Raw genomic sequence first — 144,179 nt, 5'->3', positions numbered from 1 at the left:
AAAGGAGAGTAATTAGGCAGGAGTGGGAAATCCAGTTTGTAGGTTTTAAAACAAATAGCATAGTAATCATTATATGCTATAACATCTTTGCTAAACATTTTGCTGACACTCCTTTCCCAGTTTCTTAACTGAGGTCTTAAACTGTCATTAGCTCTTCATTAATATAAAACTTCCATCCAAACTTCAACCTCTTCTGCAAAGAATCCTGCTTATTGAGTACAATTCTCTAAGTCCAAGTGTAGTAATTACTCCCAGGAATTAGTGCATTGTTAGACTAGAGGAATTAAACTTATATAGGTTGATGATAGTGTGCCTACCAGTCTCAATGAACCACAGGAATCTAGTCCTTCAATTTTTTTTTTTTTTTTTTTTTGACAGCCAGAGTTAGACAGTGAGAGAAAGACAGAGAGAAAGGTCTTCCTTCCGTTGGTTCACCCCCCATATGGCCACTATGGCCGGTGCACTGCGCCAATCCGAAGCCAGAAACCAGGTGCTTCCTCCTGGTCTCCCATGCGGGTGCAGGGCCCAAGCACTTGGGCCATCCTCCACTGCCTTCCTGGGCCACAGCAGAGAGCTGGACTGGAAGAGGAGCAACTGGGAACCGGCGCCCCAACCAGGACTAGAACCTGCAGTGCTGGCACCACAGGCGGAGGAATAGCCTAGTGAGCTGGGTGCCTGCCCAGTTCTTCAATCTTGCAACTGCCCCCACCCGCCCCCGCCAAGCACTCGACATTCTTTCCGCAGGACTCCCTCCCTTCCAAGTCACTCCTCTGCTGCCAGGTCATAAGAATACGTGTTTTTCCATAAGCAACCTCTGAGAAAGGAAACATGCAGTTTAACAAGCATTTGCTCCCCCAAAGATGGGACATTTACCTTTCTATACTTTCTCCAAGAGCCAAAATTAAATGAGTACCTTAACCTTACTAAATTAAGCAATGAAATGTATTCAAGTTTCCCCCTTCTGGTCTAGCCTATGTTTTTCCTTAAGCTTTTGCTTACCCATTACTTCAGTGTCTTCAGGAGCACAAGTAAAACAACCACAACAAAAAAGCCTATGAAAAGCAATAGCTATACTAGGGAGATTTTCTTTTCCCTGAGATCTCAGAAATTCTAAGTTCAACTTCTTTGATGTTCCACCCATGATGTTGCATAGTACATCACAACTCCTTTTTTTCTTATTATATATAGTTTTAATACCCTGAGAAAGAAAAGTGCTGAACTCTATCTGATATTTTACTGAACTCCTGAACTATTGTGAGTTAAGTATGACAGATGCCCTAATGCTTGAGCTAGGGAAGTAGTTCTTTTAGTTCAGGCAAGGATTGTTTCCATTAAAAACCAGAGACCTCAGTTCTAACCCTGGCAACGGCCTCTCCACATGATTAATTATTTTTATGTGCACTGTAGTCCATTAGGGAAGTGTCAGTGTGCCTTAGGACGGAGATGCTTTCACATGGATTCTTTTGCCTACTTTGTCCTACCCTCTGTCTTCATCTAACAAATAATCACATTTCCTGTACTTTGGTGTCAGATATTTTTAAAAGTCCTTATGAGTTTCCCAGTTTAAATAGTGCTTCTGTCCAGCATCATTTTCTTGAAGAATTCTATGTTAGTGTCACTAAGCTTGTAGAAACATAGAAAGATAAGTTAGAAAAATTCAATCAGTAACATGACTTTTCCATTTTTATAGATAGCATGATTGGCTAGAATTATTGCCTATTTGGTTCCAGTATTTTTCTCAACACTTCAGAACTAATGGCTGAGTTCTACCTGACAGGAAGAGGACCACTGATAATCTCTTCACATATAACTTCGTGAAAATTAAATGTTTTCTAGGATATTTAGAAAGAGGTAGACATTTTAAGAAATTAAGAGATTTTGTTTGTTTTGAACAAACTCAGTACATTTTCCAAATCAGTTCTTGTTTTGGAAGATAAAAACTGCATCTCTATCCAAGAGGCAGATATACAAAATATTCTCCTTGGTTTTGACTTTTATCTTGCACCATGAAATTCCATTATGGTACTACCCCTCAATAATTTATTTCCAGCCACCAATGTGTACAAGAGCTAGAATCTATAGAAATGTGTGTCATCCTCTATTTTGGTTGTTATCTCTAATTTCTTCTGAGAATAGTTAAAACTGGTTTTAAAGTCAAGTTTTCAAAGTTGTCACATTAATTGTTGCTCCTGCTTGCTTGTGGCTCTCTTGGTCAAGAAAAATGAAAAACAGAAAAAAGGAGAAAGAGGAATAAGCAGTGCATCATCATTTTCTAAGTCATGATTATATGGTAGGTGTTGGGCTAGATACTTTTTTTTTAAGATTTTATTTATTTATTTGAGAAGTAGAGTTATAGACAGAGAAAAAGGTCTTCCGTCCATTGGTTCACTCCCCATATGGCTGTAATGGTCAGAGCTGCGCCAATCCAAAGCCAGGAGCCAGGTGATTTTTCCTGGTCTCCCACACAGGTGCAGGGGCCCAAAGACTTGGGCCATCTTCTACTGCTTTCCCAGGCAATAGCAGAGAGCTGGTTTGGAAGAGGAGCAGCCAGGACCAGAACTGGCACCCATATGGGATGCTGGTGCCTCAGGTGGAGGATTAACCTACTGCACCACAGCGCCAGCCCCGAGCTAGATGCTTTCTATCAATTATTCCTAATGTTCTTGTCTACCCTGTCACTTGTCTCATTTTACATTTAAGGAAATTATGACTCAGAAGTATTAACTGATATGTCAGAAGCCACACAGCTGCTAACTGGCAGAGTTGAAATGATCTCTCTCCACGTTCCAGTGCAGTACCACCTGGAGGATATTAGAATCTCTGCTATAGCCAAGTGTCAGGTCACTCAAAGCCTCACAACAGCTTCCCAAGCCTATAATCAAAACACAGGTATCAGCTAGTCACTCACTAAGTAGTTAATATTAGAGCTAAATTACTCCAGCTTAAGGATTTGATAGGTATCAAAAACCAAATGTTCTGATAGGGCAGAATAGAAACTAATTTTCACTATAGATCCATCATACACCAAGGGCAGGGCATTCATTCTCACAACTCCAACACTGGTGCACTTGAAATTTCCCTCCACCATAATATGCTCAAGAGGTGAATGAATATGTTTAGAAAGGCTTTAGTGAAAGAAGGATGAACAATACTAATAATTATAATTAAAATTAATATTTCCATAATTCTTGGTAATAACTTGCATGGATCACTTGGAGGGGGAAGAGTGAAAGGCTTAGAAGTAAACCACTACAGGCAAAACTTTACCTGAGCTGATAAACACTTTCAACTTCTCATTTTCTCTATTTACTCTCAAATTCTGGCTATGAACATATGATTTAACATATTTATTGAATATAGAAAAGTATAATAAAATATAAATGCCATACTTCTAACTCAGCATTCGTCCCATCCCACTAATGAATATTTTTAAAAAGTTTTGATCCAGTTCAAATTATATTTTCTGTGTATCCCACCAGGTTAGGTGTTCAAAGTTTTGTGAAAGATGCAAAGATGTGTAAGACACATTGGAAATGTAGTAAGAGTGCAAGTAATATTAAGATCATGTTGATCACAATTGTAAGGATGAAGAATAAATAATACCATAAAACCCAGACAAGATCCAATCAAGCCCAAAATAAGGAAGCTTTAGCTTCTAACTTTTTGACTTTAATGTTATAAATTTCTCTTCACTGTAATTCAGAAATTTTCAGGATTTGATTCACTTAGTCTATACCATCTCTATCAAAAACCAGACTGAATCATCTAAAAAATAAGATGAATCATGGTCTGTGTGGGGAGCAACTCGGACTAGACTAAGTTACTGGAATTAAGACTTATTCTATGCATCTGCTTTCCCACAATATGGCGCTGGGAGAGGAGGAAACAGCTTCGACACAGCTGCCTCCAGTTCAACCAATAAACAGCAGGACCTGCTCCTGATTGGAGGAGAGCAGCGTACTCGGTGTGTGGGTAGCAGAGTTGGGATTGGTGGAAGAGGACTATAAAGGAGGAGAGAGACAACATGCACCAGGAACATCTAAGGGGAACATCCGCATAACATCTGAGCAGCCCCCGAGAGAGCCGGCCGGCGGTGTGCCGCTCCCCCGCGGAAGTGGGAAAAGTGGCAGGGGGAACCGCCCTTCCACGGAGGTAGAAGGGACGGTAGCCAACCCGGGAAGAACCAGCAGCAAACCCGGGAAGGGCCGAGCAGACAAAAGAACAGCGCAGGGTCCTGTGTCGTTCCTCCATGAAGAGGGGGAGCGACATAATGGTGCCGTGACTCGGATAGGAAGCCTAGGCAGGGTTTAGTGTCGTTCCTCCACGAAGACGGGGAGCGACAGTCTGGAATTCAGAAAAACAGAAAAATCAAGGAGGTGCTTCACTGGAACTTAGGTATTCATGCATAAAGTATGACTGGGTTCATTTACAAGCTACTTCCTACCTCAATTTTATGGTAGCACCTACACTACACAAAAGAGAAATCCAAAATTAAGAAAAAGCAACTTGCCCAGGATCACAAATAAGAGGTAAAAGGAATGAAGACAATCGATTTTAGACTCTGACTCAAAATCTCATATACATAATGCCAGGTTCTTAAAAAAATGTTGCTCCACTATTTTAAGATCATCGAAGGCAAAGAAAATTAATTTTGAGAGCATTTTATATTTGAAATTTCTGATTAACTCTATCTCCTTATTCTACTGCTTGTGACATATTCTGAAAAGTATAATCTGGTTTAAGTGATCAGATACTAAAATTACTCCTATTTCACATTTAGCTTTTTATTTTAAAAGCTCTGAAACTTAAACTATTAATAACAGATTAGTATGATATTTTTTGAAATCAAGATGTCTCTAGATTTGATTCTGACAGTTTAAAGAAGTTATTGAATTATTTTAAGCAGAAATATATCATGATTACTGAAAGGCCATGGATGTTAAGAATAAAAATAACAGTGACCAGAGTTTCACAGGCAACTAAATTAAAAACAGACAAATGGAACTAAATCAAACTAAATACTTTCTATAGGAACTGGTATTGTGGCATAGTGGATTGGGCAATCACTTGCAAAACCTGTATGCTATATTGGAGTACTGGTTTGAGTCACAGCTTCTCCACTTCTGATCCAGTTTCTTCCTAATGCATCAAGGAAGATAGCAGAAAATGGCCAAAGTGCTTGGGTCCCTGCCAAACATGTATAAGACCGGGATGGAGTTCCTGGTTCCTTGCTTTGGCCTGGTATAGCCCTGGCTGCTTGGGGAATGAAAGATGCTCTCATTCTGTCTGTCTGTCTCTCTGTGTGTATGTATATGTGTGTGTGTATCTGCCTGTTTTTGTTATCCTGCCTTTCAAGTAAGTTAGTATGTAAGTAATAAATAAATAAAATTTTTTAGAAAAAGTTTATACACAGCAAAGGAAATAATCAACAAAATTAAAAGGCCACCTACAGAAAACACCTGATGAAAGCCTTGTATCTGGTACAAGTCTAGTATAAAATATATAAGGAATTTAGACAACTTCATAGCTAAAACCAAATAATCAAAAACTGACCCCCAAAAAGCAAAACAAGACAAAAAAAAACCTGAGTAGACATTTTTCCAAAGAAGACATGCAAATAGTCAACTCCCATGTAAATAAATAGTCAACATTACTGGTCATCTGGGAAATGCAAACCACAGGAGAAAGCATGTCACTCCCGTAAGGATGGCTACCACCAAAAAGGTAAGACACAATAAATGTTGACAAGGGTGTGATATAAACTCATTTTAAAAAGAAGACCCTGGCATTTGAGACAATGTGGATGGACCTGGCACAGTAAGACAAATACTGCATGCTGCCACTTATGTGTGGAATCTAAAGAAGTCAGACTCAGAAACAGTGGAAAGGTGGTTGTCAGCAGCTGACAGGGTACAGGTCAAAGTGTATAAAATTTAACTTATAAGATGAATAAGTTCCAGAGACTTAAAATTCAACATGGTAACTAGCTAATAATAATGTATTATATACTTGATGGTGCTAAGAGAGTAAATATTAAACGTTTTTAGCATACTAACACAAATAGTCACTGGATAAGGTGATAGATATGTTAATCATGGTCATAATAATGAATACATTTATCAAAGTATCATATTGTACACTTTAAATAAAAGCATTTTTGTATTAAAAATAAATTAAAATTATAACAAAAATACTAGAGTTTAGGGTGTGCATCAAGGATAATTAAGAAAGCCAAAAGGACAAGTTGCAATGGTATTGTAAAAGGCTTTATTTGCAGTCCTAAATAGTTCAAAAATGAAAGGCTACTGCTAGTCAAAACTAAAAATAAAATGTCTTTAAATAGAGGAGTGGCATGATGGCATTTAATCTTGAAGGTAAAGCCCCAGTAGTAGCAAAGGGTAGATTGGTGTGGACAGTGTTTGGCAGCAGAAAGACCACTTGGGAGGCTGAGGCAATAATTCGGGCTCAAGATTGCTCAAATCTGGGCAGGACAGAAAGGCAAGAACAGTTTGGAGAGACATTTATGAGGAGAATTTTTTTTTTATGGATTGGAGTTGGGAACTTAGAGGGCAAAAGGAAGATGGAATAATTATGTGTTACAGAGAAGGGTCTCAGGAGGAGGACTGGGTGTCAGATGAAAGACAACAAACTCAGCATGTGGTGTTTGACTTTGCTGAAGACTCCATAGATGTATAGACATTGTCCAGTGGGTAGCTGGAAGGAAAAATCTGGAGCTCAACATAAATGAAGTCGAATAATGAACTGAACCCACCTTGCTCTGAAAAAGTCCTGGCTGTTGAAAGGCTTTTCAAAAAGAAGATGGAGTCTTGCCCTCTTCCATCACCCTGTGTTCATATCCATTCCCTTCCATGCAGTGACTTAATCCATATATTAGAAGAAAATTGGTGTAATTAAATTTTTTTTCATCAACACTACACAGTAGCAGAAGACTAAGGGTTATAAACATCTTTATAATTGAAATCTTCTGCCTGGAGCAGGCATTTGGACTAATGGTTAAGACATGGACTAGGACATTAGAGTATCTGGGTCCAATTACTTGGCTCTACCTCCTGACTCCAAATTCCTGCTAATGCAGACCTTGGGAGGCAACAGTGATGACTCAGACATTTGGGTTGTTGCTGCTACCCATGTGGCAGACTGGAAGACCTGGACTGAGTTCCTGACTCCTGGCTTCTGCCCAGGACAGTTATTGTGGGCACTTGGGGAGTAAACCAGCTGATGGATGCACTCTCTCTCTCTCTTGCTCTTGCTCTCTCTCTTGCTCTCTCTCTCGCTCTCTCTCTCTCTTCTCCATTTTCCTTTCTCCAAAATAAATAAAAATTAAATAATCTATGAGAGGAATGACTATGTTTCAATATTGTCTTGAAAATGATCCTATTTATTTAAGAAACACTTTTCTATATGCCTATTATGCATCAGGCACTGTGCAAGGTCCTAGGAATATAATAGGAAGCAGAAATATATATAAATCCAGTTCAAAGGATTTTCCAGTCAATGGAAAGAGACAAATCTCACTCAAATAATCACACAGGTGTAATTGAGGGCCCTAAGAGGAACAGAGTCCACAGTTCTGTGAGATATAAAAGAAAAAGTCATTGTCCTAGAGAAGACCTCTTCATGAAGATGATAGATGATGCTTGAGTCAAATTCTGGAGGATGAATACGGCATGGCTGAAGAAAGTGAGGAGAGAAAGACCCTGGTGAGAGAGCATGATGAACTTGGGAAGCAGGAGTAAGACCTTCGAGGCCACGCACCCCAGTGAGGAAGAGGGAAAGGAATGCTGTAAGCCAGTGTTAGAGATGCAGGCAGGGCTTGCAGGCCTTATAAAAAGATTATTCTTTAAACCAAGAGCAGTGGAACAACTGGAGGGTTTATGCAGAGAGATGACATGATCCAATGTTCATCTGAGGAAATTTTTGCCTAACAATGCAAAGGACAGACTGGCTCCCTGCTTGCCTTGGTTAAAATGTTAATCAACGCTGCTCTTTTTCAAGGTTGATTTTTTTTTTATCTTCCTTTCATCTTTGCAGAATGCTTAGAATGGGGTTGGATCAAGCAAGGGCAGACTTGGAAATGAGTCTTGTGTAAGATTCCATTACCATCCTCCTGGTACTGTGGACAGCTTTGTAATTCTTAAAGTGGAAGGGTTGACTACTTAGAAATCCATGTCCAGTACAGAGTGTGTGATGGGAAAAGCAAGGTCACCCTGGCTCTAATTCCCACAGTGCCACTTTCTGGCTAGAAAACCATGAGAAAATCATTTAAAATCCTCCCACTGTAGATTCTGCATCTTAGAATTAAGGCAGAACAATGAGCAGGCTCCTTTCCACCCTTCTGATTCTGTTTAACGAAAATGAAAAAAAAAAAAAAACACACACACACACAATTCTTAAATCAAAACCCTATATGTTTCCATAGGCAAAGAAAACCATTGACACAATGAAATTCATATCTATAGTAGAGCATGTGGATATATTCTCTAAAATGCAATGTATTTTTAACCCACCTTTTAAAATTAGACTAATTAGCTAAATGCGTGCTCCCATTTATTTCTACTTATTAGTGAGTATAAGTACTTTGAAATTTGTCTTTGGGCTCTTACAAATCCTGAAATAGGTACACTGTCTCCTTTTCATGTGAACCAGGTATGCAAATAATTAACAGAATCATTGGTAATTTTTTCTTTTCATAATCTCAAATCCATAAGAAATATGTAGATAATTTAAGCTTCATTGTTTTAAACTTTAGAATACACCATAAAATACTGATACTACAACTTGCATCAAACAAGTAAACATTTGTTATAGGGACAGTAAAATTTACTTTTCACAAAAGGAGCCTACAGTAATAATGCATTCAATTCTATTTCCCAGAATGCTTCTTAAGTATGTTAATAAAGTCTTTATTGTGTCTGCTTATAAAAGTCGCCACCATTTCCCATTAGAAAGTCTCTGTTTATTCATCAAACATTTACTGACAGTGACTGCTGGGAGCAGCCTCAGATTTCTACTCCATTACACGTTTGTGGCATAAAGCACATTAATTATAGATATATTACAATATTCAACTCATTGAGGAAAAATTAGATGATCAAGGCTCATTTTCCTTGACAATAAGCAAGTTAATGAAAATACTAATTACCTGATGATGAAGTGGAGCCTTCAGGATTGAATGCTTAGCATCTATAAAAGAGTTCTGTGAATCCAGCACAGAATATTAAAGCCAGAAGCATAGGAAGTCTATGAGGGGCACTTGCAATTGCCCAGTGCCCCTTAATCTGAGAGAAAAGGGTAGTGAGAGATGAGGCAGAGTTTGGGAAATCATTTGGAACAATTCATTGAAAAATTATACTACTTGTCTAAAATTTTTAAATTAATATTATCTGGAACACAAATCAACTTCATTGCAAATGGTTATACAAGGAATAGGCTCATTGTCAGTGGGGACACACCATCTTTTAGTTACCCATCTTATAATAGTGGAACTATTTTCAGCCATTTTAAAATTACAAAGGAGAAACTCTCTATTAAAAATTCCTTCTCTCTACTGGAAATTTGGACTGAACTGTGAAAATTCTAGGCACAGGGAATTCAGTTCACATTAAAAAAAAGGGGTTTGGGACCCTCCAAAACAGGGCCTTTCTAAGTAAGAATATAAAAACACGATTAACATCATTTGTTACCATGGGAATGTGATTTAAAAGTGAAATACCTTTATATATCTTTCAGAGTGGACAAAATGTTTTTAAAACTTGACAATACCAATTTCTGGCCAGGATGTGAGGCAGTAGGAATGCTTATTCATTGGGATGTAAAACTGTATAACCACTTTGAAAGAGAATCTGGCAGTTTCTTACAAAATTAAATATAGTCTTAACATGATCACACATATTTACTCAACTAATCTGAAAACTTATGTCCACATAAAAACCTGCACATAAATGTTTATATCAACTTTTTCATGATCACCAAAAACTGAGACAACCAAGATTTCTTTCAGTCAGTGAATAGATAAACAAATTATGGTATGTCGACATAATGGAATACTATTTGGCAACAATAACATAGTGGGCTATCAAGCCCCATAAAAATTTGGATGAATGTTAAATGCATGTTTCTAACTGAAAAGGCTGCATACCAAACTCATATGATTCCAATTATATAGTATTTCATGGGAAATGCAAAACTATAGAGATCCTAAAAAGACCAGTAGTTGCCAGGGAATGAGGAATGGGAGGTGAGGATTAAATAGATGAATTCAGCTATTAGAGCAATGAAATTATCATGTATAACACTATAATGATGAATTAATGACTGTGTGTTAAAACCCTACAATTTACAGCAATGAGAATGAACCTTAATTAGACAACTTTAAAAAAAAATCATTCAGGAGGCTGGAATATGCCAAGATGAAATGCCAAATGTGACAAAAGCATCTAAGTGTACAGGCAGGTATTTGGCACAGCAGCTAAGCCGATACTTGGGACTCTCATACCCCATATAGGAGTGCTTGAGTTTCAGTTCTGGATCTGCTTCCAGTTCCAGCTGCCTGCTAATGTGGGAGACAACAGGTGGTGGTTCAAATGGTTGGGTGCCTGCCACCCACTTGGGAGACCTGGATTAAGTTCTGGGTTCTTGACTTCAGTTTAGTCAAGGCTCAGCTGGGCATTTTGAGAGTGAACCAAAGGATGGAAAATCTCTCCCTCTAGCATTCTCTCTCTCTCTTCCTTTAAAATAAAATGAAAATAAATATTTTTAAATAGTCTAAGTGCATTAGCAATGTAACTAAAGGGTATGATGGAAAAACACTGTAACTTAAGTAATTTAGAAATCAGTATAGTCTGTAAGACTACAGCAAAGGATACTACATATAAACACTGCACTCTCTAGTTGATAAAGTTGTTTTCCACAACAGTATAGGTTTGGAATTCTGCAACCACTATGCATGTACACTAGAATTAAATAATTAGGCAAATGATAGATGGCAAAAGTCCCATTCTCACTGTTGGAATGGAATATTGTAGATAATCAAGGAAAGTAATCTAGAATGATCCTTACAGTAATAGACTAGAGTTAGAAATCAGGATATTTTCAGTTTAAATATAGGTACAGATAGCTCTATCCATAGACAGGTATATTCTACATAAAATGTACATATTTATATTGCATATTTTTTAAACAAAAGTATAATGGCAGGAGTATCTCAAAGGGATACAGGAGCCAGTTGGAAGAGTTCCCAATGACTAAAGCTGAAAGAATTTGAGCAAAAGGTTAAAGTAGTATTTTTGCATTATAACAAAGAGAATTAAATGATTATCTTTTAGTCCCTACTGAACAGATAAACAAATACAAGTGCAAGAAATGGCAAATCTCTCATAATGTATGCAGCTATTCCTCTCTCAGGGAAGTGGAATATAACTCCTCCCTCCTTAAGTGAGGGTTCACATAGGGGAAGGAAAGTAACTTCAGAGCAAGGATATCTGACATTCCCTGAGCCAGGTGACCAAGTTTGATATCAACAGTAGTAAGTCACATTGATTAAATTTTATGTACCCTTGACATATTATAAGAGCACTTTATTTCTATAGTCTCCCTCTCTAGCACCTCTGTGATCTTCCTTCCAAGAATGTACTTCAGTCTTAATTCCAATTAAGGGGTAGCCTACAAAATGTCCTCAAAACTGTCAGGGTCATCAAACTCAAGGAAAATTGAAGAAACTGTCACATCCAAGAAGAAACCTAAGGAGATGTGACAACTAAATGTGTGTGGTATCCTAGACAGGATCCAGGAAGAGAAGAATGGTAGCTGAAAGCCAAGAAATATGAATAGAATATGGCTCTTGGTTGATAATAATGTAGCAATATTATCTGATTGACTGTGACAAATGTACCACTCTAATGTAGGAGGTTAGTAATATGGAAGGAGTGAATGTAGGGCCTAGTAATAAGTCACCAAATGAGACACCTGCTTCCTACATCAGAGTGCTTAGGTTCAATGTTTACCTCTTACTCTTAAGTCCAGCTTCCTGCTAATGAAGACCCTGGAAGACAGCAGTAATGGCTCAAACAATGGAGTTCTGGATTGAGTTCTGGGCTCTCAGTTTCCATGGCTTTGGCCTCATCCCAACCCAGGCCATTGCAGGCATTTGGAAAGTGAATCAACCAACAGGAGCTGTGTGTGTGTGTGTGTATGTATGTATGTGTGTGTATGTATGTATCTCTGTATGTGTGTGTGTATCTGTATCTTTGCTTTGTAAATAAATAAATAATAGGGTCAGTGTGGCACACAGGGAATTTTATGTGTTATTTTTGCAATTTTTCTACAAATATAAAAATGTTCTTTAAAAAGGGGTTTATTTTTCTAAAAAATTGAGGCCTTTTCCACACTCACTGGAATTACTTATTTGATTTCTTAATATGGCCATCTAAATCAGAATAAGCAAACTGCTGAGTATATCTTCTGATTTCATTCCAGCATCAATTTGCATTTTCCATGCTCTTTTGAATTCAGCTAATGGTTCTACATAGCCTCTTCCTTTTCCTGTGCATTAGCCATTGAACAAATTCCAAATCACTCTGCTTCAGAGTGGCCAGAGATCCCATTTGATGGATGGACATTTCACACACCTGTTTTTTGGGGTCTTTGATTGATGTGCTGGGCTATGTTTAGTATAATTTCTCCTAACAGGGAAGAGAGGAAAAAACATGGTGCAAGTTGTAGTCCAGTTTGCTGCTAATTCAAAAGGCTTAATTTAGAAAGAGTTCCTTAATAATTCAACATGGACAATTCCTTGATTCCCATTGACTTTCAATTCAATCAGAAAAGCCACATCTTGGATTTTCCATTATTATGAAGACTGATGTCTTTTATAAGAGCAAACAACTATTCTGGCAGATTAATGGTCCTTCTTGTCACCCTGCAGTGAAAGCTTATTTGGAAATCTTGTGAAAGCACTTTGAATCCAAACAATTTAATCAGCTGACTACCAGTGACTTTAACATACTCCTCTGTCCCTGGGTCAGCTCTTACAACCCTTGCCTACCAAAGTTCAGCAAGATCTTGGGATAGATGGTGCCTCTCCTGAATTAAGTGTCACCTATGGTAAAATGTCCAAGCACTTGGCATTGAGACAAGTGGACTCACTCATTTCAGATTTCTCACTTACTCTGGAAGTTACTTAACTTCTAAAGCCTTTATTTTCCCTCCATTAAATGGGAACAACAATAATTGCCTGGCCTGTGCTATAAACATATGGAAGGATCATGCATTTATTCAACAAATATTTCTTTTTTATCTATTTTTTATTTTTCTCCCAGAAACCTTTTATTTAAGGACTAAAAACTTCATATATTTCATAATTACAACTTTAGGAACATGGTGTTCTTCCCACCATACCAACCCACTCACGCACTCTCCCTCTTTCTCCTCCCTCTCCTATCTCCATTCTTATTTTTCACTAAAATCTATTTTCAAATTAACTTTATACACATATCATTAACTCTATGTTAAATAAAGAGCTCAATAAATATTATGGGGAAAAAAAAAACTGTTCCTCAGCAGTCAAGACAAGGACTGTTCAAAGTCACTGCTTCTCAAAGTGTCAATTTCATTTCTATAGATGACCTTCTAGGCTCTCTATAAGTTATTACGGGTCAGGGAGAACATATGGTGTTTGTCTTTTTGGGACTGGCTTATTTCACTAAATATGATGTTTTTCCCTGGAGCACTGAACAGAGCTCCCTGACCACATTCACCACATGTCTTTGGGTATTCACTGAAAAAGCAGACACTCCATGATGCCACAGACGCTTGGCTTAAAGATAAAGTCAACAAATATTTCTTGAGTACACACAATGGTGCAGGTAGTGTGGAAGACAATGAACTGCAACAGTTAAGGGAGAAAAAAAGAAAATTGTTGATCTTAAAGAACTTAAAACCTGGGGCCGACACTGTGTTGTAGCAGGTAAATGCTGCCTACAGTGCTGGCATCCCATATGGGCACTGGTTTGAGACCCAGCTGCTCCATTTCTGATCCAGCTCCCTGTTTATGTGCCTTGGAAAGCAGTGGAAGATAGCTCAAGTCCTTGGGCCCCTGCACCCACATGGGAGACCTGGAGGAAGCTCCTGGCTACTGGCTTCGGATCAGCCCAGCTCCAACCACTGTGGCCACTTGTGGAATGAACCAGTAGATGGATGATCTCTCTCTCTCTCTCTCTCTCTGTGCCTCTGCCTCTTTATAACTCTTTCAAATAAATAAATAAATCTTTTAAAAAAACATAAAATATACAGGACTTGGTTATTAAAACTACAAAAAGTAGTTATGAGGATAAGGATCCTTGGTGAGGGATAATTTTAAATATGGAGATCCAAATAAGCCTCACTGCAGGCATTGTGGTGCACCAGGTTAAGCTACAGCTTGGGACACCTGCAGCCTATATTGCCATGCTCCATTGCTTTTTTCATTAGCAGGGAGCTGGAAGGGAAATAGAGCAACTAGGACACAAATCGGCATTCATATGGGATGCCAACATTGCAAGCAGCAGCTTTACCCACTATGCCACAATGCAGGTCCCTATTGCACACTTCTGATCCAGCTTCCTGCTAATTCTCTGGTGGAATTCCTGGCTGCTGTCTTTGGCCTTCCCCAGTCCTAACTGTTGAAGGCATCTGGGGAGTAAACTAGAGGATGGAACATCTCTCTCTCTCTCTCTCTCTCTCCCCCCTCTCTTCTGCCACTTGGCCTTTCAAATAAATAAATACATCTTTAAAGAAAAACAAATTTTTTAAACACAGCCTCCACTTGATAAAAAATAAGTTCTCACTGAGAAGAGACATTTGAGAAAAGAGCTGAAGGAGGTGAGGGAGACAACCAGGAAGGTATCTAAACAAAGTACCTTTCAGGAGAGAGAAGCAAGGGATTCAAGAGTAGAGGGGAGAGGCCCACATTGTGGTGCACCCAATTAAACTCCTGCTTGAAAAGCCAACATCTCATATAGGAACACTGGAGTCTAGGCTGTTTTGCTTTCAATCCAGCTTTCTGCTATATGTGGGAAGGCACTGGAAGATGCCTCAAGTGCTTGGATGCCTGAATCCAAGACCCAGATGGAGCTCCTGGCTCCTGGCTTCCAGTTGACCCACCCTTGACTATTGGAGCATATTGGGGAGCGAACCAGCAGATGGAAGATCTCTTTATGTGTGTGTCTCTCCCTCTCTTTCTGTTGTTTTGCTTTTCAAATAAATAAATGATTTTTGGGAAAAAAAGTAAATGGGAGTGCCTAATTTTGATCACCGGTCTATTATATAAAACGTTAATGTTGCAATAGAGAGAATACTAAGTGAATTCTCTGTACAATTTTTTTAACTTTTATGTAAATATAAAATTGTTTCATAATAAAATGTTGAAAGAGCTACACAGGAAGTAACTGGAGACAGTAGTACAGGCAACACTTTCATAAAGTTTTCTTGAGAGAGAAAAAACAATGGATGGTACCTTGAGGAAATGGGGTCAAGAAAGGTTTTTGTTTGGTTTTGTTTTTTGCTTGCTTTAAGTTAGGAGAAACAACACTATGTCGCATGTCAATGGCAGAAAGATAAAAACTGATGATGTAGAAAAAATATAAGTATCATTGAAGCAATGTTCTTGAAGAGCAAAGAAAGATGCAACCAGGGTCCCTGTGGATGCACTGGCCATAGCCACAAAGGGCAGGTCACAGATTTTAGATCCTGCATGCAGGCAGACATGCAAATCCTTTCAGATTTGCTCCATATTTCCCACCAAAGAGGGCAGCAGGTCACACATGAGAGTGAGGCTGGAGACGAAAGTGCAGGAGTGTTGGTTTTAAAGGGAGTGAAAAAAGCATGACACACTCACCTATAGATAGTGGGGAGGAGGACTGGTGACAGCATCTGAGATGCTGAGCAGTAAGTTGCATGCATACAAGGAAGAAAGACTGGGAACAGAGAATGCCAGGCGAACTGGTTGATGTTCTGCTCTCTCCCTTCTCATTATCAATAGCAGTAACCTAAATTGAGAAACAGGCCATAGCAAGGAAAAGTTCTGAGGCAATGGCAAAGCTCACCTCTAGTGCCTCAAGGATGCCATAAAAAGGCCTAAGAACCTTCACATATCTAATGTTGAACAACTCTGCCTCAACTACTATGCAGCAGAAGCCAGATTATGCTACATGTTCCCATTAGAACAAACTAAGTGACACCTCACAAATACATGCATTTAATTCTGTACTTTCAAAATCTATATTTTTTAAAAACAGTGATTTTTCTCATAAGTAGAAAATCCAAAAGGAAAGCCTAAAAAGAAATTGAAAAAAAATTCTATCTTTAACAGATGAAGTGCTGTCCTGTGATATTAATGCCCCTGCTGATTTCAGAGGAAGATATGTTTCCCCAACTACCAAGCTTCATCCCAGAAACAGGGTTGGAAAAGAGGAATATCCCGGAAGAATTGTATCTCTCCACTCAGCAGTCCAGAGGAAGACTCCTAATTGAGTGACATTTCAGCCAAGAGCCAAGGGAGATTGTTACCGCCTACCTAATAAAGCTCCTAGTGCTTCAAGCTGGTTCCTTATCCTTAGAGAGGGGGAAATGGGAAGTGGGGGTTGGGGGGAGGGAGGGATTGTTTAAAGTTCCTTGAGCTAGTGGCTAAATTCCTCTCCTGCAGAAGAGAACAGACGAATAACCATGAATAAAATGTCAGACACAATAAGATGGAAAAGCTAAGCAATTATTTTTGGTAATTTGGATTAAACACACCTGTTAATTAAAAAAAAAAAAAAAAAAAAAAAAAAAAAAAAAAAAGGAGGGACTGAAGTTCTGTGTAGCTCTCAAAGCGAATCAGATTTCCAGATAATTGCATGTCACTCAGTTCAATTCCATTGAAGTAACTCAGAACAGATCTCTCTGTCCCCTGAAATCCAGATTAAATTGTGCTTGGCTTCTACCCCAGAGAAATCTGGGTGTCTCCCACCCTTCCACTGGCACAAAACAGCCCCCAGGAACCTAGGTTGTCCCCCAGACAGGGCACAAAGTCTGCATGTGTCTCAAAAATATGAACATGAGAAGTGACTCATTTTTCCAAGTTGTTTAATTTCAAACTTCTATCAAATTCTATCAGGGCTAGTGGCTGACCCAAGATATTTGTTAGTGTCCTGGTTTTGACCTGAGCATTTTTCTATAATTTTATCCCTCCAGCATGGCATGTTGCAGTTAAGTTAAAAAGACTGTGAGACTATTAGAAAGAAATTACAGAACTGGAATCTCAAGTACAATTCCAACAGTTGTAAGGAACTAGCTGGCCTGGAAGCCCTAATGCCTCCATTAATAAAGCTATTAATTTTGAAAAGCTTTGACAGCTATAACATCTTTTTTAAGAAAGTGAAAGCACTTTTCCTTTATCTCCAAAAGGCCTTCTCCTTTGTATGTAGCAGCTGCCTCAAGCCCCCTTCTACTGCCTGTTTTAATTTGTCTTTAATATCAGATGTGCCTTATCGATTTCTTCTGTGTATATTTTCATTCTGAATAATTCAGAGGCACGATTTTTTTCCCATTATGGTCAATAGCAGGAGCAAATTTTGAGGATAATCAATTGAGCCCTGACTGACGATTCCTGCTGTTGATATCCCAGAAGTGAGGGAGGGGGAACAGCAGGGGATAATACGACCTGACAGTCAATCACAGCTATCAGCAAACGAGCCAACACGGGCTTATGAGAGGAATGAAGAGTCATACCGCAGACCCAAAAGGCCTGCTAATAGTTCACTCTTTCTAATTCTCATCATACAGCACTCCAGCTGTGCCAGGGGGCGTTACAGTCCATTCTCATATTCTACTTTCTACTAATGGAGTTTAAATACCATGTTTTCAAGGTGCCATCTCCTTTATGTATATGGACACCCTCGATGTCTCAACTCTTAATGATTTGTTCATATTTTAGCCAAGCTTTTTTTCCAAAAAGGGGGAGGAAAATTGGAAAGCTTCCAGGGAATCAGCCCAGGGAATAAATAATTGTCACTTTTTAATTCAGATACTATGGTTGAAATTAATTACTGTAGAGCTGACAGACAATACAAGTTGATCTATTCTCCTCTCACCTGCAGTAAGAACAAATTTTCTGTGCCTGTTTTGACACTCATCCAAGTCTTTGACACATTCAATTTACTGCAAAATTGACAACCATTTATCTCATGAAGGAATCCAAGTGTAACAACAAATATGGGTCTTTATGCACAATATAACTAATACAAGTCAGAGTAAACCTAGTAAGTACCAAACTGTTAGGCTTCCATAATTATTTTATATCTTCCATTTCTTCCTTAGGATATTGTTATAAAAATCCTGATTTAACAAGATATGCTAGAGGCAGGCAGGATTTTTTTTTTTTTTTTTGCATTCTCTTAGGGATGTGGAGATCAGAACCAAGGGAGGAGAGGAGGCTTAGGTTAATACACACAGTTCAATTTCAATTATATGGAGTAAATGGTCTTTTTCAGGTCTGATGATTTTTGAAAATTATTAGAAGGTCTGGTGTGATTTACATGCAGTTTGCCTTGACCTAAAAAGATAAAGACCTTTACATTACTTGATTTGAGAATTTGAGTGGAATTATGTCTGCTTGTCATAAACAGCTATTTCTCAATTTTAATCTTCTAATATGTAACACCAACAAAGCAATCACCAAAGAATTGTTGGTTATAAAATAAAGGCCATAGAATTAATATTTCCTACAACAGATATCAGGTTTTGCTTATCTCCTTAAGAAATCCATAAAATTTCAAAAAAACCATTTGCGATTAATTCCTAAATAGCTTAAATAATAGTTCAATGTATACAAACCAAAAGAGAAAATTAGAGGTCCTGTTCTAGTTTACCATAGATAACTTATTTATAAATCTCTGTGATTTATTATTAATATCCTTATACAATAATCACTCATGCATATAAACACAGTTAACCTTAAAATTTCATTCTGATTCCTGCTTCTTTACAAACAAAATATTTTGGACTTAGAAGTCATTAGTCTTAAAGAATTTTGAAGATATTAAAGAATTTTGTTATTATATTTTACAGGGAAAAGAAAAGAAGTAGTGATTCCTTGTTCATGATCTTATTTTATTCATTAATACATTTCATGGAGAAAAAATACTCTCCCTAGAAATGACAGTGCCTTTAAAATTAATTCTAGGATTAAGACCAGTATGTCAAAAAAGTAAAGAATAAGTTATTTGTAAATTTAGAATTTATTTTGTAAATATGAACAAGGCTCTCCTAAATTACAGTGTCAGTACTCAAATTATAAAGTCAGTGCTCCAATTGCTTTCTTTGAGATAGGTCATTATTTGGCTTGTTCTTCTTCTCAAAGGGGAAAACATAATATGGGGATGACGGACTCTGAGAATTAGGTGGTAGATGAAGCTGAGATGTTGCCTAAAAATGGAGAATAAAATGAGAGAAGAAAGGATTCATTTTGGTGAATGATCGGTAATATATGTAGCAACCCACATTTACTAGAGTTGACTTATTTCAGATGTCAATCTAAAACATGTAATCAGTAACAACCTGCAACACAGCCTATTCTAAACCAAAAACTGAAGATATTTAACTAAGTCAAAATTAATAATTCTTTCAGCCTTCTTTTCCTAGTCAGCTATCAATGTCTTATAGGCTGATATTAAAAGTTGATACCAATGTTGATACTGAAAGTATTTATCTGTCATGGGTTAAAATAAAAAGGAAAATGAATTGGTCTAAATAAGACTTGAGTTCTAACACTAGTACAAAAAGTGCTATGAACTAGTTGTGCCATCTTAGTTGGACTAGTAAATAAAAATAATAATAGTAGGAACTATCTTCTTTTTAATGTTTATTAATTTATTTTTATTTGAATGGTAGAGAGAAACAGAGATCTTCCATTCCTTAGTTCACTCCTTAAATGCCTACAATGGTTGGGGCTGGGCCAGGCCAAATTTGGGAGTCAGAAATGCATTCTGAGTCTCCTACATGGATGACAGGGACCCACATACTTGAGCTATCAACAGTTGCCACTCAGGATGCACCTTAGCAGGAATCTAGAGCCAAGAGTAGAGGTAGGTCTCAAACCAAGGCGCTCCAGTATGGGAAGCAGGTATTGATACCCAAGCAGTGTCTCAACCACCATGTCAAATTCCCTCCCCAAGGGAGCTACCATTTACTGAAAATTTTCTTTCAGTTAGAGATAATCTCATTTCATCTTCACAAGACCCCCATGAGGTAAGAGCCATTGCTATTCCCATTTTGCAGATGAGGAACTTAAGGCATATGGAGGTAAAGAATTTTCCTGAGGTAAAATCCTTCCTTACTCATTTTTATATGCCCTTGACTTTTTATTTGCTTTGCTTTACTTTTTTTATGAAGGAGGTCCTTTTTCATTTCCCAAATGCTTCCTGTCACTCTAGGTAGAGAAGAGATAGAGAGCTTTCATAAGAAAGTCAGTGAAATAAATGAGGAAGGGGCATCACAATCAGCTCACTGTCCACCCCCTCAAGAATCTTGGCAAATGAAAAAAAGAAGGCCATAACAGGAGCTTATGATAATGACCCCAACATACCTAGATGATCCCACCCACTTTAAATCACCTTGCAAAGGAAATGCATGACTATAACAAGGGATAGCAGTATATGGTAAATAAATAACTAAAGAACATGCCTCATTTTTGGCAATGACCTTTTGTCCAGATTTCTAACTCTTAGCCCAGGGAGTCTCCGGTATTGTGAAACTGAACTAATTGGAATGTTTGATATAAAGCGCACCTCTGTTCAAAGAAGCTCCATGTCTTCACAGAGTTAATGAGGTGAGTTCAAAGAAACCAGTACCTACCTCAATTTCAGGCATAGTTGTATGGTCAGGGAATATATATATAAAAGAACAAGTATAACTTTGACCAAACCCTTTCTGCCATGCTCTGCAGAAAGTTTATGTAACTCCCACATAAGTTCTACAAAAGTTTATGTAGCTTCTTTGAGGTCTGGTTTCCTCCTCTAAAAAAATATAACAAAATCTGTTTCACAAAGCATAGAGTATTTATGTGGAATCAGTAAAATAATGGGGATACAGCACCTGTCCCAAACCAGGAGCCCAAAAATGATCAGTTCCTATGCTTTGACTTCTCATGACAAAGAGATGCTTCTCTCACTCCACTGTCAAGAGAGGATACAATCTTGAGAACTTACTCTAAGTTTGAACATTTCTTACAGAGGAGGCAGCAGGATCTCAAAACCCTGGATTGAGAGAAACACCAGAGAAAAGAACAGGTAAGATCAGTGTCCCCAGCAGGTGCCTTAATTTCCTATCAGTGTTTCCAAGCTAATCATGGAAGTCCACGTTTATTCTAAACAATACTGTCTAAGGAACACATAGCCCCCATGTCATGTGATTGGGTCCAGACCAGGTACCTTCTGAAGTGTCCCATAGATCCCCACATACCCAACAGCATACACTCATATCTATTGTATTTCAGGTTATAAACATTCAGCAACATAGGATATATTGAATCATAATGGATTATATTTCAACAAAATAAATGACAGATCTTATATGTACATTTAAGACAGAAAAATGTGTCTCTTATGCAGGCCATAATTGTGGAACTTATGCTAATGGAAATCATTGTAACACTTTATTCATAAGGGTCATTTATAAATGATGTATGACTGTCCATAAATGTCTCTCTTATTTTCTATTAATAGTTAGGAACATTATTATTTTTACATAAGCCAAGTGTGATGCTTTTCAAATGGAAGTAACAATAGGTATAATGTGTTGGAATGAGTCTACAGATAAAATAAGCATATTTCTGCTTGGTTATTAACTACAATAAAGTATTTCCACATGGGTTATTTAAGGTTTTATTTAGATTTCATCTTTAATTTGGAAAAACCTCAGGGTGCTATTTTCAATGAAATGTATCAATCATAACACTTGGAGCCCAATTATTACACTTCAGCTAAATTACTTACTGTGATCTCACCATTTAAAGCACACTTCAAAACCACAAGTGGGTTGTCATAAAAAGATTTCCTTTTCTCAGACTCTTGTTTTTTCACTAATAATATTCTTTAATCTAATTTGTTTAAGGGGAAGGCTCCAAAACACATTGACATTACCAGGCTCAGTAAGGGGAATATAAAATCCACAGTCATTGCTCTTTTGGTTTGCTTTTCCATCAGATGCAATGAGTCAAACACTATCTGGCCCTTCTTCCCTACATAGAAGAAAGGAGGTTGGAAAGTAGAAGTGGAAGTTCTTGAATGATCTGTGGGGATCTGGCAGATCTTGTTTGTTAAATGTTTGTTTGATAGTATTTCACAAAATGGTTTTCTTCAGATGCAGAAGGGAAAGTCAGTTCTCTCCAGAATGATTTATCTAAAGATGTTTCCATCACAGGGAGCCATCCAGAGACAGCATTCATTCTACTCTAGCTCTGCGCACTTCCAAAAGGTAGGCATAGGAGGGTCATCTCTGTTGGGAAATCTCCCCAAAGGGAGAGAAACAGCATATAAATCTACCTCAGGATTAAACTGTGCTGTACCATATGAGATGAGAGTGTGCAGGGGAAGGCAAGGAGAAAGAGCATGCCTTCCCCTTCCTCCTACTTTTCCCACTTCTTTGACTATTTATCCTACCCTCTGCATACCCATTGCAAAGACTGAGTAGCGGCTTCCTGGTGCTACAGAACATTTGCATAACTATGAAGGCAGTAAAAAGACCAGTGGTTTCCAGGGACTGAAGGGAAGAGAGGAATGATTAAGTGGACCACAGAGGATTTCCAGTGCTGTGAAACCACCCTGAATACTAAAAAACTGAATATAGGTCATTGTACATTCCCCAAACCTACAGACAGTGCAACTCCAAGAGTGAGCCTAATGTAAACAACAGACTTTGTGTAATGATGATGATGCATCTATATAAGTTCATTCATTGTACTAAATGTACTACTCTAGTTGGGAGATGTTGGCAATGGAAGAGGCTGAGCATATAGTGCAACAAACATATTGGAAATCTCTGTACTTACCTCTCAGTTTTGCTGTGTATCCAAAATTACTCTTTAAAGCATGAAATCTAGTTCAAAAAGTGCACAGTGTATGTGAGGATAGCATTTTTAGTTTCTTCTGGGTGACACAAAGAATGACAGGCATCTTGGAAGATGACACAAGAGCTGGGAGGAAAAGCAGACCCTGCTTGGGAGAAAGGATCCCAGGCGCAGAGGCCACTAAGCAGAAGGCCATCTCAGTCAAACTCATATTTTTGCCCTGGCCCAGATGTGTCTAAAAGTTTCACACTTTTGCACAGTTCCTCCCCCAGGAGTATCAATTCACTGGGGGGGTCACTTGCTTATTTCCGCCAGTCTCACTGCCTGGGAAACGTCAGAAGAGCCGCAGCTGTGCCATTCAACTTCACTTCCATCCTTTGTCTCATGTGAATGAAGGCTTGGGGACAAGAAGGCTTTTTTAGTAACATGTGAAATATTCAATTTCTATGACTTACACTAGGAAGGCCTTTCAACCCCACCTGGAGCTGCCAGACACATGGGGCATGGCAGACGGACAGAGATTCTGGCTGGAACTTTGTATCTTATGCCAGGATCAGAAGCTTTATTTCTCTGGCTGCACCTTTGGAGTTCAATCACAAAAATGCAAGGCCAAGAGAAAAGAAACAGTGCTGAATACATATCATTGTCTACTTTAAGACACTGTACGCATATCCTGGCATATAGTAAGTCTGCAAATAAATGACTGAATAGAGAAGAAATGGATGGATAAATGGATTAAATGTACACAGGTATTGTTCACTTAACTCACACAATCTTATGAGGTGAAAATTCCTGCATCCATTGTTTCCCACTTCTCCCACCATCATCCACATGACACTGAGGATGGAAGAAAAAAGATGAGGAAATGGAAACTAACACATAGAAGTTAATGTGTTCCAAAATCATTTTTGTGGCTGTTATGCTTAATATGTGCATTCCTCACACAAATCAAGATATTACTTCAGAAAACTGGAATAAATAAAATCCCAAGGGGACACGCTATGTTCTAGGTAGTATTACAGGTATGAGGATAGGAAATAAGAAAAATATTTTCTCTCTCTCACTGCCAGGGAGCCACCCAGTAGTCCCAGTAATGGATAGAGCTGCGTGTCTTGGGCAGTCCTCCTTTCCACGTTCCAGCTTTGACATAGGTGGTATAACTAAGAACAACTAGAAGATGTGCATCTATTTACCAGGGAAACTCATTTATCCCCAAGCTTCTAATTATTAAAATCCAGTAATACACAAGTCAATATCAAGATAAAGAGGGAAGATAAAGAGTGGAGAATAATGTGTTACTCCTTGAGGAGTCAGCTACTCTCAGGATGATAGACAATGAATTTGTATGTTGTAGCTAATTGGAGAACGCTTTGAGGATTGGAGGAAGTTTGAGGAGATACAACTGGCCACCAGCCAACTACAACACTGTTTCCCAAAAGGGTCTGTCCATCAGAGTAGAATAACAGAGTTCCTCCCAAACAGTCAAGGGAGGAATTCCAGGAAATGGCAAAATATATTAGATTTCACATCATCCACCAACATAAAATGATGTATTAACATTCTCCCTGAATTTAAGATGTCTATTGATTTTTTGAATCTTAGCTTATTTAACTAGGTTACATTTGCATTATGTAGTATAAAATAAACATTTTAAGTTATTTCTGCTCACATCTCAGATTGAGTATTTTGTACAAGATATTTCTTCTTGGCCTGAATTTATGGAGTGAACTGAGGTGTTACAAGTCAACCAAAGTTAATCATCAAATATTTATGTGTGTTAAATACTGCATTTATTCCTGGTCAGAGTCCAAAATAATTTTTAAATGAGAGCATATCTGATAGTAATATCAAATTGAGAGAGATTTGTGAATGATTTGTGGCATTTAATAACTGAGATGAAGTCTGGTGTTATATAAGAGAAAGAAAAAAATGTTCTGTCTGAAATAAAATAGAAAAAAGTGAGACGACAGTTTAAGCAAGTGTTTACTAATATCTTAAAGCATAGCACTTGCCTGGGAGTCTTATATCCCAGCAGCTAAACTACACAGAAAAGTAAGACCTAGGAAATAAGGGACAGGTGTTTTGGAAAATAGCAGGTTGAGCCGCCACTTAGGACACACACATCCAATATCAAGGTGCTGGTTCAAGTGCCAGCTACTGCTCTTCTGATATAGTTCCCTGAGCATGTATTTACCTGTCCCCTAAAAGACTGTTGTCAGGATTAGTGTTGACAGAAGTGCCTCAAAGCACCAACACATACGAAGACACTTCAAAAAGTTCATGGAAAATGGGATTAAAAGATAAGTTTATTTTGGTGCATAAAAAATTGAAATCCCCACACTTTTTAAAATTTTTATTTTATCTGAGGGAGAGAGCAAGTGAGAGAGAGAGAGAGTACACTAGGCAGGGGGAGAGAGAGAGAGAGCGAGCACAAGCGCTCACACTCGCGCTCCTACCCACTGGTTCATTCTCCACATGCCCTCAACAGCTACGGTTGTGGTTGTGCCAGGAGACAGAAGCAATCAAGGTCTTCCACATGAGTGGCAAGAACCCAATTACTTGAGCTATCACTGCTGCCTGCCAGGGTCTTCCTTGGTTGGAAGCTGGAATCAGCAGCTGGACCCAGGTATTGAACCCAGATACTACATTATGGGATACAGGTATATTATTATTATTATTATTATTATTATTATTTAAGGTAAACAAATTTCATATATTGCATATGTGCAGATTTTGGAACATGGTGATACTTTCCACCCTACCCTCCCTCTTGCCCATGCTCCTACCCTTCCTCCTCCTTCCTCTCTTATTCCTCTCTTAATTTTTATAATGGTATATTTTCAGTTTACTTTACACTCTAAGGTTAACCCAATACTAAGTAAAGAGCTCAACAAACAGTAAGAAGAAAAAAACACTGCTCCTCAACGGTAGAGACAAGGGCTATAAACAATCATCAAATCTTAAAATGTTAATTTCATTCTTGTAGATTAGATTTTAGGTATTCTATTAGTTACCACAGATCAGGGAAAACATATGGTATTTGTGTTTTTGGGACTGACCTGTTTTACTAAGTATAATGATTTCCAGTTGTATCCATCTTTTTTGCAAAAGACAGAAATAAAGCTATCTTAACCACCATCTGAACACTAGGCCATACATCTGCTCCAGTTTTTTTTTTCATAATATGCATTTTTCACAAAACTTTTTAAAGATCCCTCCCATGGATGGATTTCAAAATTTCATGCACCAAAGTTAACTTATTTTTTACTTCTATTCCCCACAAACTGTTTGAAGTACCTTCGTGACAGGATCTCCCAGGAAACTGATTATGGGCTTGTGTTTTCCCCAAATTCATATGTTGAAGTCCTCATCCCATCACCTGAAAAGGTGACTATACTTGGAGAGCCTTTAAAGAAGTAACTAAAACAATATGAGCCATATGAGGAAAGGGTAACCCAATATGACTGATGTCATCATACTAAGAAGACATTGCAGAGACACAGGCATACAGAGAAGTGACCACATGAAGGGACAGCAAGGGGTGGTCATCTGCAAGTCAATGAGAGAGGTCTCAATAGAAATCAAATTAGTGACAACTTGATCATGGACTTCCAACATCCAGAACTGTGAGAAAATACATCTCTGTTGGTTAGGCTGACCACATTAGTGGTGTGTTTTTATGGTAGCCCCAGAAAACGAACACAGACATTCATGACCATCTTCTTTGAAGAGCATTGTTTGAGAGAGGACTGCCGTCTGGCAGTTGATTGACCATTTAGTGGATGTACTCTCCTAGACTTTAAGCCTTTTTATGTGCTTTACATTCATCCCCACATCTAGTACAGTGGCCTGCCACACAATACACTCTCAGAAAGTATGTGTTGAATGTATTAATATGTGAGGATATAAGTGAATGAATAGATGCGTGCATGCATGCATATTATTCAGAGCTAAGTTTGTACTGCTAGATAACCTACAACAAACAGCTGACAAATCCACATGAACAATGGCTAACTGCTTGTTATACGCCAGGAAATGTGAAGTAACACTATAAGAATCAAATGCATAAATACTTTAGGCTTCTTGAGAGTTTTTAAAGTAAAAAAAAGATTCATGTTACCCCTTATAACTTTTGTAAACCCAGTAAATAATCACTGGTCCAGAAAGGCATTGCTATATATGGGAAAGACTAACAGGTTTAGCTTAAAAGATCGTTCTCTCCTTCTGCCACTTTCCCGAAGTCCCTAAAAAAAGTAATTTAGTCACTATCGACTTTAGTCTCTCTTTCCACAAATAGTAATATTGATATAGATCCTACTACGGCATAAAGCTACAGTGAAGATCAAGTGAGGGGGCTGGCGCTACAGCGTAGTGAGTAAAGACACCGGCTGCTGTGCCAGCATCCCATATGGGCGCCAGTTCTAGTCCCAGCTGCTCCACTTCCGATCCAGCTCTCTGCTATGGCCTGGGAAACCAGTAGAAAATGGCCCAAGGCCTTCGGCCCCTGCTCCTGCCTGAAGACCTGAAAGAAGCTCCTGGCTCCTGACTCCTGGCTCTTGGCTCCTGGCTTCAGATCAGTGCAGCTCTGGCTGTTGTGGCCAGTTGGGGAGTGAACCAACAGATGGAAGACCTCTCTCTCACTCTGTCTCTCCTCTCTCTGTGTAACTCTGACTTTCAAATAAATAAATCTTTTAAAAAAAATAATCATGTGAGAAGCTCATAATGGTAATCCTTTTAAAAAAATATTTATTAATTTGAAAGGCAGAGTTTACAGAGACAGAGAGAATTTTCTATCTGCTGATTCACTCCCCAAACAGGGAGTGAATGGTCAGGACTGTGCCAGGCCGAAGCCAAGAGCCAGGAGGTGGCTTTATCTGCTATGCTACAAGGCCTGCCCATATAATAGTAATCTTGAATCAGTAAGTAAATATGAATTTATATTCTGCACATGAAGCTTTCACATGAAAAAAAATCCATAAGAGATTTTTAAAGCATTTCATTTAAACAAATAATCTGCTTTGAAAGTTCAGTCCAAGAAAAAGTTTTCCTAGGAGCAGGTGTCATATCACAGTGGCTAAGATGTCACATGGGACCCTTGCATCCCTTATCAGAGTACCTAGGTTTCAGTTCTAGCTCAGCTTCCAATTCCAGCTCCCTGCTAATGCATGTCCTGTAATGGCTGTATATACATGGATTAATTTCAGGGCTCTCCATTCCGTTCCATCTATGAATTGATTTTTATGCCAGTCCCAGGCTGTTTTAATTACTGTAATTTTGTAGTATGCTTTGAAGTCAAGTATTGTGAGGCCTCCAAGCTTGGTTTTTCTTGCTCAGGATTGCTTTGGCTATCAGGGTCTTTTGTAATTCTATATGAATTTCAGGATTTTTTTTTCTAACTCCGTAAAGAACGTAATTGGTATTTTGATAGGAATTGCACTGAATCTGTAGATTGACTTAGGTATTACAGACATTTTAATGATATTGACTTCTGATCCATGAGCAAGGAATATCTTTCTATTTTGTTCATGTCCTTGATCATTTCTTTCATCAATGTTTGCTAATTTTCATTGTAGATATCTTTCACTTCTTTGGTTACATTTACTCCTAAATATTTGATTTTTGTGGCTATTGTGAATGGAATTTCTTTCTTGGTTTCCCTTTTCTGTGAGTTCATCATCAGTATCCAAAAAAGCTACTTTTTTATGTTTATTTTGCAACCTGCAACGTTACTGAATTGGTTTATCAATTCTAACAGCTTTCTGGTGGAGTGTTTAGGTTTTTCCTATGTACAAAATCATGTCATCTACAAACATAAATAATTTGACTTCCTCTTTTCCAATTTTAATGCCCTTTCTTTCTACTCCTTAATTGCTCTTCCTAAAACTTTCAGTACTATATTTAGGTTTCTTTTTAAAGATTTATTTATTTATTTGAAAGTCAGAGTTACACAGAAAGAGGAGAGACAGAAAGCGAGAGAGAGGTCTTCCATCTGCTGGTTCACTCCCCAATTGGCCACAACAGCTGGAGCTGTGCCTATCCAAAGCCAGGAGCCAGGAGCTTCTTCCAGTTCTCCCACGTGGGTACAGGGGACCAAGGACTTGAGCCATCTAATGATTTCCCAAGCCATAGCAGAGAGCTGGATCAGAAGTGGAGCAGCCAGGTCTTGAACCTGGCTTTACCCACTATGCCACAGTAAGAGTGGTGAAAGTGGACATCCTTGTCTTGTTTCAGATCTGAGGGGAGGTGCTTTCAGTTTTTCCCCTTACAGTAGGATATTGGCTGTTTGTCATATATAACCTTTATAATTTGAGGAATTTTCCTTCTATATCTAATTTGTAGAGGGTTTTTATCATGAAGGGTGTCAAATCTTAAATGTTCCCTCTGCATCTATTGTGATGACCATATGGTTTTTGTACTTCATTCTATTGATATGATATATGATATTTATTGATTTGCAAATGTAGAATCACCCCTGCATTTCTGGATAAATCCCACTTGATCATGATGTAGGATCTTTGAAATGTGGTTTTCGATTCAATTTACTCGTATTTTGTTGAGACTCTGTACCTATGTTCAGTAAGGATATAGGTCTGTAGTTTAATTTTCGTGTTGTGTCTTCGGTTTTGGTATCAAAGTATTACTGGCCTCATAAAAAGTCTAGTGGAATTCTATCCTGTTCTATGTTTTGGAATAGTTTGAAGAGTATTGGAGTTACTTCTTCTTTGAATGGTTTGAAGAATTCAGTAGTAAAGCTGTCAGGTCCCAGACTTTTCCTTGATGGAAGACTTGATTACTGCTTCTATCTCATTGCTTGTTATGGGTCTGTTTTGGTTGTCTATATCTTCTTGATATAATGTTGGTAGGTTATATGAACCCAGGAATTAATCCATTTCTTCTGGGTTTTCCAGTTTATTAGTATATCTTAATAGTTTCTTATGATCCTTTGTTTGGTGATGTCAGTTGTAATGTCTCCTTTTTCATCTTTAATTTTATTTATTTGAGTTTTTTCTCTGTTAGTCTGGCTAAAGGTTTATCAATTTTATTTTCTCAAAAAAAGTCAACTTTTTGCTTTGTTGATCTTTTGTATTTTTTTTAGTTTCAATTTCATTTCTTTCTGCTGTGAACCTTATTATTTCTCATCTCCTGCTGATTTGGCATTTGGTTTGTTCTTCTTTTTCAAAGTCTTCAAGATGATCATGAGATCTTTAATTTGAGACATTTCTCTTTTTTTAATGTAAGTACTTAATGCTATAAACATCTCTCTTAATACTGCTTTTGCTGTATCCCACAGGTTTTGATATGTTGTATTTTCATTTTCATTTATTTCACAAAAGTTTTTAATTTCCTTTTTAACTTCTTCAATGACCCATTTATCATTCTGTATCATGTTGTTTAATTCCCAAGTATTTACAATTGTTCTATTTTTGTTCTTGTTGTTGAAATCTAGTTTTATTCCTTTATGGTGTGAAAAGATACATGGTATGATTTGAATCTTTAAATTTGCAGAGACTTGATTTGTGGCCTAATCTGTGATCTATCCTAGTAAATGTTCTGGGTGTTGATGAGAAGAATGTGTATTCTGCAGTTGTTGGGTGAAATGTTCTGTATATGTCTGGTAGGCCCATTTGCTAGATACTATGCTCCAACTCCAATGTATGTTTATTGATTTTTTTTTTGGTCTGGATTCCCTGTCCATTGATGAGAGTGGGGTGTTGAAATCACCCACTATTGTTATACTGAAATCTTGGGATATTGAAATCACCCAGTATTGTTATACTGAAATCTATCTCTCCCTTTATGTCTAATAATATTTTCAGTATATCTAGGCAATCTTGTGTTGAGTGCATATATATTTATGATTGTTATATCTTCTTGCTGAATTGCACCTTTTCTCAAAATATAGTGTCCTTCTTTACATATTTTTTTGCTTTTTTATTTAAAGTCTATTTTATCTGATACCAGGATGGCTACTACACCTGCTGGTTTTTGGTTTCCAATTGCCTGATATATCTTTTTCCAACCCTGAAGGTAATTACTTAAAACTTTATTCTTTGATCAAGTCTGACTCTTAGATTTATGACTTTCTAAAATTATTATAGTAGTACCAAAGAGCATGTTGAAGTGAAAAACTGAATGACTTACAATGAGTGACAACTGTGCAAATCACAACAGAGTTTATTTTGTCTTATTTATTTTAATATATGTCGTTTCCAAAAATTTAATATAGAAAGCATAAAAATTTCTTTCATAGACATATCCATTTTGCCCTTAATTACACATAACTAAAAGAAGGAAAAACAAAAAGCAAGAGTGAGGAGAAAAGAAAGGGCAAAATGCAGAAAATAAACTCAATATTTAGCAAAATTCTGAGGTATAATCTAATTAAATTGTCAAAAATATTGGCAACTCTTTAACATTTTAATAAATGGTAGTAAAAATAAATAAGTGTATGGATTTCTAATATATGCAAAACATATCTTCTCAATTTCCTGTTCTTTACATTCAGCAGAGAAAATACCTAGCTTCACGTTATACAAACATGAGCTATTGCATTTGTTCTTATAGAAGCAATATCTCAACACATGGCCCATTAGGAAATCATAGCTAACACTTTAAAATCCAAGCTGTGGGCCGGCGCCGTGGCTCACTAGGCTAATCCTCCACCTTGCGGCGCCGGCACACCGGGTTCTAGTCCCGGTCGGGGCGCCGGATTCTGTCCCGGTTGCCCCTCTTCCAGGCCAGCTCTCTGCTATGGCCAGGGAGTGCAGTGGAGGATGGCCCAGGTGCTTGGGCCCTGCACCCCATGGGAGACCAGGAAAAGCACCTGGCTCCTGGCTCCTGCCATCGGATCAGCGCGGTGCGCCGGCTGCAGCGGCGGCCATTGGAGGGTGATCCAACGGCAAAGGAAGACCTTTCTCTCTCTGTCTCTCTCTCTCACTGTCCACTCTGCCTGTCAAAAAAAAAAAAAAAAAAAATCCAAGCTGTGACTAATCCCATCGTATCATCTTATGTGATAAAGTGATCATATTAAGTATGGAATTGATCATATGCATAGGACCATCAGTCAAAGGGATCACATAAGACAAAGTGCCTGTTGGCAACTCATGACAAGAGCCTAGGGTGATTACTGATGCCATAAACAAGAGTGTCAATTGGTTAAGTCAACAACAGGAGTCACTGTGCACTTACTCCTCATGTAGGATCTCTGTCCTTAATGTGCCGTACATTGTGATTTAATGGTATAACTAGTACTCAAACAGTATTTTACACTTTGTGTTTCTATGTGGGTGCAAACTGTTGAAATATTTACTTAATATATGCTAAATTGATCTTCTGTATATAAAGAGAATTGAAAATGAATCTTGATGTGAATGGATGGGGAGAGGGAGTGGGAAAGGGGAGGGTTGCAGGTGGGAGGGAAGTTATGGGGGGGAGCCATTGTAATCCAGAAGCTGTACTTTGGAAATTTATATTCAATAAAAGTTAAAAAAAAATACAAAGTGCCTGGTAATAACAATAGAATTACAAAGGAGAGAAAGTTCCAACATGGGAAGCAGTCCACACAGCAGACTCATGAAATGACAAACACCCTAAACAGCACTCTGACCTCGGAATCAGCCCCTAAGGCCTGACTGAAAACAGCATGAGAGCATTTCAGTTATGGAAAACCAAGACATAGTGGCAAACACAGTTCTGCATGAAGGATCTCTGTGAGTGAGACCCCAGTGGAAAGAAGTAACCATCAAAGAAGGATGTACTTTTTTCTGAAGGGAGGAGAGAACTTGCAATTTTCATATGGCCTTGTCTAAAAACCAACAGAGTTTATGAACTCAAAAGGCTTCCGGGCCGGCACCGTAGCACAGGTTAATCCTCTGCCTGTGGCGTCAGCATTCCTTATGGATGCCGGTTCAAGTCCTGGTTGCTGTACTTCCAATCCAGCTGTTTGCTATGGCCTGGGAAAGCAGTAGAAGATGGCCCAAGTCCTTAGGCCTCTGCACCCACATAGGAGACTGGAGGAAGCTCCTGGTTCCTGGTTTTGAATCGGCACAGATCCAGCTGTTGCGTTCATCTGGGGAGTGAACCAACAGAAGGAAGACCTTTCTCTCTGTCTCTACCTCTCACTATCTGTAACTCTACCTCTCAAATAAATAAAATCTTTTAAAAAAAAAGGCTTCCATAACCTTGCATAACCTTGGCAGCTCATGTCAAGAGCCTCAGGTGATCACTGATGTCATAAATAAGAGTGTCAGTTGTTAAATCAACAACAGGAATCACTGTGCACTTGCTCCCTATGCTGGACCTCTGTCCTTAATGAGTTTTACTATGAGAATTAATGGTAAAACTTGTATTCAGACTGTACTTTATATTGTGTGAGTACAAATGTTTGAAATCTCTCCTTAGTAAAGAGTTGGTCTTCTGTATATAAAGTCAACTAAAAACAAATCTTAATGGAAAATGGAACAGGAGAGGGAGTGGTAGTTGGGAATGGGAGTGGGGTTGGGAGGGCAGGAATGGGGGGAACAAACACTATATCCCTAAAAGCTGTACATATGAAAATTTGTATCCATTAAATAAAAACCTCCAAAAAAATAAAAAATCCAAGTCCGAGTTGCTCCCCACAGCTATGTTTATTACAAACAAACAATCTCAAAATCTATTAGTGATAATATAAGTTTGGATTACTGTTTCCAGTATATTTTTGTCAAGTAAATCTGAAATAAAATTTCCCCCATTCTGTGTAATTGAATGGGTAGTAATAATTGATCTTAGTTCCACATTTATGATCCATGTGCCATCATAAACTAAACTGCTTCATTGATAAATGGAGATAGAAATCCCTGGCCTCTTTGCCTCCTGTAATTAGTGTGTGAATATAGTCAGAAGAGTAGATATATTTGATGAGAATATTTATTAACTATGGATGAATTCAGATTTTATGAATAAAAATACTTTACAAATGCAATATACCATTAATACAATGTTCCAGAGTTTACTCCAAAAAAGACAAAAAGAATGACAAATCATTTCCCAAATCTCATAAAACTTGCATTCAAGAAATTTTTCTAAGTGTTGACAATCTTTGAATTGTTTTTTTCTATGTGAATCTTATTTCCTTTTCAGATAAGCTTTGATTCTTCACTTCTAAATGTAACAAATTAATGAACTATTACCTATGCCATTGTAGATAGAGCTACTATTCTCATATATACAAATAGAAACTATATTTTTGTGAATTTATCACTTGAGTATCCCATGTATATTTCCTTTCTTAAATATTTTCTTTGGGACTGATATTGTGGTACCATGAGTTAAACTTCTACTTGTGATGCTGGCATCCCATATCTAAGTACCAGTTTGAGTCCTAGCTGCTCTGCTTCCAATCCAGCTTTCTAATAATGCACCTGGGAAGGGCAGCCAAAGATGTTCCAAACATTTGGGTCCCTAAAAACCATGTGGAAGGCTTGGATGGAATTCCTGGCTCCTGGCTTCTGCCTGGCCCAGACCCAGCTGTTGCAGCCATTTGCAGAGTGAAATAGCAGAGTGAAATCACCAGCACTTTCCATGTGTGTATAAGTCCAGTCTTTTCTAAAAATTATTTATTTATTATTTTTAACTTTTATTTAATAAATATAAATTTTCAAAGTACAGTTTATGGATTACAATGGCTTTTTCCCCCCCATAACTTCCCTCCCACCTGCAACCCTCCCCTTTTCCCCTCCCTCCCCCCTTCCATTCACATCAAGATTCATTTTCAATTCTCTTTATATACAGAAGATCAATTTAGCATATATTAAGTCAAGATTTCAACAGTGTGCACCCACATAGAAACACAAAGTGTAAAATACTGTTTGAGTACTAGTTATAGCATTTATTCACATTGTACAACACATTAAGGACAGAGATTCTACATGAGGAGTAAGTGCACAGTGACTCCTGTTGTTGACTTAACAAATTGACACTCTTGTTTATGGTGTCAGTAATCACCCAAGGCTCTTGTCATGACTTGCCAAAGATATGGAAGCCTCTTGAGTTTGCCAGTTTCGATCTTATTTAGACAAGGCCATAGTCAAAGTGGAAGTTCTCTCCTCCCCTCAGAGAAAGGTACCTCCTTTGGTGGCTCATTCTTTCCACTGGGATCTCACTCACAGAGAGCTTTCATTTAAGCCCAGTCTTAATACACCACAATATCATTTGCTTACTAAAAAATTTTAAATCATAAGCTTTTATGTAATAAATTTTATAAATATCATCTAATATTCATCTTATATTCACGTTTTCCTAATAGTCCTTGACCAAAAAAAAAGTCTTAGAGCTCATTTCCCATTGATATAGTTGCTGTTTATTATAGTTACTTACTCTAAGATGTATGCATTTATTTACTTATTTATTTAAAATGTGGAGCATCAAAGACAGGGAGAGAGACAGAGAGAGAGCTTCCCTCTACTGGTTCACTCCCCAAATGGCTGCAACAGTTAGGGATGGGTCAGGCCAAAACCAGCGGTTAGAAACTTCATTTGGGTCTCCCACCTGAGTGACAGGAGCCCAAGAACTAAGGCTATTTTCCACTGCCTTCCCAGGTACACTATCAGGAAACTGGAAGCTCTTAGAGGGGGCAAGGTATATTACCTCATCCAGTTCAAGGTCCCACATACTTGAAAGCAGTAATTATACAATATCCAGGTAATTCTCTTTATTGGCCTGCTCAGTGTTTGCGGGAAAGTGATTTTTTAACAGAAAATTAATTTTGTTCTCATAATTAAACCTACCATTTGGAAATGTTTCCACCTAGGCAACCTGTATAGTTTCTAGCTATTTTTTTCTCCCCCATCCTTGTTTCTACTTCTTATTTCTTCATCTGTGAAACAGATCCAGATAAGAGTATATGGAGTTACGGAAGGCAGTAAAAGAATAGCTTCCAGATAGTATGCTAACTCTACTGCTGTTTACTTTAATTCCTCTTTTCTTTTCTCCCTATTTTCCTCTTTCTCACTCAATTTACACTATTCCCTCCTAGAAAGAAAAAAAAATGTGGTCATTTGTGAATAAAAAGGCCTAATTTTATTCTTTTATTAATAAGTATTAAATTCAATATGCTTATGGTTAGACAGATATGACTCAAGATCTTACAGATTATGCTGTAAATGCAAAAATAAAGGTATGCCCAGCAACTTAGAGAGCTCATAGGAAGAAATAGCCTTAGCAACACGACTCAAAGAGCTGTTGAATGTCAACATCTGCCACCATAAGCACTGATCAGGGATGAAAAGTTGCATCATTTCCTTATAGCAAGAAAAAAATATTTGTAGTAGTCTGTCTATTTTAAAGAAATAAGAATCTAAGGTGGAGATTTTTATAAACATAACCTAATCTCAAAGAGTAAGTCTTTAGGAAAAAAGTTTCCCAAGAGATTTGTTGGAGAATGAGAACAAAGACCTGGGACCCTGGGAATAATCTTACTGGGCAGAATTTGTAAAATAGCCCTGCATGGGCCCTAGTAGTACTTTCTTGGAATTATTCTTCTAGCCTCATTTACCAGGCATCCTTCAGGAGTAGGTATGTATGAACTTGTCATTTGATGATGTCATACCAGGCAAGAAATTAGCTTAGTGGTTCAGATGCCAGTTAAGATACCAGTGGGTGTAGTGACACAGCAGGTAAAATCGCCACTGCAGTGCTGGCATCCCATATGGATACTATTTCGAGTCCCGGCTGCTCCACTTCTAATCCAGCTCTCTGCTATGGCCTGGGAAAGCAGTAGAAGATGGTCAAGTGCTTGGATCCCTATACCCATGTGGGAGGCCCAGAAGAAGCTTCAGGCTCCTGGCTTCAGATCAGCGCAGCTCTGGCCATTGCAGCCAACTGGTGAGTGAACCAGCAGATGGAAGACATTTCTCTCTCTCTCTTCCTCTGCCTCTATGTAACTCTACCTTTCAAATAAATAAATAAATCTTTAATAACAACTACAAAAAGGTACCAGTGTCCCACATTGAAGTACCTGAGTCCCATACTCAGGTACAGCTCCTGGCTTCAGCTTCCTGCTGATACAGACCCTAGGAAACAGTGATGAGAAAGCAATTGGGTAACTGTCACCCATGTGGGAGACCCAGATTGAGTTCCTAGCTCCTGTCTTAGATCTTGACCTCCTCATGGCTACTGTGGGCAATTTTTTAAAAGATTTATTTAATTTATGTGAAATTCAGAGAGACTGAGAGAGAAAGGTCTTCCTTTCACTGTTTCACTCCCCAAATGGTTGCAACAGCCAGGGATAGGTCAAGCTGAAATCAGGAGCCATAAGCTTCTTCCGATTCTCCCATATGGGTGGCAGTGGCCCAAGCACTTGGGTCATTTTCTGCTGCTTTCCCAGGACATTTTTCAGGGAGTTAGATCACAGAATGCTGGTGTCACAGAAAGCAGCTTTAGCCCACTATGCCAGGCCCTATTGTAAGCTTTTTGAGAGTAATCCAGTAAAAATGCAAGCTTGCTCTCTCAAATTTATATATATATATAAGAAAAAAAAGACTAAGCCTCATACAGGCAACAGTGCTTCAAGATTGATAAACTCCACTCCAGGACCCTAAGTCCAGCTGCAGAGAGCCATGTTCTAAAGTTCAATCAAAGTCACCTTTTCAGTGAAACTGCTGTGGGAGCTGTCACACAGACATTTAGCAGACTCATGTCTCAATTTCTTCATGTGTACAGTGGGGACCACACTGATGGCCCCAAAGGCCCACTTTGATGAACAGTTCATTAGCAATTATAAAGTACTTTGAAAATGTAAATGCTGAATTATCATTTTAATCAACAAATCAACCTTGGTGCTTCCAACTCAATCACTCCCTCCTGACAAAATGATAGAAAGGATCATTGACCTGGGCAATTCAGAGCCAAAAACTCACCCCTTACACAAACAAAGCTCCCCCAGATACCCACCTGGAGCCCTTTCATGCTCAGGAGCAATACCATTGCTGCATTTCAACTACTAATTACCAAACAGGAAATGCCAAATGTGATGGGCATTCAAGCTCCTACTTGACAGACACCTAAACCACAAGGAAATTCTGGGAAACCAAAGAACAGGCCAATCTCCAGTGATCTAGGCACCACATTTCTCTGAGTGCAAAAGTTTTCAGTTATAGAGGTATGTATTTATTAATTTTCTGACAAATATTTTCTAAGCACCTGAAATGTGCACATTAGAATGAAATTCTTCACTGCTTGGAATCCTTTAGCAATATGGGTATTGCTAGAGGGTTAGCTCTGTCTCAAAGCCAGGTATTCATGTTTCAGATGTACCTAATAGCAAGGATCAGGTTGGGGCAAGGATGGGGATGCACAAACTCAAGCACATGAGACCTTACTCTGTGCCTGACTTTGTCTGGCCTTCATCTCTCTCAAAATAGTTAGTGTCAAACATACCTTTGTAAAAATTACTCAAACTCAGATAAAGCAATCAAGCTCTGGATTAATTTTAACTGGACACTCCTTAGGTTACAATAATAAGCAAGTGAATTCCTTTAATATTAACACTACACATAGAGGTGAAACCAGAGATGTTTCCCTTATCATTTGTTGAGTAAATGATATCATTTGGATCATAAAGGTAAATAGAAATAAGTATTAAGAAAATACTCCACTAGAGGATCTGGCATATTTTTTACTAAACTTAGTTAATAATTTCAGGTAGAGTAAAACATAGACTCTTAAAATGGTTGTGTTTTCTTTCACGGTTAATCTGAGTCACTCAGAAGTTAATATACCTACTTATCTGAGTCATTCAACACTTCAACACTTACTGTTAAACATAAATTTGGTACGACTGCACCTGTTATGAATTTGTAAAACAAAAGTAAAATACAGAATGAATTCTGTATTAAGAAATAGGAGATGAAATCAGGACCAAGCATACCATATTCAAAACCTGGGACCAGAGAGTCACTTAAATTCTCTTAGCTTGAATGTCCTCCCCTTTAAAGTGAGATGAATAGTAAGTTCTCTTCCTACACCTAGGGACATAGTGTGCCATTCAAGGGATGATGCATGGAAAAGCATTTTGTGAACTATAAAGCACTCTACAAACTCAAGGGGTGGTGAAGTTGATTACTTCCATTAAATCTTCATAAAATAAGTGGGTGTATTTGAATGAATAAAAAAGCTGGATAGATATTAGTACAGTGCCTGCGGGTAGCAATAAATTGATTTTTTTTTTTTTAACAGGCAGAGTGGACAGTGAGAGAGAGAGACAGAGAGAAAGGTCTTCCTTTGCCGTTGGGTCACCCTCCAATGGCCGCCGCGGCAGGCACGCTGTGGCCGGCACGCTGCAGCCAGTGCCCTACGCTGATCCGATGGCAGGAGCCAGGTACTTATCCTGGTCTCCAATGGGGTGCAGGGCCCAAGCACTTGAGCCATCCTCCACTGCCTTCCCGGGCCACAGCAGAGAGCTGGCCTGGAAGAGGGGCAACCGGGAAAGAATCCGGCGCCCCGACCGGGACTAGAACCTGGTGTGCCGGCACCGCTAGGTGGAGGATTAGCCTATTGAGCCATGGCGCTGGCCAATAACTTGATTATTATAAGGAGAAACATGAGAAGATGTTTTCTTCACATTGTATTTGATTTAAAAGGTATAACTGGCTTTAGCTATCACATTTATAATTTTTGCAATAATCTCTAAAATAGTCATATTTAAGTGGCATGTGATAAAAAATAATCAATTCAGAAAGTTACCATAAGTGGCAATAATAAAGAAAAGCATAAAATATTCCTCTCCATTCCAAGAATGTCAAAGGTTTCAGAGTCATAGCTAATTGATAAAGTTTAATATGCTTTCAATTTATAGTCATGAATAGAATATCATTTTCAAGATAATTTAACTCTCTGATATTACCTAGGCTTACGGTATACTGCCATTTATTATGAGTAGATACATGACAAAATATAATAAATGAGTGCCTAAGCAGGTGAAATGGAATATGGGTTTCCAAAAGAGTCACAAAACAAGCTTACAAATTTAGCAAATATCTAGTTACAACTGTTAGCAGTTATTAGTACAAAAAACTAATATAAAAGATTAAAATATCTTAATAATAATAAATTTTATGATAATGTATAGTCTTCATTTTTTATACTCTCCTTAAAAATATTTGCCTTCACATTTTTCTAAACACTTCTGTTTTAAAATACTAAAAGTTTTGTTTTAAAAGTCTACATTCTTTTATTCTCTACATGGAGAAAACGTAGATTAATTTTTATATTATTCTATATGACCAGACTTCATATATTTGAAGATAAGTTTGGAAGTAAATGTACACTCAAGTCAGCTCTCTAAGATTGCTATCTTAGAAAGCAGGGAAGACACAAAGTGAGAATCACTGATGGAGTAAAAGAAAAGAAAGAATCAAGTTATTATCTCATAGCTTCAGGAATCTAGGTATGGGTTAGCTGAGTTTCTCTGATTCAAGGTTTCTTGAAGAATCAAGCTGTCAGCTAGGATTATGGTCATCTCAAGACAACTGGGCTGAAGAATCAGTCTGCAAATTCATTCACATTGCTGTTAGGCTGGAGATCTTCATGGGCTGTTGGAATGAGGGTCTCAACTCAGTTCCCCACCATGCCACATGTGTCTCTCTACAAAACTGCTCATAATATGACAGTCTGCCTCCCCTGGGGCAGGTACTCGAGGAGAGAGTGCAAGAGCACCACTAAGGAAATCACAGCCTTTTTATAACCTAGTCTCAGAAACTACATGCCATAACAATTGCTGTATTCCATTCATTACAAGCAAGTCACAAGATCCAATACCCCTTATCTTCTCAAAGGGAGAAGATTACACAGAGCACGAGTACCAGAAGGCAGAAATTATTACAGCCCCTTTTAGAGCCTTCCTACCACAATAGCATTTTATATCAGGTTTAGGTCACATCAGAAATACAAAATGATGACGAACGAATTTGTGATAAGAATGAAATAAAATGAACATGATCACTATGATTACATTAATAAAGTACCTTTCGTGAATCCATTTTTTTCTAAAACAATGTAATTTATTCATTTTCAAAACTGTTTTGCATCATGCCTCTAAACAACAGCAAGTCCCTAATATATGTCAAGCTCTAGGCTCAGTGCTAACAGGACAAAAAGAGACAGTCTAACTTCAAGGGGCTCTTAGTTTTGAACTTTAAATTTCCTTTTTACTTTTGTTACTCAGGCTTTTTTTTTTGTTTTATTTAATCAAGGAATGATTTCTCAATTGAATGAGTGTGGACTCAAATGTGAACTTTCAAAGAGTTAAAAACTTAATTGTCAGTATTTCAGGGAACATGAAGCTTCCTTAAATAAATAGATGAAGACTAAATTCGAGTTATACAGACTAATGCATAATTAGATGGCCTGTCTTATGTCACAAGGTAAGTGTAGATAATGGAATAAAAGAATCCATCTTATCTTAGTGTCTATACAGTTATCTGTACACTAGCTATTACTTCATTTTCTGAGTTCAACAAGCCAGCCTTTGCAGAACCATCATTAATTCCGCAAACCTACTTACATAGTTCATTTTATCTCTTTAACCTATTAATACCCTAATTTACTGTCATCACAAAAGTCATTACATTCTGCTTCTCTGTTAGCATCATCATATTCAGCTTTTCTACACCTTTGTCTTTGCCTTAAAGCATTTAACTATGGCACCACACAGTTTTACATACCTCCTCTTTTACTTTCGAAATAGACCATTATTTACCATAAATATATGAGCCCTCCTTCAAAAAGCCACTTCATAAGTGCATAAGCTCTTTGGAATTCTCATTTTTAGGGAGTCTGTAATCACCTAAGATTGATTAAGTCTCTCTCAGGTGACAACAGCCTTATGGACTAATTTTTTTTTTAAGATTTATTTATTTATTTTGAAAGGCAGAGTAACAGAGAGAGAGGGAGAGACAGAGAGAGAGAATCTTCCATCCACTGATTCACTCCCCAGGTGGCCCTAACAGCCAGCACCAGGTCAGGCTGAAGCCAAGAGCCAGAAACTTCATCCAGATCTCCCCCTTGGGTGGCAGGGGTCCAAATACTTGGCCGTCTTCTGCCTCAATTCCCAGGCCATTAGCAGGGAGCTGGATTGGAAGTAAAGCAGCAGGGACACAAACTGGCACCCATATGAGATGCTGGAGTCATAGGCAATGACTTAACCCACTATGCCACAATACCAGCCCCATAAACAACTACTTTTCCAATCTAATGGGTGTTGATTTTCACCTTCCTGTACAAATGAAATCATGCCTATTTCTATGATTCACATTGGAATATTTTATATCTCCAAAGTTTGTTTTCTATTTTAAAATCAGAATAATGGATAATCTGTCAAAAAAGAAAGAGCTAATAAGGCAAGATAATTGTGTCTTAGATCTGAATTGACTCTATTTAAATAATTTTCAAGGAGAATCATAATAATATGGTGTGTTGATAGCCACCTACATAAAAGTGAATTCAGCTATGTTTCTTACATTTTAGTATGGCAAGATGAAAACTACAACAAATAAAGGATACTAATCTATTCATATTGCTATTGACTTGACATGTCCTGGGAGATATAAAATGTTGTACAGGATACACTTACAGTTCTTGACACCATATCTGCTAAGTTTCTGGCATTGCAAGTCTAATTCATAGGAATAAGTATAATGAGCTATATGAGTTCCAGGAATCTGGAACTGAAAAATTTAAAGAGAAATAGATTTTCAAAGACAAGATTTTAAAAGATAGAATTGAAGGACCCAGAACTGTGGCATAGCAGGTAAATCTGCCACCTGCAGTGCCCATCCCATATGGGCATCGGTTCAAATCCTGGCTGCCCCGCTTCACATCCAGCTCTCTGCTATAGCCCTTAGGAAAACAGTAAAAGATGGCCCAAGTTCTTGGGTACCTGCACCCACATGGGCAACATGAAGAAGCTCCTGGTTCCTGGCTTCAGATCTGCTCAGCTCCAGCCATTGCAGCCATCTGGGGAATGAACCAGAGGATGGAAAATTCTCTCTCTCTCTCTGCCTCTCTCTAGTTCTGCCTTTCAAATAAATAAATAAATATTTTAAAATGAATTGAATTACATAAACATCACTGGATAAATAGGTTGATATCACAAAATCTAAATGTATATAGCAATGAGTCTATAAAAATTTATGCATAAATTGCTGTCAGTTAACAATTAGGCAACATGGGACCTGTAGAGAAACTAAATGTGTTCATGGCTTCAACTGTGGTTAGTAATATACAATGAAGAGCAAAACTGGGCCTCCAGAGGAATACTGCAAAAAAGTTGTAGACAGATGTTCTGAACCTCACAGTCCAACACAGGAGTGTATTCAGGTCAAGATATAAGGTTGAACAAGCAAATAAAGAACAAGAACAGATTTTGTTGTGTTACTTACAGAAGCAGGTACAATAAAACATTTTCTTGATATGAACTTTCTAAAAAAGTACTTCGATTAGGTCAGAACTACAGCTATACTAACATCAGATATCTGAATCTAATTGTAGCTATATTTTTAAAATGTAGTGTTTAAGAGTTCTATTTGTGGTACATAGAAAATGGATTGTTTTTAAAAACAAGAATCCAGTGGACCAAAGAGCAATGTGATTTTTGTAAATGAATTTGGTTTATATTAGTCATTCATTTAAACTTTCTTAGAAAAGTCATTTTAAATCTTTTACATAGCCTTCCTCTTACTAACATCCAGATAAATATAGAAACTGATAAAGTCCATAAAAACACAAGTTACACTGGAATGACTGGGATTTCTTTACATACATTACATTTGATTCCTCAGTAAGAATATGACATAGGAGTAGAATTCTATGTGAACTTGGCCTGTATCCTAGATATAATTTTGCTACTACTATACATATGGAAACTATCTAAGATTATAACTGACTTCAGAAGTTAACAGAGTTATTTAAGATATTTCCCAAGAAGCCAATTTACCAAATTTCCACCCCATCCCCTGTCCTCTACCTACTGCCCACACTACTTACACCCCCAACCCTGTCACATTCATACATACACACACACCACTTCTAAAAGTCCTTCAAAAAACCATAAGATAATTCTATTTCTAGAGTCAATATAAACCTCACTCCCAGCCTTCTCCAGCCCTGTCATGAAAAGAATCAGAAAATGACATCAATTGTCCCACATAGGAAAGGATGCATATAATTTATTAGTAAAAGTTAGCAGGCCAAATTCATACTTTCACACATTGCATCCTGGATCTAGTGAGATGGACCCAGAAGAGAGTGGCTTGCTGTTGATTAGGTAATACGCCCACACGATTAGGCTTCCTGTGAAAGGAAAATCCAAGTGCTAGTCTCAGCCTTGATTATTTCCTCCTGTTTCTGTAAAGCACAGCAAAGAATATAATTGGAATATCCAAAGGTTACTACCACAGTGAAGGTGGCTATTTTAAGAAGTATAAAAATATGCTTGTACAGGTAAACTACATTTCTGCTCCCTTATTTGGAGCTGTAAAACTTAGGAAGACAAGGTTTTAGCTAGTCTATGTTTAAAATATAAGAAATAATAATCAAGAAGGATGGCTTATAACTGCTATAGTGGGAACACTAAGTTTTCTTTTACATTTTTTGAAAAAGAGTGGCAACCAAAAATACATAGTATTTAATCAAACAGGTTTAATGTATGGAATTTTTGTAACTGAGACATAAAGTTAAAGCTCACCAAACCCTAGAACATTTAAGGAAAAATAACAGAAAGAAAAGGACTACTAGCAAGAACCAAAGTTCAGTATTTTTTACCTTTACTTTAGTACCCTTTTGTGCTCCTAGTTTACATATTTTATTGACCTGATAGTGAGAAGAAAGCCCAAAGAGAAAATCAGAGATGATTGGGTACTGCAAGCCCACCTGGTGGCAAAGAGCCTGGGCTATGCATAAAAACTCCAAGTACAAAACAAAATGTAAAGTACATGAGTGAATTGACATTTTGACATATAATGATTTTTTACAGCCATTGTCTATATTCTTGAGGCACAGCAGTTTTTCTTTTTCTTTTTTTTTTTTTTGTTAAATTTTTTTTAAATTTATTTAATGAGCATAAATTTCCAAAGTACAGCTTCTGGACCACAATAGCCTCCTCCCCCCCCCCCCCCCGTCTTCCCTCCCATCCACAACGCTCCCCTCTCCCACTCCCTCTCCCCTTCCCCTTCACATCACGATTAATTTTCAATTATCTTTATATACAGAAGATCAATTTAGCGTATGTTAAGTAAAGATTACCACATTTTGCTCCCATACAGAAACATAAAGTGTAAAATACTATTTGAGTACTAGTTATAGCATTAATTAAACACCTAAGAGTAATTGTGTATTAATTACAGAGCTCAACCAATAGTTTTAAGTAGAATATAAAATGCATCTTTTGCATTGTTGTGGCTTCCCCCCGACCTCCCTCCCTCCCGTGGCCCTCCCCTCACCCACTTCCTCTCCCCTCCCCCCCCTTCATCACGCTTCATTTTCGGTTACCTTCATATGCCGAAGATCAATTTAGTATATACTAAGCAGAGATTTCAACAGGCTGCACTCACACAACCGAACCAGGTATAGGGTATTGTTCGACTAGTAGTGTTGTTTTTGAGTTTCATAGATAAACATATTAAGGACAGAGATCCTGTGAGGGGAGCATGAACCCAGTGACTCCCGTTGTTGATTTAACAATTGGCACTCTTATTTATGACGTCAGCAATCACCCGAGACTCTTGCTATGAGCTGTCTAGGCTATGGAAGCCCCTTGAGTTCACCAACTCTGAATTTGTTTAGTCAAGGCCATATCACAGTGGAGGTTCCTTCCTCCCTTCAGAGAAAGGCGCCTCTCTCCTTGAAGGCCTGATCCTTCTGCTGGAGTGTTGTTCACCAGGATCCTTCATTTAGATTGTTTTTTGCCACCATGTCATGGCTTTCCATGCCTGAGAGACTCTCATGGACCTTTTAGTCAGATCCGAATGTCCCAAGGGTTGATTCTGAGGCAGGAGTGCTGTTTTGGGCATTTGCCATTCTATGAGTCTGCTGTGTGACCTGCTTCCCCCGCATGATCATTCTCAACCCTTTTGATTCTATCTTTCATTATTTGCTTACACTGGTCTTATTTGTGTAATCTCTTCGACACTTACCCTATCTTTTGGATCAGTTGTGTATTTATATTTGTCTCTTTACCAAGTGTGCTGGCATTGGTACCTGCCTCCTTGGTAAGATTGAGTTGAAATCCCCTGGCACATTTCCAGTTCCACCATTGGAGGTAGGTCTGAGTGAGTATGGAGGCACAGCAGTTTTTCTACTTACTCATTGGTGAATGCTTTATTTAGTGGAGAGTTAAGCTTGTGATTATAAAGTTGAAAGTATGTCATTATAAAAATTAAAAGAAAAAAAAAGAGGGAGGAAGGATGGGAGTGAGTGAAGGAGGGAGGGTAAGGTGGGAAGTATCATTATATTCTTAGAACTCTATATTCAAAATACCTGAAATTTGTTCCCTATATATAAATTAAAAAAAAAAAAAGACTCCAAGTCTTTAAAACAAAGGGCTGTGCAGCTATTCATTTGCCTGTTGACTTCTGTTAAAGGTTTATGGATGTCCCATAATTTTGAGACCCACATGAAAAAGAATCACAGGCTTGTCTTAGTAATGAACTCTCAGACTGACATTCATGGTCAGTTTTTCTTGCCACTTAGCACATTAGGAGACCCATTTTAATCTAATTGATATAATTCACATGCACATGGTTTAATGCCTCCTTGTTCTTAGTTCTTTCTTGGCATTTTAGCAATGGCCAGAGAACAAAGCCTGCTTACTGCCTTCCTTTAACATATGTTTGAACAAAAATACAAACACAAATATAACAAACATATAATGCTTACTCTAGACAGCACTGCAGTCTAGCACTGCACTATTTTGATATTAATGCATTAAATTTTCCCATCACTCAGTGTTGTAGAATAAATTATCATCACTTTTCTGATGGAAACAGTGCAGTGTGGAGAATCTATACAACTTGCTCAAGATTACATGGCTAATAAACCCAGGCATTCTGATTCTCCACTCTATATTCTTACATAACATGGTATACTGATACTCAAAGTAGTTCAGAGTTGCATGTATTTATTAAAAAAAAAATTAAAGCTGCTGATATTGCAATAGACTTCATAAAGTCAAATGGAAATAAAACTTGGTAAATGGAGTTTCATAGCCAGGAAAGAGGCAAGGAATTTTGGCAAAAAGAAAAACAATGAATATGGAGTATCCACATGGAGAGTGAAGAAGCCAACCTTAGCAGAGTGGATGGAATAAGGAAAAAATTAAAGATCATTAGAATGGGGGCCGGTGTTTAAGCTGTTCCCCACCAGCCTGGCATCCTACTGGAGTACTGGTTGGAGTCCTGGCATCTCCACTTCCAATCCAGCTCCCAGCTACTGTGCCTGGGAAGGCAGCAGAAAATGGCCTAAGTCTTGGCTTCAGCCTGGCTCAGCCTGATCATCATAGTTATTTGGTGGGTGAAATCAGTGGATGGAAAAGCTCCTGTCTATGTGTGTCTGTCTCCTTCTCTCTCTAACTCTGCTTTTCAAATAAATAAATAAATCTAATAAAATGATAATTAGAATGCAAAAGATTATGGAAATCAAGAAAAGTTATAAACATGAATTTCTAAGAAGATGAACTTAAAATTTAGTTAAAACATATTTTTTTTTTTGACAGGCAGAGTGGATAGTGAGAGAGAGAGAGAAAGGTCTTCCTTTTGCCGTTGGTTCACCCCCCAATGGCTGCCATGGCCAGCGCGCTGCAGCCGGCGCACCGCACTGATCTGATGGCAGGAGCCAGGTGCTTATCCTGGTCTCCCATGGGGTGCAGGGCCCAAGCACTTGGGCCATCCTCCACTGCACTCCCGGGCCACAGCAGAGAGCTGGCCTGGAAGAGGGGCAACCGGGACTAGAACCCGGTGTGCCGGAGCCGCAAGGCGGAGGATTAGCCTAGTGAGCCACGGCGCCGGCCAAAACATATTATCTTTAAAATGCATTTTTTTCACATTCCAACAGAAATAAGATTCTCTTGAGATGTAGAAATCACTAAATGATTATTTCACTCTTGGTAAAACTGAATAGGAGAAATTACTGACTGTTGGGTAAAGATCAATTCATGTTTATTTTTTTATGAGGGAGACTGGGCATACAAGAGAGCCAAAGTTTCAGTGCATTACAAAAGTTATTTTGATTTACATATAGTCTTTTTGATTTCTGCCCACTAGAGATACAGTTCGGCACATGCTCAATCGGAATTGCCCCAAACCGTAGAGTTAGAAATGTGCCAGAGGAGTCCAATTCAATCCCATCAAGGTGGCATGTACTAATGCCATCTCACATCAAAGTGATCAGTTTCAGTTCACAATTGATCATAATGATAGGATTAAGAGTCAAAGGGATCACATAAACAATACTAGTGTCTGCTAATAATAACTGATAGAATTAAAAAGGAGAAAACAATCCAACATGGGAAGTGGGATACACAGCAGACCCACAGAATGGCAGATGTCCTAAATAGCACTCTGGCCTCAGAATCAGCCCTTAAGGCATTCAGATCTGGCTAAAAGGCTCATGAGAGTATTTCAGGCATGGAAAGCCAAGATACTCTGGCAAAAAAAAAAAAAAAAAAAAAAAAAAAAAAACCACACACAAAACCTAAATGAAAGATCTCTGTGAGTGAGATCCCAGCGGAAAGAAAGGGCCATCAAATAGGTACCTTTCTCTGAAGGGAGGAGAGACTTCCGCTTTGACTATGACCTTGTCTAAATAAGATCAGAGCTGATGAACTCAAAAGGCTTCCATAGCCTTGGCAACTCATGACAAGAGCCTCAGGTGATTACTTATGCCATAAACAAGAGTGTGAATTGTTAACAACAGAAGTCACTGTGCACTTAACTCCCCATGTAGGATCTCTGTCCTTAATGTGTTGTACAATGTGAATGAATGCTATAACTAGTACTCAAACAGTACTTTACACTTTATGTTTCTGTGCGGGTGCAAACTGTTGAAATATTTACTTAATATATACTAAATTGATCTTCTGTATATAAAGATAATTGAAAAGGAATGGGCCGGCGCCGTGGCTCAATAGGCTGATCCTCTGCCTTGAGGCGCTGGCACACCGGGTTCTAATCCCGGTCAGGGCGCCGGATTCTGTCCCGGTTGCCCCTCTTCCAGGCCAGCTCTCTGCTGCGGCCCGGGAGTGCAGTGGAGGATGGCCCAAGTGCTTGGGCCCTGCACCCCATGGGAGACCAGGAGAAGCACCTGGCTCCTGCCTTCGGATCAGCACAGCACGCCGGCCGCAGCGCATTGGCCGTGGCGGCCATTGGAGGGTGAGCCAATGGCAAAAGGAAGACCTTTCTCTCTGTCTCTCTCTCTCACTGTCCACTCTGCCTGTCAAAAATAACAATAATAGAAAAAAGAAAGAAAATGAATGGAATGGGAGAGGGAGTGGGAAATGGGAGGGTTGCGGGTTGAAGGGAAGTTTTTTTGGGGAAAAAAGCCACTGTAATCCAAAAGCTGTACTTTGGAAATTTATATTCATTAAATAAATTTTTTTAAAAAGAGATACATCAAATTCATATTTAACCCAAAGTACATTTAGAATCATGAGGACTGCTTGGAGAAAAGAAGGCTGTGGGAAATTATCTCAATTCTCTTTAGAAGATTTTTTTAAAAGAAAAAAAAAGAGAAAAGAGAGAGGCAATGAGAAATTGTTTCCCACCCACAAACTGCACAGAAGTGAGAGGGAACACATCTAAATCATCTCTAGGGAAAAGGTGATATGATATATGACCTGGCCTAAAACACTGAAGCTAAGAAGGCAGACAGCCACCAGAAAAGTTAAGAAAGAGAGTAAAGGAGATGAGCTTAGGAACACTGCCAAAAAACTGGAAGAAAAGGGGAGCAGTTTCATAACCTCTCAGCCGTTTCCAACTTCTTATACTGTTCCAGAAAAGAAAAAGTGTGCTTGATAAGAATGATTTATTGAGCAATTATCTGTTTCCACCCCCAGCTCTCTGGAATTGGACAGGAGACAAGTCTGTGAATTATATTTGCGGAATTCTTCAGAAGAGCTTCTTCTAAAAGATGCACAATTTTCCAGTTAGTCACAAGACAGCATCAAAAGCAGAACCGGGCTCCTTGTTATTTATTAAGATCTGCTTTCCACACACAATTTCTGTAATTTCAACTTTCTCTTTGTCTCTGTCTCTATCCATGTGCAGATCTCACTAATTTGAGATCATGTATCACCATTCTCACATAAACAAACCATGAACATTTTGCTTGCTCAAAATTCTTGTTCCCTTTATAACCTCTCCCAGTGCTCCTTCATACTGATCCTCTAATGGACTGTTTGTTACCCCAAGCAAATTGCATTCCTCCATGTGATGCCCCATCTCCTCTTCCAGCCATGTTCTCTTGGTTTCCCCATCTATTTCTTTAAAAAAAAAAAAAAAGATGTATGTGTTTATTTGAAAGGTAGAGTTACAGACAGAGGGAGAGGCAGAGGCAGAGGCAGAGGGAGAGGGAGAGGGAGAGGCAGAGGGAGAGGGAGAGGGAGAGGGAGAGGGAGAGGGAGAGGGAGAGGGAGAGGGAGAGAGGTCTTCCATCCACTGGTTCACTTCCCAAATGGCCACAATGGCCAGAGCTGGGCTGATCCGAAACCAGGAGCCAGGAGCTTTTTCTTGGTATTCCACATGGGTGCAGGGGCCCAAAGACTTGGGCCATCTTCTACTGTTTTCCCAGGCACATTAGCAGGGGGCTAGATTCAGAGTAGAGCAGCCAGGACTCGAACTGGTACCCATACAGGATGCTGGCACTGCAGGCGGCAGGTTTATCCACTGTGCCATAGCACTGGCCCCTTGACCTGCTTATTAGCAAATACATCATAGAAGGAAAATTTCCTAAGTTCTCTACCTCAGTAGGTTTCTTAGCACTCCAGGGTTTGAGTCTCCCTTACTCTTGTGCTTCTCTGCTTCTTGTGACTGCTGTGGTTATCACTAGCTAATATGGGAGGAAGAATCTGGGGGAATGCATACTTTAGGTTCAGTAATTACTTACATTTGATTTGGGTAGTCTGAGTACTCAAAAATCTGTTTTATCTGTTCATCCTTCAGTCTCAATTGTGGTAAGTCAGTCTCATTTGTTATCTGCTGTCTTGGTGAACCGGCAAGTGCCAGACATGGGATGACTTCCTTAGCATCTCAGTCCCACACGTAAGGACAATCCAAGGAAGAATGATAACAAATTGTAGACCACTGTTTGTGTTTATCTGAATTCTTTCAGCAGGGAATACCAGTATCTTAGATTAGTGAACATTATTTATTTTGCTTTTGTTCCTGAGCTACATGCACCTGATTGTTTCTGCATTTTCTGCATTATAAAATTGAAGGAAAACCAGGTCTGGGGCTGAATATTTTCAATCAAATCAGTGACAAGGTGACTGGTACCAAGCTCATTTCACTTAAGACTCAAATTGGGGTCCCTGACGAGAAAGACCAGTTTTTTATCCGTAAGTTAAAGAAAGCATTTCTTATTTCTATTGAACAACCAGGAAAGGAAAGCTTGTGCAACAATCGGAAGAGCACTGCAAATATCAGGGTTACCAAGAGTCACCCAGAAACCTGTAAAGTAATTTAAAGTAGTGATAGAACAAGTAACATAGTGTGCTTCTATTGATGCAGTAAACCTTAACCCCTGAACCCAACTTGTACTTGCAGTGAGAAGTCAGAAAAACTGTTTCTAGTTGATCTACCAAAGAAATTTCCTATAGTTTGGGAAAGATGTTGATGGTTTTGTCATTTAAATTATCGATAAAGCACTAAAATATGTGACTCTACTGAAATTCTCTCTCCAGAAAGAAAATGGAAAATTCTTTTTTATTGTCCAGAATTCTTTTATTTTTGTTTTTAACACTAATTATGCCATGAATTCATAGGGAACGGGTTGCAGCAGCTCAGGCTCCTTTCCACAGGTTCTGACAAAGTGGAGTTGGACCCAAGTACCTTTCTCTTTGGCTTCCTTCTTTTCCTCTTCATTTTCCTTCACACATTTCAGAAACTATCTCAGCATTTAGAGTGCTTAATATGCTCAATAAACACATTAATTCTCTCTTGGCAAGAATCTTGCCCCTAACTTGTCTGTTTACAACAATGCCAACAACATGCTGGGTCACACTGTAGATTCCTCCAGTTCTGCATGGTCACATTTATGAGGCTTTCCTCTTTGAACAGTATCCATGTCCTTGATGTTTACAATATCACCTCTCTTGTAAATGCACATGTATGCAGCCAAAGGAACAACTCCATTTTTCCTAAAAGGCCTGGAAAACTTGTATCAGGTGCCTTTCTTCTTTCCCTTTCTGTTCATCATCTTTGCTAATTACTGGAAGATGGCGGTTCTTGCCAAAAGGCTAGAAAAAAAAATTTTTTTTTTTTGACAGACAGTTAGTGAGAGAGAGAGAGACAGAGAGAAAGGTCTTCCTTCCGTTGGTTTACTCCCCAAATGGCTGCTACGGCTGGCGCTGTGCCAATCCAAAGCCAGGAGCCAGATGCTTCCTCCTGGTCTCCCATGCGGTGCAGGGCCCAAGCACTTGGGCCATCCTCCACTGCCTTCCCGGGCCACAGCAGAGAGCTGGACTGGAAGAGGAGCAACCAGGACAGAATCTGGCACCCCAACTGGGACTAGAACCTGGGGTGCCAGCGCTGCAGGAAGAGGATTAGCCAAGTGAGCCGCGGCGCCAGCCTGGAAAATTTTTTAAATAAATTATTTTATGGTGATAAGTGGGTCAAGAAAACATTGTACTGTGAGATTTAAATACATCAAAGATATGTAAAGATACCAGAGTTATGATTTCCTCAATTCTCTGCAAGGTAAACAAGCAATTCCAAATCTGGATTTATTTAGAAACAAAATTTTTAAATATCACCTACCTAAAATTATAGTGAGCAGCTACCTTGGAAGTAGGATTAAGACAAGATTAAATTCAATGGTTTAAAAGTGAGTAAAGATGAAGCATGATACTTTGCATCATTAACAGTATAACACATGCACATAGAGATACTAAAACAGCTAAAAAGGCAAGGACAAAATTAAACAGTAATGATGATTTATAGTAAGATACTCTGAGACATGACAGAAGTCTCAATACACCAAAAGGAAAATCTTGTTTGCTCAAATTATTTGTTTCTTCTGTCTAATGAATGTAATTCTAATATACAAGTGATAACACTGGCATTTCTTTGAAATGTTGATTCAGTTTAATTATGAAAATCACCAAGGTATTTTCTAGCTGCTGCATCACTCCCTGTACTAAGATTAATCACATCAACATCATTCATTTAATCTTCAAAGAGGAAGCAGTTGTCCACAAAAGCCTTCAAATAGCTTCATTAGTGCAATTTTTCAGTCTCAAACACTTAGCTGGCAGCATATGATTGAGAGTAAGGTCATTATATTCATCTATTTCCTAATCTAATTTTTTAATATTTCTATATTTAATGTAGAAATGTGTGGAGTTGTTCCCCTTTCTTTGTTTGGCAAACAAATAAAAATAGGAAGAAAATATGGGTTTTGATTATCAAACATTGGGTCACACTATGTCTTCAAGTTATGAAATTTAATGCACAGGCCCAAAGATGGTTCATTTCCCCTTTTGGGGTTTGTTTAATGTAAAAAGGATTGGATCCAGAAACATATTTTCTTACCTCCTGTAGACAAAGAAAAACTTGGAGCAAGAGAGACATTTCCTTATTTCAGAAACTAGACTTAGAACTGTCATTGCAATTAAATTCCTTTGGTGTTTTAAAATGCAAGATAGATTTTATATTTAGAAACAGAAATCATCAACTTCACTTATATTTCTCCACTAATACCCACTTCAAGCATTCCTTCCATTAAAAGCATTAATTGTCCCTTCCCTCATTGGAAACCAATAGGTGTCAGAGTCCCATAAAATAATACTATAGATATTTGATGCACTGATCAAATCATAATAACAAATATTGAAAATCACTCAGTTGCAATCAAAAACATTCTCAGAGAGACTCTGCACAGCCTGGCACCTGTGGGGTAGAGTGGTAGAGTCATCTATAATTATCGTACCTACACCAAGGGTTATAAAATGTGTCAGAAAGTAAAATTTGCTGAGGCCAGTTACCAAGAAGCAAAACTTGCTAACTGGCACATTAAACATTGCATCTTATAAAGGAATGATTTATTTGACTTTTGACTGGTCCACTTGCAGAAATCATTACATTGCAATATTCAGTGACTGTGCAAAGGAGAAAGAAAGGATAAATCATGCAGAGACATTCTCAAGTTAATAGCTAGAGACTATAAGAGAATAATGCCAAATTTTAAAAGACAAGATCTGCCTGTGATGGCATAAATAATGTGGTATATGTGCAAGTCAGGAAAAGGGATCAGGGCTTTTGGTCATGAAAACTGTCTAACCAATTGCAATAATATTATGAAATTGCACAAATTTTTGTTTCCACAAATTCTGTTAAAAATCATCATATTTATAACCTTTTATAAACTGTTTTAAAATTAATTATGAGGTGTTTTTCTGAAACCGCACTCTAATTGACATAATTTTAAGATAAACTATAAATGAGAATGCCTGATCTTTGAAAAGGTCAGTTTCCATTTGTCCACCTTCATGAGAAATCATCAGAGTAAAATGGGACTGTATGAGAGAGAAGAAGAAAGTACATTACTTACATGTGATCAATATGATAATCAGAAAAATTTCTGTATTTTTTAATTCAAGTATATATGAAGTTTTAATATCTACTTTATGTAGAACTGTGTTAGACAGGAAATACAAAAATAGAAAAGAAAATCTCTTCTCTTGAGAAGACTTCGCTATTTCGATAAGACAGAAGCACAAGTATGTCATTACACTGGATGCCAATGTAAGATAAGTGATGAGAGAGATAAAGAACACGCCTCACAGGTCACAAGCAGATTGTTCCCAGCTGGAAAACCATGGAAGGCTTCACAGCATAAGGACATCTGAACTTCACAAGATGGGTACTATGTAGAAAGGTCACCATTGAGGAAGGAAAGATTCAACCTTACAGTTTGAAATATTCCACCTACCCTCTCCAATATTTCATGCATTTGTATCTTCTGCAGGGAATAATAAAAGTTTTTTTTTATTTTAGAAACAGCAAGAAAATTATCTTATCGAAATAAATTGAAGAAAGTTCAGTACTCATTTCAGTCTACTTTTTAAAAAAGTGAACCTAAAAATACTCATTTTAATGGTTAATGCCAGACATATAATCCAGATAGATATAAAAACTAATAATAAAGCTGAGCAAGTATACTTAATTATACTATGAAATACATATTATGTTTGCTTTTCAAGAAACAAAGTAAGTTTATTTATATTCCTATAAAATCTGGCTGAAAACCTATTTAAACCTTTTAATCACATAGTTTTGTTAACTTTTTATTGTTTCTATATAATTTTTGTACTGCCTGTCTGGAGTTTAAAGTGGAAATTTCATTGTGGATATAGGGGAAAACCCATCAAAATATCTGCAGTAAAATAGGAATTCACTTTATTATTTAATAAAAGTAGAAATTAAAAAAACAATTAGTAGAGCTCAAAGAATTCATCTAACTTGGAAACAACCCTGATTTGCTTCTGGTAATTTCAATTATCATCTTAAAAGTAAGCAACCCTGTTTTGAAGTACCTGAGAATATTGGGAAATCAACAAACTAAAATGTCCCAGGAATGCGTTTCCTGTTTGCAAGCATACAAAGGATAAATAAAGGTAGCCTGACAAAATATGAAGAGTTCAGGAAACAAAAATGATTTTATATAAGACCTAATCCAAGTCCCATCCTAAGTTTCTCAATATGTCTTACTAATATAAGAGGATGTATTGGCTATTTTAGTTCTGCAAGTAACTGAAAAGCCTCCTTCACAGAACTCTAAGGAGCTTAGAATCACCTTTCTGACCATCTTTCCTGTCTTCTATATATCCTCATAAAATATTTACTGTTCTTCTGAATGACCACTCTGATTATCCTTAGACTCCTTTCAGATTCCCTGATGATGTCATGGAAATGTTAAACCCATTATGCTAAGTTAGGACCTCCATCTGCAGTGACCTCTTGGCACAAGCTTCGAGGACAGCATGATATTTTTACATAAAAGTTAGTCTTCATTCAAATCCTCCAGGTCTGATCCTGAAAAAACACTGACAGCTCAATCAACCCTAATAAATACTTAACTAGGTTCATGGAAAAAAAATAATAATACAATTCTGCCATAAAATCCATTACACATTTACAACTGAGTCATAAAAATATCTGTTAAATGCACAATTATTTTACATTTTTATTGGAAAATAAGCATTTATCCTCATTTGCAGGTTTAACCCAAAGGTGCTACATGACATTCTTTTTCATTAAGCTATTAGGGAGTGACAAGTGACAGTGCCCAACTCTAATTATCTTTAATGTAGTGTTTCAAATTGATCATGCATAATGCAATTACAAATCATAATTAAATTAATTTATATTGATTTAAGGTTTTATAAGTTGTTAATAACTACAGTACAGTACATCTATTTCCATAACCTAACATTAATATTTTCAAGCTGTCAGAGCACTTCCTCCTTTTCATTCCAGTTTTGTTCTCATTAAAAAGTTCACAAACTTCTAACTACTTCATGCAGGTAGAAGTTAACTTCAAAAACCTACGTGGTAGAAGTTTCAGTATTTAAATAAGGTTTCTAACACACTTGCACACTCAGGGTCATCTAAGTTTAAAAATCATCCACCTCAGAAGCAGCTTGTCCTCCCCTGCCTCCCCGCCATTCATGCCTCCTTGGCTGCCTCGCTGGCTGGTCGTACATTCCTTGCACACAACACTAAGTTCTCAACACCTATTTTGAAAGATTGACCAATTCAGGTACACCGTGGAAATGTAGAATTCCCCCCCTCAACATTACTGAGAGGTGGAGAAGGGTCTGGCACCCAAGGAGAAGCCGAAGCAGTCTTTGCCCAGCTAACAAAGCCTGCAGAGCTGGGTCTCCACAGATTGCCCCTTCTCTTCTCACCCTACCCATATCAGGGCCAGCAGTTCCTTCATCAGTCTCCCCATCTGAAGACCACGCGAACAATCAACAAATGGACACACAGTCCTGCAAAATCCAAGACCAACTCCTCCCTCCTCTTTCTCTCAAGAACTGAAGGGAAGTTGAGGGCAAGCTGCGGGTGAGATAAGAGGGCAAGATAGACTCAGCGCTGAAAGCCCTAATACTATCACTCAGTTGGTCGGACCGGTGTTGCCGTAAAGAATCATTCCCATAACCCCGAAAACCTGAAGTGTAGGTCCAGCTGGGACCCACTGTATAACCCTGAGACAGAACTTGGTCCTTCCCTACCCTTAAACCCTGGAACTGGGAGAAGGGCTGTGTGGACCGTCGTCCTAACATGCAAGGGTAGGCTCAAGAGTTGAAAACATTTTTTTAAATCTTCTCAGCTCCTCCCTGCATACATTAAACACCTTAAGGTTCTTAGAGGGGAAACATGAAAATGAAGTAATCAGATTCCGAAAGGCCAACTTGGAAATGGAACTGCCATGTTTATCAGAAAGGCTCAAAAACAAGGATTGCAGGGCCACCGGGACCCCACCAAAACAGCTTCGGGGTTAAGGGAGGCTCAGCCACAAGCACCTACTAGGGCGCCCACGCGGGGAGCAAGTAGAGGCCCGAAGTCCGCCGAATGCCCCAAGTCACGGGGACGCGCGCCCACTTGGCTGTTCACTAGCGCCCCCTGTAGGTCTTAGGAAGAAGGGAACCCGTGCCCGAGCGCATCAGGAGCACCTGCCCGCCAGTCCCTTCGGGGAGCCCCTCCTCCAGGAGCATGGCTAACCATGGGACCCAAGGCATCCTCGCCGCTGCCCCTGAGCCCTGCGCCTTGGAGACAGAGCCCGGCGCAGGGATGGCGCTCCCGGGAACCGAGACGCAGGAGTGCGGAGTTGCGTGGGGAGAATCCCACGACCTCACCACCTCTCCGCCAGCCATCACACGACCGAAAATCAGAGGACTCTGCGATCCCAAACATGAACAGTGGAGAGAGTTCAAGGGAAAATGCACGGACACCCAAACTCACTCGGTGCTGGCTCAGGGCTGCGAGGGGCAGTCAAGGTCGGGTGGGGGACTCAGGAGCCCTCCCTGTAGGGGCCGCCTTTGCTCTGAAATCTCTTTTTGCACCTGGGCAGGCTCCATCGGGATGGCTTTGGATTCAGGCAAGCTAGACCAACACTTGCTGCACTCGTCCCGTAGTTGTGGAATGGTTATGCACACGCACACACACAAACGCACACTCGGCGCCCCGCAAGAAAGCAGAGGGGTCCAGAGCTGCCAGCGCCTAGTTCGCCTCCACGCGCATTGCGCAGTCCACTTTCTTCCCAGCCGACCCGACCGACCGGCGGCGGGCCTGAGCCCTCGCCACGCCCACGGAGAACCACAGCGCTGGCTGCGTGGTGCCCAGCCCCCCGAGGCCCAGGGTCTCCCAGACAGCTTTAACGGGCACTAAAGGGCTGTTTTCCAGCCCGGTTCTGGAAGCGTCCCTTTCCATCCGCGCACTCTGCCAGGACAGCTGGGATGGTGTCTCCCTCTTCCCAACCCTACAGAGAAAAACCTCGTGTGGACCGCTTTTTTTTTTTTTTTTCCCGCTGTGACCAAAGATTTCCGAAAGATTATTGAGTTATGAAGGGTTCTTTGAACTAAAAAGATTCCCAATGAAGGGGCAGAAGAGGGACAGCTGAAAAATTCCGATTTCCAGGCATTGTAGCTACACAGGAGGATACATTAATCTAATCACTTTTAACACATTATTTTCCTTAACCAAAAATATCCAGAAATGATGGTAAGGATTCCTCTGCACTTAAGTCACAGCTTGGCAGTCCAGGGGATATTGCAGCTCTGAGACTGGAAATGCCAGTCATGAATTCCGTATGAACTGAGTTTGGATAATGAAAATGAAGCCCTACCCACCTTAGTTTGGGGGTGCCTATCACCAAGAAACCTATTTTAGAATTTGGGGGGGGGGGACTCCCTGGTTTTCATAGTCTCCCAATTAAGAGTAACTTACTATTTGCTTGAAAAGGTGGGTTGAGGTTTTGTGGGATTTTTTTTTTTGGCCTTTTTTTTTTCTTTTTTTGGCATCAGTATGTGTAACTAGCAATCCAGGTTGTTAAGTTTCCAAGCAGGAATCAGCTTAAAATGCATAGATTCTATTATATGTACAATTTAATCACAAGGTATTTAAAATAGACATTTCCATCTAAAATCCAATCAGAAATCAACCCAGTTCCTCTAGGCATAAGATGATCATCTCGATTTTGCATTTGTAAACTGGGAGAAATAAATGTGACTTGTGGATACCAAGAGGTCAAGTGCGGCTGCTCAAATATTTTTCTTACAAAATGACGGATTTATTAGACAAATAAGTAGCCCAGCTGATGCAAAACCCCCAGTGATTGAATTTTGACGTTAAGTCAACAACAACTCGAACTACATCAGTGCTTCAAGATTTAGTTATGATGGTAGAGATTACTGAACAAATAAGAGCCAGAAATGAATACAGATTTCAGAGGATCTGCCCCTGGCACCCTCTTTTTGACATTCTCCTCCATATGCTCCTCCTATTCACACTGTATTATAATTAAAGGACTTGCTTATGCCTTGCAATTGGAAAAGAACTTTAAAATAATTAGGCATATTTCTCTGTTTAAAAAAAGGACAGGCTCAGGGAGAAATCCAATTGTGTTTCATAATAAATTCCTTCGTGGCCTGAAAGTCACCCACCATTAGAAGGCAGGGAGTATACAGTGAGTGGTTTTCTTTCATTTTTTTTTTTAAGATCTTATTTTCATTAGAAGTTTTGAAGACCTCTTCTTCCCCCTCCCATGCCCATCCTATAAAACACAGCTTTCTAAAAGATTTGAGGACTTGAGCCACTTTAGTATCCAACTGGTGGGTCAAAATTCACTGCTAAATAATTAAGCTGCCTGTAGAATTTTAGGAATATTTAGATTTCACCTCTCCCATTCAATGGCTGCCCCCCAATAATCCCTCAGAGCTCTGTCCACGGTCCTGAAAACCTTACTTGAATCTTGGGGGAAGGGAGGGCATCACTCATGCAGGCTTTGGAAGAATCACTTGAAAGGAGGTCTAAATAATTGAGACTACATTTAAACATAAAGCAGTTCATTTCTCGTTTTTTTATGGAGAAAGAGACTAATCTGATCCTAGGGTGAATATCTGCTTTTTATTTATTCTATGTGTGATTTCCTTATTGTAGTGGAATAGTGACTCAATTTCCATTTCAGTCTTATAGATCCAGCCAGAATCCATTCCTTTTACTTTCTCCTTCTCTGTTCCATGATTTTCAGCTGCAGCTTGATTCCTCTTAGTTTATGGAACTGCTTATTTTTCCAGGCCAAATCCACATCTGATTTTAAGCCTCTGTCTGATCAAAGGCTTGAGACAATTTCTCTTTATAGCTAGAAATGTGTTTTCTGGGTATCTAGGCACAGGCTGCTAGAGCTATAAACTGGTACCAGATTTTTATCCAAGATTTTATGTAAATACAATACTAATCCCACTCTGCAAAAATAAGTTGACCATCAGGCAGGGCTTCCCTCCTTGTTGGCCATGTATTAGGGTCCCCCTCATTGGCACAGATGCCTTCCTCTTGCTAGGTTTTGAATCATCTATTGTGTTAATTGTTCCATTGGTAAGTAAACCCGGAAACCCAAAATTGCTAACCTTGAAACAGCAACAGAATCCACTAAGTAGGAAGGACTGTTTCATAATTATTTTTGCCATGCCCTAGGATTAGATAACTAATTGTACAATGAAGCTCTTATACTATGGAGGAGGAATTTAGGGAGGGAAGGGTGGTTCTCTTTTCTTCTTTCATTTAAAATACTGAATGGTATCTTCAATACAGCAATAATTCTGTTTACAGTTTGCCCAAATTTGTTTCTGGATTTATATTTCAATATGCTCTTTAGGATGCAAAATTCCTGTCAAATTAAAGAGTGCTCATGTCTTGCCCGCTTCCAGCAAATCACTTGCAGCACCTAATAAATCCAGCGGGGGTTCCTTCCATGGCCTGATGCTGCTGAAATCATTATTGTCCTGCCTTGTTTCATGTCAGAGGCCTCTTCGTCTCATCTGTCATGAAACCAATTTCACTTTATTTACATCCATTTGCTAGTTTAATTACTGTGCTGATGAATAGCCTGAAGGAATTAAGTTACGAGTCTTTGGAAACCCAAAGCGACAGATATATGGGCTACCTTTTAACTACAGGGAAAGAAATGAAGGCTAGTGGCATGTACCAAAATTTAAAGATAATACGTGTTCCTCCCTATTCAGCTACTCTTGAAATTCAGGATGATGATTTCTTTATGGATTCATCATCTCCTAGGTGAAATTTAAGGCTTTAGAATTCCTCATATTTGTAGGCTGACTGCAGTTCACCAATACAATGAAATGCTTTTTTTTTAACTAGGAGTTACAGATGATTTTCCAATCAAACCAAATAATCTCTAGTAGTGACACTTTAAATTAAAGGCACCTACCAGTATTAACCTTCCCCTGTAGCTGAGAACTTCACTTCTATATAAAGACAGATAGGTTTGAGAAAATGAAAAAACATTTAATACAGTCAATCTATTGTGCAGTACAAAGCACTCCACTTTCATACTATAAATATTGTAGATTTCATTATATAATTTTATTTCTTATAATTGAGCATAATTTCTCAATTACCTTCTATAATGTGTTTTTAAGTCATAAATAAGAACATTCTGCTGTGCTATCTCTCCTTTCTGTGTCCAGTATAATAGAGTACTATGGTCTATGTTAATGACAGAGAGCTTTTAGTGTGAGTGAATACTAAGCTCTCAAATATGTATAAGCAGTGAATCATTTGCATATATATTTTTCAACCTAAGATCAATAAACTTTTTAGTCATTCCATTATCTTATAAATCTAACTACTACAGCATAAAATTACTAATCATGACAATAATAAAAAAGAATTTTCTAGGATATTTTCCCAAATTCTATCATTAATTATAGATTTAAAAACAAAGTTGGTAATCTAGAAATTGTCTGCATGTGGCCCATTCTCACTCACTGCCAGTTAAAACAATTAAGTAAATATGCCAAAACTGATGTTTTATTTTCTATTTTGTCTAGTCCCAGGTAGCATGACACATGAAAAGAATGTAATTTTCAAACCTAAGTACCTGTTTTCCTTTCATTCTTTCTGAAACAGATTCTGACATTTAAAAAATCTATACTTTCATTATTTCCCTAGAAATGATGAGTTTGAGGCATATGACATACATATTCATCACTTCAAGAAAAATTTAAATATTTTTCATACAGATTTAGTATACTCCCTCAGTTACAGCATCTTCATACTGAGTATATAATTACTCCTCGAATTGTGCCAGCTTTCTTATCTAGTTATCTAATTGAAAAGTATTTTTAAACATTCAAAGGCAAGAGATATTTCTATACAAAGCAGAAATGAGAAAGATTGTGGTTTTAAATGTCTTCTCATTTCCTCTCATCCTATCAGAAAGAAATAACTTTTTTCATCCTGTTTCACTGGTCAAAAAGCCAGCTTAAAAGAAGGAACAAAAATGTAAACATTTTCTGTTTACTAGCAGAACCAAAAGTGGCAAAAACTCTACTGTCCCTGCACATATATTCCAATAAATTATGTATTCATTACAAATTCCCCAGGCACCTCCTCCATGCCTCTTTGCACCCCCTAAATACACATTTTCCCTATCCCCCCTCACGACTTTTAATAAAGCTCATCTACTAAACAGCATAGCAACAACTTTTTTTTTTTTGTACCGAGATAGTCTTGGCTATAAATTTTTGCAATAAAGGAAACCTAAACAGGATACTCCAGGTAAAATTCCTTCTTATTTCAATAGAACCAGACCCTATGCTAATTCTTTAGCACACATGTATGAACAGCGTTTAACTTGACAGAAAGGGAATCTGTACTACTGGGTCTTCTTTAATATTTTTATGCATTTTTAAATAAAAGAAATGAACATGAAGGGGGTTTAACATGCTTCCTCTTTCCCTCTCCCCCTCCCCCATCTCTCTCATTCTCCCCCTTTGGAAGACTCTCTCCTCCCTCTCCAGCTCTTTTTGATTAATAGATCCATGTGGCTAACGGCCTGACATATGGTGTGCGAAGCAGCTTGAGATAGTACCTTAGGCATCCCCTACGGCCATTAACATATTAGGGGCTTATGTGCAGTCAGACAGTCAGACCTCATCTAGAGCCAGCATTTTCAGAAAAGCTGCACCCCAGAGCTGTTTGATAGAGAGTTTCAATAATGCACCACTCTCCGATTTTAAGGGAGTTGCTCTGGTGTGAAACACTGGGACAGAATTGGAACAAAGTTTAGAAATAAGATTCAGTTACATTGGACAACAGAAAAAAAAATGTGCTTCAGGTCTGTTTGTATATGGATATGCACGTGGAGGCACAGCTTTAAGCTCACAAATGCTCACCAGCTCTCGAGTATCATCAGTAAACAGGCAACGTCAGCTGCCTGGATTTATTTTGTTTAAAGATTCATTTTGCTTAAAGTCTTCTTTATACCTAGAATACTAGCAGTACAGTAACAGTACAGTTACCGATAGGAATTCTTCAAAAGCAAGACCAAAACAGTTAGAAGAGACACTACTCTGAAGCATGGAGCTTGATTTTCTTTCCTAGTAGAAACACTTTAAAATCTGTGAGCCATAAAACAAGAATGGATGCGATCATATTTTAATAACATTTGCAGATCAGAACCCCATAGAGGCAACAAATCTTATTGTACAAAATCTAAAAGTTTACAAACAAAAACGTCTTTACAACAACTCTGAAGGGTGGCTAAAAGTCTCTACGATGCACATGTGTTTACATTTTAAAAATTGTTTTTGGTGAAGGAGATATATTCAAAATCAAAGCATACGTGCCACTTGAAGCTTACTTAATTCACTTTAAGCTCATAACTTGAAATTCGCTTTGCCCAGGCTCTTCTTCCAGCCTCCCGCTGATAAACCACTGTACCCCTTTTGAACTGTACTCGGGCTGTTTGCTTGGCAAATAAATGCTGTTCCGCCCTATTAAACCTTTTAGGTGGTTTCATCTTCGGATTTCTCAAATACAGAGCTAATAAGGAGGTGCTTTGAAGCTGTTTTACTTTCAAACTATGGCCCTGAGGCGTTAAAAACGCGCAAAAGGTAACTAGGAAAAGTAAATTGCCACGAGCAAGGCGCACCTCCCACCCCTTTCAAAACCGCTCTGACCCTCTGCGGTGCACTGCGTGGTGGCCAAATATCGCCCCGTTCCTGTGCAGAGCTGCGACCCGTTGGCAGCCCCTGGGGTTCTGAACCGGTGCCACACCACCAACGGGGTGAGGAAAGAGTAGGCACTTTTAAGTTTAAACGCCCAGTCTCTTGGGGCAGGGGAAAGACGGGAGGTAGAGATCCAAAAGCTTTCCCAAAGTTTATTCTAGACAAACTGGTATGAAGTGGAAGGTAAAGATTCGGATTCTGCAACTTCTTTCAGCAGCAAGAAAACTTTTACATGAAGCGTGGCGGTGGTGCCCGAGTCTGCTCTTAGGCGCTGGGGAGGATTTCAAACCTCGGGTTCAAATTACACCTTGGAGGAAAGACTCTGGCTCAAATGCGTGCCTCAGATACACCTGATCCTCACACCCTCCGCGCGCACGCACACACATCACACACACGCGCGCGCGCGCGCGCCACACCTTGGCTTAATACGGGCGCAGGAAGCAATTGAAACGTATCCGTTTTATTTAAAACTGAACAAAGGCGTCACTGACTCATTTAGGTCCATTTCCAGAAGAAATGCAAGCCCTCGGGAAATACCTCTGCCCAGAGTCCAGTGGATCCTATCTGCCTTTCCAAATGCATGAATTTCCATTGCTAACTCATAAAACACGTTTTAAAATTGCGCAAAGTGCAGAGCGGTAGAGCGCCAGTGCCAACCTCAGAGGTCCTTGTCACAGCTAGCTTCTCTTTCTTTCATCGCAACCCTTTCTCAAAGTCGCATAAGTGGTCAAAATTAACATAAATCATTATTAGTTATTAGAATTTGCTCTAAATTACATTGTGTATATCGCACCAGCCCCATCTGCCGCCCCTGCTCTCACAGCAATAGATTGCAGATAAAATAAATGTCCTTACCCCATTAGAAGGTTCCTGTCTCTGTAGCCAAAAGCCAAACAAAAGCAATAAATACCGGGCTTTTTCTCTCCACTATTCAGCTGTGACTCTTTTCATCAGCTCTTCCCCTAGAAAAGCTCAATAGCTGCCCGAAAATATTGCATTTTATATCAGCAAAGGGCGATTAATATTGCATTAACTGTATTTAACATTTTTTAAGCGCGAGTAATCTACAATGAGTTAGTTTCTGTTGGTAAGTACAGGGGGTATCAGAACTACTGCAGACCACGGAAGATATCCGTGTGAACGTATTATTTGCTTCACACCGTGCATTTATATAGAGAGATAGATATACACACATATGTATGTATGTATGTATGTATATAATGTTAGAGGGTACCGCGCGATGTTTGAAGTGGAAGAAGCCGCGCTAATGGTCTGCTTAAAGTATTCTGACCCTGTCTGGAGACAGCCAGGTCTCTGCCTTCATTAAATGTTTATTGTCAACACTTGGCGGGGCGCGGGGCGGGGGGAACAGAAGCTGGTTTAAGTGAATTTCCACGCTGGAAATGGTCAACACTTTCTTTCACTCTGATCCACGTATACGTTACGCTGCACGGAGGCCAGGCGTCAGAGACATCCGAACAACTTCTGTCGGTAATTCGTTTTCCCCACTCAGTGCTCGAGGTCGTTCTTGCCCCTCCACCCTTCCCTTAGCCAGTTCTCCTTCCAGGATCCCCTGGATCCCTTTCCGTTTCCCTGCGCCTCTTTTTATCCTCATCACTTTCTAAATCGGAAAGAAGCGACCTCCTGCGGATGCGGGCGCCGGGCACAGACAGGGACGCAGACAACTTTTTGCCCCACTACTCAGTTCCAGGGAGTAGGACCGGGATCTCTGGCTTCTCTCGGTGTCGAGACTTCCGACCTCAGCTTTGAAATTTAAGATCCCACTGAGGTGCCCAGGACGAAAACCTAGCAGCAGCCAGCTTTCCTAGCGCCCAGGTAGAAACCCTTGTCTGATAAAGTCCATTCGGTAACAGGGTTTGGTAATGTGCGCCTTAACACCACCACCGCCACACACACACACACACACACACACACACACGCCAAGGCCGTATCCCTCTCAATTGTTTCAATTGCTTCAAAACACACAAACCAGTTTTGAAAGTTTTGTGGCGCTCAAGGTGACTGAGGCAAACTGGCCGGCTCGGCGGAGGGGCAAAGGGCAAGAGTCTTTAACCTCTAGGAGACACTGGTCCGTTCCCTTTCCTCTCCGAACAGCCTCAAAGACACTTACGAACGGGACCGGACCTCCGGGAGCGCCCACCTTGGAGCAGTGGGACGCCAACTCTCCTCGCCTCAGGGACTCGGCGCGCAACGCGCATGTGCGGGCTCGGCGCGCTCCCCGCACGCTCGGTGCGTGCCCCGCCACCCCCGCAGCCGGCGCCCTCCGGCCACCTCTGCGCACGCGCGCCGGATGCCCAGGCCTCAGGCTGTTAACCGGCTCGGGCCCTCTGGGTCCTGGCTGACACCCGGTCAGGCCCCGCTGGCAGGTCGCTGTCCCGCCGTCCGAGTGGCGCTGCGACCTCCAGCAGCTGGAAGCCTCAGGGCAGGCGGCGCAGGAGTGCCGACCGGGCGCGTCGCCGTCGTTCGCCACGGACGCGGGAGCCGCGGCTCGCGCGCTTCGGGGCGCTGAACCCCCCGGACTGGGGGTAGCGCAGTGGGAGAGCGGGAGCCTCGCGGCGGGTCAGGGGTGGGTGGGTCCCCTCCTGGCTGCAAATTCGACCCAATCAGTTCTGCTTGGAAAAGGCACACCTCAGCCTGTCCGCCCCGAAGTCCTAAAGCCACCGGCAGCCGGAGAGGACACAGAAGCCCCCCTGAGACCGCCTCGGAAGGGACTGCTGGAGTCGGGGCAGCGCTCGGCCGCCGACTCCCAGACCCGCGTCCGGCGCTTCCCGCGCACCGCGTTTCGGGGAGGGAGTCCGAGAGGGCCGTCCGTCTCCCGTCAGGCCGACTTGACAACAATTACGAAAGTTTTTAATTAGCGTCTTGTTATCATTCCTTTTATTAATTTCCAGAACTCTGCGGTCGTGAATTATTCAAAGGGCGAGCCGACCCGAGAGGCGCGGCCGCGCGCCCTCGCCACACGTGCGCAGCCCCACTCCGGCCGCGCCGCCAGCCCGCTGCCCTGGGAGCCCGCGCGGCGCCCGGAGCCGCGGTGGCGCGAAGGTTTGATCAAATATTAAATAACGTAATTATAGCGACACGGCTTATCTCGCAGGTGGAAAAGAGGCCCCCGTGAGAATTAGAATTCGGCTGCTATTTTTAAAAAATCAATTAAGCTTGCGGTCTTCTTTGAAAGGGCCCGTCAGGACCGCGCGGCTCGGGTCGTGGCGCTGACACTGAGGCGGCAGAACCGAACCGGCAGTGTTTGTGGACATCACCTCCAGCGTCCCGCTGGCGTCCAAGGCCATTATAATGGGTTGGGGAATGCTGGCTTTAGACGAGGTCCAAAGCCCCAATTCCAACTCCAAGGACCAAAATGTTGAAAGCCCACCCGCGTGAACGACGGAGCAGGGGAGCGTTACGCAGGTGCGGCCCGGAGCGGCTGGGAAGCTGGGGTAGCGACCCAGGGCTGAGGCTGGGGAGTGGAGCAGGGGCTGGCCGGAGGGGTACGGCGGGCTGAGGGCCGGGTCCCTTCTCTGCGCGGCCGCGTGTGGGAGCGAAGTCCTCATACCACAAGAAAGTAAAAACCGGTACAATCAAGGCAGCGGGTGCCTACGGTTTATTTATGAGTGTCATCGAGTGTGAGAGCAATGTCAGAACGTGCATTAAACAAAAACGTATTCGGAAAGTAGTTGATGAGTCTTCAGAACGTCGTTTCTTAGACCTACAGAAGGAGCAGGACCCCGAGCTTGGACGGCAGAAAGAAGCAAACTGAAGACGGTGGCCTAAAGGTGACAGACGCATTTGACGCTTATTTTTCTTTTGCCTTCCCTGCTCCACCGCCTGGATTTCCTGAGAAGCTGAAATGCAAGCGGAGCCCAATTTTCCCACTCTTTCAAACTCACTTTGAGATTTTCTTTAAAAGAACCCGAGCCACACATTTTATTCGCAGCCACTCATAGGGGTGGCAATCCATTTAGAATGAGGTTCTGCTCTTTAGAATCGGAAAACTTTCAAAGGTCAAGCTGTCACTGAGTGGCAAGACTGTGCACTCTCTTCTGGAGGGTATTTCTTCATGGACTGACAGTTAAAGGCGTCTTACTTTCCATCCATATACAGGTCCACTCACCAGAAAGCAAAACATTTTTTCTTTGTTTTGCACAGTTTCCTACTACATGAAATAGGAAACTCTGCAAAGCAGGTATGTTCAGGATCTGTTTTTATTAACATAATAGCTTTCTTTTTACTCGGTAAGGATTTTACTTAATACAAAACAATCGCTTAAATTCTTAATACAAACATTGGTCATTATGACATAATACAAATGTATTTGCCTGCAACTCTGGGGGCAGATTAAAAAAAAAAAAAAAACTCCGTAAATCTTTTCACTTGTTCATTCCTGGTTCTTCAACAATGAAATCCGGTCATACTTTTCTATAAAATAACATTCTTTTTACAAATGTACTTTATTTAAAACTTTGATGATATATCAAGTTAATAACAAGAGAAACAAATCAATTTTGATGGAAGAGATCTATTTTTAAAAATACCTCTAGTGCTCTTTTAAACATTAACAACTGTTTAAAAATCACAGCTTTTTTAAAATGTACTATTCTTTTTTGAACATCAAGTGTTTTTCACAGATTTGCCGGTAAAATTAAAAAGATTTGGCTAAAATAGGTTGACTTCAGAAGATATAGTCCCAGCAAGTAAGAAACTTTGTACATTTGGCATCTGCTTTTGTCCCAGGTCACCAAGAAATGAAGAATCCCTGGTCACTCTGGAGCAGTAGGTGGCACAGGAAATGTTCCAAAAGAACAGAAGCATTTACAAGGTATCTGGGCAAATCGGTGGATCATTTCGAAATTTGACTTCCAAAGAAAAGTCATTTGGTTACAACAGTTTTAGAAGCGCTTTTTAGCCTAAAACAACACAAATAATCCCCAAATGCCTTTGTTCCTAACCCTTGATTTAAAAGTTTCTCGGGTGCCTGGTTATTGTTACCTTCCACCACTCTGAATTGAGTGCTGTTTTTTTTTTTTTTTTTAAATAAGAATAACTTTGATAACACAGGCAACTAATATAGAATTCATTTTATTCAAAGCACCACTGTTCACATAAGTTTTTTGAAAGTGAATTCTGATTCAGGAAAAAAATCATTCTCACCCTTTGCTTCATTTTCAATTCACTATTCACCATATTCTCCTTCCTTTTTTGTTTAATTGGTTGAGTTTTTTGTTGTTGTTGAATTAGGTCTCATTTGTTCAACGGCTCTACCAGGACCTGGCCCAGTATAAACACAAAAATGCACCCAAATCAAAAAACTACTCTTCTTTCAGTTACGTTTTATTTGTAAGTGTATTGGGACACATCCCCCTGTTGTATTTTGGCGCACAGAAATGGTTCTGATAGAAATGGGGCAGGAGGAAGGTGATCAAAAACATAACCAAGGAGAAAGCTCAACAGACATACATGGACAGGTAGATCAATTCGTGAGACATTTCAGGATTAACACTGGCGGTTTGTAACCACTGTGTGAGTGTATTAAATAAAATATTTACAATAATCTTCCTTTTTTCATTTTCCTCTAAATACAAGAATATGACAAGAATGCTGTGTTTTCAGTGGAAACAGGCAGTAGACTGTGAAATCACACTATCCACAAAACGGTCTACCAGAAAGCTAGCCCAGTTTAGTGCTCAGTTTCAAATGCATAGAATGTTTGCGCTGCAAACAATGATATACAATATAAATAAATAAATAAATAAAGCCTAACCAGAGTGAGACCTAATTGTGTTTTTCTTTCTGCATCTTTCAGATCATGCATGATTTTAATCTTGTTAAACAGCAGGTTTTTTTTTCCTTTCTCATTTGTTCTTTTTTTTTTTAGTTACAATTAAAGAATGGTAACAAACCATCTCCACATGAGATCCAGAGTGTCTTGTACACGAAGCAGGCATTTTACCTAACCACCTTAAACTGTCTTTCTCATTAAAAAACAAAAACAAAAAAAACCATCAGCAGCTTATAAAGTACCTTGATTATTACTATGAAATACTATACATGATTTTCTATTTGGGAGACTGATAGTGCAAATTAAAGTTTTTGCTACCCAACATTTATCCTCAGTAATAAATGATCCTTCAATAATAATGATGATAGCAATAATAATAAGGAAATAGTTGTTTTGCTTCCCTCCTCCCTACATGCAGATCTCTTTGAAATAAACAAGGTGGGAGTGGGAGGCTTTAAATCTGTCTTCCTCTCTTCTGGGATTTAGAAGATTTTCTCACAGCCAAGTTCTGCCCCAATGGAAAGCACAAACTTCTCAACATTGCAATGACTCCATCTTCTCCAAGAGAGGAGGAAAGGGGACCTAGAAGAGCAAGATGAGTCTTGTTCAGTGGAGAAAACGCCCAGGAGAGGCTCAGAGTCTCTCTCCTAAATATCTCCCACCCCACCACCCTATTTGAATCAATAGGGGAGAAAATCCGTTTAAAATAAACCTCACTCTGTAAAATAAAGAGCAGCTAAGGTGAAGTTCTTTGGGGGGAAAAGCTTAGTTTGAAACTGTCTGTTTTCTGTATCTTAGATACAAAAAAAAAAAAACTTGTTAAAATTGTTTTATTTTCCTAGGATAATTTATTTATTTTGGAGGCCCTACATTCCACCTTCTTGTCAGCTCCAAGACTGCCTCACTCTCCCTAATGTCCCACAAGCGACACGGAGCCAGGCCACAGAGGCGTAGGCTGGGCCATTGCAAAGTGTGGATTCCACCTAACCATGCAGCCTGTCTCCCAGTCCCAAACCCCTTCTTCAGCTGTGCCCCTACCCTCCTTCCGGTGCTGGACAGCAGCCATTGCGGTTTCATTTGAAGGCAAAAAATAAACCCAAGGAAGATATGAATGGGGTGGTGAGACTTAGAAGGGAAAATTAAGTCAAACACGCAGACAGAACAACTAGCTTTGCTACCCAGAATTTCACCTTCCGATTCATTTGGTTTTCAACTCAGCTCCTGTGTGCAGGGTTGGGGCGGTAGTCATCACCGGGCCTTGTCTCTTCCTTGGGGGTAAATGAAGCTGCAGATTATGGTTCCCCGGAGTTAAATTTCTAAAGCATTTTTCTTCGCTTTTGTTCTGTTTTGTCTTACTTTGTCTTTATTTGTCTAGCTTTATTTTTTTTTTCTTTTTTGGTGGTTGGTAGGTTTTGTTTTGTTTTTGTACATAGTTCCTTGGTCCCAGGAGATTCTGATAAGTGTCTCTGGTCAAAAACTGTCCATTTCCCTACCCTTCCCGGTCTCCCCCCACCCTACCCCCAGAACCATCCTGCTCCTCAGAACCCATGCCCATCTTCCACTCTCCTTCCCCCAACTTCCCACTCACCAAAGGCTCCCCCCTTCGGGCCCCTACAGCCTCTCTGTCTCCACACTGGGTCCCTGGCCGCTAGGCTGGGGGACAGGAAGGGCAGGGGGCAGAGAGGAGCTCGCAGAGGACCTCCCCAGTTGCAAGCAGGATAACGGACACTAGGAACCAAGGGGCAGCAGACCGGGGGAGCCCCCTCCCCTCCCACCACCAAGTGCCCCACGGCTCCTCGCTCTGCCCCGCCCTCAGTAAGTGGCGGAGAATTTCATCCGCTTCTGCTTCTGTCTCTGGTTGCAAAACCACACCCGCACCACGTTCTTTTTGAGGTCCAGTTTCTCGGCGATGGCGGCGATCTTCTCCGACGAGGGCCGGGGCTGAACTGCGAAGTAGGCCTCGAGGGAGCGCTTCTCGGGCGCGGCGATGGAAGTCCGCTTGCGCTTCTTCTCGCCGCCGTTGAAGAGCTCGGGCTTGTTCATTTTCTCCCGCTGCGCGCCCTCGGCCTCCTCGAGCCACGCCTGCAGGATGGGCTTAAGCGCGATCATGTTGTTGTGCGAGAGCGTGAGCGACTCGAACCTGCAGATGGTGCTCTGGCTGAGCGAGCCCACGCCCGGGATCTTGAGGTTGGCCAGCGCCGAGCCCACGTCGGCCTGCGTCACGCCCAGCTTGATGCGCCGCTGCTTGAAGCGCTCCGCGAACGCCTCGAGCTCGCGCGGGTCCGTGTCCGAGTCGCAGATGGACGCCAGGCCCGCCGCGCCCACCACGGCCGCTGCCGCCGACGCGGCCGCCACCTGCCCTGCCGCCGCTGCCGCCGCCGCCGCCGCCGCACCGTGGTGCGCCGCGGCCGCCACCAAGCCGGGGTGCGGAAGCCCGGACGGCATGTTCATGGCGGCCGCCGCCGCTGGGTGCGACAGGTGGCCCAGGCCGTGCATGTGCGGGTGAGGGTGCGCCGAGCCGCCCAGCAGCCCGCCACCCGGGCCGCCGCCGCCCCCAGGGCCGCCGCCGCCGCCGCCACCGCCCCCCGGGCCGCCGCCGCCGGGGCCGCCGCCGCCGCCCGGACCGCCGCCGCCCCCCGGGCCGTCGTGGGCGCCACCGCCGGCCCCCGCCGCGCCCGCGCCGCCAGCGCCGGCCATGAGCGCGAGCGAGGGCGAGGAGATGTGGTCCAGCAGGTCGCCGGGCTCGAGCGCCTGGTGGTGGTGGTGGTGGTGGTGGTGGTGCGCTAGCGGCACGGTGGACGTGGACGTGCAGGGCACGCTGTTCATCGTGTGGTACGTGGCGTCCGGCTTGAAAGGGTGGCTCTTGCCCTGGGACACGGCGATGTCCACGGCCGCCAGCGCCTCGGCCCGCGCCAGAAGCGTCTCGTCCAGGCTGGCGAAGAGGTTGCTCTGCAGCTGCAGGCGACACAAACCAAACCAAACAAAACCACAAAACCAAACAAACAAAAAAAGAGCACAAACAGAAAAAAATAACAACAACAAAACGCAACACAACACGCACACACACACACACACACACACGCCGGAAAGCACAACAAGCAGAGGGCAGACACACAGAGCAAACCAAAATAACACCAAGGGCGGGATGGGGGACACAGAGGGGACGGGGCACGGGGGTGTGCAGAGGGGGCCACAGGAACACATTCCAGGGACGGGCGTGGGAGACGAAAAAGGAGGGGAGAAGAAGAACGAGAAATGGAGATGTAACTCGCAGCTGGGGACCCGAGCACGCACACACCGCCTTCTGGAGGCGCGAGATTAACAGAGAAAGTGGAGGGAAGTCCAGAGTCACGGCCCCAGCGCTCCCGGCTCCGGTCGCGGGCGCCCGGCGCGGACACGGCGGCGGCCGGGGGACACAGCACTAAGCGCCGCCGGACAAAACGTGCCTCGCCGCGGGACTCCGCCAACACCCCCTGCCAGCAAGTCCCCGCACCCGCACCTGCACCGACCAGCTCCCGACATGCAGCGTCTCGGCCAGGGGGAAGGGGCGGGCGCGCGGGCCGGGGCCGCGGGCGTGGGGGCGCTTACCGGCGGCGTGGGCAGGCAGGCCCGCCGGATGGCCTCGGAGCTGGAGTGCAGCGACGGGTACTTGTGCTCAGGGAGGGTGGGATGCATGGCAAAGTGAGGCTGCTTGCTGTTCATGGACATCATCTTGACGGCTTGGCATGTAAATCCAAAAACACTCCGAAAGTCCGCGGGAAAGTACGCACGCCGGCTCCCCCGGCCTCCCTTCCGAGGCGGCGGCCGAGGCGGCCGCAGCAGCTGGCGGCGACTGCGCCGCGGGCGGCTGCTGCTCCTGCTGCCGCCGGATGCTCCCTTGGACCGCGCAGAGCGCCGCGCGCCGGGCTCGCGTTCCCGCTTCTCCGAGAGCTCTAGCCCGGCGCGCCGACGGGATGCACTCCTCTTACACCTGCGCCCCACTTCTCGCGGCCGGCCCGGGGAGCTCTCGCGAGAGCTCACGGCCCCACCGCGCTGACAGGCATCAGCTGTCTCCGTCTGTCTGGCGCGCGCTCTCCCTTTCGGCGGCGCGGTGCGTCTGCGCGCGCGCGCGCGCTCCACCGGCAGCGACCGGCGCGTGGGAGCCACTCTTATAGTGACCACCGGCAAGGACAGCGCAGGTGATGCACCTGTAGCTGCCGAGGCATGCGCACTGAACGCCTCACCTTTCCCACCGCGGGTCTACAAAGATCAGAAGGGCCAGCTATTGTCTAAGGGTAGGCACCTTTAGAGGGAGAAAGGATGCGAGCACGCCTCTCTGTGGGTTGTTTTATTGTTTTTTTTTTCCCCTGTCATCTCACGCACGGAATATATGCGCATTATTTAGGCACACCTCTCCGGGATGCCTAACAAGCTGTTATATAATGTATACAGCTGGGCATTTGTATGTTAAATTATGCCCGTGAATTCTTCTGTATACAGAGAAAAATAACAACCCAGAGATTCAGAAGGTGCTGTCTTTTGCTGCAAGGACCAGCTCCTTTCAAGGTGTATAAATATATTCCTGGAGAATACTCGTGGTGACAGGCATTTGTTTGAAGCAGTCAGACGCTATTGATTTCCATATAATCTAATTTCCTCTGCATACTTTGTTGCTGTTGTTGTTATTGTTGTTGTTGTTGTTGATATAGCTGTGTCAGGCACCGCCAGTGACAGCCACTTAGGAGCCAGAGGAGCGTGTGCTTTCTACTCGGAAAGGGATGTGTGCGTTTCTCGTATTGTTTGTCTCCTTTAACCATGTACAAGCCCACGTTTCAAACGAGCTTTGCGTGATCTGAGGCTTTTAGTAATCAAAAGGAAAAAATAGTGAACAGGGTGCAGCTTGGACCCTTTCCTCCAAGCGTGCGGGCGCGTGCACGCGCACACACACACACTTCCGAATGCTGGAAACTCCAGTAACAGGAGACTGCTTCAGAAAAAGATAAAATTTCTGTCCCTTCCCATCATTTTGGCTCTTTGCCTCTTACTTCTGTTTGTTTATATTTTTCCATTGAAAGTTAAGAAAGGATCAAGCTAACTTACAGGAAAGCGTGATTGAAAATAATTCAAACCAAGTTGAAAGAACAGGCATGAGCTCTGGTGCAGCCTTAATTCTGTTTTGTTTTGTCTTGTTTTGTAATCACTGTGAAATCAAGACCTAAGAAGAAGAGTAAATCAATTAGCCAACCTGTAATATGGCTCTTAGGTGGCAGGCAGATCAAGGACTTCCCGGGGGAGCCATAGTTCAGGTGCCCCGAGTCCCCAGAGATGCAGCGCTTACTCTGGGTGATAATAACGGCCCAGATGTTATCTCATCTGCGCAGGAGAGCTGCAGAGCTGCAAGGGGCTGCTCATGGGAGGCAGAAATCAGATGAGTAATCTTCCAGGTCTCTCCCACACCAAGGAGGTCTACATTTCCACCAGAGTACGAATCTCATTTCTGCAAACCTAGATCTTCAGTTCCCGTGGATTTTATCTTTCCTTTGCATGAACGCGTTTGTATTTAGCATACCCGCTCACCTACTCAGATTCCAAGAAGAGCCCACAGGCGTCACCAGGGTCTGCTGTGTCTGTTCTTTCCTGTCCTCCCACCCCCTCCCTTCCTTCCAGCCCAAGAGGGAAGTGAGAAAGATGTTCACTTGCTGGCACGATCGGGAGCCGCTTCTCCATTCATTACGCGATCCTCCAGGAGCGCTAAATGCAACTTTATCTCAGCAGGGAATGGACCAGGAGCATGACGTCGCTGGATGGAGAGAGTGAGTCCTGTGGTACTCCTCACACCGGGTGTCCCGGCTTAACTTAATCCTTCCTGACACCCATCGCGGCCATTCACTGGTGCTCTCCCATGGGGCAAAAGGGTGGCAGTTGGAAGGGCTCCTGGCGAGGGCTGGTGCCTGGAGTCCTGCACTCCACCTCCCGGGAATCTCTGGCTTTTAGAGACCCTGAAGGGTAAAGGGCAGATGGAAACACAAATGCTGCAGGTTTGTGCCCAAGGTGGCCCTGCTGAGAGGGAGAGGAGCCCCCTAAATATCTCAAGCAGACTCTGGTTTACCCGTCAGCCTTTGGGAGGCCTTCAGTAACCCCAGCCTGGAGGCATGGCCTGGCCCGAGGTCAAGAGTCCACCATTTGTCATGGACTCTCTTCCTGGATCACCAGTCTTAGGGCAGTGTGAGAATACTTGTCCACCTGGCTGGGAGGTCAGATCTTTCCCCCAGAATATCTCCTTTTTGCTGAGGCTGTGAATATGAAGGCTGCAGGCAAAATCTTTCCTTTTCCTCCCCTCCCCCCAAGTAGAGTGGAAGCCCATCTAGGCCACATCTATTTTCCACCATTGCGTTTGTAGAAATAAATGTTCCCCGTCATACAACACGTGGGTATAGAAAGGAAAAGCAGTCAGTTGGAAGGGGCCAGTAGGAAAAAGAGGGGTTTCACCAGCAAGGACTGGTTGAGATTACAAGTGGATCATGGAGGAAGTTTCCTTAAAAAGAACACGAATTCTGGGGAAAGGATTGGCTGTGCGTGCGTAGGGCAGTGCATCTTGAATCTAGCTTGTTCTTTTTTCAGAAGCCTTTTTATTTTAAAGCCCCTGCCTCATTTACTTGCTACTGTGTTTTCCTTCCTCAAATGCTTGGGAGCACCGGCCTAACTCCATGCAAGCCAGCAGAGATACAATGAGTTAGACAATCTGTGTACTTGCCCTCCAGAAGCTGCCAGTCTGTGAGCTGGGGAAGCCACAGGTGAAAGGTGTTTACGATGCAATATAACAGGTGTGAAGAGAGGGAGTTGTATAAAAATATGAGGTAGGGCGACAGCAGTGCTGGCAGGTGTCCTGACACTTTCCTGAGGGGCTGAGGGGCGGGTCTGTAGTCAGCTCCTGTGACCACAGCAAGTCTTTCTCCACGTACAGTGGGACCTGGGCTCAACTCACCCATATGTCACTGCTTCGTTTTCCTGGTTTGGCAACTGCTGTAACTAGTTGGTCCCTGCCCGCGCAGATGATGCCCACATGGGGTCTGAGCTTTGGCAGAGATTCCTGGACATTCTTCTCCCTCTCCTTCTTGTTTAATGACCAACACAGATCGCTCCCCTCCCCACCTCCGTCCCAGAGCTGTGCATTTTATCAAGAGAGGGATAATGAATGCAAAGCTATTGATTTCCAAGGAATTTCCGCCCCCAGGGACAAGGAGTCTATCTTCTGAATCAGAAACACATTTCTTTCCCTCATTAATTAATTTTCTCCTCCTCCTTTGGCAGGCCTCGCTTCACATTTTCTTTGGCGTCGCCCCCTTCCCGAGCTCAGGGAGCAGCCCTTCCTTGGTTGGAGAGAGGACCGGCGGCAGAGGCGCTGTGCAAGGGCCCGTGCCATCTCCGGTGAATTCTCCTCGTCCCCAGCCCCACCCCTCTCTGGAGCGCGCGGCTGACAGCGGCTGCCTACTTGGGTGCTGCCTCTCTTTTTCCAACCGGGGAGCCTGGAAAGTTCGCCTTTGACTCCGCAGTCACTACCTCCCCTCCTCCCACCTATGGGATTGAACCGGGTTCACGTGTCCGAATATAGGCACTTGGGGTGGTCCCTGGGAATTGTCGACGAGAGCATAGAGTTTATGTTTCGTGTACATGGGCAGGAGGCCGGATCCCCTGCTCTTTCTGGAACCCGGGAATGTGGCCGCACCTGCAGAGCCCGGACACTTTGGGTCCTAGCGGCTGAAGGCAAAGCTCGGCTCCTCGCAGACTCCTGGCTCTCCGTTTCTCTTAGGCAGTTGGTCAGTTTGCAACGAGGCCCATTTCACAGTGCAGCCAGCGCCCAGCGGGTACCGGAAACCTCCAGGGCCCAGAGAGGTCTGGCTGTAGGGGGCTGCTCAGGTCTTGAAGGGACAGGTATGGGAACCACAGGTCCAGAGCAGGGCTTACGGGTCTGGGGCAGCGCGGAGGTGCAGCGGAGGAGAGAACGGCGCACTACTTTGGTCCCCAGTCTCTCATCCACTCCTCGTGCATCTCGGCCACGTTGTTCCCCGGCGGTAGCGATGGAGCTCCTTCAGGGTTCCAGCACCCGCTTCCCGGCTCCTGTTCCGCAGCGCCCACTCCGCCCGTCCTGGACGGCGGCCCGCGGGGCCCAGTGCAGTCCCCGAGGACTTAGTCCCCGGCCGGGCCTCAATACCTCTCGCTAGGGCTGGGAGATTGCCTGGAGGCCACAGTCCTCCCTCCCGGCCAGCCACTGCCCAGCACCCGCAGCCGCTCGCCCACCTGGGTCCCCAAGGCCAGGGGTGGGGATGGGAAGGGGTCGGGGGTAGTAAGGCCGTCCTCTTCTGGGGCTCTCTGGCATTCAAATTGGGACCGGCAGATAAGGTTCCCAAGTAAACCGGTAGAAATGCCTTTTCTTCTTTGTTTCGGCAACTTTCCCGGATCTGGACTACCCCGCCCCGAGACGTCGCTGATGACCTGGCGTCCCGGATGATGCGTCCCAGCAAAGTTCGATGCCCGGCACCCTCACTGTTGGTGCGCCGTACGCAGAGCCACACTCGTGTCCGTCCCTCGGCCCCCATCTCTCCGTGGACATAAAACCCACCTACCCAGTGAACGCCCTGGGGGGGCTTCGTGACAGCTCGGTCTCGCCCTGACGGGGGCTCGGCCTCCAGCTCCTGTTTGCCAGACGCGTGGCGCAGCCCGCGTGGATACCGCTGTACCTCGGGCCCCTGTGAGTCATGTCTCTCAGGGAGCAGAGGCGCCCCCGGACCCGCTGGGCTCTGCCCGGGCCAGCTCAGAGCTGGGCGAGCGCTCTGGGCGGAGCAGGGGTTTCCAGGTTCCCTCCCGAGTTAAAGCACCAAGAACAAACAAGCAAAACTGCCCAACCAGATGGAAGTTCTGTCCCCTTCCCTCGCCCCTCCTAGCCTCCTGCCGGCCGCTGCGACCCGGACCACGCACGCCCTAGTTGCACCGAGTTCTCCGGGAGAGGACAGACAGACGGCAGGAGACCCCTCCCAGGGGCCCACGAGCGTGGTTCCGAGGACCGAGAGGCCGTGGGGCGCCGGTCTTCCTCCTCACACTCTACCTCAGGGAGCACGATCCCCCAGAGGGTCTGGAAGCCGCGGAGGAAGCCGCAAGGCCGCGAGTCCAAACCCGGCAGGGAGGAGCTGGGTCCCGCCGCCCGGCTCCGCGGCTCGCCGGCGCCGCCGCCGTTGCCCCTCCTCCCCGCTGCCCGCACAAATCAAAGCCCCTTGCGAGGGACTGGGAAATAGTTGCCTTGTCATGTAACACATTGCCCTGATTTATTATAAAATTTTAACGAAATCATGCATATTTTAACAGCCTTTAATCACTGCATGAAAATTTAATTCATGGACTGTAGCGCGTTTAAATAAATGAAGTGTTAATTCATTAGGATTAATTAATTTGTTAAAGGATTGTGTGCAAGGTTAAGGTGGAAAGAAAACTCTTTGTTGGTTTCGCGCCTTAATCGCAAGGTTTCTCGAGTGATAAAAATGGAAGAAAACCGCAGAGTCTGCCGTTCGGGTGGGGCCCGGGCGGGAACCGCAAAGAGCGCCCCCGGGGACGCGGGGAGTGGGGCTGCAGGGCCGAGGCCGACCCCCCACCCCCGGTCCTCCCCGGAGGTCCGCAGTCGGGGAGCCTGGGAGGAGGGGGCGGTAGGGCGGGCACTGGCGGCGGGGATCTTGGAGCGCTGAGTTCTCTGCCTCTGAGGAGGGGCGCAGGACCGAGGCTGACGGGCCAGGTCCCACCTCTCTACCTCCCCACCCACCCCAAACACAAATCTGACTCTGTGGTTGAAGCGAGGTTGCCCCTTCCGGCCCTCCTAGGGCCAAGCCTCGCCTAATGGACAGATGAAAGGCCAGCCCCGCCACCTTCTATGTCTCTCAGCGCCCAGGGAGTCCAGTGTCTCGCCATCGGGCCGCCGGCCCAGGCGGTTAAGGGCGAGCCCCGGAGCCTCGGGAGATTCGGAGGTGGCCGAGCAGAGCCAAACTTGCAAGCTCAGGCTGCAGCAGTCCGGGAAATCTTTTTTTTTTTTTAGTCAGGACTCCCTGACATCCTCTACGAAGCCCGTCGCTAAACGGGCGCCCTTCCCAGAATATCTGTACCCACAGAAGGGACGCCCCCTACTGTGCCGAACTCTTACTCATCCTTCAAGACCCGGTGGAAATAGCTGTCAGATTTCCTCAGGCATCACGTTATTCCCAACACGGACTCTTGTGAGAACCATCCTCCTTCCCCACAGTAAGCCTCAGTAAATGCCTAAGGGAAATCCTTGCTCCAGGGAGAGGACCTCTACACCCCCAGTTATCAACGTATCAAGCCCACACATCCATACATTTGTTAATCCAACCAACATTTCTTAGGGAGGAGTTGCTTGCTAGTAAGATTCAGCAGGACCTAGGAATCCACCTGGTTTCGAAAGGGGAGCTTTATCTCAAGGCTTCTTCAGTCACAGAAAATTGAAGATCATGTGAGCTCCAGATGGGTTCTTAAAAGAAATCTGCATCTTAATAGATGCTTCCTCGCTCAGAGTGGGGTTCCGAGAATTAGGCAATAAATGTTCACTGTGCACTCTGAGATCCTCGCTTAAAAGGTTTTCTCCTTGCCAAGTGTTATTAGAGGGATCAGGTTACATCGTGATAGGCAAAGGCTGTGTAGAAGGACTCCCACAAATAGGAATGAAAGATATTCTTATGAGGCTTTGGGAAACTTCTAATCATCTAGGCCCCACAGCATAAGCCCTTAATTTCAATTTGATCATCTCTGCAAATATCATCTGCAGGTACTGAAGTGAGGGGCGGAAAATCTAGTTTCTGTATTGCACTTTGAATAACTGAAAAGCATTGAAGTACACAGAAACAAGTGCCTGAAACACCATGTAGCCTTTTGTTTCGTGGCATCTTTAGTGGCAGATACCAAAGAAATGACAAGAAAACAAAGCACATTTGAAACTACGGGAATGGAAATCTTAGTCCACCATTTTTAGTTTTTGTGTCAGCTGACTCAATAAAACAGAAAAAAAGTACACCGGTTTTCTTTGGAGTGGAATGAAGATTTTAAAATTAAAAGATGAATGCTGAAAGTCATAGCCAAAGCCTAGCTTCCTGTCATAGTTCCATATCCAAAGCATTTTAACAGTCAAAATATGTTCCCATACAAGCATGAACTGTTGGAGCAAGCGACTGGCCTAGCATTAAGATACCTACATCCCACTTTACAGAACCTTGCTTTGATTCCCAGCTCCAACTCCTGATTCCAGCTTCCTAGAATCTCGGAGGAAACAGTGATGGCTCAAATAATTGAGTTCCTGCCATACACATGGGAGACCTGGGTTTGGTTGCCAGCCCAGTCCTAGCCATTGCAGGCATTTAGGGGGTGAACCAGCAGATGGGAGGTGTTTCTGTCTTCTTCTGCCTTCCAAGTTTTAGAAAAAAAAAAAAAAACAAAATTGAATGATATGTTATCACTAGTGCATCTTTTCTATAGTGAAATTAACCAACAGGGAAAGGTTAAATCCATCTAAACATCAGTTAATGTGAATCTTTAAAATGGCACACACACAACTCTCATCACTGAACTTTGGTTTAGTTCAGGAACATAGGCAAGAATCAGATGCTACTCGAGTAAAAACAAAACAACAGCTAATAGTCCCAAAATATATTTTTTCATTTTTTTAAAAAAGCTTTATTTGAAAGGCAGAATTTAGAGACAGAGGGCGGAATAGATCTTCCATCTGCCAGTTCACTTCCCAAATGGCTGCAGTGGCCAGAGCTGGGCCAGTCCAAAGCCAGGAGCCAGGAGCTTCTTCCATGTCTCCCATAAGGGTGCAGGGGCCCAAGGACTTGAGCCATTCTATACTGCTTTCCTAGGAGCATTAGCAGGGAACTGGATTGGAAATGTAGCAGCTGGGACTTGAATCAGCACCCATATGCAATGCCGGTGTTTCAGGCCTTGGCTTTAACCCACTGCCCCACAGCGCCAGCCCCCAAAATATTTTAAAAGAAACTTTGAAAAATTTCAAATCTATCATCTTTTGGTCTACAAATACAAACTACCCTATATGGGAGTGGGAGAGGAAGAGCATGAACTCTGGAGTCAGAAACCCTATTCCAAGATGTGGTTCTACCCCATTCTATCTCTGAGATCAACAATGCTCAATTACTTTTCTGTAAATTGGGGATAATAATAGTACTTGGCTCATTGTTTGAAAAGGGAATTTGGGGGTCGGTGTTGTGGTATAGCAGGTTAAGCTGCCACCTGTCATGGCGGCATCAAATATGGTTGCCAGTTTGTGCCCTGGCTGCTCCATTTCTGATCCAGCTGCCCTGCTAATGCTCCTGGGAAAGCAGCAGCAGATGGTCCAAGTATTTGTGTCCCTGCATCCATGTGGAAGACCTGGATGAAGTGGCTCCTGGCTTCAGTTTGGCCCAGCCCTGGCCATTGCAGCCATTTGGGGGAGTGAACCAGCAGATGGAAGCTCTCTCTCTTCCTCTAACTCTTTCAAATACAATAAATCTTTTTTTTTTTTTTTTTTTTAAGAGGAAGATTCGATGAGTTAGCAAAATACTTGGTCTCAATAGGTTTTGTTTTGGTTAGTGCTTATACAGACATTTGAAAATCTGTAAGAACATCCTATTTGTCATGACATCAGATTTTGATAATGGAGGATACAAACAAGAATGCGATTAAAATAAAAACCTGCATACAGCATGGGTTTAATGAAAAATCAAACAACTGCTTTAGGGAGGATGGAGGGATAATTTCTGAATGTAGGCAGCTAGAAAATATTCTGGTAGGTGCTCTCATTCCGGTTAGTCATGGGTGAATCAGGCTATACACTCCACATTTCCATCACAGTGTCAGTATATATTTGGACTAAAAATGGACACATTCTTGCATATAAACAGAATTAGTGAGGCTCAACCCTTGTTTGAGTCTGTTTGGGATGCTATAATAAAACATCTTATACTGAGTGACATAAATATATTTCTCATTTCTGAAGGCTAGGAAGTAGAGAATCAAGGTGCCAACAAATTTGGTATCTGGTGATGGCTCACTCTGTTTCAACATGGTGCCTTAGGATGGAAGGCAGAGTAAGGGAAGTCTCTGGGGCCTCCTTTCTAAAGGCACTAATCCCACTCCTGAGGGCAGAGTCCTCATAACCTAATCAAGGCCTGAAGGCCCCAACTTTTAATACCACCACCTTGAGGGTAGGCTTTCAGCATTTGAACCTTGGGGGACCTGCAGAATGTGCACAATATCCTTAAATTTACCCCGTGACAGAACAGTTTTAATTTCTACATTTCAGTTTCTAATGTATATTTTTAAAAGGATTTATTTATTTGAAAGTCAGAGGTACACAGAGAGGAAAGGCAGAGATAGAGAGGTCTTCCATCTGCTGGTTCACTCCTCAATTGGTCACAACAGCTGGAGCTGTGCTGATCCGAAGCCAGGAGCCAGGAGCCTCTTCTGGGTCTTCCAGGTGGGTACAGGGGTCCAAGGACTTGGGCCATCTTCTACTGCTTTCCCAGGCCATGGCAGAGAAATGGATTGGAAGTGGAGCAGCTGGGACTTAAACCGGCATCCATGAGGGATGCTGGCACTGCAGGCAGCCCCAATGTATACGTATATTAACAAAGGCATTTAAGCTGTTAATATCTCTGAAAGGATCCAATAGCTTTGACATATCAGAAAGATAAAATGATGGGGGCCATCACTGTGGTGTAGCAGGTAAAGCCGCCACCTGCGGTGTCGGCATCCCATATGGGCACCAGTTCTAGTCCCGGCTGCTCTACTTCCAATCCGGCTCTCTGCTATGGCCTGAGAAAGCAGTCTTGGGCCCCTGCACCCTCGTGGGAGACCAGGAAGAAGCTCCTGGCCTCCTGGCTTCGGATAGGCTCAGGTCCGGCAGCTGCAGTCAATTGGGGAGTGAACCAGCGGATGGAAGACCTCTCTCTCTCTGTCTGCTTCTCCTTCTCTCTCTGTGTAACTCTTTTAAATAAATACATAAATCTTTAAAAAGAAAGATAAAATGATGAACAATTATTGGAAAGTATATATAACAAGTTATGCTTTACATTAACTTTCTCTGGCTACTGTTACTTATAAAGTGAAGGGCATATCTCTCCAAATCATAAAAGAGATTTGTTTCACTTTTTATAGTTTCATTGAATCCTGAGTCTATTTAACAAGGGTGAGCAAATTCTTCTATCACAAGCTAGACAGTAAATATTTTAGGCTCTGTGAACCACATGGTCTTTTGTAACTATTAAACTCTGCTGTTGCAGTACAAAACCAGCCATTTATAATACATAAACAAATGAGTATAAATGCATTTCAGTAAGACTTTATTCAGAAACACTGAAGCTTGAATTTCAAATAATTCTCCCATGTCATGGAACTATATACTTTGGATTTTTAAAAACCATTAAAAAGTGTAAAAATATTTTTTGCTCACAGGTCTTTCAAAGTCAGCTGCAAGCCATATCTGGTGTATGGGTCATAGTTTGTCAACCCATGTAATATAAGATCAAATAAAATTATGTTTTCCTGGTCTGTATAGGTTAATTCAATATTTGAGACATCAAGAAATATAACACTTATGACATTCTTTATTCAATTCACATAGAAAAACATGCAGTATTAATGAAAACAATATGGTATTAATGTAAAATGTTCAGTGCACATTAGATAAACAAGTCATTAGCATACAAACCCATTTTTAAACAGACCAAACACGTTTAGAATAATACAGTTTTTCAAAGCCTAAATTAAAAATTGTGCTTAACTCTTACCTATCCTCCCCCCCATCAATTCTCTCCATAAAACAAAAAAGTTTGTCCTACATAAAAGCTATTCTATTAGCCAACCAAAACTTCTTTTTCTTTAAGTATGGAAAATAGCAAGCAAAAATGCTACCATGCACACAGTTTCCACAAAGAACAGTAACATGCAGGCAAGACCTTTATCACTCAAACACACACAAACACAGACAAAGACACACACACACGCAAACACACACGCACAAATTAAAAGAAAAAAACCTCCCTTGGGATACAAGTGAATTAATACTTGCAATGAGTGCTTTTCATACCTATATACCTGCAACAATGAGAGGGTATGATATTTAAATTCCTCCAAAACCAACTGCTCCATACACATAAAAGATGAGCAAATATAGGCTGATATAAAATGAGTATTTTCATACAAAAATGTATTCTTTTATACTAGCAGAAGGTTTTCACAAAAACTATATAAAGCAGAATGTTAAAAAAATGCAAACATATACATATAACCTTAAAAACAGTAAATGAACATTGGGCTAAGGTCAGAGTGCTATTTTTCCATCACGGTCTTTCATAAAATTAGGCCAACATTAACATAAATAAAAAAGGGCAGACAAAATAATTTTCATACTAGGAAAAGCTTTAAAGGAACCCAATTCTCTTTATGAGCACTATAGAGACAATACTAAAAGCTTCAAGAAATCCAAGTTCTGAAGACAACTGAGGCTCACTGACAGGCCTTTGTATCTGTTAAATAAGATTACAGTAAAGAAAAATATACCCAACCCAGATATATATAATGTTCATTAAAAAAAAACAAAAAACAAAAAACAAACAAACAAACAAAAAAAACCTCAACTTTCTCTGGTCTAAAGCTTCCTAAATAAGAATAAAAACCAAAGTCTTTTCAAAATGAACAAAAATATTCTGGTACAAGTTAATCCACCATTCTCACTTAATTCAATACTGTATAGAGCTTTTACAAGGGGAAAAACAACTTTTAAAAACTTTCATATTTCTCTCGGAACAAAACACGAAGGACAGCTTTCTAAAGAGTCAACTTTTAGTTGCTTTAGATGGGCTGGCATTGGAAAGGCTGCTCTGGATTTTTCTTTTTGTTGACTGATTCATATTTTTATTCCTCTTTTCAGGCACAAAGGAAGTAGACCAAGGAGACTGAAGGTGGTTACCAAGACCATGCATCTCTGAGGACATCTTAAACAAAGATGACCCAAACCTTTGATCTTCAAAAAGTCGATGTGAACTGCTTAACAAAACATTCTGGGAAAATTCTGTCTGAAACAAACAACTGGGTGGTTTAATTTCATTAGTTCCTGGATTAGAAGTGGGATGGAGTGAAAAATCTTCATTCATTTCTTGGTCAGATGGAGAGAGGAGAAAAAAAGAAGCAGGTTTCCATTCATTTCCATTTGCTAACTGATCAGTAGTTAGAGAACCTTTGGAAAGGCTTAGTTTAGTTCTTTCTTCCAACTTTTCAGGTTCCTCAAGAAATTCACTGCCTTGAGATGACTTTGACAACCCATCCAAATCCACTGACTTAAAACCGTTATTACAAGGGCTCTTGCTGTTGTCCGACTCTGACATCATTGAATCCAATTCAGAGATTTTGTCAAGATAAGCAGCATCCATTGATGCTTCACTGGATGTCCGTGTCCGGTTGATTTCAAAAGAGCGAATAGAATTTAACTTCTTGGATAAACATGAGCCCGATTTCTCACTCAGTTTTGAAGATATTTCTCCAACAGAATTTGCCATGTTATTCCCTTCTGAACTCTCAAAATCCAAGCTTTGGGCATAGCTTGTAGAACAGCAATCCCAAAATCCTGTCTTTGGGGAAGTAAAACATTCTGATTTCTTTTCATTTTCACTTCTACTTATATCATCTTCTGAAGAATCTTTATTACAAACATTTGTAGAATCACAAAAATCATCAAATACCAATTTTCTTAGATGGTTTGAGTGCTTTCTGGAACTTCCTGCTTTGACTACAGAGCTCTCTCTGTTTTCTGGAGTATTAAGCTGAAGGCAACTAAGAGACAAAGGAGTACAAGGAGCTGGAAGATCATAAAGTTCTTCATCTTTGTAGGGTACACAATCACTTGGTTTATTACCCCATTCTCTTTCCAAATAAGCATCCATGTTTGCATCTGTCACATCTAACATTATTTCTACCCGTTTTTGATATAGGTCTTTGTTCTTAGAAGAATTAGGCTCTGTTTTGCTGGTACTTTCTTGTCTGGCAGAACTGGTGTCAGACAGTCTGCTGCTGGAAGGCTTTGTCAGGTGAGAACTTGAGGTGGATGAGCCAGACTGCGTTCTGGCATTGTCACATTGATTCTTTGACACCATATCCTCTTCACTATCCTTGATCCTCTTGCCATCTGCAGAAAGTACTCTCTGGCAAATGGAATCCATAGCTTCCTTCTCTTCACTTGAATGTTTTAGTTGTGTGACTTGAGATTCTAGTTCCTCTATATACTTATCACTTCGCTCCAGGGCTTTCTTGAGCCGATTAGTTTCACGTTCATACTGTTCAACTTTGGACTGAAGAGCAGCAACTGTAAACCTTCCAAACCTATAAAGAATGGAAGCAGAGTTAATCTTACAGATCAATTGTTTTTCTTTTCTTTTTAAAAGTTTAAGAATGCAAACTTCCCAGGAACTTTTTAACTACACATGGCTGGCAGTGAGAAGTCAGAACACTTAATGAGTAGAACAAAAGCTATGGCAGATGTAGTATCTTCATAAAATGGTCTCCCTCCTGATGTAATATAGTAAGTACATGATAATAACTGCAAAGATCTTAAATAATATTTCTGTGGCTCAATCAGTGCAGTTTTAGCAAAGAGGAACAAATTTACTGATGATTTCCCTTCCAAGAGCTAGCTCTGTCATGTTAGCTCAAATATGCATGAAGAGTTATCCCCTAAAACAATGGCAAAGATTTATGATAACATTTGAACAGTGGTCCACATCTTGAAATATTTACATTCAATCATTTTCCTATCATACAGCAGCGCTTTACAACACATTTCTTACACAATGTCACCTTGTCAAACATAAAATGCCAATTTGAAATTCAGAAATCTTAGTAGTCCCAGGAAGAGTGGTTTTAAATACTTATTTGGACCCTTTCAATTATAGTCTCCCTTGATCTGAAGGTTTTCCTTGGCCTTTCTAAGCACTGGGCTTTAATTTATTTCAGCTCTACTTATTTTTAGCATTTTATAACTGTATGGGACATCAATCTCATTTCTTTCAACTTTGAAAAATAAAGTCAGTGCCTGTGCTTCCAATATACTATGAATAAAAACATTTTTACATTTTCTTAAAGGGAATATTTTGGAGAGTGACAAAAAAGAATGCATCAAAAATTCAGTCTTTTAACCTAGCATTATCTTTTTTCTATTATTATGTCAATAATAGGTACCAGGTTCAATTCAGAAAGTAATTTTTGAGGACCTAGTATAGGTTTGATGGTATATCTGGTTGGAGCTGAGGAGTAAGACAGTTTCAGCTCCAAAGGACATAAAATATCTAGGTTAAATTCTATCTTATCACAAAGGAAAATTCTAACTTTCAGGAAACTGCTTCTTATAACCCAATAAACATAAACCTTACATTCTAACTCCATGAAAAATATCATCTCTCTCCTAAAGTTCTTTCCGAAAGTGCTAATCATCTTTTTGATAATTAGTTTTTTTTTTTAATTTTTTTTTTTGAGAGGCAGAGTGGACAGTGAGAGAGAGAGAGAGACAGAGAGAAAGGTCTTCCTTTACCGTTGGTTGACCCCCAATGGCCGCTGTGATAGGCGTGCTGCGGCCAGTGCACTGCACTGATCCGAACCCAGGAGCCAGGTGATTCTCCTGGTCTCCCATGCGGGTGCAGGGCCCAAGCACTTGGGCCATCCTCCACTGCACTCCTGGGCCACAGCAGAGAGCTGGATTGGAAGAGGGGCAACCGAGACAGAATCCAGCGCCTTGACCGGGACTAGAACCCGGTGTGCTGGCCCCGCAGGCGGAAGATTAGCCTATTGAGCCATGGCGCCGGCCTGATAATTAGTTTTTTTTTTTTTTTTGAATAATTCAAGAATTATTTGCAGGAAGGTGCTTGAGAACTACTATTAAAAAGTATCTATATCTGGATTTACCTTCTTTTTTTCCTTAATTATAAAAATAATCATGGGGCCAGCTCCGTGGTGTAGTGGGTAAAGCTATTGCCTGCAGTGCCAGCATCCCACATGGGCGTCAGTTCGAGTGCTCTCTGCTATGGCCTGGGAAGGCAGTACAAGATGGCTCAAGTCCTTGGGCTCCTGCACCTGCATGGGAGACCTACAAGAAGCTCCTGGCTCCTGGCTTCAGATCAGTGCAGCTCCAGCTGTTGCGGCCATCTGGTGAGTGAACCATTGGCTGGAAGACCTCTCCCCCACCCCCCACTGCCTCTCTGTAACTCTACCTTTCAAATAAATAAATAAATCTTGTAAAACAATCTAAGAAAAAAATAATCACAATTGAGTAAATATATTAAGTATAAAAACATTACAAAGGAGCAGCAGCCAACAGTGATTGCACATGTTAGAATTAACCACAATATATCATTTCTTAATTTATTTTTGTTCACTTGAAAAACAGAGTGGTAGAAAAAGAGACAAGACGAGATATTCCATCTGCTGGTTCACTCCCCAAATGCCTGCAATAACCAGGGCTAGGCCACAACAAAGTCAGGAGTCTAGAACTCCATCTAGACAGAGACCCAACTACCTGGGCCATCACCTGCTGCCTCCCAGGCTGTGCATTAACAGAAAGCTGGCTCAGGATAAGCTCAGCGAATAGGACCCAGGCACTCCAACATAGGAAACAGGCTGAGCCAAATGCCTTATCCTACAACATGTTCTAGCCTTTCATTTAATATCCATCACCAACTATAACCCCCTAATCAAGTTCACTTTCCAGTTCAGACCTGACGTAATTCCTGCTCTCTGTCACCAAGGGGAAAAAACACAGAGGCAAAGGTAAATAAATACAGAAGCAGAAAATCTCAGGATCAGAAAAGGCTTTAAAAGACAAGATTGCTGGGGCCGGTGCTATGTTTCACACATTCAACTGTTCACCTTCTTTATTTCATTGATACTAATGAAAGCAACAGAGATTGATATATACACAGTATAGTTTTTAAACTACAGGTTTGAAATTTAATACTGCTCCATCCAAAATACTTCATTTTTTACCTTCATAAAAGACTACAAATAGATGAGACATTTGACATAGGTATTAGGGGATTTTTTAGCTTACCCAAGATACCTTTATTAAATTTGGCAAAGGACAATTTATTTTATCATACAGATAATTATGATTAAAGATACATATCTGATGCTTTACTTCAATGGAAGAAGACAATGAGGATAAAAGCTTACTTATCATTGCATGTTAATACTTTCTTTTCACACTAATTCAAGATATTTCCAGAGTATACAGCATTAAATGAAGCAATGCTGGGGCAAGCCAGAGGGATTTCTAATATCATTTACCATACTTCCTTTTCCTGAGAAAATTTCAAAATGGGAGTATTTTATAAACATTCCATTAGAGACCAAAACGCTTTGATTTCAAAGTAGCAACGATGGCCAAAGGCTTCATTATGCAAGAGAAAACATTGTAGCGCAGTTTGGGAGCTGCGACTGATATTGAAAGTGTATTCTGCAAGAATCCAGCAGAACCTGAAAGGATTTTTCAGCTTGCAGTGTGAACTCATGCATCCATTCTAGATGAACGAAAAGGATGAGGGTTCCCCTTATCCAAACAGCCACTGGGGTAGGTACAAGATTATTCTTGACTATACTAGAAGAAATAAATTCGACCTTTGAGGTACTATAAGTAGAGTAAGAACATCTCTGACAACAAGAAGTTCTCAAGACCACATGTTCTCACAGGCCATTACTGGAAGAAACAGGATGTGATTGAAAGTGATCAGAAAGAAGGCACAAACGTGGTAAAGAATAAATGCCAACATCAATGATCAAAAGAACTAAGTTAGGGGTCGGAATTGTGGCACGATGAGCTAAACTGCGACCTGCATCAGGGTGCCAGTTCAAGTCCCAGATGTTCTGCTTCCTACCCAGTTCTCTGATAATGTGCCTGGGAAAGCAGCAGATAATGGCCTAAGCACAAGGGCTCCTCACCCATGCAGGAGACCTGGGCGGAGCTCTTGGCTACTTGTTTGGTCTGGACCAGCTCCAGCTGTTGTAGTCATTTGGGGAGTAAACCAGGAGATGGAAGATCTCTGTCTTTCTGTTTTCCAAATAAATCAATCAATCTTAAAAAAAAATAAACAAAAACAAAAACAAAAAACTAAGCTCTAGTGCTCTATACTACTAACTTGTTATAAAGATTTAGGCAACCTACTTTGCCTCTCTAGTTCACAACAACCTCAACTAAAGGGATAAACATAGTGGTCAGTGGTTGCCAAGACAACCAAACTTCAGAAAGGTCTTCATGAAGAATGAGGAGGATACCATAGAAGTGAGCCCGCTTTCTTCCTAATGATTCTTTGGTTTTATATATTTTCTCTACTTGTTAGCTGAGGTAACGCTGAAAACTAACAGCAATATTTGGATCCAGACCAGCTTTTGCGGGCTAGCCTATATGACAGGTTTTCAATGTTGATTTCCTTGCTTTATATGGTTCCAAATACACAAATTTCAGTTGCCATGTGCTATGGTTTGAAAAAATTTTGGCTCCCAAATTCGTGCTGACATTTAATTCCCATCCAGAGATAGACTATGAATCTCCAAAACCATGAGCCAAAGTAATTTTCTTTTTTTCACCAGTAGCTTCTCTCAGTATCTGTTACAGAGTCAAAAAGCTGACTAGTACACTATGTTTTAGCTAAATAATACTGGCCACCATGAACGTTTTAATTTTAGTTACCATATTATATTAACTGTGAGTATGGACAAAGTAAAATATTCACTTAGAGTTTTCAGTTTACAGTTATCAATAGGTCACTTCTCTCAAAGTCTGTCAGTGATTAGCCACTGTGCATCTGTTACTCAGTTATCACATAGGCAGTAGTTGTGCTGGTTCCTTGTCTCTCAGTGAAAAGCTTATATGATATTTCAGAAAAGCAAACAAAAGATATATCTGGAAATAAAGATGAAGGTGTAGCATAGAAATATAAAGTTATGATGATGGAAGTGAAATTAGAATCAAAGGTGAATGTATTTATGGAAAAAAATAGCAGACCATTGAATATCATAACAATGCCAGTCCATTCAAGATACTCTATGTATGACAGAGGAATTTAGTAGACACAAACTAATGGCATATATGAAAAGCAGCTGTGGCAATAAAAAAGATGAAGATGCCTACAGGAATTGACCAGTTGAGGAAAAAAAAAAAAACTTCACATTAAATCAATGAGGATATTTCATGACATTGAAAGCAGACAATCAAATACTAGAAGTTGAAGCAAACTTAGGAGTGTAAAAATTCATCAATTAGGAAAGATAATAGCTTTATATCATTGTTTATATTATAAAAAAGTAAACACTATTCAAATTATTTTCTCTAAGTGTCTTACCAAGAAATAACAATTTCTTAGTGTTTCGCATGTTTCAAACTATGCTGCAGAAGTATTAGTACACAAAAATATTATTTTTACTTTTTTCATATCCACATACATTTATAACTGATAGTACAGAGCCAGTGTTTTGACAAAATTGTTAAGGTCATAGAAAAATTGTGTTTCTTTTCCCATTAAGATTTCTTGGTGAGATTTTAGCATGCAGTCATTTTTATGGCCCTGTACACTGTGTAAATTGAGAATTATCTATATTAAAGCAATGGTTGATTCAAGAGAAAGCCAAATTAGTTTATGTCAATCTCAAATTATTTTAAGAACTGTCACTTTTACCAAAAGAATGTTTACACAGCTGTAATTGTGTATATTCGCATCCCTTAATTTCAGATCCTAGAAAACAATCTTTATGATTTTTGAAAAACATTTTTTTTCTTTATTTAAGGCAGAATAACAGAGAGAGAGAAAGAGGTCTTCTATCTGCTGGTCCACTCCCCAAGTAACCACAATCACCATGGCTGCACCAGACTGAAGCTAGGGGTCAGCGCTTCCACCTGGATCTCCGACGTGGGTGGCAGGGGCCCGGGCACATGATCCTTCCTTTGCTCCTCCAAGGGTACACGTTAGCAGGAAGCTGACCAGAGCACAGGCAGGACTTGATCCTAGGCACTCTGATTATGTTGAGTGTTCCAAGTGGCACTTTAACTTGCTGACCTCAATCTAATCTTCTTTGTTTTAAACATGGAGAAAGGTCAAGTTTTAGAGGGAAGAGCTTTCCATTGTTCATTTCTCTTTCCTAAGTACATTCCCCAAAAGCACAATTTAGCAGGTAGATTCCTTGAGTTTGCAAAATCTTTGTTTTGACTACACATATCTTTAGTTAGTAGCCTGTAACATGACCTCTTCAGGAATCTGTTTTGTTTTTTTTTTTAATAAAGATTTATTTATTTGAAAGAGTTACAAAGAGAGAGGGAGACAGAGAGAGAGATCTCCATCTGCTGGTTCACTCCTCAGATGGTCACAACAGCAAATGCTGGGCCAGGCTGAAGCCAGGAGCCAGGAGCTTCATCTAGGTCTCCCACATGGGTAGCAGAGGCATAGGCATTTGGACCATCTTCTTCTTCTTTTTTTTTTTTTTTTTTTTTTTTTAACAGGCAGAGTGGATAGTGAGAGAGAGAGAGACAGAGAGAAACGTCTTCCTTTACCGTTGGTTTACCCTCCAATGGCCGCCGCGGCCGGCGCGCTGCGGCCAGCGCACTGCGCTGATCCAATGGCAGGAGCCAGGTACTTATCCTGGTCTCCCATGGGGTGCAGGGCCCAAGCACTTGGGCCATCCTCCACTGCACTCCCTGGCCACAGCAGAGAGCTGGCCTGGAAGAGGGGCAACCGGGACAGAATCCGGCGCCCTGACCGGGACTAGAACCCAGTGTGCCGGGGCCGCAAGGCAGAGGATTAGCCTAGTGAGCCGCAGCGCCGGTCTGGACCATCTTCTACTGCTTTACCTAGGCCATTTGCAGAGAGCTGAATTGGAAGTGGAGCAGCTAGGATACAAACTAATGCCCATATTGGATGCCAGCATTGCAGGCAACAGGTTTACAACACAATGCTGGCCCTAGAAATCTAAGTTTTGATGAGAGTGGAGGAAAAAGCATGGGTTCCAGCACTGTTCTCTGCTGTAGACATTTGTATGCAGGGTGGAAAGGCAGCACATCTTACAGAGGACAGGGAGAACCAGGACTGTAGGGAACTATAAGCTCTATTTGGTAGTGGTGGAGGAAGCTCAAACACCCTGGCATCCTTTTTCTCTAATTTGTTCCCTATGTGTTGTATCTACATCATTCTTGCCCCTGTGTTGGGAGGGTGAGGGAGAAGCATTCTATTTCCAACTCATGAGAAAAGCTTTCAGAACTGGCCTATGCATTTTGTTGCTAAGCTGCATGATTTGCTATCACTTTCCTCAAGACAGTTTTGTCTTTTGGAAATTAATCATTTGGTTATAAAAATACTGTATTTGGGGCCGGCGCCGCGGCTCACTAGGCTAATCCTCCGCCTTGCGGTGCCGGCACACCGGGTTCTAGTCCCAGTCGGGGTGCCGGATTCTGTCCCGGTTGCCCCTCTTCCAGGCCAGCTCTATGCTGTGGCTCGGGAAGGCAGTGGAGGATGGCCCAAGTGCTTGGGCCCTGCACCCGCATGGAAGACCAGGAAAAAGCATTTGGCTCCTGGCTTCGGATCAGCGCAGTGCGCCGGCCGCAGCGGCCACTGGAGGGTGAACCAATGGCAAAGGAGACCTTTCTCTCTGTCTCTCTCTCTCTCACTGTCCACTCTGCCTGTCAAAAAAATAATAATAATAAAAAAATAAAAAAATACTGTATTTGTAGAGAATTTGTTAATCATTCTGTCTATGGCCAATTCTAGTCATACAACAATTCTACAAAAAATATGTTTAATAAAATGAGGCACACTGAAAGAAATGGAGGAAATTCTTGCTAAAGACTCAAAAGAGAAAATTCATTCCCTGGCCATTTAAAAAAAAAAAAAGCAAAGTGACCTTTGGTTAGAATTTACCAAGAGTTAGTGTAACAAATAAATCTTTAAACAGTAAAAGTGACTACTGATGACTGTAAGAGCAGCCACATATATTGAGAGTTTACTTAGTGTCAAGCACATTACTTACATGCTTGATACCATAGTCCTCACTTCACTTTATGTAAGTTCAGTTACCTGTGGTAAACTGTAGCCCAAAAATATTGAATGGAAAATTATAGAACTAAACAGTTTGTAAGTTTTAAATTTCATATCATTCCAAGTAGCATGATGAAATCTGCCATCCTTTTCTGTCTTGCCCAAAACATGAAATCATGCCTTTGTCCAGCATATCCATGCTGTGTAGGCTACCTGCCTATTAGTACATTAGTAGACATCTTGGTAATTAGTTCAACTGTTCCAGCATCATAGTGCTTGTGTTCAAGTAATTCTTATTTTGCTTAATAAAGGCCCCAAAGTTCAGGAGCAGTAATACTGGCAATATGGAAATGCCAAAGAAAAATGATAATGTGCCTCCTTTAAGTAAAAAGGTGGAAGTTCTAAAGAAAAAAAATTGCATGCTGAGGTTGCTAACATGTACAATAAAAACAAATGTCCTATCCATGAATATTCGAAGAAGGAAAAAAAATAGTTCTAGTTTTGATGTCACACCTGCAACTTCAATAGTTATGGTCACAGTACATAAGTACTTAGTTATGAAAAAAGTATTAAATCTGTGTATACAGGTACAGAGGAAAAAACATTGTATAAATAGGGTTTGGAATTTTATATGATTTCCCATGTCTATTGGGGGTCCTGGAATATGTCCCCAATGGTTAAGGGGGACAACTGTATATATTATTGCATTTAATCATCATGTCCACTTTATGAAGCAAATCCATTATTCTTATTTTAAGGATGAGATAAGGAGTTTAAAAAGTTTAAAGTTTTGTTCGGGTAGACAGCAGGTGAAGTGACAGGAATTGTATTCAATTCAATTCAATCCAAGTCCTTGATTCTAAATATCATGATTGAAATCCTATTAACATGAGGTCTTTTCTCAAATATTATCAGCACCTGTTCATACTTCCTATCAAATCATAAGCTAGATTTACTGAGCACAAGGAAACAACACACAGTTGACTGACTAGCTTTGTTGTACTATCTATATATTAATACATACATTTTCTAATGGAAATCTGGCAAGGAAAGAATAAAACAACTGTAGGAAAGTGTGTATCACAGTTGATAAAATTTATGATTTACTCTGCTTTAGGCACAAGTTCAGGAATATTTTGAAACTTCCAAAGATAATTCATTAAAGGAAAGTACAGCATAGACAGAGCCCTGGTGAATTCTAAACCAACTATATTTACCAGACATATGATGACTAAGTCTGAACCAGAACCATGAACTGAAACAACCATATTGAAGTGGGCTAAGTGTACAAAGTATACAAGATCAATTTGTCTTATGGCATAATCAGCAGTAATCTTCAACTACAAAAAAAGATATTTATTATTTGAAATGGTATAAAGCTACATAGAAAATTTTAGGGCCTTAATATTCATAAATTTTGAGGACTCAAAAAAAAAAAAAAAAGCAGGACATACAGCAGACTCAGAATGACCAATGCCATAAACAGCATTCAGCCCTTGAGGCATTCAGATCTGGCTCAAAAGCCCATGTGAGCTTTTCAGGTATGGAAAGCCAAGACACTGTGGCAAAAAATGACTTACATGAAAGATCTCTGTGAATGAGATCCCAGTGGAAAGAAGTGGCCACCAGGGCCTGTGCAGCGGGTTAATGCCCTGGCTTGAAGCACCGGCACCCCATATGAGCTCCGGTTTGAGACCCGGCTGCTCCACTTCTCATCCAGCTCTCTGTTATACCCTGGGAAAGCAGTAGAAGATGGCCTAAGTCCTGGGGCCCGTGCACCCATGTGGGAGACCTGGAAGAAGCTCCTGGCTCCTGGCTTTGGATTGGTGCAGCTCCGGCTATTACAGCCAATTGGGGAGTGAACAATTAAATGGAAGACCTTTCTCTCTCTCTCTGTCTCTCTGCTTCTCTTCTCTCTGTTTAACTCTATCAAACAGGTCAATAAATATCTTAAAAAAAGAAAGAAGTAGGTACCTTTCTCTGAAGGGAGGAGAGAATGTCCACTTTGATTATGGCCTGGTCTAAATGATGTCAGAGTTTGTGGACTCAAGATGCTTCCATAGCCTTGGCAGCTCATGACACGAGCCTCAGGTGATCACTGACATCATAAATAAGAGTGTCAATTGTTAAATCAACAACAGGAGTCACTGTGCACTTACTCTCCAGGTAGGAGCTCTGTCTTTAATGTGTTTTACTACGAGAATTAACAGTAAAACCAGTCTTCAAACAGTACTTTATACTTTGTGTGTCTGTGTGGGTGCAAACTGTTGAAATCTTTACTTAGTATAGAGTTGATCTGTATATAAATATAATTAAAAATGAATCTTAATGAAGAATGGGATGGGAGAGGGAGTAGGCAGTGGGATGGTTTGGGAGTGTGAGGGTGAGTATGGGGGAAGAACCGCTATAATACAAAAGTTGTACTTATGAAAGTTATATTTATTAAATAAAAGCTTTCTATATATAAAAAAATACAAGCTATGCTATGTTTTCTCCTAGTTTTTTATCACAAAACAGAAAGTACTTCAGTATTTGCCAGAACAGAAAAATGCCACAATCTCCCCATTAAAGATTAAGCTGGCATGACATGAGAACTACTCTCCATCTTCTAAAAGTACTATCTAAAAAGCAAGGTAGGCTGGCGCCGTGGCTCAATAGGCTAATCCTCTGCCTGTGGCGCCAGCACACCAGGTTCTAGTCCCGGTTGGGATGCCGGATTCTGTCCTGGCTGCTCCTCTTTCAGTCCAGCTCTCTGCTGTGGCCTGGGAAGGATGGCCCAAGTGCTTGGGCCCTGCATCCACATGGGAGACCAAGAGAAGCACCTGGCTTCTGGCTTCAGATCAGCGTGGTGCGCCAGCCACAGCGTGCTGGCCGCAGTGGCCATTGAGGGGTGAACCAACGGAAAAGGTAGACCTTTCTCTCTGTCTCTCTCTCTCACTGTCCACTCTACCTGTCCACAAAAAACAAAAACAAAAACAAAAGAAAACAAAAAGCAAGGTAAAGTTGGTCTTGTAAGCTTTCAACTACACAGCAGGTTTTAAAAATAATAGCTCATATTATTTACACAATTTTAAGGTTACTTTGTTGTTGTTTTTATTTTATTAAATGGAGCGTGCAATGGTGGTTAAAAGTGTGGTACTGAAAATTCATGCTAAGATACCCAGATATTCTTTTTTAAAAATCTTTTTTTTTAATTTATTTGACAGCTAGAATTATAGGCAGTGAGAGAGAGAGAGAGAGAAAGGTTTTCCTTCCGTTGGTTCACTCCCCAGTGGCTGCTACGGCCAGAGCTGTGCTGATCCGAAGCCAAGAGCCAGGTGCTTCCTCCTGGTCTCCCATGTGGGTGCAGGGCCCAAGCACTTGGGCCACCCTACACTGCCCTCCCGGGCCACAGCAGATAGCTGGACTGGAAGAGGAGCAACAGGGACTAGAACCCACCGCCCATAGGGGATGCTGGTGCCGCAGGCGGAGGATTAACCAAGTGAGCCACGTTAGCCCCAGATATTCTTAATAACAATGAACTGAGTGTTGGGCAGCATATGTAAATTCAGAAGAAACAAATTAGTCTCTTTTGTGGTAAATAAGGGCTGACCCATATATAGGGTTAGCAGGGGTCACAAGTGGGAACTCAGAACTAAACTATGTTTTCATACTAGCTACTTTCCCTCCTTGTCTTCCATGGCTACAGGGACTTGGTTTCTGACCCTTTATTTGGAAATGACATAGTTTCCATTTTCAAGGCTTCCTTCCTTTTGTTTGGATAGTACATTGGGGGAAAATTGCTCAAAATAGGATATCATTCTACTTTTCCTATAATGCATGTGAAGATAGACTACTCTTTTTATTGTGGAATAAATTTATTCTATTGAATAAATATATTTCATTCTGATTCCATGCAGAAATGCCCCAATTTTCTGTTTCTCCTCTTCCAAAAAGATCAACCTTGAAGTTTGCTTGGAATTCTAATCTTTTGTGGGACAGAACATTGAGACCTGTTATTTCATATTTTTTTTACAACTCTTAGAGTAATAAAGAACTTTCTTCTTTTCCTAAAATATAGTAACTTTAACAACACAATTTCAGTAGTAGAAAAGAGCACAACTATAGTTCAGTAATAAAATCATAGTTTAAAACTTCTGGTCTGGGGCTGGAGCTGTGGAGTAGTAGGCTAAGCCTCCACCTGTGGTGTTGGCATTCCATATGGGCGCTGATTCATGTCCCAGCTGCTCCTCTCCTGACCTAACTCTCTGCTAATGGCCTAGAAAAACAGTGGAAGATGGCCCAAGTGCTTAGGCTTCTGCACCCATGTGGGAGACCTGAAAGAAGCTCCTGGCTCCTGGTTCCGGATTGGCTCAGCTCTGGCCATTGCAGCCAACTGGGGAGTGAACTAGCTGATAGAAGACCTTTCTCTCTGTCCCTGCCTCTTTCTGTCTGTAACTCTACTTCTCAAATAAATAAACAAAATCCCTCCCCCTCCCTCTCTCTCTCTCCCTCAAAAAACTGTGATCCAGCTACTTCATAATTATTACTCTGATGACAGTTACTGAGGACAAATGAGTGCTGAGGGGCTATGAGGGAAGAAATCAAGAGATGTAGAAGTCACCATCCCTGTTCTCACATTTTATAACATCTTTGACAACATTATTGCTTAGTTATTAGCATGCATTGCAGGCTCCCAAAATATCTTATCAATACAATAAAGACAAGCTGACAGAAAACTGTAGTCTATCCCCAATTAGCTGAATATCATAGAAGGGCCCCCTCAGGCAGCTGAGGGCCTGAGCACAACTGGCTGTCACAGCCTGGCCTCAGGGCATCATCAGGTTTCCCCCGACAGTCTACAAGTTCCCCTTCCGGGAAAACCAAAGGGCACAGCAGAATCAGTCATCAGATCAGGCTGGGGTCAAATACTAGGAATAACGGCATTTGTCAGAGCAAAATCATGAGAAACAAAAGGTCAGAATAGGTCAAGAAGGGACAACTGCCAAACTCAGCCAGACCAGAAGTGCTGATGTGGAAGCGGAAGGTCTAATGGCACTGGCATGTTTTAAGACACAGTTTACAAAGAACAGACTTGTGAATCTGAACTGGGCCACAGTCCAGAGTCAGTATAAGAATAGGTAAAAGCACAAAAATTTGGTTCAAGTAAAGAGATTTAGACAAAAAACCAGTACCAGAGCTAGGGAAACACTAATATTGTCTCCTCTGTTTCTAACTCCCAAGCTTGCAGCAATTTAGACAGGAATACAGGATATTCCTTGCTCTCCTCAGTGAGGGAAGTGCCAAGAAAGCCTTGATTTCCTGACTACTTCAAGCCTTCATAGTTTAAGCTTCAATGAAGCTCAAAATCTTAACCTTCTGGACAGTTCCATTTAAGTGGCATTGGAGACGTTAAAATATAAGAACCCTTTCCTTCTGCTATGCCCCAGAGAAAGAAGATGCATACACAAGTATGAATATGTGTGTTCTGCATAAATATACATATGCATACATTTTTAAAAAGTCTTAGTGCTAATGAGCTGGCAGATAAACTGGGCGTGACAGTCATGCAAATGGTTAGCATATAATATGATGTTTAAAATAGGATATCACAACACAAAGAAAATGATTCTTCCATCTGGGGAAATCATGGAAGGTCCCTCCATCTGGGGGAATTATGGACACAAGTTGACAACTGGGCAAGATCTCAAAGGATGGGCAGAATGAATCAGAAAGAATTAGAAAGAGGCTAGTAGGAAGAACAGGGAAGGCAAGAAAAAAGGCATTAAGTGAAGCTTCAAAAGCATGAGACAACATAGTGGACATGGGCCAATGAGAAATTCTGTGGGACCCACTGAGAAATTTTCAGTATGGTCAGAGAAGAGTACAAAAAGACAGATGCTTGACAAGAGGCAAGAAAAGTTAAGTTGAAGTTATATAGTAAAGAACTTTGTATACTATACAATATTAAAAAGCTTGGGCTTAACATGCAGGCAATGGGAATCACCAAAAATTAAACGGGAGTGAAATGATCAAACCTATATCTCAGAATTGAGGCAATGATATAAGATACTTGAGGGTTTAGCTTGCAAAAGGGTAAACAGTCAGAGGGTTTTTATATTAGGTTAAGCTAAAAATAATGTGGATCCAAACTAGGGGGAATAAGAAAATGGATCACAAAGCCATTGAAAATAGGTGGGTTAGAAAAAACAACCAGATTTAGGGTTCAGTTGAAAGGACAGAGACTGTAACATTTTGCTATTTTTACTTTAGGCAACTAGATAAATATAAATAAAGTAGTAATATCATAAAAAGGGTAAGAATGAAGCAAGAGGATAAATAATTTTCTGTGTGGGACTAGGGATGAGGAGAATGGATACATTTAGACACACACACACACACACACACACATTGTCCTACTCCACCTATTTCTCTTATTTATGTCATATATTTTGTGAGGATGATTTTGTAGATTATTTCCTTTAATCCTCATAGGGACACATTATCCACATTTTACTTAAAGAAAATGGTGGTCCCAAGAGATTAAGTAATTTAGCCAATGTTATTTACTCATTTAATTATTTAAAAAATATCTATCAAACTTCTAAAGCCCCAGGCATCCATGTGGGAACTTAGAGTTTAGAAAAGAGGAGACAACAAACAGAGCAAGCAATTAAAGGAGCAGGAGTGAAGATGATAATATGGGATAAATACTGTAACACTTGTTGGTTTTAACTATGGACTCTGTCATCAGCCCATTTCAAATTTTAATTCATTTAATCTTGACTACAATCTACAAAATAGGCAGAACCACCAGCCCATTCACAGATGGCCAAAACTGAGATACACAATGGTTAAAAGTCTTCCTCCAAATTACACAGACATTAAATATACAGGGTCAGTGTTCAGCGTCCTGGAGAACCTTTGTTCATAACCACCAAGTCCTATTGCTTTAACATAGCATTGTCTCATACAACAAAATAAGTAGACAGACCTGAGGGAGAGAGATGCCTTAGATTGATTTATCAGAAAAGGCCTCTCTGAACATGATGACCAAAGGAGATATCTAAGCAAAGATCTGGAAGTAGAATATTCTCAGCAGAAGAAACTAAGTCCAGCATGTTTTAGAAGAATGACAGGGGAGCTGGACTATGGTGAGCCAGGGGAGTGAAAATGAGAGTAAGTACAAGAGGCACATGTGGACTAGCTAGTGAAGAGTCCGTAATTCATTCTTTCTTTCTTTCTTTCTTTCTCTCTCTCTCTCTTTCTTTCTTTCTTTCTTTCTTTCTTTCTTTCTTTCTTTCCTTCCTTTTCTTTTCTTTCTTTCTTTCTTTCTTTCTTTCTTTCTTTCTTTCTTTCTTTCTTTCTTTCTTTCTCTTTCTCTCTCTCTCTCTCTCTCTCTCTCTTTCTTTCTCTCTTTCTTTCTCTCTCTCTCTTTCTTTCTTTCTTTTTCTTTCTTTTTTTGATTCATTTATTTGAAAGACAGAGTTAGAGAGAGGGGTAGAGAGTGAACCCGCTGGTTCATTCCCCAAATGGCTGCAATGGCTGGAGTTGAACCGATCCAAAGCCAGGGGACAGGAGCTTCCTCCAGTTCTCCCACGTGAATGCAGGGGCCCAAGCATTTCAGCCATCTTCCACTGCTTTCCCAGGCACATTAGCAGGGAGCTGGATAGGAAGTGGAGCAGCTGGGACTTAAGGGATAACAGCGCTGCAGGCCAGGGTTTTTAGCTGATGCGCCACAGTGCCGGCCCCTGTATTTCATTTTAGGAAACACTGGGCAGTTTTAGGAAAGAGATCTAAATAATCTGATTTATATTTTATTAAAATGCAATTTTTAGTATGATGAAAAATGAACTGGGTATGGGAATGGGGGACAGAGTAGAAGGGAAATTTGAATTCAGTTAGTCTGTCTCAAGAGCTAAGCTCTTCTTAGCCACCATGCTTTGTGGTGAATGTAATGTATAGGACCTTTACTGAGAGTACAAAATAGACAGGTGGAAATATGAATCTGCAGTTCAGGAGAGAGGATAAAGAAAAAGATTTAGATTTTGTTTTATAATCTTGGACCTACAGGAAGATTATTATGCAAGCCAAACATAAATACAGCAAAAAGAGAAGAGAGTCCAGGTCCTAATCTATTAAGTCTATTCTTGCCTCTCTGGAGCACTTCTTTTATATTCTACTAACATGAAATACTGCTGACTGTCAAGTTAGTAAGCAGAGCTTTCATCTTTTCCCCAAAGGAGCTGGACCATGGGTGAAGACTGGTCCATAATGACAAGCCTTGGGGATCCTGTGCAGTAAAATGAGCTGTATGCAGGCAGACATTATCAAACTCACAGATCTAACTCACTAAAGACACAATTACAAAATATACAACATTCCTGAACATATATTTGTAGAAAGGAAGGTTAATAATCCAATTATAACCAAGTCTGATAGAAATGATCTGCAAAGTCTTGTACATGGAGTTTTGTATTCCGTATTATAAAATGAATTAGTAGTTGGTCTGCTAATGCCTCATAATAGCTGGTGACATGCTATGATCCCTTTCTAGAGTGCTGAAGCAAAACAAAACAAAACAAAAAACAACTAAACAATAAAACCAAACCAAACCAAACCAAAAATACATACAAACAGAACAGAAAGGCCTGGCAAAGAACAGAAATTTTAAATGTTTTTTAAGTCAATTGTTAATATTTCTTCAAGTTAAAAAAAATCACTAAGGAACTCCTAACTCAATCAAGGACAATATATCCACATGTTCTGGCACAATTTAGTAGTAGCTGAATTCAAGGAGATTTAGGAATAAAACAAAAATCCATTACTAAAGTGTTCCCTTCAACTTTTTCCCATTCTTCATGTTTCTTACCATGCAGAGGCCTAGTCATTCCCCATGAAACACTGAGACTAGCAGGCTTTTTTTTCTTATAGCAAAGGGTGGTAGATATAGCAGACTCCTGCTAATCAACTGCCCAAGTAGACTGTTGATGGTTAAAATGCATAGAGGAAAAAATCGGATAGAAAAATTTTTGTTTCAATGAATCTGAGAAGGAAGCCACTGTGTTTCCTGAGCAGCGACATGATGTGTGGCTACATGATGTGTGTAGAAAAGGGACGAGAGCTTAAGCGACCATTTGGCACTCTAATTAGCTCAAGCTGCTGCTTCTGAGAATGACTTCTTCCTCACTGAAATCTCCATCTCTTTAAGCTGGGCTCAAAACTTGATTTTCTGATAGACTTTCCCTTATAACTGCAATCTACTTGACATTCTCTGTACCTGTATTACCATCTCTGTTACATGACTTAGTATCTGTTCAGCATGTTTCTTGTATATTTGTTTCTTGCTTTCATTACATTGAGTTTTCTGGAAGCAGTGATTATGTCTTGGTTTTAATCTTTCATTATAAAAATTTTTAGACATTCACAGTAGAGAGAATAATAAAATAAAGTGGGGAAAGGAGGAGGGGAGAAAAGGTTGATTGATGGGTATGAAGTTATAGCCAAATAGGGGTAAGAAATTCTTGGGTTCTATTGTACAGTAGGGTAAACATAGATAATGTATATTTTGTTATTAAAAAAACCTAGAAGATAAAATGTTTGGATGTTTTTGCTATAAAGTAATGTTAAATGCTTGAAAGGATAAAGATGTTTACCTTGATCAGACATTATGCAATGTATATATGTGTAACTAGATTGCTTATTGGGTACTATGTGATTTCCAGAGCCTGCATCAACAACAAACCCTACTAAATCTGCATCTGGGACTTTCAGTCCCTTGAACTGTGAGAAAATAAATCTCTGCTTGTTAAGCCAATCACTTTATAGTATTCTGTTGTGACGGCCTGAGCTAATAGGCTTTCCTAATGTGCTTTCTTCTTAAGTGTTTAAATTTTGAAGCTCTCCTGTATGAGTTGTAGAATATGTTTGCCTGACTTGTCAGATATATCACATATTGAGACCACAGGTTTAAAAAGATATACCTTGACACCTAGCCAAGTAGACAAGGGAAAGGTAATTAGTCAAGGCACTGCCTAGACTGAGGGAATAAAATGGGTGATTTGTATGTTGGCATTTACTTGTAGTAAGAGCTCTCCTCAGGTGAACCATATCTTGATGTTTTCAGCTGCGGTCAGCTTCTCTCTGAATCCCACTAGAATGTGGGGATGCAGAGTAAACAAGGCTATAAATCAAATGCATTGCAAATTGATCTAGAGTAGGGGTCAGCCGAAATCGCTTTTCAAGTGAAACTGTTCCCTTCCCCTGAAGGGAAGGAATGGAAGTTAAAGATGGAAAATTATAGTTACATTGGATTCAGATGTGTTGCTGATTGTTTCTGAGCGAAGCCCACGTTTCTTCAGGTGAGATTTTTCAGTTATTTATCTAGTTGGACCTGTCGATATTTAAAAACAGACATCTCGTACTGATATTAAATTTGAAATCTGGTGGGCAACTTTTCAAGAAATAAAAGCTATAAGCAAAATAGCTTTAGTTCCATTCAGTATGCTGTGGGAAATGGCTAATGGACAAACATTATTATGACTGGCAAGGCGAGCTGCCAATAAATGATAAGAGCAGAGATTCAAGCCACCACATAACAGCAACACTTCCTAAGTTTATTTCACTAATTTGTCAAAGTAGGATATTATCTAAAGTGAAAGAAAATTAGGGTTGGAGAACACAGGGGAAGGAACTATTTAAAAGTAAAAGCTATGCTTCTTTCTCTATTGGTTAGTTATCTCTGCTCAAAGCAATTATGGTGTATGTCTACCATTTCCTGATACCACATTTGGCTTTAGTGAAAGCAGTATCTCCTCCTTCACAAATGACAAGCAGAGAGCTATTTCTGGTAGGATAAATTTCCATTGTTTACTCATTCCTGTCTTACCCTTTCCCAACAAAAACAATTGGAGCCCAGACATTTCTTGGACTAAAAGGGGTACTTCTGATATGCCATCCCTTAGAAAGATTGCCAACCTTGGAGGGCATACTGTTCTCTCACTTGTCATTTCTTTTTCCTTGAAAAAGAACCTCAAGTATTCTCTGCAATCTTTTCTTCATCTTCAACACCTAACTTTTTCTTATAATTCCAAACAAACTGTCAACACTTGTTATCTAATATTTTATGAAAAATAATGAACATTTCATCACAAAAGAAAACATTTAATTTTTTTGTTCCAATTAACCCAAAATTCAAAGAACAATGCCATAAATTCTATTTCACATAGGCATTTTAGTTTATTGGTTAAGAAAACAGACTCGGGCTAGACTAAGTTCAAATGCTATTTCAACCACTAACTAGATGTGCAGATTAAGATAAAGTAATATCTTTATGCCTTTGTTCTCAGTAGAAATAAGAGAATGATTACCGTATTACAAGACATGTTCTCCATGGCAAAGAAAAAGAACTATATGATCATTAACCATTACTGAGATCATCTTGGAAAATATCCGGAAGGCATTACTTTAATTTCACTAATTGTTAGTACTATTAAATAGCTCTGTATTTAAGACCTGGTGCTCACCTGTCGGGTCAAATAAAACCATCTTATCATTATCAAATAAGGAGAAAGAATAAGAGTGAAACCGTTTTTTAAAAAGGTTAGCCTTAACTGAGACTAAGATTTTACCAATAACACAAAGTACATCCTTGACTTTTAGAGGCAAGATGTTATACTTAAACTTACATGATTAAATGAAGAGCCAAATGAAAACCAGATACTATCATAGTAGCCTAGTCTACAACTCTGACACAATATGAAACAGTCCTTAATTTGCAAAATACGCACTTCTGAGGTGATCTGTTATCAACTTCAGCCTTTAGTCGTAAGTTCTCCCTCACCAGGCCACCATTTTCCAATTTCAATTTTTTATTTGCCTTAAAACAAACAAAAAGTTTTAATTAAGCACAAGATAAAACAAAAGTACATTGTAAAAAGTATGAAATGAGCCATCTATATTTTGAAAGGTGTAATATCAAAAAATTAAGTTTTAGAACATGGTCGTCAGAAACTTAAAATGAGAAATACTTGTGAGATTTATGAACATGATGAAGCATTTTTAATGCATATTCCCTGAGCACTTTGCAAATCTATCCAGGGAAATAAATGAAGCTATGTGAGTTAGCTGAAAGTGACTAAGGAGCCATACTATGGTAAATATAGGTTTTTTTTCTTCACATAACTGAACACACTAAGCATTACACCACATGCAATTATTTGCAAACTAAAGCTGAAGAGTTAATCCTGGAGTTATGAGATTGATGTTTTTTGGTTGTTTAAAAGTATTTTTTCTAGTGATAATAGCAATAATACGCTTCAACCACTTGCATCTTTCTTGAAAAGGCTTTCCCAAAGCCCTGGCTCCCAAATTCTGGGATCCTTAAAATTGGGTCAATATTTCCCAATAAATTCCATGGATTGTCCCTTGAATAAAAAATAAAAATAGGGCCAGCACCGTGGCTCACTTGGTTAATCCTCTGCCTGCGGTGCCAGCATCCCATACGGGTGCCGGTTCCAGTCCCAGCTGCTCTTCTTCTAATCCAGCTCTCTGCTCTGGCTCGGGAAGGCAGTGGAGGATGGCCCAAGTGCTTGGGCCCCTGCATCCGCATGGGAGACCAGGAGGAAGCACCTGGCTCCTGGCTTTGGATCGGCACAGCACGCCAGCTGTAGCAGCCATTTTGGGGGTGAACCAACAGAAGGAAGACCTTTGTCTCTGTCTGTCTCTCTCTCACTGTCTAACTCTGCCTGTCAAAAAGAAAAAAAGATATGATAACAGTAGTTTCTTGTCTACAATAGATGTTCCAAGACCCCCAGGCAGCAACTTTACCCATTATGCCACAATGCTGGTCTCTCAATGATATTTAATGAGAAAAAATTTTCCTATTGTAAATAAATGCTTGTTGAATTCAAAAATTTTTTTGTTTGTTTGTTTAATTTTGAGCAGTAGAGAGTGAAAAGGAAGGAGAGAAACAGAAAGAGAGTGTGCCAACCTCCATCTGTTGGTTTACTCCCCAAATGCTCACAACAGATCCAGGTGAGGAATCTAACTATTTGAGCCATCACCACTGCCTTCCAGGATCTGCATTAGCAGGAAGCCAGAGTCAGGACAGGAGCTGGATATTGAACCCAGACTCTGATATGGGATGCCAGTATCTTAATAATGATAACAAATGTGTGCCCCTATTTATAATTTTAAAGGTGCTTAAAATACAGAATTTTTAAAACAACCATAATAGATTTCTTAAAGCCATTACAACTTACCTCCTTTAACTTATCCACATCATCTTTTACTTTTTCATAGATTTCATTAGCTGTTCTGAGCTTTTTCTTCCACTCTGCTATAGTTTCTGGGTCAACTGTATTTGGATTATCTGCAACTGGATGTTTGTCTTCATTTTGGTTGCCCTGCATCAAGGTTAAAGGATCCAGAATAGTCTTGATCTGTGATTCCAAGCTCAGATTTTTACTCTTAAGCTCTTCCACTTCCTTCTGTAAACAATCTATTTCATCCTGAAAAAGCATTACATAGTCACTAGGTAGACAGACACTACACACATACATTTGCTAAGCTGGGGCCAACATGTTTTTGAATGTTATACTCAGAATTCTGTGCATTAAAAGATGTTTACATATCAGAATAATTTTGGAGGGAAAAAGTCACATTCATCTTAAATTCTCCAGAGGTATTCTGACTTTGATAAAAACTGGCTTTATGCTGTTTTCATTTATATTCAATGGTTTAAAAATAAGAAAAATATCAAAATCCTGATTCTCTTTAAGATAACCAGAAAACAAGAAGACAAGTGAATTTCAACTGGGAAGTAGATTCTATTTGGGAAGAAAATTCTGAGGCAAGTTTAACTTCTTTAATGAGGGGAATTAAAAAGTACAGTACCAATCAGGCTGATTTATTAAGGTCTTGTTTGATGTTTATATTTTGGCATCTGTATCTGCAAAGGAATGAAACCATACCTCACTTCCTTCCACTCTCTATTTAAGAATAAATCTATAGCTGTTTTTTTTTTTTAATGTTTTTTGGATTCTGGTTCTTCAAGTACTATAGTAACTGTTCTATGTATTAGTTTTCCCACTCTAGAACTGCTTGTCTTAATTTATTTAAAATAAGGATGATCTATCTATCTATCTATCTATCTATCTATTAACTGACCCCTCTATCTGTCTGTATGAAGAGTGACAGAGAGATCTTCCAACCTCTAGTTCACAACCAGGGTTGGGCCAGGCTGAAGTCAAGAGCCAAGAACTTCATCTAGGTCTCCCATATGGATAACAGGAACCCAAGCACTCTATGACTGTTACCTGCTGCCTCACAGTACATTAGCAGGTAACTGGACCAGATGCAGAGGTGGGAATCTAGCCCAGCTACTCCTACATGGGATGTGGGCATCCCAAGAGGTGGCTTAACCTACAGAACCACAATGCCCACCCCAGCTTATTATCTTTAATACAATAATAACTAAACATTTGGGTTGCAAGTCTTTTCTGAATGTTATTTATTCATGCGTAAGTTAGGCATCTTACACCAAGGTTGTTAAAAATTGTATGGCTGGGGCTGGTGTCGTGGCACAGCAGGTTAAATCCGAGTCCCAGCTGTTCCACATGCAATCCAGTTCCCTGCTAATATGCCTGGGAAAGCAACAAAAGATGGCCCAAGTGCTTGGGCCCACGCCACCCACGTGACAGACACAGATGGAGTTCCAGATCCTGGTTTCAGCCTGACCCAGCACCAGCTGTTGCAGCCATTTGGGGAGGGAATCAGCGGACAGGTTTTTCACTTTGTCTATCTATACCTCTGCCTTTTAAGTGAAAAAATAAAACTTAAAAAAAATTTTTATGGCTAAAAAGTAAACTCCAAGAAACTCAATATGTCAGTGCTATGGTTTAAATATTCTCTCCAGGGGCTGGCGCCATGGCACAGTAGGTTAATCCTCTGCCTGCGGTGCCAGTATCCCATATGGGCACCAGTTCTAGTCCCGGCTGCTCCTCTTCCATTCCAGCTCTCTGCTATAGCCTGGAAAAGCAGTGGAAGATGGCCCAAGTCCTTGGGCCCTTGCACCCACATGGGAGACCAGGAAGAAGCACCTGGCTCCTGGCTTTGGATCAGTGCAACTCTGGCTGTTGTGGCCATCTGGGGAGTGAACCAGTGATGGAAGAGCTTTCTCTCTGTCTCTCCCTCTCACTGTCTGCAACTCTACCTCTCAAATAAAAAAAAAAAAAAAAAAATCCTCTCCAAAACTCAAGATGGAATTTAATTGACATTGTGATGGTATTAAGAGGTGGAACCCTCATGAATGATCAACCTGCAAGAGCTTCACCCTCATAAAGCGGTTAATGCTACCATCGAGGGAGTGTGTTTATTATAGAGGGAATGGGTTCCTGATAAAAAGGATTAGTTCAGGCCTCCTTCACTCTCTTGCTAGCTCATCTTAGTTTGCCCTTCAGCCTACTGCTATAGACGACACAGCATGAAGGCCTAGCCAGATGCCAGTGCCATACAGCTGGACTGTCTAGCCTGCAGAACCATGAGCCAGATTTCTGTTCATTATAAATCACTCAGTCTCAGGAATTTTATTATAGTATCAGAAAACAGAACAAAATAGAAAATGAGCTCCCAAAAAATTAATCTGATTAGTATCTAAGTATGGTAGGTATTCTTTAAATATATAATATTATATTTTAGAGTTAACACAGACAGCACTATTTACTATCTTAAATTATATTTCAAGTTAAATTCATAAGAAAATTTTTTTTTAATTAATATATTAATGAATGAACAAATAAAAATATTTGTTTATATAATCTTATCTCTGGAAAACACACACATGAATGAGCATTTTTAATCATTTATGCTGTACTGTATTTCAAAAATTTTTTAAGGCAGCTGAGGCAGTTTTTATAGTTTTTTTTTTTTTTTTTTTTTTACATTAGAGTCATAGACAGTGAGAGAGAGAGACAGAGAGAAAGGTCTTCCTTCTGTTGGTTCACTCCCCAAATGGCCGCCATGGCTGCTGCTGGGCCGATCTGAAGCCAGGAGCCAGGTGCTTCTTCCTGGTCTCCCATGTGGGTACAGGAGCCCAAATACTTGGGCCATCCTCCACTGCGCTCCCAGGCCACAGCAGAGAGCTGGACTGGAAGGGGAGCAACTGGGACTAGAACCTGGCACCCATATGGGATGCTGGTGCTGCAAGTGGAGGAGGACTAACCAAGTAAGCCACAGTGCCGGCCACAGTTTTTATAGTTTAACTTAAAGATATTTGTGTCAAAACAGGAGATCAATAATATGTTTTGTAAATTTAAAAGTATTCTAAAAATTATTTTAAAAAATCCCCTATTTAGTCAACACAAAATAACTGGGTTTACTGTCTACCTTTCAACAAGTGTATATATATAGTCATCAACCCTTACCAGAAATAATTCATAAGATTTAAGTAACTTTTATTATAGTACAGTATAATAATTATTCTATTATCATTATTGCTAGTCTCTTACTGTGTCTGGTTTATAAACTAAACTATAGGATAGATAAGTATGTATAGGAAAAAACATATTATACATAGGGTTCAGTACTATCTGGTTTTAGGCATCCACAGGGGGTCCTGGAACATAACCAATGCAGATAAAGGAGGACTACTATATTCCATTATCATGGGTTTTCTCAGAAAAACTACATCCCCATGTCAAATCAGCCTGTTCATTCACCTTTCCCTGTGCTGGTAGCTCACATGGATAATCACTGTCACAGAATTATCAGGCTTCTAAAAATCAGTGAACTTAGTGGTAGAAACAAATGATGATTTTGTGAGAGTCAGAGTGACTTTCACAAAGAGGGTTTCTTTCCATTATCTCCTAACTTTTTGAAGAAACACATAAAAAATGACAAGTGGACACAGATACAAATTTTAAATTAAAAAGAAGAAAAAGGAAATGCTTTCATCTGTTCCTTTTCTCTGGAATCCTATTCATTCATTCTTCAATATGAGTATTTAAAGAAAAGGAAAAATCCCTTTTGTATAATAGGAAAGGAAAAAAGAAAAAGAACTTATTAGATATCTAATAAAGTATTTTTTACCCAATACTTAAAGGTTTCAATGGATGTTTACTTACAGAAGTCCAGGAACTAAGGAGGCTCAATTTTACCTTGAATTCAATGCTGACATCATTTTAAACGTTAATTATTATTTACCTCATATTCTTTGTGGAGTAACTCAAGTCTAGTTTTCCGAAGGTGCTTCCTGACTGTATGGCTTAGCATAGGTTCACTTTCACTTGTTCCTCCTACAGGGAAAAAAAATTCGTAATTTATCAATCTGATTTGGATGGAACAAAAATGAACCTTTTTCTTATTGTTTCATATAGCTCCTTTGCTTAATATCTACCTTTTCCCTTCTATATTCACTTTAGGCTGCCACTTGGGCCTTTATCCTAATCATGAGAAAAGACAGTATTAACATAAGAAATATCCTCAGTCAAATATCATGTCATGTTTACTTACTTACATATGGCATTATGGCAAACTCAGTGGAAGAAAGGGTTACATATAATCAGTTATCACATTTATACTACTGCAAATTCTGAAAATTAGACAACTGTTAAATAATGATAAAACCAATTATTATAGTTAACCAACTGCTCATATAAAGAATATGTATCAGAAACCATGATAATATATAATAATTATAATGAAGGGATCCAAATATGCCTGGTTACTGGAAACACAATTTAAAAGATTAATGTGTCTCTTCAAGGACTCCAACAACTCAGTTACAATGACTGTTAGTCACAGCATTAATTGCATGACATGACATGTTACAAATACGCCAAAATTGAGTTCTTCCTGAGAGCTAGTCACTTATTTTGTGGTTACGTTCTTTGTATTTTTTAGCAAAATGATGGCAAATTTATTTTACAGATGATCTTTTTTTAGGAGGTTCAATACAAATGCAAGCACAGATGAACTACTTTACTTGAGAGAATTTATGAACTATTACTTAGACATGAATGACTAAAAGCAGGAGAAAGTTGTGAAGAAAATCTCAATCATCAAACCTTATACTCTGCAAGAAAAGACCTCTCTGGTGAGTTTCATTATTCATTAGGTAAGAAACTAGAGACAGATTAACACTACAGCATGCAACACAGCAGAGAATTAGTTCCCCATCAGATTTCCCCTAAGAACTTGAGAGAGAAATCAAAGAGTAAACTCTAATTCCTCCTTTGGATTGCTTATTTTAAAATCCCCACTAGTTCTTTTGTTTTCTAGCATGTTACCTTCCTTTTCCACTATAAAAAATCTTAGGTCCATTTTCCCTAAGTTGGGAGTAATAAAATGACTTCTTAAGTTTTCTGTAAGATTTTTTTTGTACATGGCTAACTATACATATACTTGCGGTTTTTCCTAAAGCAAAAACAAAAACAATCACTGTAAGTTTTGTAATCTAAACAAAGTGACTTAAATGAGTAGAATAAAACCAGACACTAAAAAGGTTCTTTTCTTTTAAAAGGATCCTCTAATTCAGGTTTTCACCCCCTCTCATCTGCATTAGTGTCGCACTGATTTTTTTTTTTTTTTTAACCATTAATCTGGACTCACATTCTCCCTTACCTGAGCCAGAACCCACTCCATGACCCACTCACATGTTGTCTGTTCCCTATAGTTCAAGTAATATTACAAAGCACATTCTGGCTCATTTTACTGATTTGCTCAAAACTATCACACCCACTCACTCTTTTTTCTGTGATATAGGGTAAATTCTTGAATTAGTTCTCACTCAAGGTTCTCAATGCTAATGCCTCAACTTATCTTTTCATTTCTATTTCAGTAGTCAGACCCAAATCAGACAATTAATAACTTTTAAAAACATGCTGTGTGTTTCCTAACAACTAAACTTTAGTTCACACTGTTAATTTTTTTAAGACTTATTTATTTGAAAGGCAGAGCTACAGAGAGGTAGAGGTAGAGGCAGAGGCAGAGGCAGAGGCAGAGACAGAGACAGAGAAGGTCTTCCACCAGATGATTTGCTCCCCAGAGGGCCATGGGGAGCAATGGTCGGAGCTGTGCTGATCCAAAGTCAGGAGCCTAGAGCTTCTTCCAGATCCTCCATGCAGGTGCAAGGGCCCAAGGACTTGGGCCATCTTTTGCTTTCCCAGGCTATAGCAGAAAGCTGGATGGGAAGCGGAGCAGCCAAGACTCGAATTGGCACCCATAAGGGATGCTGGCACTGCAGATGGCAGCTTTACCTGCTATGCCACAAGTGCTGGCTCCAGTTCTTGCTATTCTTGACAGTGCTTTCTAATCTTACAAGTTGAAATTTTACTGATTCTTAAATGTCCTACTTCATAAAGCTTTTTTCAATGTTCTTTTTGTTTTGCCCTTAGTATCTGCTATTTTGAACCACTAAAGTTTTGGCTAATATGCACAGTAAATATTAGAATGTACATTTAGTGAGGCTCAAAGGATTATTTCCCTAAGCTTCTCTACAAACTGCCTTGTTCTTGATTGTTCCACATACATACACAAAATTACTAACCCATTCAGTATGTTGTTGATCAGATAACACCACTGAAAACTATGTAGTTCAGTATTTCCCCAAATATGTATTATTTAGAGATTGGTTTCAATCTATTTTTACATATGCATAAAATAGGCACTTACCAATAATTTCTTTGCAAGGATTTTCAGGAGTGATGGGGACTCTGCATGCTGGACACTGGCTATTATTCTTCAACCACAAATCAATACAAACTGAACAAAATACATGGTTGTTGATGCATATGACAGGCTGGCGTACCTTTGAAAAAAAAAAAAAAAGAGAAACATTACTTTTAGTACAGGACAACAGACACAAGTAGAATCCCAATATGCTTTAGTTTAAAACAAACTGGTCCTCTAGAGTATAGCAGAACAAGTGGTTAAGAGGGAATATCCAGAAGTCATAAGAATGCTCTTTCTGAACTTCCACTTTGACCATGGTCTTGTCTAAATATGATCAGAGTCAGTTAACTCAGGGGGCTTCCATAGCCTTGGCAGCTCATGACAAGAGCATAGGGTGATTACTGATGCCATAAACAAGAGTGTCAATTTGTTAAGTCAACAACAGGAGTCACTGTGCACTTACTCCTCATGTAGGATCTTTGTCCTTAGTGTGCTGTACATTGAGATTTAATGCTATAACTAGTACTCAAACAGTATTTTTCACTTTATGTTTCTGTGTGGGAGCAAACTGTTGAAATCTTTAGTTAATGTATGCTAAACTGATCTTCTGTATATAAAGAGAATTGAAAATGAATCTTGATGTGAATGGAAGGGGAGAGGGAGTGGGAAAGGGGAGGGTTGTGGGTGGGAGGGACGTTATGGGGGGGAAGCCATTGTAATCCATATTCTGTACTTTTGAAATTTATATTCATTAAATAAAAGTTTAAAAAAAAAGAATGCTCTTTCTGTTGATCATATTGTTTCTTATATGAAGTGTTTCAAAAAGTTCAAGAATGGAAAAAAATGTAAGTTTATTTTTGTACAAAAATTTTGAAATCCATGCATTTTTTGTTCAATAAATTTATTTTTAAAATTATTTAATCATTTATTTGAAAGGTAGGGAGGAGGAGGGAGAGGGAAAGGGGGAGGGAGAGCAAGAGAGACAACTTCCATACCCTGGTTCATTTCTCAAATTGCCACAACAGCTGGGGCTGTATCAGGCCAAAGCCAGCAGCCAGGAACTTTTCTTTCAGGCCTCCTACATGGGTGGCAGGAACCCAAGAATTCAGACCATCTTCCACTGCTTTCTTAGGCACATTAGCAGGGAGCTAGATCTAAAATGGAGCTATCCAGAACTTGAACTGCTGCCTATATGGGATGCCAGCATTGTAGTTGGCAGGTTTAAACCAATGCGACACATGTCAGCCCCTCAATAAATTTTTTTTTAAATTATTTATATTTTATTATGTTTAAAGGTAGACTTACAGAGTAAGAGAGGGAGACAGATCTTCCATCTGCTGTTTCCCTCCTCAAATGGCTACAACAGCCAGGACTGGGGCATGCTAAAAAGCCAGGAGCCTAGAACTCCATCTCATGTCGTGGCAGGGATCCAAGCACTTGGGCCACCTTCTGCTGCTTTTCCAGGCACATAAGAAGGGAGCTAGATTGGAAGTGGAGTGGCCAGGACTCAAACGCCCATATGGGATGCCAGCATTACAGGTAGCAGCTTAACCTGCTGCACCACAACACTGGCCCCCTTTATGAATTTTCTGATGACCTCTTACAGGCACAGATTTCAATATTTTTTTGTACTGGGGCCAGCATTGTGGTATAATGGGTTAAGCCACCACCTGAGACACAAGCATCCCATATGAGTATTGGTTGAGTCCTAGAGGATCCACTTCTGATAGTTTCCTGCTAATGAGCCTAGGAAAGCAGAGGAAGATGTCCCAAATAATTGGGCCCGACACATACTTCAGGACCTAGATGGAGTTACAGGCTCCTAGCTTTGTCCTGGCCCAGCCCTGCCTATTGCAGCCACTTGGGGAGGGGGCCAGCACATGGAAGATCTCTGTTTCTTTTCTTCTCTCTCAGTAACTCTCCCTTTTCAAATGAGTAAAATCTTTTAAAAAATAAATTTAAAAAAAAACTAAAAATTTTTGTACCAAAATAAATTTTGATTTCCTTTTCTATGAGCTCCAAAATTTTTTATTTACTTGAAAGACAGAAAGAGAGAGAGAGAGAGAGAGTGATTGATTGATTTCCCATATATTGGTTCACTCTCCAAATGTCAGCAACACCCAGTCTGCACTAGGTCACAGGCAGGAGCTAGGAACTCAATCTTGGTCTCCCAAGTGAGTGGCAGGAACCCAACTACTTGACTTGAGCCAGTATCATCTGCTGCCTCTAAAGCTGAGCATCATCAGGAAGCTGGATTCAGGAGCAAAGCCAAGACCTGAATCAGATACTCCAATATAGCAGGCATCCTAAATAGCTTTTTAACCATTGTGCACAGCACCTACCCACATTTTCCATAAATATTTTGAAGTACACTCATATATGTATAATTGAGATACTAGCTAGGTAGTTGATAGCTGATCATACAGATGGAAACTTTTAACATATTATAAAATGCTTTATTCTGCACTTGATCTTAGCCAAAAGGCTAAGCAGCAATTGGAATGTTTTATTCTGTATCCTAACCACACATCTGGACTAAAAAGAAAATGCTATTTATTTCACTAAGGCTGGGACAACACACCTCAAACTATTGAATTTTAAAATTATAAAATGGCAGCAACAGAGAGTTCTTCAAAGATCATTTAGCCCAAGCATCCATCTTATGCTTGATCACAATAACAAAGCATTGACATCTGCTGTAGTTTGATCATGGTTTGTCTCTGTCAAAACTCATGTTGAGCCTTAATTCCCCAATGTATTGCAATAGTGAGGGCTTTAAGAGGGGGTGATTAGGTTTTTAAAACAGATTAATGCTGATGGCACAGAATGGGTTAGGTTTCACAAGAGTGAATTAGTCCCTGTGAGAGGAGGTTGTTATGATAGAATGAGCGTGGCCCCTCCTTGGACTCGTTTCCCATCTCACCAAATGACCTCCCTCTCACATGCACTCCTGCCATGTGATGTCATCCACCATGCAATGCAGCCAGGAGGCCCTTGCTGGTATCATGCCTTTTGGACTTTTCAGCCACCAGAACTGTAAGCCAAATAAACTTCTTTAAATATACTAATCCATTGTCCAGTATTTTCTTACAGCAACACAAAATGGACTAAATATCTTACATAAATCTCAAAAACTAGAGGGATGAAAATGAAAACAAGCCAAATAGCATGTATCCCAATCTCAAGTGGTTTATAATCTAAACAGCAAACAAGGTTGACAGAAATACTGACATACACCAAATATGAATACACAAATGTTTGACTCCATTTAAACAAGTATAATTAATAATCCCTTACATTTATACAGTCGTATTTTACAAAAGACTTTCAAATGCTTTCTTTCTTTTCAAATGACACAACCCTGTGAGGTAAACAAGGTAAATATATATTATAAACAAGGAAACCAGTGCATGAAGAAATTTAGTAACTTATTGGGACAACACACCTGTGTGTTTAACTGTGTGTAGTTATATCAGGAAGAAATAAAAAACAGAAAAGCTGCTTTGTTCATGATATTTATAATATCTGGTATTATACCTTTGCTTGTTTACATATTTACTGTATATCTTCCTTATTAGAGAACAAGCACTTTTTTATTACATTGGTAAGTTTGGCCTAAGCCTGTTTATGTTCTTGGGTGACAAAATTTGGTCCCAAGCGAGCTCTATATGTAGTAAAACTGCAACCTAGTATTTAAACAAACTGTAAACTTACTTAAGAGCATAATCTTGTAACAGACAGCAGTGCCAATCACAGGGTATAATGTGATCAGACCCTGCCCATGTGAGGCAAATGCTCACGAGCCATTCAGGCTGTTTTTGTAGGTCACTTCCTTTTATCTAGCTACACATACAACTTGCATAGATGGTGGGGTAGGCATTCTGAATCAACTTTGGTTCAGAATGCTGCCTGGTTCTAGAATTTTTTTCTTACTCAAATAAACCTTGTTAAATTTAACTCATCTCCAATTTTTCTTTAATAGTATCATTTCTAAATACCTGGTGCCTAGAAGGCAACATACTACTTAATAGGTGCTCAACAAAGATCTGCTGAATTAATTCATTGCTATTAGATACTACTTAACATTCAATGAGTGGGAGGAACTTGCCAGGGGGAATAATAACAATATTTTTCAAATAACATGATTTAACAATCAAAACAAAAACAGCACAAAAGGGATTAGGTTTTCATTTGATTTACACAGTATTTTCCTTATGAGACTCAAAACATTTTAAAGTCATTTTCAGTATTTTTTCCAATCTAATAATAGAACAATACCAACGTAGAGCCCTTCTTCACTTGGGATGAAAAAAAAATTAAGGGAAAGCACAATAAGCAGAGAGAAAATTAAGAGACAGAACCAACACAAACCACCTTCCTCAGAGAAAATGCTTGTGTTGTTCTATACCTGCTTCAGATAGATATTAAGAGTGAAAGCAGTTCATATCCTTAAAGTCACAGGGGCCGGCATTGTGGCGTGGCAAGTAAAGCCACTGCCCGTGATGCTGACATCCCATGTAGATGCTGGTTTGAGATCCACTGCTGTTTCCCATCCAGCTCCCTGCTAATGTGCTTGGGAAAGCAAAGGAAGATGACCCAAGTCCTTGGGTCCTTGAACCCTCATGGAAGATCCAGTTCCTGTCTCCTGGCTTCAGTCTGGCCCAGCCTTGGCTATTGCAGCCATTTCAGGAGTGAACCAGTAGATGGACGATCTCTCTCTTTCTGTCTCTCCCTCTCTTTCTGGAACTCTGCCTTTCAAATAAATAAAAAAATTTTATTTTAAAAAAGCAGTCACAGATGCATTGCTATTCATGAAAAAGACAATCATTTGAGTCCCATACATTGTAAAGAGTTCTCTAGTCTCAATCTGCTTTTCCAAATATTCTGGTATTCCCTTGCTTATGAACACACCTAAGAAAACTGAACAGAGAGCATAACTAAAGATGAATTTAAACTTCTTCTTGGAGGAACCTAATTCTAATTCATTCAGTTCAACGGGTTTGACTTTATTTTTTAAAATTTTGATTATTTATTTTTACTTATTTGAGTAGCAGAGAGACAAAAACAGAAAGCTATTTTTTTAACAGTTTGGAACTACACATCACTCTTAATTCCCATTTAGTTCATTTTTTAAAAAATTTTTTAAAGATTTATTTATTTATTTGAAAGTCAGAGTTATAGAGAGAAAGAGAGGCAGAGATGGAGAGATGGAGAGAGAAAGAGAGAGAGAGAGAGAGTCTTCCATCTGCTGGTTCACTCCCCAATTGGCTGCAACGGCCAGAGAGCTGTGCTGATCTGAAGCCACGAGCCAGGAGCCTCTTTCAGGTCTCCCACGCAGATGCAGGGGCCCAAGAACTTGGGCCATCTTCTACTGCTTTCCCAGGCCATAGCAGAGAGCTGGATTGGAAGTGGAGCAGCAGGGACTTGAACTGGTGCCTATATGGGATGCCCACACTGCAGGCAGCAGCTTTATCTGCTATACCACAGTGCTGGCCCGAGAGCTATTTTCCATCCATTAATTCACAACTCAAATGACAATAACAGCCAGGTTGGCCAGCCAAAGCCAGGAGCCAGGAACTCAATCCAGTTCTATCTTGTGAAAAGCAGATAACCATCACTTGCTACTTCCCAAGGTGCACATAGGAGAAAGCTGGAATGAGGGCTCAAACCCAGACATTCCAGTATGAGATGCAGGTACCCTAATTAGTGTTTTAAGTAGTATGCGAAATGCCAGCCCCATAAACAGTTTTTTTTTTAACATTTTTATTAGTTTTTAGCAGATTCTATACACTTTGTAGATACAATTCTAAAAATAATGATATTCCCTTTCTCTTTGCTTCTCCCTATCTCCCTCTCACTTTCCTTTTTTTTCTCCTTAGTTTTTGAGATAATAACTTTAAAAAAAAAGATTTATTTATTTGAAAGGCAGAGTATACAGACATACAGAGGCAGAAATATATATAGAGAGAGATCTTCCATCCACTGGTTCACTTTCCAAATGACTACAGAAGCTGGAGCTGGGCCACTTCAAAGCCAGGAGCTAAGAGCTTCTTCTGAGTCTCCCATGTGGTTGCAGGAGCCCAAGGACTTGGATCATCTTCCACAGCTTTCTCAGGAACATTAGCAGAGAGCTGGATCAGAAGTAGAGCAGCCAGGACATGAACAGGTGCCCATATAGGAGGCCAGCTTGCAACTGTTGGTTTTACCTACTATGCCATACTAGCCCCAAAATAACATCTTTTAAATTTACATTATAGTAGAAAAGTTTAATGTTTTGCCAGGACTTTTTAAAAAATAAAGACCATTAGCAGTGTCTCACATTCTTCTTCCAAAGTGCTCCTGCCAACAGCCAAGTATGAATACTTATCTGTAAAGTATTCCTGGCCAGAGTTTCAAGTGGCAAACAAGCCTGAATTTTCTTAGCAAGTTATAGTTTTTTCTTAAACATTCATGTGATTTGGAAGTCCTGACCAAAAAATACTCCTGCATGTTTTGTTTCAGCTTTATGGGGGCCAGCAGTGTAGGCTAGTGGGTAAAGCAGCTGCCTGTAATGCCAGCATCCCATCTGAGTGATGGTTTGAGTACTGGCTGCTCCACTTTGATCCAGCTCCCTGCTAATCACCTGAGAAAAGCATCAGAAGATGGTTCAAGTGCTTGGGCCCCTGCCACATATGTGGGAGACTCAGAGGAAGATACCAGCCCCTGGCTTTGGCCTGGCCCAGCACTAGGGGAGTGAGCCAGTGGATTAAAGACATATCTCTCTGTGTCTCTCTCTCTCTAAGTCTGACTTTCAAATAAACAAATAAATGTTTAAAAAAAATTTTGGCTTTATGTCACGAGATCCTTTAACACCACAAAAATCTCAAACTTATATGTATATTCTGTAGATTCCCTCAAACACATATGTCTGGGTACACACACACACACACACACACCCCTGCAGTATTACTAGAAGTACCTTATGTTCTCAAATTAAGAAAAGAATTAAAAATTAAAAAAAGTTGGCTAAAGAAGGAATACTTATCTTTCAAATGGCTCTTACTTTTAACCAATGACAATTTATTTTTACATGTCATGAAGTCATCTGAAATAGATGAAGGCCAGTGCTCAAGACATAAACTTGTGCACATCACAGGGGACTCCAAGATGCTCCTCCCTCTCTCATAGACGCTCGGCATTAAAAAACACATTTAAAGTAATTTGTGTTTTCTATGTATTTGTTCCCATAAAAAGGTTAACTATGTCTCCAATCTAAAAATCTATTTTGAGCAATTCAGTGGTTGGCACTATCATTTACTAAAATGGCAAAAATCAGTTCTATTGTGGCCACGGTAAGTTTGTGATCCAAGCCCACTTTTGACTGATTTATTTAAGAGTATGTGTGTAGGGGCTGGCGCTGTGGCACAGTGGATTAACGCCCTGGACTGAAGCCCTGGCATCCCATATGGGTGCCGGTTTGAGACCTGGCTGCTCCACTTCCGATCCAGCTCTCTGCTATGGCCTTGGAAAGCCATGGAAGATGGCCCAACTCCATGGGCCCCTGCACCCACGTGGGAGACCCAGAAGAAGCTCTTGGCTCCTGGCTTCTGACTGGCACAGCTCCAACCATTGTGGCCAGATGGGGAGTGAACCATTGGAGGGAGGACCTCTCTCTCTCTCTCTCTCTCTCTCTGCCTCTCCTTTCTCTGTGTAACTCTGACTTTCAAATAAATAATCTTAAAAAAAGGAGTGTGTGTGTTTGTGTGTGTGTGTGTGTGTGTGTGTGAGAGAGAGAGAGAGAGAGCGCGAGCATGTGCGTGAGAGCACTTTCATCCACTGGTTCACTACCCAAATGGCTGCAATGGTTAGGGCTGTGACAGACTGAAGTCAGGACTCTGCAACTCCATCCTGGTCTCCCACATGGATGGCAGGGCATTTTGTTTCAGGGAGCTGGATGAAAAACACAGTAGCCAGGACTCAAACTGGTATTCCACTCAAACTGACACTCCAATATGAGAGGAGTTCCAAGTGATGGCTTAATCCACAGTGCCACAATGCTGACCCTCCTCCCCCATCTTTCCCCTTCCCCCCAGTCAACTCACTTTTAAGTCAACAAGTCTAGCAAAGCAGGTTTTGAGTGTTACTGACATAAAAGATAATGATACTTAAAAGCCACAGGGTTGTAGGTGATCCTCTGCATGGGCAAAACAGCTGGAAAAAAGAAGGCATTCCATCAGATCGAGGAAGAGCAGGAACAGCCAGCAAAGGAAACTGAAAAGAAGAGGGGTGTGTGATATTGGAAAGGAGAATATGGTATCACAGAAGTAAAGAGAAGAAAGTTTTACAAGAGTGAAATAGTGGCCAAGTACATAAAATATTGATGAAAGATTTAGTTTGATGTGATTTGAGATGAGACTATGGGATTTAACTGCACAGAAGTCACTGTGATCTGTTACTGGCAAGCCCTACTTCAGTAAATAGTGTGGACAGAAACCTGACTGGAGGTTGAGAAACAATGAAAGAACTGAAGACAGAGAATGTAGACAATTCCTTCATGTTTTAGTGCAGAAGAAAGCATAAAAACAAGATCATGGTTGGGAATGCCAATGGGAATGATACAGTAAAGGGATATTAGTGATGGGGAATGAGATCCAAAGCACAAGGGGAGATTGACTTGAGCACATGAGAATCGGTCTTCCTTTTGTAAGAGGAGTATTGTGAGGGACTACCACATGGCCTGAATTCTATCAAAAGCCTATATTTCAGACACCGCCACATAGCCTGAATTCTGCTGAAGGCATGACTGGCCAGATTGCAAAGGTGATGGGTCAACTTATGTCAATGGCAAAGGTCATTTGACATGATGCTGAGGCAGCTAAGGAAATGCCCTCGTAAACAGCAAGTGGGATGCTCACCCCAGTTAATAATTAGTCCCCCTCAAGACTCCTCCACATTATGAATGCTCTCTTACTCCCAGCTTCTGAGCAAACAAGTCCTTCCTGTAAACACTGAAACTCCCCCACTGTTTTCTGTTTCACTGTTTAAACTCCTTCATCATGAAATCTTGTTTCCACAAAACTGCACATTTTTTTTATGATTAATCAATCATGTAACTGTTGATAATAAATAGTTGGAGTAATCAGACATTTGGGCCTCTGCTTCTGCCTCCACCTTTGGCTGTAGACAGAGTATCCCCTGATTTCCCCACATTAAAATCTTTAATCTGAGTCTGCTTCCTCAATCTATTGTGACACCATTCCTCTGTTCCTTTTTCAGGTTAACCTGATACTCTGCCATGCTGGACTCAGCAGAGTATAAAAAAACACAAAGGATTACTACATGTTAATGAAAATATGAGGAACTCATGTTCAAAATGTCCCAACTGCTTATATTTTGTCATTAAAAATATGGTGAGGTTACAAAGGTAATTCAAAAGTTACTAGAAAAGACACGTTTATTTTGGTGCCAAAAAGTTTGGAAATCCACACAATAGGGGTTTTCAAAGAGTTCAAGAAAATATGTATTATAAAAAAACTATTTGTGGATTTCCAAAGGTTTTTTGCACCAAAAATATATCTACCTTTTACTTCCATTTGCCACAAACTTTCTGAAGTACTCTCATATTAGCTGCAAATGCAAAGGAAAGTAGGGCATAGAGATTAAAGCAGTTATTTTGAAATGTGAGGTAGTGGTGATGGTTCACGTGCCACCCACATTCTCCCAACCTGGACATGGGTTCCTGGCATCCAGGTATTTGATTCATCCTTTTTAGTTATCTTCAATATCCAGCCTGTCATAAAACCCCGGTATTTTATATATCAAGCCAAAGAAGCTATTGATTTTAAGAATCACCAATATTTTACATACCCTTCAGAAAAAAGAATGGAAAACCACTGTCAATTATAATTGTAAGATGCCTTCACTTGTAAAGTACAATCAGATTCCAGACATTATGAGAAAGATATACACCCCAGAATAGCCAAAGTATGGCAAATCTATCTCTAAGGATTCTATTATCTGTCACCCATCCTTTCCTTTTCATCATCACCCACTAATGGATGTAGGCTCTCATTCTTTTACACCTGATTTACTGCAATAAGTTCTCCCCAAGTTTCCAAATGTCCACATCTGTCCACCTTTCATAATAATGCCAAACTACCTTCTCAAAATCTGGATCAGCAGCTTTAACCGCGCTTTAAAAAAAAAAAAAAAAGGGTATTTTCCTCCTGTTTTAACTTTATACAGAGCATTCAAAGAACATAATCTAGTTCTTAAAACAGTCATTTCCTTTGATCTGCCATTTCAACCTATACTTCAACCACACATATCTACTAGTTGTTCACCAAAAGAATGATGGGTGGCAGGGACTTCCTAGTTATGAAATTTTCAATTTTTAGGTTGCTATGTCCTACTGGCCTCTCCATATTTCCTAACCTATATAAAATCTCTCCTGACTTTTAAAATACAAATAAAATGCTACCTTTCTATAAAGCCTTCACTAATCCTTTATTAGCATTAATGATATCTTTGCTTGATAGGACACTCCTAATTCATTTACTCAATGGTCACTTCTGTGCTGTGCTTGGAAAATGATTTATATCCTGCCTTTCCTATTAGATCGCATGCTCCTGAGAGGCAGGGTCTGTATTTTGCTTTCTTTGTATCTACCTACAACACCCAGTACCATGCCTTGCAGACTCCAAGATTTAAAACAAGTGAATTCTAAAAAGGTTGAAATAATGCTCCCAAAAATGCCTGAAGAAGCAAGAGGACAATCACTATTTCTAAGCTGTGAAAACACAAATGTTTGAATTCTCCAATCAATACACCAAAATGATACAGAACAATCACAGGCAGATTACTTGCCTCTGTCTGCTAAGAGACATTAAAAATGTCAACCATAGGAGAATCATTTTCACTGTTGAATACCTGATATTATCACTGTTATTGTATTAAGTTTCTGAAACAGTTGACTAATTCATTTCTTTGGACCAGGTATTTATCAGAGTAATTTGCAGACAACTGTAAAATCTAGCTTAGAATAGAAACTTACAAAGGAGGAAGAACTACTAAACTAAGCTACTTGTTATTTATTTACTACCTGTAGTAGCTAAACACAAAGAATCTTGCTCTCCTTCAGTTCCTGTATACCTACTTCCTCTGTCCAGATCCTGCTATATACTATCCGCAAACACGCACATAACTGTCTTTTTTTTTTTTTTTTTTTTTGACAGGCAGAGTGGATAGTGAGAGAGAGAGACAGAGAGAAAGGTCTTCCTTTGCCATTGGTTCACCCTCCAATGGCCGCCACGGCTGGCGCGCTGCAGCCGGTGTACCGCGCTGATCCAAAGGCAGGAGCCAGGTGCTTCTCCTGGTCTCCCATGGGGTGCAGGGCCCAAGCACTTGGGCCATCCTCCACTGCCTTCCCAGGCCACAGCAGAGAGCTGGCCTGGAAGAGGGGCAACTGGGAAAGAATCTGGCACCCTGACCGGGACTAGAACCCGGCGTGCCGGCGCTGCTAGGTGGAGGATTAGCCTATTGAGCTGCGGCACCGGCCACACATAACTTTCTTTAATAACAGCCTCCCAAGGAACAAAAATGACAATAATCTGCCCAACCTATTAGACTTTCTATCCAATTTAATCTCCAGGGATATCTGTGGCAATAAAATGTAACTCCTATGAAAAAAAATGTAAACAACAGCAAGAGTATGTGACATGTACATCACCAAAATCACTTGAATTACAGATGTTAAAGTGATATACTAAGGTAATGTACCCTGAGGCAGGTGAGAAAAAGGAAGAGGAAAGAGGTGTAAAAAGTAGGCTCTTCTTACTAGAATAGGCCTAAAGGGAAGTCCTTGGAGCAGAAAGATTAATCCTATAATCTGTTATTCCTCTATGTCGTTTATTTTTTATCTGGAAATGTTTCAGTCTTGAAAGACTCCACTACTGAAGTCCCTTTCTTAAAAAGAAAATATACTTTGAAGGCGTCATGCCTAATGCTGTTGTCCATTAATATTTACATCATCACAGACTTACCAATTAGAAGTTATATATCAGTTTAGGGCAGGGTTTTTCAGATTCACTAGTAGTAAAATTCAAGAAAGAATTTTTTGTTGTAGAGGTCTGTCCTGTATATTGCAGGATGTTCATGAAGCTATACCCATGAGCTCTAGTCCTCCCTACCTCTTTACAGACAATCAGAAATGCCTCCAGTCACCGCCAAAGTCCCTGGGAGGCAAAATCCACATCTACCCTATTGAGAACCACCAGTCTAGGATAGTTTAATTCAATTTCTGCTACTATAATAAAATGCCATATACTGGGTAATTTATAAAGAAATGAAAAGTATTTATTACAGTTCTGGAGGCTGGGATATCTAATACCAAGGTGCCAGCACCTGGTGAGGGCCTTTGGGCTGTGAAATCTCATTGTGGAGAGGCAGAGACCAAGTGAATGTGTGCAAAAGAAATATACACAGAGGGCTGAGTGAACTCTTATGATAACCAACACAGTCTTTCAATAATAACATTAATTCATCCATGTGGCCTCATGACTTGACCACTTCCCAGTATGTCCCACCTCTCAACACTACTGCACTGGGGATTTCAATAGAAATTTTGGAGGAGGCATTCAAATTATGGCAGGTATTCACATTAATCTTTCTACTAGGCTAATGAAGTTGGTAATAACAAATCCATTTTCAACTTTGGAAATTTGGATTCAGGAAATGATACTACCAGTTAAACATGGTAGAGCCAGCATTTGTATTCAATGTGGTGCAACACTGCTTTAAATCTTGCAGTACTCTCTCAACTAGGAAACAATTCTTTCTTTTCTTGGGGCATTTAATAAAAAAACAATTTATGAGGAACAAATACGGACACATGCCTGAAACAAGTGGGTAATAGGATACTGAATATCTGCCCTCTCAAATTCAGGGGTTTGGTTTTGGTCTTCAAAGTCTTATGTTTCTGATATTAGGAGGTTGGAAAATCATTTCAGTGTTTGAAGTGATTAGATCAGACTGGGCCACCAGCGTGGAGGCTCCATGATTAAATCCTGGAAGCTTTATAAGAGACAACACGAAAATAAATAGTCACACATACTAACTCCTAGTCTCTTGCCTCATGATGCTCTATGTTATTTTGGGACTCTACCCACCAGAACGTTATCACCAGGTGCTGAACCTAAGGGAGAGCCACTCAACCTTGGACTGTGAGTCTCTAGAATTGTGAGCTAAGTAAACCTGTTTGTTCTCTCTATAAGATATCTCTATAAGTTCTCTCTATAAGTATCTTAAGGGCTGACACTGTAAAGCAGCCACCAGCCAAGCCGGCATCCCATATAGAAGACAGTTCAAGTCCTGGCGGCTCCACTTCTGATCTGGCTCTCTGCTATGGCCTGGGAAAGCAGCAGAAGATGGCCCAAGTCCTTGGGCCCCTGCACCCACTTGGGAGACCCAGAAGAAGCTCCCGGTTGCTGGCTTCAAATCAGTGCAGCTCTGGCCATTGCAGCCATTTGGGGAGTGAACCAGTGGATGGAAGACCTCTCTCTCTCTCTCTCTCTCTCTCTGCCTCTGCCTCTCTGTAACTCTTTCTTTCAAACAAATAATTTTTTTTTTAAAGATAGTGCCTTAGGTATTTCATTATAGTTACATAAAGTTATTATATAACACTAACAGGGGTGATACTGGCAAGAAGCTACAGATTATCTTTGCCAACAACTTGATAATTATACTTAAAATAAACTCCACTGCCCTTTTGGTACCCTTGATATAAATAAAAGCCAACTCTCACTCCTCATGTAGGATCTCTGTCCTTAACGTGCTGTACACTGAGGCTTAATGCTATAACGAGTACTCAAACAGTATATTTCACTTTGTGTTTCTATGGGGGTGCAAACGACTGAAATCTTTACTTAATGTACACTAAACTGATCTTCTGTAAAAAAAAAAAAAAAAAAAAAAAAAAGAAAGAAATTATCAATTCCCAACTTGACTCTCACTGGGATTAAACATGACAATAGGTCTGATCTGATTTCATCATCATTTAAAAAAAATCATCTATTATTTTTCACTTTATGTTTCTGTGTGGGAGCAAACTGTTGAAATACTTACTTAAGGTATACTAAGCTGATCTTCTGTATATTAAGATAATCGAAAATGAATCTTGATGTGAATGGAAGGGGAGAGGGAGTGGGAAAGGGGAGGGTTGTGGGTGGGAGGGACGGTATGGGGGGGAAGCCATTGTAACACATGAGTCGTACTTTGGAAATTTATATTCATTAAATAAAAGATTAAAAAAAAAAAAGCCAACTCTCTTCCTTGAAATAAAAATTATTCTTTCTTGCATTTTATCAAAACTTTCCGAGTTTCCCTAGTGAAGACCTAGAAAGACTGTGAAAAGGAATTAGGTTGCCGTATAGAAAAACTGTAGTAGGAGGCCCCAGTGCTTCCATCTTGGGAATTTGGAAACTTTTCAAGACAAAGTTCTAGGTTGTTCTTGCAACATTTTATGAAATATATGGCTCTAGGCCAGAATTTAGTTCTTAGAATGTAAAAACTGTTAGAAATTATTCAATTAGTGCCTACTGATCTGGGTCCCTACTCCTACATAGGTGAAGAGAGAAAATATACCTCCCCTTTCTACATCCCTACCAGGAATGTTTTAAGATTAAACTAGAGGCCGGCGCCGCGGCTCACTAGGCTAATCCTCCGCCTTGCAGTGCCGGCACACCGGGTTCTAGTCCCAGTCGGGGTGCCGGATTCTGTCCCGGTTGCCCCTCTTCCAGGCCAGCTCTCTGCTGTGGCCCGGGAGTGCAGTGGAGGATGGCCCAAGTGCTTGGGCCCTGCACCCCATGGGAGACCAGGATAAGTACCTGGCTCCTGCCATCGGATCAGCACGGTGTGCCGGCCACAGCGGCCATTGGAGGGTGAACCAATGGCAAAGGAAGACCTTTCTCTCTGTCTCTCTCTCTCTCTCTCTCTCTCACTGTCCACTCTGCCTGTCAAAAAAAAAAAAAAAAAAAGATTAAACTAGAAACTTATTTTATTTTACCTTTTTAGACAGGCAGAGTGGCTAGTGAGAGAGAGAGACAGAGAGAAAGGTCTTCCTTTTTCCGTTGGTTCACCCCCCAATGGCCACTGTGGCCGATGCACCGCGCTGATCCGAAGGCAGGAGCCAGGTGCTTCTCCCGGTCTCCCATGCGGGTGCAGGGCCCAAGCACCTGGGCCATCCTCCACTGCACTCCCGGACCACAGCAGAGAGCTGGACTGGAAGAGGAGCCACTGGGACAGAATCCGGCGCCCCGACCGGGACTAGAACCCGGTGTGCTGGCGCCACAGGTGGAGTATTAGCCTATTGAGCCAAGGTGTCAGCCTAGAAACTTATTTGTGAAATACACAAGTCAACTATTATAGCAATCCTGATCATTATTTGAATTTATCTATACTTTGTTTTCATCATACTGTAAGTATGGAAAACAAAGTATTTTATACTTTTCTGATAGTTATTCCATTCTTCAGATTTATTTGAATCTAGAAAACAGAGAAAAATGCAGAGCTTGTACTTCATTGTTTTTTCATAGAAAATTATTTGTTAAAATTATGCACAAGTCTCATCCTTAAATCTACTTTTTGTATCAGTGGCACAGTTAGGACTCAAATGTGAGCCCAATATACTGAAGTGGATGACGTGCTGCTCAATAAACAGATTGACATCCCCCTCCCACTAACATTAATAAATGATTATCGTCAACCTAGAATGAGGATGTTAAATTGCACAGGACTCTGCCGCTAGCCCTACCTTTGAACATTTTAAATCAACAATATGGGTGAAAAGTAAAGCAGGCAGTCCTCATTGAAAGAAGGGATCCTTTTAATAGTATTCCTAGTGGACACTTCAAGAGACAGGCACTCTTACATTGTAAGAAAGCTGATTTCAATTCAGGTTACTTTAGACAGAAAGTTTGCCTTTAATATTAAGCAGAGATCCTAATTCTGTTGAGCTACACAAAGCTTGATTCCCTTTCAAATTAAAAATACTTTAATTATTTAAAGGTTTGCTAGCATGTCTATTCATTCTAATACTACCCATGTTCTAAGCTCAATTTCAGTTCTTTTCAAAATGATTTCAAAATACTCTGGTTTATTTATATTTATATAAAAGTGTGGTACCCCAAATGTGACTCACACTCAAATCAGGAATAACTAAATATGATATACTAATGTTGAAGAGCATTAGCAGTCTTGTGGTTTGGTACTTCTTTTGAGAAACTCCATCATTCATAAAATCGACCGTGGACCACATCTGGCTGTTACTCAAGGCAAAATGCAAACATAGCCAAAAATGCAAACACAGCCAATAGAAGTACTACATGCCACAACAATTTGGTTTCACAAGTTTGATCCTAATAAACCCCTGGGATTATCTAGAGATAAACTGGTTTATATCATTCAGGTGGCAGTACTGAAAATGTTCATTAACAGATAGTCTGAGCAAGCCCATTCCCACATTTCTGCTCGCTGGCTTAGTAGTCTAAGGCATGGAAAAAATTAAGAAGAAATAGGCAAAAAAATATGTTACACATAAATCACCCCATAGGATGGATATCTAACTTCTTCAGTCCACACAGAGATATTACTTAAAATATTGGCAAAGTTGCTAAACATTAGGCAAAGAGAATCTATCTTTTGGAGCCAGCAACTGGGGTGTAGTAGGTTAAGCCTCCACCTGTGGTGCTGGCATCCCATACAGGCGCTGGTTCATATGCTCGCTGCTTCTCTTCAAGCCAACTCTCTGTTTATGACCTAGGAAAGCAGTGTTAAAATGGCCTGAGTGCTTGGGCCCTTGCACCCATGGGAAACCTAGAAGAAGCTCCTGGATTCTGGCTTCAGATTGGCCCATCTCTGGCCATGGTGGCCACCTGGGGGTGAACCAGCAGATGAAAGACTTTTCTCTCAGCTTCTACCTCTGTCTGTAACTGCCTCTCAAATAAATCTTAAAAAAAAAAAAATCCACCTTTTAAGATTGAGGTAGAGGCAGCAGTAGTAAATGAAAAATATCTAAACCTTCCAATTTTAAGTACATTTACATTCAAAAGACAAAAGAACCAACCAGTGGATACTTAGGCTCATTCTCCTTCTCCTTCCCCTCTACCACTGGCATTTAATATCTTCAAATTTAAGCTCCTTCCTATCTCCTTCAAGACAATGTACTTTTTTTTTAAAGTGACTGTTCAAGGATAATGACCCCTAATTGTGGAATGAGGAAGAGAGCACACTGATAACTGAGATTTGGGGACAATTTACAAGGATGGCACAAAAACCATTACAGTGGAAGACGGCTAAGCAGGAAAGTCCTTAAGATCTCAGCTATGGATACAGATGCTTTATATCATATAGATGGAATTCATATCAGGGATAGGCCATTTCTAGTACATGACAAATATGATATGTGTGGAAAACCAAGTAGCACAGCAGATTGGATTTGCTTTAACCATACAAAAGGCAAAAGAAATATGGAACTAGCTAAAAACCATGGATATACTATGACAATTTCCAAAACCAATAGATCCTTAGTTGAGAATGTGAACTTTCATTTATAAGTGCACTAGACTCACAAAGCAACTGGGTACAAGAACAGTTACTAGAAAAGGATTTTTTTTTTTTTTAATCCAGTCGAAGGGCCTGCTTCGGTGCTCACAGTAAGAACTAACAGTTATTGGATACTATTACGTGCCAGACTTTATTGCTAAGCATTGTATATGCTTCATTTAATCCTGCCCCAAATTCAGCCACGGGAATTGATACTACTGTCATTGCCACTTTACAGATAAGGAAACTGAGGTTCAGAGAGGTTAAGTAACTTGTATAAGGTCATATAACTAGTATGTGGTAGAAACTAGAGTGGAACCCAAAGTAGTCTGAATGTACAATTCGGCCAACACACCATTCTACTTCCACAGCAGGCAGAAAAAGTCTGTTTACAAACTGTCAATCTTTTCAATTTTATCTGATTTGATTTTAGAATAAAGCTACCTAAACAAAACTAAGCATGGAGGGAAAAGATACTAAACATGACTACTGTCATGGATGAACCCAGGTGAGTGTTTCAGAAAGTATTCTACTGAAGACATTAATGATAATAACAGAAGTTTGATCACCAGTATCTCTAAGCTTTAGTTGCTCTATTGCATGAATGAGAAAACTGGTACTGTCTCATAGTATTGGTGTGAGAAATAAACAACATAACTACACACAAAAGCATTTTGTAATATGCAAAGCACTAGAAAAGATTTATATCTTATCTGAAATGCTGGGAGCAGATACTTCAAATTCTGGATTTTTTTCCCCCAGACTTTGGAGTATCTGCATATACCATAGGGATGGGATACAAGCCTAAGCACAAAATTCGTTTATGTTTCTTATATACCTTATCCACATAACTTGAAGTAATTTTATACAATATTTTTAGTGCAACTATATTTTGACTATGACCCATCAGATGAGGTCAGATGTGGAACCTTCTACTTGTGGCTTGTGTCAGGACTCAGAGTTTTGGGCTTTGGGACATCTTGGATTTCAGATTTTGATGCTCTACCTGTATTTTATTAGGCAGCACTTTTGTTAACTACAAAAAACACAGGCTTGATAAGTAAAACAGGCAGAACACATTTTCAACATAATTGCAAAAGACAGACTATAAACTAATGGAAAGTATATATACTATATACAACTAAGATATCTCAGAAGAATATTTTTATCAGCTTAATTTAATGCCAGGGTTTGTGGAAATTCAGAATTTATCATATACTTTTGGGGTCCTTACGTCAGGAGCCAATTGTGCAGGATTGTAGCAAATAGAAACATCACTTCTCCTGCTCCCACCCATGCATGCAGGCATGGTAGCAAATGCCAGCTCAAATACCACTCCTGAGGAGGCCATCCTTGATCTCTCCAGTCCGAAGGATCAAGCTGACGCCTAGCCGCTCTCGCAGACATTGGCTATTTCGTTAGCATTTCTTTCTGACTGGTATCAAGAGTTAACGGTTGCTTCCCATCTTGACTTCCTCCCAGTTCCCACAGACCCTCAGCCACCTAAGGCAGATAGATGATGATTCTGGCTGACTCAAAAAGCTTGCTATATTAAGTATGCATTTCTCAATTCTAAGCCTGAAGCAGCAGTCTCAGTCTGCACCTGGGGGTGAACATACACCAAAAACTTAAAAACAATTCTGTCTGGCAAAAACCTGATTGTGCACAGTATCTGCTCCCTTCTTGATCTATACGGTCAAGAAACGCTCTTTAAAAAAACTGAACGGGAGGCACAAATTTAAACGAAAGAGAGGAAACCTAAGGGACGCATCAGAACACTCACAACTCCGTTTCTAATTCGGAACTACTTTCTCCACCTTGTTCCACACATTAGGCACCTTCGCATCACAAAGAGAGGGTTTCTATCTCGTGATTGATCCCTCGTTTCTAAATACCTTCCAGGGACACGTACTATTTGCTTCCAAAATTCTGAACCCAGAGCAGAGGCCAAACTCAAGGCCGGGATAAGAAAAGGTTCCCCAATTAGCACAGCAGGCCGGAGAACAGGTACTTTGGTTGCACAGAGCGCTAAGGAATCTTAGGCGGGGTACCTAGAAAATGTGCTTCAGGGCCACGCACCGCACGAGGTTGCACAGGGCTAAAATGTGACTGCGATGCGTTTCTGACCGGGCCTCCTCCGCGGCAGGCGTCGGCCCGTGTGAGGGCCGCCTCGCCGGCCTCCCCGTAGAACCCGGGCCGCTGTCATCCTCCTCCCAAAGGCGCCCAGATGAACCCCTTCGTCACGGCGCGCCCCCTCCGTCGCCCAGGTTGCGGACCCCCTCGCCTAGGAGAACGCGGGCTAGCGTCCTCTCTGGTTTCGGCGCCTCACGCCCCTTCCTTCCCAGCCCCGCATGAAGTCCGCCCTCGGCTCTAGCGAGCAGCTTCATCCCCAACCCCGTTTCGTAGCTGTGCCTGGAAACACCCATTACCTTCCCCAAGCATATGTGGCATGTGATGGGCAGAGTGAGCGACAATGTAACGTTCTGCACGGTCTGAGCCATGGCAGCGTTCAGAATCCCGCCAACACGGAAGTCCCGCCGACAGCGGCTCCTCGCCACGACTGGGGACGCGAGAGGCCGGCTACGGCGGCCGGGCAGGGCCACAGTCCGCCAGGGAGAGGAAACTAAAACGCGCTTTGGAAATGCGCCGTCGCTCGGGCTTTTCGTTTTAGTTAAGCTAAAACTAAACTAAACTGCTTTCTCTCACTAGGAAGCTGTAGGGTTCCTGAAAATGGACAGGAAGATGGTTTGCTCCAGGCATCGACGATCCTGAAAATTTAAGGAAAAGCGTAATAGTGTCGGGAGGGGAGAACGACGCGAGAAGACGACTTTAAGCGCTAAGATATTTTTCCCCGGAAGGTTGGATGTGAGGTAGTTTTCTCCCTCAAGATAAAATTCCACACAACAACCACACAATACAGTGAAGACGCGAAGACACTTAACTTTACATTTTGATTTCTCAAAACAACTTTCCACCTTTCTCAGCTGGCTTTCCCTCAAACCACAGGGTGTGCTTCAGAGGACGCGATAATTCACTGGAAAAACGGTGATTGTCTCCTTATCTTAGGGTATTGCGGGAGCAATCTAGTTGTGTTTAATCGCAGCTTTCCTTGAGGACTCTCACTTTTGGCCTTTCTGTGGAATCCACTTCAAGAAAATTTAAGGATTATAGTGTTCCAGCTCAGAATTCTGCCAATAGTGCTGGCTAGCAGCTTGCACAATCACAAATGCGATTATTATTTATTTATTTACCTACTTACTTATTTATTTAAGACAAAGTGAGCTGCTATTCACTGGTTTATTACCCAAGTGCCTGCAAAGGGGCAGGGAAGGCAAACCAGTCCTCCCACGTGGGTGCCAGGGACAAGTCCACTTGAATCATCACCTGCTGCCTCCACTGGTCTGTGTTAGCAGGAAGCGGGAATCATGAGGTGGAGCCCTTGAACCCAGGCCCCGCGGTAAGATCCTGAGTGTCTTCACCACTAGGCCAAGTGTGGCAGTCTGCACAATGCTTTTTAATGCCTTCGTTTCAAGTGCATGATTGGATAGGAAATGTACCGCTGTGTTGGTGAACTCCAAAAGGAGAATTCGTGAAGTTATAAATTAGCATTTCCTAACCACGAAAAAGCAAAAATCTAAATGAATCTCATGCAAGAGATTTGAGATTTAGCTGTATCTCACTTTAAGTGAGGAAGAACTGATGTGATAACTTATGCAAACAAATATAATCTGTGAGTTGGGAGATGTAGAAGCAAGACCAATGTAACAACTATTACAATCTTTCTGACAAAGAAGCAGTGTGATCTCAAGAAGCCAAGAGTGGAACAGGACTGCTGCTGTGGAAAGCAAAGCCTCAACAACTTCCTAGATCTATGGCCGCAAGCAACTTATCTAACGTTTCTCAGTATTAGTTTCTTCATTGTGTGTGTGTATGTGTGCGTGTGTTTGTGTTTGTATCACATGAGGTCAACATATGCTTACTGTCAAGTCTGAAGGAGTAGGTAGGGACCAGTGTTCTGGTGCACCCAGTTAAGTCACCACGTGGGAGGCTGGCATCCCCTATGGGAGTGCAGGTTTCAGTCCAAATTCTCTGGTTCTGATACAGCTTCTTGCTAATAACAACCTGTGAGGCAGGGCAAGATGGCCCAACTCTTTGGACTCCTGCCACCCATGTGGGAGAATAGATTGGAGTTCCTGGCTCCTGACTCCTGGATCCTGGCTTTGGCTTGGCCAAAATATGGCTGTTGTGGAAATTTGGGGAATGAACTAGTAGATAAAGACCCCCACCCCCACCCCATGCATGTGTATGTGTGTGTGTGTGTGTGTGTATGTGTCTGTCTGTCTCCATCTGTGTTTCTCTGCCTTTCAAATAAATAAATCAATCTTTTTTTTTTTTTTTTAAAGAACAGGCAGTAATGTGATTGGAGCAGGTAACAGTTCACTTAAAAAAAAAAAACCCAAATCCAGTACAAAATTGGCTCACAAATGACAGTAAGAATTCTTCCAAACAGCTCAGCAGTTTCATTTCCTAGGAATTGGAAACCATCATATGCTAGGAATTGGAGAACAGGCAAAATAATTATATTGATTCTTTAATTAATGACCACTTTTTTTCAGAATACCTGACATAAGAATCATCTGGTTTGATTATTCTTAGTTTTTTGAAGGCAAAGTAATTTTTTATTTGAGTTCCTGAATTCTCATACTTTGCTAATGCATTCCTTCACATTCCTAACTATAAACCCAGGCTTCAGGATGACAAAGCCCCCAGTCATCACCCTCTGTAATTCTGGTGTTGCCTTTTACCCCATATTACTGTTTTCTTCCCTAACCTCTTCCTGCCCAGGCTTAGACCTTACATGGTATTTTAGGGCTGCCTTCTGTACTCTATGAGGTGTATGACTGAGCATATACTGCCTCTGACATCCGTCCCTGGAAACACTGAAATAGGAAGACACATTGAATGCACTTTAAAAAGTATTTATTTGTCAGGCAGAGATATAGAAGGAGAGGGAGATGTGGAGAAAAAAGATCATCCATCCAATGGTTTACCCCTGAAATAGCTGCAACAGCCACCTCTAAGCCCTCCCTCTAGGTCTCCCCACATGATTTGGCCACCTTCTACTACTTCCGAGACACGTTAACAGGAAACTGGATTGGAAGCAGAGTAGCCAGAACTCTGGGACTCTGATATGGGATACCAGTGTTGCAGGTGGCTGCTTAAACTATTGTTCCACAATGCAAGCCCCACAACTTCTTATCTAAAAAGACTTTTCCAGCCCTTACTGAGACAGATTCCTTTTTCACAAATCATCCTGATTATTGGTTAGTACCTTGTCACAAAGAAATTTAAAAAGTCATGATCTGTTTGTTAAGGGGATACTAAAATCTACATAATTTCTAGTATCTCTTTTTTAAGATTAATTTATTTATTTGAAAGTCAAAGTTACTCATAGAGAGAAGGAGAGGCAGAGAGAGAGAGAGATCTTCCATCCTCTGTTTCACTCCCTAGTCTGCCGGGATAGCTGGAGCTATGCCAATCCGAAGCCAGGAGCCAGGAGCTTATTCTGGGTCTCCCCCATGGGTGCAGGGGCCCAAGGAATTGGGCCATCTTCTACTGCTTTCCCAGGCCATAGCAGAGAGCTGGATCCAAAGTGGAGCAGCCTGGACTAGAACTGGTGCCCATATGGGATGCCGGCGCTTTAGGCCAGGGCATTAACCCGCTGCGCCACAGTGCTGACCCCGGGGCATTTTGAATTTCAGATTTCGAGGTTGGAAATGTTCAATTTGTTGCTATTTCTGAACTGATCTTCTGTATTATACTTGTTTTTGTCTTCCCTCACAACAGACTATGTTTCTTAAGGTCATGAATTGCATCTAATATATCTACTGTTTGGTAAGTGGCTATTCGATACCTTTGTTGTAAATCCAGGCTGTTTCATTATAAACAATGTCTTTACTTGTTTTTTATTTTACCTCAAAATAGAAGACTGTGTTTTTTGAGAATTTTAAACATAGTAAATGTTCATTTTAAGAAAATGAAGCTCTTAAAAATAGAGAATAATAAGCAAAATCTGTGTATACTTTTGCTCTCTATTAACGTTCTACAACATAGAGTTACAGACAGCTTAATTCATATATTACTGTATGCATAAACACACGTAGGATCAAGGCATACCATAACATATTTACTTTTGTCACTTAATGCTTTGTGGAGACACACATGAACACATTCAAATAATATTATTAGCCATACAAGTGGCTTAGGATTCTCCCTGGGTCCCAATTGATTTTGGCCAGTTCTTAGACTTTGTTTTTAATAATGCAAATGGTCTAAGGTCAAGAACTATCCCTTGGGCCTGTGCCGCGGCTCACTAGGCTAATCCTCTGCCTGAGGCACTGGCACCCCGGGTTCTAGTCCCGGTCGGGGCGCTGGATTCTGTCCCGGTTGCTCCTCTTCCAGTCCAGCCCTCTGCTGTGGCCCGGGAGTGCAGTGGAGGATGGCCCAAGTGTTTGGGCCCTGCACCGACATGGGAGACCAGGAGGAAGCACCTGGCTCCTGGCTTTGGAATAGTGCAGCGTGCCGGCTGCAACATGCCGGCCAGCGGCCACTTTAGGGGTGAACCAACGGAAAAAGGAAGACCTTTCTCTCTCTCTCTCTCACTCTCTCATTGTCTAACTCTGCCTGTCAAAAAAAAAAAAAAAAAAAAAAAAAAAAAGAAAAGAACTATCCTATCCCCTCTGTCTGCTATAAAAAGAGCGTTTATTTTCTTTTTTTTTTTTTTGACTGCTCACGTTGTAAAGAGGTATTCTTTGTCACAAATTGTTAAATGATGCTGTCATTACTCTACCAGAAAAACAGATTACACAGATCATTGACTTACTATTTAATTTCTCTCTCAAATTCTTAGCTAATTGGGGATCTGAAAAGTTCTATAACCTGGAATAGGCTAACAAATGTGTCCTAAATCCTTGGAATTGTAGACTTTTTGAAGTGGAAAGGCTCTAAGGAGTTGTTATACAGGCATTTCCTGGATAAGGTAAACTAGCAGATAAGAGTAGAAATGAAGCTGAATCTCGGCTCATACTTGATGGACTCTCTCGGATTGTTGGCCCAATGCCTTCATGTAAGTGCAAGTTGTATTATTATTAATAAAGTAGTTCAGTAATAAAAAGTCAGTCATAATTGAATTTCTTTGCTAAGAAAACCATCAAATAGCTATGGAACACCTTTTACCCCTTGTTTAAATCAGATTCATTTTTATGATAAATTATTTAAAAGCAAGTTTAAAAAAATATAAAATCTTAAGTGCTATTAAAAATTGATTAGGAATGCATTATTCTTTCATTGACCCAGTTCAGATTGTTTTTTAATTTTTTTGTTCAAAGCTAATAAATTTGAGTAGATGTTTCAGACAGACGTTTTATAATCATTTGGTCATCAGTCAATTAATCACAACTTCATAAATATTGATTTCAGATTACATTTATTTTTCATTCCTGAAAGACAATTTTTTGTTTGTTTTAAATTCATTCACCCACACCCAGATTGTGGTTAAAACTGAGAAAATTCATAAAAATTGTGTTAAAAAATTAATCAGGGGTGTTGGCCCAATTGCACAGGCGACAGGCATGGTACCGTCCTGTCAGAGACTGGGACTTCTGAGCTAAGATGTCTCAAGAAGATGGCATTAAAGATGCTTATAATTGCAGCAGAGAAGCTTGGGATCCTCTTACTCTTTTTTTTGTTTTGTTTTGTTTTGTTTTTGTTTATTGTTTATGTTGTTCTTTTATTTTAGAATAGTTTAATACATGTTGTCTTCTTTCACTGCAAAACAGAGGTTAGCATTCATTCATTTAATGCATTTTCTTTTAAATGTTAAGGAAGAACTAACTCAGACAAAGTTCAGTCTATAGAGCGTGCATTCTAATTTTTTTAAATTTAATTTTATTTTATTTTTTGACAGGCAGAGTGGACAGTGAGAGAGAGACAGAGAGAAAGGTCTTCCTTTGCCATTGGTTCACCCTCCAATGGCCGCTGCGGCCGGCGCACCGCGCTGATCCAATGGCAGGAGCCAGGTGCTTCTCCTGGTCTCCCATGGGGTGCAGGGCCCAAGCACTTGGGCCATCCTCCACTGCACTCCCGGGCCACAGTAGAGAGCTGGCCTGGAAGAGGGGCAACCGGAACAGAATCTGGCGCCCCGACTGGAACTAGAACCTGGTGTGCCGGCACCGCAAGGCGGAGGATTAGCCTAGTGAGCCGCGGCGCCGGCCGAGCTTGCATTCTAGTGAGGAAGTTATGCCACACTGGCTTGAAACTAAGCTTGGCCTTTTGAGTAGCAGTTGAGGTTTTAATACTGAATCACACATCAAGTTTATATGTAATCAAGATATAGTGACTACAGAATAAATAAATAGCTATTTGTTCATCCCACCAATAGTTAATTTTTTTGCAAGCCAGGCACTGTTCTGAGGGCTATATAAGCAGCTGTGAATCTAACAAGATCTTTGCTTTCATTTATTCATTCAACAAATATTTTATTGACTACAAATGATGTGCCAGCCAATGTACTATTAATGAGCCACTCTGTAAACAGAACAACTGAGCCCAGCTCTTCTATCCTTTCATAAAAATGCCTATTTCAACAGTTATTTCTCTTCTGGATGTCCTTATTGGTTGGTTAGCCCCTGGCAATTGAGATACAGCAAGTTATAATTTAAAAATGCTGCAAATTGGGTGATTGTTTTAAATTAGGGCCCTCTTAAGAGAATATTTTAGTCTCACCTAAGGCTACATGGCATTTCATAAATGTTTGTTGAATGCTAAATAATAAATTAAAAAATATTTCTGAGGAAACTGTAACAAGACTCTCCAAAAGGGAAAAGTTTTAGGACTGCCACAGTAGCAGATTAGGGAACATAGCTTCCATTGCTTTTTCTTTAAGTTGCCTATCAGACCACATTTCATTTTCTTCTTGCCCTTATTTTAGATGTGAGCTGAAGTTGACACTCTCCATAGGAACCCAATGCCAGGCCCCTTTAAATAAAGCTAATATTTTCCTATTATTTACTGCAGATTTGCAAATGAATATAAACTGTTTGAGGGCAACTGTCCCACAGAGGCATGAAAACCCCCAGCCACTGGCTAGGCTCTTGCCAGGTTGCTTTTCCTGGAAAGAGATCTCAACACCTCTTTTATACACTTAGTGTTTCCAGTTACTGTTTTAGCAACTGAATCATTTATTGCAAATGTTATTAAAAGTTTGGCTTTATTTCTTGACCCTCAACTCTTTGACCTATGGTTTTACTTTCTTTCCCCTTCACACCATTCATGATGACCAAATCTCTGATTTCATGTTTTCATGATGCTTTTCCTCTCTGCCCCAGTCTCTTCATAAACCCCTCGTCTTTCTCCCCCCCCCCTTTTTTTAAGATTTATTTTATTTATTTGAAAGACAGAGTTACAGAGAGAGGTAGAGACACACAGAGAGGTCTTCCTTTCTCTGGTTCACTCTCCAGATGACTGCAATGGCTGGAGCTGTTCCAATGCAAAGCCAGGAGCCAGGAGCTTCTTCTGGGTCTCCCACGTGGGTACAGGGGCCCAATGACTTGGGCCATCTTCTACTGCTATCCCAGGCCATAACAGAGAGCTGGATGGGAAGAGGAACAGTCGGGACTAGAACCGGCACTCATGTGGGATGCCAGCGTTTCAGGCCAGGGCTTTAACCCGCTGTGCCACAGTGCCAGCCCCACCCCTTATCTTTCAAATCCTTTATCACTGATAATCTGTAACCAACAATTTTGTACTTTATGTATTTTTCCTAAGTGAATTTATTTAACATCTACCATGGGAAAGCACTATGAAAAATGCTGAAGCTAAAAAATTGATAGGTAGATATAGTCCTGCCCTGGTGAAGGCTACAGTCTAAATGCAGGAATGCAAATATATTAGTAAGATGCAAATTATATAGTAAATGAATTTGTGCAGGAATAGAGAGAGCACACACCTAATCAGCCATGCACAGAGACATATACATTTATGGTAGTTTATATAAATATATATATTTATTTAAAATATTTATTTATTATTTTTATTTGAAAGTCAGAGTTACACAGAGAGAGAAGGAGAAACAGAGAGAGAGAGAGAAGTCTTCCATTAACTGGTTCACTCCCCAGATGGCTGCAACTGCCCGGGGCTGTGCTGATCCAAAACCAGGAGCCAGGAGCTTCTTCCAGGTCTCCCACATGGGTGCAGGGGCTCAAGGACTTGGGCCATCTTCTACTGCTTTCCTAGGCCATAGCAGAGAGCTGGATAGGAAGTGGAGCAGCGGGGACTCGAACCAGTACCGATATGGGATGGGCACTGCAGGAAGCGGATTTACCTGCTATGCCACAGTGCCAGCCCCAGTTTATATTTTTGAAAACTCTCTCCCTAACTAGCCTGAAGATCTTTGAGCATTGGGAACCTGTCGCTCCCCCTCTTCGTGGAGGAGCAACACTGAACCCTGCCTAGGCTTCATATCCGAGTCACGGCACCATTATGTCGCTCCCCCTCTTTGTGGAGGAACGACACTAAACCCTGCCTAGGCTTCATATCCGAGTCACGGCACCATTATGTCGCTCCCCCTCTTCGTGGAGGAACGACACAGGACCCTGTGTTGTTCTTTCGTCTGCTCGGCCCTCCCCGGGTTTGCTGCTGGTTCTTCCCGGGTTGGCTACCGTCCCTCCACCTCCGTGGAGGGGCGGGCCCCCTGCCACTTTCCCCACTTCCACAGGGGAGCGGCACACCGCCGGCCGGCTCTCTCGGGGGCTGCACAGGTGTGCTTTCAGATGTTCCTTCAAATAGATGTTCCTCTTAGATGTTCCTGGTGCATGTTGTCTCTCTCCTCCTTTATAGTCCTCTTCCACCAATCCGTGCTCTGCTACCCACACACCGAGTACGCTGCTCTCCTCCAATCAGGAGTAAGTCCTACAGTTTATTGGTTGAACTGGAGGCAGCTGTGTAGAAGCTGTTTCTCCCTTCTCAGCGCCATATTGTGGGAGAGCAGATGCATAGAATAAGTCTTAATTCCAGTAACTTAGTCTAGTCCGAGTTGCTCCCCACAGGAACCCAAAATTATTCATGCAGCGCACAGTGCTGAGAAGATAGTGGGTCTCTGCAAATAATGACTAACTGATTCTCCTCTCTAGTGCTATGTCTCTGACTTTTTCTCTATTGTTGATTTTTTCTTTTATTTATATAAAGGGAACATATTTCATGTATTTCATATGTACAGTTTTAAGAGCATAATGATACTTCCCATCTTCCCCTCCTTCCCCCCTCACTCCCACCATCCCACCTCCTTTTCTTATTTTTCTTTTAATTTTCACAATGACATACTTTCATTTTCTTTATAATAACAAACTTAACCCTGTACTGAATAAATAATTCAATAAAAAGTAAGTAGAAAAACTACTGATACTCAAGAGTATGTGTCTC

At 40.7% G+C, this 144,179-nt stretch overlaps 2 protein-coding genes across 3 annotated transcripts; both read right to left on the bottom strand.

Annotated features, from left to right (window-relative positions):
- Positions 1-72,172: 72,172 nt before the first annotated feature.
- Positions 72,173-74,661, bottom strand: POU4F1 (POU class 4 homeobox 1). Its single transcript, XM_051850573.3, has 2 exons — positions 73,981-74,661; positions 72,173-73,347 (listed from the first exon to the last, which is right to left on the bottom strand). The coding sequence occupies exons 1-2, from the start codon at positions 74,101-74,103 to the stop codon at positions 72,205-72,207; spliced, it is 1,266 nt and encodes a 421-aa protein (XP_051706533.1). The 5' UTR covers positions 74,104-74,661; the 3' UTR covers positions 72,173-72,204.
- Positions 74,662-85,004: 10,343 nt separating this feature from the next.
- OBI1 (ORC ubiquitin ligase 1) lies at positions 85,005-135,330 on the bottom strand. 2 transcript variants are annotated; one of them, XM_002712993.6, is made up of 6 exons: positions 135,131-135,330; positions 115,125-115,260; positions 112,656-112,747; positions 108,716-108,964; positions 107,243-107,331; positions 85,005-87,792 (listed from the first exon to the last, which is right to left on the bottom strand). In XM_002712993.6, exons 1-6 carry the CDS (start codon positions 135,200-135,202, stop codon positions 86,253-86,255), a joined length of 2,178 nt encoding a protein of 725 aa, XP_002713039.1. In that variant the 5' UTR covers positions 135,203-135,330; the 3' UTR covers positions 85,005-86,252. The 2 variants fall into 2 exon arrangements, with proteins under 2 accessions (XP_002713039.1, XP_089159658.1); XM_089303532.1 differs by lacking the exons at positions 107,243-107,331; positions 108,716-108,964; positions 112,656-112,747; positions 115,125-115,260; positions 135,131-135,330 and adding an exon at positions 97,449-97,572.
- Positions 135,331-144,179: the final 8,849 nt, after the last annotated feature.

Source organism: Oryctolagus cuniculus, chromosome 9, assembly GCF_051225735.1.
Source record: "Oryctolagus cuniculus isolate XC-2025 breed Fujian yellow rabbit chromosome 9, ASM5122573v1, whole genome shotgun sequence".
NCBI classification, from domain to species: Eukaryota; Metazoa; Chordata; class Mammalia; order Lagomorpha; family Leporidae; genus Oryctolagus; species Oryctolagus cuniculus.
This window is presented reverse-complemented; position numbering and strand designations above follow the sequence as displayed.

Excerpts from the sequence above, each read along its gene's own strand:
- POU4F1 (XM_051850573.3), bottom strand. The coding sequence starts at position 74,103 with ATGATGTCCATGAACAGCAAGCAGCCTCACTTTGCCATGCATCCCACC. Across the intron at positions 73,348-73,980 it reads CCTGCCTGCCCACGCCGCCG|CTGCAGAGCAACCTCTTCGC; the intron begins GTAAGCGCCCCC and ends TGTCGCCTGCAG.
- OBI1 (XM_002712993.6), bottom strand. The coding sequence starts at position 135,202 with ATGGCTCAGACCGTGCAGAACGTTACATTGTCGCTCACTCTGCCCATC. Across the intron at positions 115,261-135,130 it reads GCCACATATGCTTGGGGAAG|GTACGCCAGCCTGTCATATG; the intron begins GTAATGGGTGTT and ends TTTTTTTCAAAG. Across the intron at positions 87,793-107,242 it reads GATAACAGATCACCTCAGAA|GTTTGGAAGGTTTACAGTTG; the intron begins GTGCGTATTTTG and ends CATTCTTTATAG.